The sequence below is a fragment of the Pinus tabuliformis genome, chromosome 3_2 (genome assembly GCF_031772625.1).
Source record: "Pinus tabuliformis cultivar Carrire ecotype Pingquan chromosome 3_2, CPIR1, whole genome shotgun sequence".
NCBI classification, from domain to species: Eukaryota; Viridiplantae; Streptophyta; class Pinopsida; order Pinales; family Pinaceae; genus Pinus; species Pinus tabuliformis.
This window is the reverse complement of record NC_142302.1, coordinates 1,013,249,781-1,013,391,416: the sequence shown is the minus strand read 5'-3', so window position 1 is coordinate 1,013,391,416 and position 141,636 is coordinate 1,013,249,781. Positions and strand designations below refer to the sequence as shown.

General features: G+C 39.4%; 1 protein-coding gene across 5 annotated transcripts; it reads left to right on the top strand.

The window, feature by feature from the left end:
- The first annotated feature begins 21,964 nt into the window (after window positions 1-21,964).
- LOC149184027 (protein LOWER TEMPERATURE 1-like) lies at window positions 21,965-84,353 on the top strand. Of its 5 annotated transcripts, none has more exons than XM_089417372.1 (7): window positions 21,965-22,088; window positions 22,291-22,358; window positions 27,092-27,221; window positions 28,019-28,092; window positions 28,331-28,368; window positions 83,526-83,629; window positions 83,909-84,353. In XM_089417372.1, the coding sequence occupies exons 1-6, from the start codon at window positions 21,979-21,981 to the stop codon at window positions 83,595-83,597; spliced, it is 492 nt and encodes a 163-aa protein (XP_089273498.1). In that variant the 5' UTR covers window positions 21,965-21,978; the 3' UTR covers window positions 83,598-83,629; window positions 83,909-84,353. The 5 variants fall into 5 exon arrangements, with proteins under 5 accessions (XP_089273498.1, XP_089273497.1, XP_089273502.1 ...); XM_089417373.1 differs by lacking the exon at window positions 28,331-28,368 and adding an exon at window positions 26,215-26,260 and having other exon boundaries at window positions 22,066-22,088; window positions 22,235-22,358; XM_089417371.1 differs by lacking the exon at window positions 28,331-28,368.
- Window positions 84,354-141,636: the final 57,283 nt, after the last annotated feature.

Genomic DNA, 141,636 nt, shown 5'->3' with positions numbered 1-141,636 from the left:
AAAATCATCCATTCATGTATTTTCAGCGAAATTCGATTTGTGATATGCGCCATCGCATATCGGCGGTTTGAGGTATTTCAGCGTAAGTGATGTTTGAGGCATGCGATGTGATGAATGTTTTTAGTGCGTAGTTTCGCATCGCGATTTCGCAATCTTAGAATTCCGCTTGTAGGGAGGCATCCATTACCCTTTTTGCGATGCGATATTTTTTAAGGAATGATTTTATCCTAACTTATCATAAAACTTAAGCCTTTTTGGATTTTTCGAGGGTATTCTCCTAAGTTTATGATAGTAAGTTTTATTAAAGAAGGAAATACAAGCATTAATCGATTTTTTAAATTTTTAATAAGGGTCCCCACTTATTTAGTATTAGTGATAAAACTAAATAAGAAGGGGGGTTGTTGTTGGCCACAACAATTGGCGATTCACTTGGAAGAACCAATTATCTCTGTTTTTCTTTTGAATTTTCTAAACTTCCAAAACAAAAAAATTTCCAAAAAATCAAACTTTATTATAGAAAGACAAAGTACATCATGGTTTCAGCTGTCAATGATAGTTTGTTTCTTCTATATTTGACTTTGATTATTTACTTCCTCAAGCTAGTCATTGTATCTACATTAGTCACTACTTGGTTTATAAAGATAAAAACAAAGCCTTCTCTGTAAATCAGTTTTAAAGATGCTCATTTGTCATAGGTAGAGCCTCTGCTGCCAACAGGCATTTATAGCCTCGACAGGGTTACCTGTTACCCAGTAATGATCCTATATCCCACTTGGAGAAATATACAATTTTCAAAGAGAAATCCATATCCACACTTATTTCTTTCATTTTCTTTTAACCCTTAAAGAACAATGCCTTGGTTTGGTAGCCAATTTATGACAGTGCCATTCACTTGATTTATAACTTTGCTAAACAAGCTGGCTCATGATGAGACCCCTTGTCTTTTGATTGCAACAATCTTGAGTCATTGCCCTATTGTGGTATGCAGTTTTGGCAAATTCAGCAAGCTATAATATCTATGATCATGATAAGTCGGCTCATGATGAGACCTTTTACTCTTTAAGTTAAAGTGTATCATTGGATTATTCCTTGAAGCTTGTAATTCCCTAGGTGGGGAGGAAGTCATTGTTTCCTTAAGAATAGCTATGGATGAAAATGGTAGAGTTTTTTGGAAAGAGCTTTTCTACAGAGAATCTTCGTTTTGTTATTGATACCTTTCATTGGACTGATATAAAACAATTTCCCACTAAAGGTCACTTTTTATCAAAATTTACAAGGTTGAAACTAGCATCATTTCCAGGCTTATAGCCTTTGACTATTTCTTTCAATAATAATGACCAATTTTCTAAAACAATTCTATTTATACAAGCAAAAAAACAAAATCTAAAAGAAATACTTGTCTTTTTCATGAATTCCAAATGTTACCATTTACAACTGGTTTTATTATGAAAATAAAGAAAAAACTAATCCACAAAAATAGAAGAATGATCTCCTATGGAAAGTATTTTTTGAGGATCTGTCCGTTAACAGGTAAAGACTCTCTTTTTCCTGTTAAATCCTGTAACATAAAAGTAGATGGACCTATGATTTCTGCAATTTGGAAAGGGCCAAGCCACATTCATTGAAATTTCGTATGTTTTCCTTTTTCTTCATGAGCCTTGTCCCATTTTAAAACTAGATCTCCCATCTGAAAGTCCTTTCTGGATATCATGTTTGAATCAAAAGAAGCTTTTACTAATGCTTGGTGATGAGCATGAGTTATTTTAGCCTGTTCTCGTTGCTCTTCTAGCTTAAGTATTTCCAGCTGCCTTAGTTGTAAGGAAGAAGTTGGTGCTTCATCAATATATTGAACTAAGGCCAAAGAGGGAATTGCTAGATGAGTTGGAAGAACCACTTCTTTCCCATAAACTAAATTAAAAGGAGAAGTGCCAATGGAGGCTTTTTGCGTTATTCGGTCTACCCATAAAGCATATATTAAAGACTTGTGCCAATTTTTGTGAGTTTGATCAATGGTTCGCTTAATGATTCTGATTAAGTTTTTATTCATAGATTCAGCTAACCCATTCCCCTGTGGGTAATAATTGGCAGAGTATTTAAGCTTAAAACCTCTTTTGAGTGCAAATTCAGTCATAGTATTGCCAGAAAAATACGATGCATTATCAAACATTAAAGCAGAAGGTAAACCAAACCTGGTGATTATGAACTGATCTATGAACTCAATGATGTGTTCGGCATTAGCTGTCTTGAGAGGAACTGCTTCTACCCATTTAGTAAAATAATCTGTTGCTGTAAGGATATACCTATGTTGTTTAGAAGAGTGAGGAATGATTTCACCTATTATGTCTAATCCCCATTGATCAAAAGGTTGCTCAATGTTGACTGGTTGCAGAGGCAATGATGGTTTCTTTTGTCTCACGGCAGCAGTTTCACAAACTTGACATTTCCTTACATAGCTATGCGCGTCTTTGAATAGTGTGGGCCAGTAATAGCCTGCGTGGAGGATTTTATGTGCAGTAGCATCTCCAACATAATGTCCACCTGTCTGTCCATCATGGAGTTCCTGCAAGACTTTTTCATCTTCAGATTTCTCAAGGAATCTAAGGAGAACAGAATCATAATTCATTCTAAAAAGTACATCGTTCACGAGCTGATATTGCTTAGCCTTCAACCTTAGAGCTCTTTTCTTGGTGTAATCGAGGTTTGGAGGAGCATATCCGTTCTTTAGATAAAATATGATATCAGCGTATAATGATTCAACATCGTTTAGGCTTACCTCATACATTTGTATCTCTGCAGATGGTATTTCGGAAATAAGCGATGCTCCAGCCAGCATTTTGCAAAAGATTTAACCTTTTACAATACTTGCCGGTTTGATTTCTACGTCATATTCTTGTAAGGCAATAACCCAATTGGCTCTTTTCTCACCCACATCTTTCTGTACTAAGAGATTTCTTACCGCTGGAAACGGTACTATGATTTTTGTATGGGTTTTAAGCAGAAAGGGTCTGAAATATTTAATCACTTTGAAAACAGCATAAGCTTGTTTCTCTATGTCTGAATAATTTAATTCAGCCCCCTGTAGATTTGAACTGAAAAAGGAAATTGGGGCTTCTGCCTTATCTTGATTTGCTTGAGTGAGTATCGCAGCATATGATCTATCAGAGGCAAATGTATATAAAATGAAAGGATCGGAAAAATTTGGAGTTGCTAAAGATGGAGCGTTAACAATTGCTTGTTTGATCAGATTGAATGCTTCATATTCGTCTTGGCCCCATTTGAAGATTGAGTTCTTTTTAATCATTGCTTGTAAAGGAGATACGGTTCTTGAAAAATCTGGAACAAATCTCTTTACAAAATTAATTTGGCCAAGAAAAGATTGCATAGCTTTCTTGTTGTGAGGTAGGGGTATTTCGGAAATCTCCTTGATTCTGTCAGGATCAATATGGATTCCAGATTTTGACACTATGAATCCAAGAAGTTTTCCTTCACTTAATGCAAAAAACGATTTTTTCGGGTTAAGTGAAATTCCATACCTTTGACAACGTTGGAAGATCTGTTTTAAATCTCTGAGATGATTGTCTCACTTCTTGGAATATACAGTTATATCATCCAAGTAGATTACCACTGATTTGTTTACTAATCCTTTAAATGCGATGTCCATGGCCCTCTGAAATGTGGCACCAGCATTGATCAAACCAAAAGGCATCTTTTGATATGCATAAGTGCCCCATTTGGTTCTGAACGTGGTCTTTAATTGATCATCGGGATGGACCAACACTTGGTTGTAGCCAAAGAAACCATCCAAGAAGGACATTAATTCTGATCCTGCGACTGCTTGCAGTATTTGCTCCATGGGAGGTAAAGGAAAATTATCTTTTTGGCAGGCTTTGTTAAGATTTCAAAAGTCAATGCAAATTCTAATGTCTCCGTTCTTCTTTCTAACGGGAACCATGTTGGAAACCCATTTAGAATGTCGAACAGGAAAAATGATTTTGGCCTTCAATAACTTATTGAGCTCAGATTTGATCTGGTTTTCTAGATTAGGATGGATCTTTCTCAGCTTTTGCTGGACAAGTTTTTCATCGTTTATCATTGGGATAGTATGTTGGATGATAGAAGTGTCATAAGTCTTGAGTTCATCGTAGTTCCAAGCAAAGACACTTTTGTGTTGTTTCAAGAGACGAACATACGCTAATTTTTCTTCAGGAGTTAGGCCAAGGCCTAGGTTGATATTCTGTGGCTTGGTATCAGTTCCTAGATTTACTAATTCATAATTCAGAGTTGAACTTTGAATTTTTCAATTGGTAGATCTCTTGAATCGATCTTTCAAATCATATAGGTCTTCTAATTTGACTACTGACTTTGGCATAACATTATTAGTGCTATATTGTTGCAATTGTCTATCATGTTGGTCCTCATCAATTATCTGATTGGTGTAAGATCCCTCAGATGTGAGGAAGCTTACAATATTAGGATCATCATTGAAAATCCTCCAATTGGTAATGTTATCAGGAATCGAGGGTCTAAAGATTAATTCAATTGAAAATCTATCAGGGCTATAGTCTTCTGAGGGAATGAGCTTGGAAGCTACGTTAGCTAAGAGGTCTGCACTAGCATTTTGGAGTCTTGGAATTGATGAAATATTAAATGCTATAAAATGTTCAGTCAGATCTTGAACTAAATATTGGTAATACTTTAAATGACCTGATAAACAATGTATAGTATTGCGTACTTGTCTAATTACAATTTCAGAATCTCCGAAAACTTGTAGATATTTGATGTCTGATCCAATTGCTTTATATAATCCTTGGACTAAAGCCTCATATTTTGCGGTATTATTGGTGCAATCGAACTCGAGTCTACAAGTTAGCATAGTTTTGTTTCCCTCTGGACTGATTAACACGCATCCTGCTCCTGCTCCTTCGTTAGACTTAGAACCGTCAAAAAATAACTTCCAAAATAAAGATTTATTTACAGGGCTATCTATAAAATTAATACATTTAGAACTATCTGTTTGAGAAAAAATTTCTACTTGAGATAAAACAGAATGTTCTAAGTAAGGTGAAGTATGAGCATTAAAATTTCCTAAGAAAGAATCAACAGAATAGTTGCCAATAATATTATTGTTGTATGCTACCGGTTCATTTTCTCCTTCCAGTTCTGTTACTATGTATTTCTGATGTCTTTCTCTCTCAACCTTTATCTGATTTGGTTTACCATTGTAAGGGAGCCACATGTGCGACCAATCAGTTTCAAAGTATCCATGAAGTTTTTTTTACCAATCTCTGCTAAGAATTAAGCCATAAAATTCTGGAATATCTGCAACTAAAATGTCGATAGCTTGACATATCTTTGGATTAGATGACAACCTTACAGTAACCTGATTTAATTTGCCGATCACTTCAACTTGCGATCGATCCAACTGAACTATGCACACAACAGATTTTTGAGGTTGAACGTTCAACTTTGCACATATTGACTTTGGTAAGATATTAGATGAAGCTCCAGAATCCACTAAACAATTATGCAAATTTTTATTGAAAACTTCATAAGTAAGAAGAAATGGGGGAGTATGAGATCTCGACCTTCCTCCAATTAAAGTGATATCGTTTGGATCAACTTTATTAATCACATTAGTTGGAGGTCTTCCCATTTCATGGGAAGCTTGAGAGATTATAGCAGCGGGCAGATGTGCAACTGGTACAACATGTAATTCTTTCAAAAGTACCTTTTGCTGATATTTTAACTTGCTTAATTCATAAAAAGTGATGTTAGCCCTAGTCTTCTTCATGTCTTCTATGATATTATACTCCATTTCATATGACACAATTAAAGTTTTAGATGGAGTTGGTGAATCTGTTTGGACTGGGCTTGTTTGAGTCGCTTTAGGTGTCGTTTTCTTAGCTATGACTTTATCCTTAGGCGTTGAGCTTGCACTCTTTGGCTTAGGAGTAGGTTGAGGAGGATCGAGTTGATTTCTACTTCGAGTACTAACTGGCGATGCCTCTTGATCCTCTTCATCTGAGAGGATGAAATCCCACATACCTTGTACCTCTACAACTTCTTCTTCATCGGTAGGTTCTTTAGTAGCAATTTCCTCTTCTTCTTCTTCTGATTCAGCACTTGTGATAGCATTTGGAGGCTTTGAATCGGTTGAAGGGTTTCTTCTATAAGGCTTGTACAGTTTTTTAGAAGAAGTTTCTGCTACTTGTTTCTTAATGTCAACCATTTCGTTAGACATGGTTTTCAAAACTTTCTGCAATCCTTCTAAATCGAATGGATCTTTCGATTGTTTTTTCTTGGGATCTTCCTTAAAAATAACCTTCTTAGATTTTCATTCATCTACATCGTTTTTCTTTTCTAAGGCTATGATACGTTTCTCTACCGCTATTGCTTCCTTCATATTGTCAGCTAAAGTTGTTTTGTTAGCCCTATCAACGAAGATTGCTATGTTTGATGGTAAAGCAGAGATGTACCATTCACTTCACACTTCTTCGCTAGGCTTGGAAGCAGTAGGAATTTTATTCAACAGTTTATTGAAACGTGAATTAAAATCTTTGATAGGTTCTTTTGACTTAGCCCTAAGGTTAGACAGGTCATTGATCAGTGTCGTCGTAGACCTGTCATCACCGAACTTAGTCAAGAATTGTTCTTGGAAGATATCCCAACTAGTGATAGATCCAGATGGTAATGAGAAATACCATGATCCGGCTGCTCCTTACAGAGTGTAAGGAAAGAGTCGGACGACAGCATCTTCATTAGTAACTCCATTGAGATTTATAGATAACATAAAGTTATTTATATGTTCTTCCGCTAGCATGCTTGCTTCAAGATTAAACTTAGGCAACCATTTTTCAGGATGCGCCGGTATTTGACTCAAGGGCGCAGGCATTAAGACTCCCCCTGGGTTATTCCATGGAGATTGGGCCATTGCTGAACTACTAACAGAGGAAAGCGAAAAAGATGATCCCTGCGGTTGAGAAGATGAAGATATTATGATTCCAGATGTTCAAGAAGGAGATGTGGAAGTTCCAGTGGATTGGTGGACAATAATCTGAAGTGGAGGGGTGGATGGTTGACTTTGCGGTGGAGAGGTTGAGATGGATGATGATGACGAAAGAGTCTCGCCATCAGACCCTTTAGGTGATTTCCTTGCTCTCTTCCTTGTAGGTAGAGGTAACTCGGTTGGCTGAACACCAAACTTTTCGCTCTTTAATCTGGTGAGAGGATGAGCAGGGTTATATTGCAAAATCACACTGCCTTGAGATTTATCAGATCTTTGAGGTGATATAGAAAATCGCTGAAGTTTATGAATCAAAGATTCAACTTCAGGAGGTTCAATAGTAGATTTCTCTGAAATGTCAGGGTTTGTGGCAATGGTTGTTGTTCTTTCGACTTCTTGCTCAGGATTTAAAGATTCTAAGTGCGATAGAGAAGTCAGGGGAGATGGTGAGGGCGATTTACTCTCAGAATGGTATTTAGATTTAGACTTACTTGCCATTCACAGTTCAGGCCCTCCTTCTAGCGCCAAATATGTTGAAGCCCTGAAAATCGGGTCTACAACAAGGGGGATACCCACCCGGTCCAGACCTTGGTTAGCAGCTCCCTTTTCGTTTGGTATAGTGGGTCCGACTGGGGATATGGGACCAGTTTCCCAATATATGTGTGTGTGTGTTGAGAATTGATATTTCCTTTTTAAGGGTTCCTAAGATGCTTTTATTCTAGATCTAATCTAACAACATGCAATTGCATTCTAATAAACAGAAATATCTAATTCTAAACTAACCCGGGATGTAATCTTTCTGTTATGCGATCTAAAATGATTTCAAATAACAATTGGTAATAAAGATCATTCAACTGTTATGAGAAAAGAATTCAATAAAAATAAACCCTTCGTATAAAAAGTTAGACGAAACAGTTGTGAAAAACATATCGCATAATAAGCTACTCATATATTAAGCATAAATAAATAGCTATCACCATACAGAAGTGCCAAATGATAACTCAAGCATTCACGCATTCATACATAAATAACTGAACATGAATATCACTTTAACACATAGGCAGAAATAGTTAAGAGATAAAAGTACCATTTATAACTAGTTCTACTCATGAGCTTCAAGCAATAATGATTTATCTCTTCTTAATCCAACATCCACTAAGAGTACAAAAGTGCAACATCAGTAGTAGATATTAAACGCAGATATCAATAAATCATGTTCCATTCATTCATCAAAACCTCCTCGGAGGGTGCAAAAGTGCATGTTCTGAGGACAAGTTTTTGACAAATTTCAGGACCCTTCTCTAAATGCATGAGAAAGGTTTAAATACTACTAAATAAATCTAAAAATAATTTATTACAAAAATGTAGGATGCGGTTTAAATGACCGTCCTCATTTCAAGCAAAAATAAAGCAAAATTAACACTAAAACTGAAACTAAAACTAAAACTAACAACTAACTATTTGTGTATCTGTTCCTTGAAATCGCAAGCGTTCACCATTTGCTTGAGGAGAGTTGGCTGGCCGACTTCCGACTTTAGTTGTCCTGCGAAAACGGAATCGACAAGAGCTGGCACCATCTTCTAGGCAGAATTGATGATACATTTGAGAGTCATGCACTAGCTGTGTGGTTTTACCAAGTACGTCTAGTAAGAATCCCAATTCAACTTAGTTAACCTTTTGATTGATTCTACCTTTTCTTGAGCCTTATGTCTCCAGCCTGTCTGCAGATGCTGTACTTATCTACAAACCACTTTGAAGATATCTCTGATAAATACCACTGGTTCTAGAATTCAAGTTTTTCTTTTTTGCCTTTAGTGTTCTTTCCTACAAATTTTTGTGCTTACAGGCGACTGAGCAATTAGAGGCTTTCCTCTTCAAGGGGTTTTGCCCAGCGATGCGCGATTAGCACTAATCGCGCATCGGAAACTGCCTCTGTTTCTCGATCCGGGCTTCCCTGGTGCGATTTTCGCCTCTCGCGCGCTTTTTGTTAGAGGATATAAAGCTTAAATTTTGTGGAAATAATGACTCCGTGAGTTCTTGACCTCGAGTCTTAAATTGTCTGTTTGTAATGTCTGCGCTATCCAGTACCCATTTAACCATGTCCGTGTATGGAAAAAAAATTTGCCTCGCCGCTATTCGGTGCAAGAATGAGCAAGCTAGTTCTGTAATAGATGCCTCAGAAGACCCATGTGAACGTGCAGTAGCCGTAACCTTCATCATTTTGGGATCTTCTTCCTCAAGTAGACTGTACATGCCTTCCCAGGTAGTAGTACCGGCATCTTTGTTATAGGCGGTATCTGTATATAAGGGCGTCATTTCTTTGTCTTCAGAACTCTGAGCTTTACCCTTTTTTCCCATAATGTCATGAACACTGCTATGTATAGTTCTCTACTCTTCTTTCCTGCAGTTTACAAATGAGGTAAGAATAACAATAAGAAAAAGGTGATGGGAAAGCTTTAAATGCCCAAAACATATAAAATATACCACCTTACATGAAATGGTTCTTCGATCAGATCAAAACCATGTTTCAATAATGATTGCCAACTAACTCATTGATTAACATTAACGCGCATAACTTGGTCTCAGATTATGGAAAAATCTTTTTCAAACAACGAGCCCTAAAGATCTGCGATAAGGCGATTTGCGATTTGCTTTGCAATATCGCAGATCTCAGTATCGTAGATTGCAATATCGCGAAATCGCAATATCGCAGGTTCGTAGCGTATGACAATCATCCATTCATGTGTTTTCAGCGAAATGCGATTTGTGATATGCGCCATCGCATATCGGTAGTTTGAGGTATTTCAGCGTAAGTGATGTTTGAGGCATGCGATGCGATGAATGTTTTTAGTGCGTAGTTTCGCATCACGATTTCACAATCTTAGAATTCCGCTTGTAGGGAGGCATCCATTACCCTTTTTGCGATGCAATATTTTTTAAGGAATGATTTTATCCTAACTTATCATAAAACTTAAGCCTTTTTGGATTTTTCGAGGGCATTCTCCTAAGTTTATGGTAGTAAGTTTTATTAAAGAAGGAAATACAAGCATTAATCGATTTTTTAAATTTTTAATAAGGGTCCCCACTTATTTAGTATTAGTGATAAAACTAAATAAGAAGGGGGGTTATTGCTGGCCACAACACGACCACCCCTCATTGCTCTTTAACTTGGCAATTACATTCTCGTATAACCTTATAGCGGCAACTCTCAACTCAAAAGGAACCTTTAGCTCTTCTAATCTGTTCCAAAGGTTGTTTCTAGGAACCGTATCGAAAGCCTTTCTAAAGTCCACAAAGCAACAAAAGAGATTGGATTTATCATTGCGCCATTCCTCCACAATGATCCTAAGTGTAACGAGGTGGTATGTTGTTGAGTACTGCTTTCTAAAACCCGCTTGGCCTTTAGCCTGCTTACCTTCACTTTCAAGCCATATGCTCAACTTCCTTCCAAAATAATACCATATAACTTGGCTAGGAGAGGGTTGATCATAATTGTCCAATAATTAGAGGGGTTATTTGTATCCCCACTTTTAAAAATAGGGATAATGAGGCTTTGAGTCCATGGGTTAGGGAACCCTTGCTTGACCACTTGATTGAAAAGCTTGTGAATGTGGGGGATGAGGACAGGATCTCCAATTTTTAAGATTTCCGCTTGGTAACCTTTAATGTCCTTAGTTTTCCCATTAGCTAAGCGATTAACCCCAAAATCAATGTCTTCTAATGAGAAAACTTCTTTCGTTGTGAGCAGGGTTTCAAAGTTATCCATGACATTTGGAGATTCATAAAGCTTTTTAAGATAGGAATTCTAGTCATGTAAATCAATTTTATTATTATCTTTAGTTTTCCTAGTTAGAATCTGCCTCCAGAATTTCTTAGGAGCTACCTTAGAGAGGTGTAAGAGATTCTCGTCTTTTACGAAAATACTGCCTTTTTTTCCTTTTAGTTAGGGCTTTGTATATTTTTATCTTGCCAATTTTAAGAGATTCATCAACAACTTCCTTAATTGCTTTCCTCGTACTTTTCAATCTTTGTCATACCATGGGTTGGTTTTGCTATTTCTTTTATTACTTGAAACTTCAATTGAGAACTTGTTAATAGAATATGAGAGGGTTGTAGTAAAATTATGATAGAGATCTTTTATGTTGTCTGTTGAGTCTTGAAAATGTCATTCATTTCCATTACACTTTCACCATTATGTCCATTATATCACCTCCATTTCACCTCCATTTCACTACTATGTCACCACATTCATCCCACTTTCATTATCATTGAGCCACATTTATGTTTTTCCAATATTTATTAATTCTAAGCCTTTTAAGTGAATTTGTGGTTAAAAATTAGAAAATAATGTGCATATGCTTATACTTAACAAATGGGTTGAGATTGTTGACATGTGTAGGTTGAAAGAAGGCTTCTAGAAGACCCTTATGTGGCACTGTAAGGCTAAATTCGAATTTGAGTGGAAAGAATCATGGGATCATGAGGATATGTGTCACATCTCCTAATTATATTGTAACTCTAAGAAGCCATGTGTCTTATCAGTTCCTATTTTGATTAGGACTCTAGAGGTAGAGGGAGAGATTCATGGACTCTCATTAATGAGACGGATTCTCATCTTTTTATATAAATAGGAGATCTCTCTCCTTCATTTGTTAGTCTTTTAGCTTGTGAGTTCTTTAGCTTGGAGTTTGTAGTTCTTCCTTGATGGCTTTTGAAAGCTTTGGAGAGCTTTGTTGTACTTTGTAATTTTGAAGAATTTGAATAAAGCTTTGATGTTCTCAACATGGAAGGAGATGTGAAGTAGATGTCATGGAGCATATTAGAATGTAAGGTAGAGTAGATTTCATTTTGTAAATTTTGCTTTGATTTCATTATGTCATTTGATTGCTTTCAAGTTTGATAAATTAGATTTTTCATTCATGCAATTTTAATTCATGCAAGTGTGTTCAACCGGTTGATTGTAGATTAGTAATGCACATAGCTTTTTAATGACTAATGACATGATGGAATCATCTTGTTCTTCTGCTGATTTATTTTCTGAGTTCTAATTCCAGCATTGTTATTTCCTTCAGTTTTGTTTTGCTCATTTACTTTCATGCAATTTAGATATCATATTACTCCATTTGTTTATGATTACCTTCCTATAGCCAAGCGACTCAAATAGTGAGGAATCATAATATTATTTGATGTAGTATGATTTAGTTTACTTTCCTGCAAGTTAGTGATTAGATTACTTATGTCATTTTCAGGGATTGAAGTATGAATGAGTAGTTTAATCTTAGTTTCATTTTATGCAATTTCATTTCATGCAATTTAGATATCATATTACTCCATTTGTTTATGATTACCTTCCTATAGCCAAGCGACTCAAATAGTGAGGAATCAGAATATTATTTGATGTAATATGATTTAGTTTACTTTTCTGCAAGTTAGTGATTAGATTACTCATGTCATTTTCGGTTACCTCCTATAGCCAGAGCGAGTCGAATGGTGAGGGATTGAAGTATGAATGCGTAGTTTGATCTTAGTTTCATTTTATGCAATTTAGATATCAGATTACTCAATTTGTTTATGATTGCCTCCTATAGCCAGAGCGAGTCGAAAGGTGAGGGGTCAGAATATGGGTTGATGTAATATGATTTAGTTTACTTTGCTTACAGTTTTTGAATTGCTTTAAGTTCAGTTTTCTTTTTATACAACAGCAAGGATACTGGGTCTCATAGTCACTAGCTCATTGTTTGGTTGTTGCATTCTATTTTGATTGAAGTAGCTGCATATTTACACTTTTGTTTAAGTACTATTTCCATCAATAACATGTTTTAAGATCTTTTGAAGTGCTAAGTTTTGAAGTTACCATTAGGGACATAGGCCTTGTCTTGAAATCTCTATCCATACTTGTCCTTTAAAAGTATTCTTAAGACCCTAGAATAGGATTTCCATTTGCATTAGACACTTTAGGAAACCAACAAGAACAAAACCCCAAAAACAACATAAACTATAAAACAACGAAGTAAGAAAAAAGTTAACTAAGCACATATGGTGCACCACACTTCATCAGTTTACGATACCCGGATTGATAATTTATGTAGAGCAATTTAAGATGTTAAATTGACTAGACATTTTGGCGCCGTTGCCGGGGAAGTGTAATTAGGAGACCTTATTTCTTACATCTAAAAAAATTAATAATTCTTGAGTATGCTCTCCTCCTGCACTTTGTGTGATCTGGAGGATCAGAAAAAGGATTGTTATGTAAAAAAAAAAAATTAATAATTCTTGAGTATGCTCTCCTCCTGCACTTTGTGTGATCTGGAAGATCAGAAAAAGAATTGTTATGTAAAAAAAAAAAAAAGGAGACAAAATAAACTTCATCATTTCATTTGATTCAAAAAAATAAAAATAAAATAAAATAAATGGAACTCAACTGCTTTGATAGGTTCAAATTGTCCAAAATTGACTGGCTATGGTTTGTAGTGGTCCTCAAAACACTGTATCCTGTTTTAATAAGGTTTTGCAACTTAGCTGCGGAAGGTGCCCTGATTCCGCAGCTAGTTGAGAATTCCGCAGTTGTTTCAAGGTTTAGCAGGTTACAAGCGTCCAATGAAAAAACCGACCACATGGGCATCTCCAGAATTGTCCCGACATGGATCCTATCCTAGTCACCCAGCTCAGATCGATGAAAAACTAGCCTAAGACCTCAGTCAAAGTCCTGTTTTTAGCATGTTTTCTTTGAAGACTTTGCTGCCTGAAATTGAAAATCATTAATCCTTTTTATGGCTATCTTGAATCCTAGCTTTCATTGTGGCCTTAACAAAAAATATGCATCCCTGTCCAAGCATTGGCCCTGAAACAAACCTGCAAGAACATTTGTTAAAAAAAAAAAAAAACACCATTGTTTTGTTTAATGAAATGTATATGTATATTTTTAATTTTTGAAAATATAACATATAATTTTATTAACAAAACAATTAAAAAAAACATTAAAAAGAATATAATAAATTTTATTATTTTGTTTGATAAAATATATATGTGTATTTTTAATTTTTGAAAACATAACATATGTAATTTTATTAACAAAAATAAAAAATTAAAAAAAAAAAAAAATTACGTTTCATACAATAAAACAATCTCTACATTTCTTGAAGTAAAGCATCAAAATCTCCAGACCTTGATCTCTCGAGCCGAGCCAGCTAGAAAGAACTGCACGCGAGTCTGATGCTTAACACATGCAAGTCAAACCTGACTGACTTTGATTTCACTTGAACTCGTAGTTGAATGAAAAAAAATCGATCTGGTTCTAGAGAGGACAGAGAAGGAAAAACTCTCCACGGCTGCATTGAAAAAAATTTGGATTGAAGCAAGGACTTTTTAACATGTATGGTAAATGTAAAGAATGCACAAAGTCGTATCATCCAACCACTAATTCGAAAATTTTACAGGCCGAATGCAGAACAGTAAAACTCAGAAAAACGTAAACAACTGAAAAACGCCAAATTTCAAACGCACTATTTGGCCAAACAGAGACGAATTTGAAGAAAAGAAAACATGGGTTTTTTCGCCAGCTGGGTCAATTAGATAACCCAAGAAACCGTTTTAGGAGATTCGTGGTGGTCTGGGAGAAATCCTCGGTTTTTTGGAGCCTCTTTTTGCCTGCCGCGTGTGAAAAAAAACAGTTTTTTTTTAACAGTTGCGGCCATATTCCGATTTCTTTGAGAAATCCGCCCAGATCCGATTTTCTTGGCTGCCAGGTCATCCACTGTGTCTCTGAATGCATGAAAAATGATTTCTATTAAATGAACAAGAAATAGTTTGAACACGGCACGCTGTAGTTGAAATACGACTCTCTGTCATTAAAAACCGTTTGTTGATTTTGCCACCCGTCTAACACTTGCTCTGCCACTTCTCGATTAATAACAGTTCTAATTGGATCAGCTCTTTGCTGATAAACATAACACCTGTTAACAACAATCCAATTGAAGACGGCTCTGTTTTAACTCCCTTACGTGAACCAAGCTTTGCACAAGGATCAAATGTACAGTGCAGAGCGTGTCTTTCAGGCAAAGGAATCTTTGAATCTGTTGAATAATCTACCAAATGTTGTTTTGGAGGAGATATGAATTAGGATGATAAGCTGGACGATGCTCCTCCTCTTCCTTATGGATGGTACGATGCTTGGGTGAAGCTGAGATCTGGTCAGGATGGCTGGACATATGATACTAAAGCTAATCAAATGCTAACTGGAAATCGTCTCTTGCAAAAGCGCTTGGATAGAATGTTTTTCCCTTTTCAAGATTTTGAGGTCGAGAGTATTGATATGATAGGGACAAATCCCATTCCTGGTCTCTCCCATAAAAAGGAGAAGAAAACCAGAGGACGGTCTCAAACTTTGACTCTTCCTGTGTTGCCAAGTGATCACTTTGGTTTGCTTTTAAAGCTTAGGAAAAAAAAAAATTGATTGTTACCCAAGGAAAAATTGTCCCAAAACTGTACCTCTGATTATAAGGACTGCCTTTGAACATTGTGGGGGTTCGGATACTCGTGAATTTTGAAGTAGACTTGAAGCATTTGACTGTTATAACCATTTTGATAACCATGTTCATAGTCAAGGAGAAAATTGTTTTGCTTCATAAAATTTTATCTTGTACAATTTCGAGTATTCTTCATGCTGTACTATGTTTTAAACTTGTTAGTATATAACCATCTGGAAAAGACGACAAGTTACTGGAAAACGTTGTAATGACTATTGCCAGTTATCTTGTTTGTGACTAGAAAAGAAACGTTACAATTCCAAGGCAGCATGTTTTTACACTTGAAAGTAATTTCTGGCTATCTACGTTGTAAGAGACAGAATGAACCTTAATAATTCCAAGGCAGCATATCATTATACAGTTTTTGTAAAAAAAAAAAAAGAAAAAAAAAAAATGATGGGGCTCATTGGGAGAACTGAATCAATTGAACACACTTAGACTTGGACTTTCTTTAGCTAGATAAAAGGGGCAGTCAGGGATATGCGTCTGATGGTTGACTGTTTTAGCCACTTTCCGCAGCTGATTCAACTTTCCGCAGCTAGTTCAACTTTCCGCAGCTGTTTTGTTAAACTCTAGGTTGCAGGTGTCATTAAGCAAAACAAGCCACATGGGTAGCTGGGGGAATGTCAGTACATGGATGATGTCCTATTCATTTGGTCAAATTCGATGAAAAAGACCCCGGCCAAAGGGAAGTCAAGTTGTGTGTTATCACTAAGTCGCCACACTGAGTCGCCACACTAAGTCGCTGCATGTCAAGAAAAAATAATAATTTTGAATCAATGAAATGAATAAGTTATTTGCTCACTTTTCTGAAGGTATTGATTAATTTTGGATTGATGATGAAAGATGAATGGCTAACTTTTTATTCAAGATTTTTAGCTACAGAAACTGTGCACATTCCGCAGCTAAAGTCCAATTCCGCAGCTGTTCTCTAATTCTGCAGCCAGAAAAACCTCATTGTTCAAATCAGCCTAACTTTTTCATACAAAATCAGATTTTGGTGATTTAAGTACCATTGGAAAGATCTCAACAAGATCTACACAATGAGAAATCCATCATTTGAGTTTGAAATGGCAAATAATGAAATAAATCGCTGAAAAGAAGCAACATCAACTTGAGGCACTAATTCCAAATCAGGTATAAATTCTTTTGATTTTTCCTTTGAAAACTTGTTTCATTAATACAAATTCTTAGTTTTGTGTGTAAATATCATAACTAGAGAGATTGGCCATCTCTCTCCTTTGATAATTTTACATTCCATTGCAGAAGAAGCATTAGTTTTTTGCAGGTTCCAAGAGGAAGGACAAATGACTACAAGAGAATGGTGTCTCTCTAAGAGACCAATTTGTTTCATAAGAGGATGGTTAGCAACAAAGAGGAAATATGTTGATGCAAAATCAGATCCAAACACTTGAAAAGCTTTCAGATACTATTGTCTCCATCACATCCATACTTCATAATAAACCATTCACTCCATATTTTCCATTTACATTCACATACACTTTCCATTTTTTTTTTCCATTCATAACCCACAAATAAAAGCAAGAGGCTCATTCATATGCTTATTGCCCATTGCCATTTCTACTCTCCATTGCCATCTTCCATTTTCATCTTCAATTTCCTGTCATTTTCATTCCGCAAATAAGCCCTGCTTCAATGCAAATTATTGAGTCCATAGTCCTTTGAGTCTAAGTTCTTTGTAAAAACACCTTGAGGCTTGCATGCCTTAATGGCAAGTCCTCATGCTGACAAACAATGGGAATACATTAATGTCCCTTGTTCGTTAGATCTTCTAGGTGACTCGACATCGGCAAATTCATTCGTACCTGGCAAGATGTGTTTGGGCATCTTGACTCTCATTGTCATCAATGGTGAGAGTTCTCGTGTTGACTAGTGGCATCCATTAATGGCCACTAAACCAGCAATTTCCTACTATGTTCGACATCAGAACATCTTTTCACATAGTAGGAATTGTGCCAACGAGTTTTGAAGACATGAAGACTATTATTTTCAGCATTTTGGAGCAGATTCAGCAAGTTTTAGTAGAAGCAATAAAAATTCATCTTATCTCTCTATCCATGACTCCTTTTGTTCAGCCACTTGAAGAAGAATATGATCAGAAATTTTCAGCCACTGCACATACAACTCATCCATTCTAAAGGGTAAGTGAAGGTACGTCATTTTCTAACTTTTGACCATAGAATTCCATAAAAAGCTAGAATGATAATTGTTGGAAAAACATTTCTCTTCCTCATTTCATAAAATTGCCAATACCATCAGTTGGGGGGGAATACATTCATCTTCATATTTTGCCATGTCCATATCATATTCAGGAGCCCACATACTTCCAACATATATTAACTATTACATTGTTATTATGAGCATACAATGGCTTTTCAAAAAAAAGTGCTTAAAGGATAAATTGGATACAAACAAAATCATGGTTGTCACACAAGAACCAACCATCATGCAATCCAATAAAGATATACTTTGCAAAAATAATCAAAATATCATTATGCAAAGTTCAAAGATCAAAATAGAAGGCAACAACAAAAAAAAAAAGGTTGTAACACAAGAACCAACCATGTTGCAATTCAAGTAAAACACTTTGCAAAAATATGAAGTTATCAAATGATATCATGCAAAGTTAAGCCAAAGCTCAAGGATCAAAAGAGTTAATGTAATATATATATTGCATGAGGACATGCAATAGCTTCAGTTGGGGGTATGTTGAGTCTTGAAAATGTCATTCATTTCCATTACACTTTCACTATTATGTCCATTATATCACCTCCATTTCACTACTATGTCACCACATTCATTATCATTCAGCCACATTTATGTTTTTCCAATATTTATTAATTCTAAGCCTTTTAAGTGAATTTGTGGTGAAAAATTAGAAAATAATGTGCATATGCTTATACTTAACAAATGGGTTGAGATTGTTGACATGTGTAGGTTGAAAGAAGGCTTCTAGAAGACCCTTATGTGGCACTCTAAGGCCAAATTCGAATTTGAGTGGAAAGAATCATGGGATCATGAGGATATGTGTCACATCTCCTAATTGAATTGTAACTCTAAGAAGACATGTGTCTTATCAGTTCCTATTTTGATTAGGACTCTAGAGGTAGAGGGAGAGATTCATGGATTCTCATTAATGAGATGGCTTCTCATCTTTTTGTATAAATAGGAGATCTCTCTCCTTCATTTTTTAGTCTTTTAGCTTGTGAGTTCTTTAGCTTGGAGTTTGTAGTTCTTCCTTGATGACTTTTGAAAGCTTTGGAGAGCTTTGTTGTACTTTGTAATTTTGAAGAATTTGAATAAAGCTTTGATGTTCTCAACATGGAAGGAGATGTGAAGTAGATGTCATGGAGCACATTAGAATGTAAGGTAGAGTAGATTTCATTTTGTAAATTTTGCTTTGATTTCATTATGTCATTTGATTGCTTTCAAGTTTGATAGATTAGATTTTTCATTCATGCAATTTTAATTCATGCAAGTGTGTTCAACCGGTTGATTGTAGATTAGTAATGCACATAGCTTTTTAATGACTAATGACATGATGGAATCATCTTGTCCTTCTGCTGATTTATTTTCTGAGTTCTAATTCCAGCATTGTTATTTCTTTCAGTTTTGTTTTGCTCATTTACTTTCATGCAATTTAGATATCATATTACTCCATTTGTTTATGATTACCTTCCTATAGCCAAGCGACTCAAATAGTGAGGAATCAGAATATTATTTGATGTAGTATGATTTAGTTTACTTTCCTGCAAGTTAGTGATTAGATTACTTATGTCATTTTCAGGGATTGAAGTATGAATGAGTAGTTTAATCTTAGTTTCATTTTATGCAATTTCATTTCATGCAATTTAGATATCATATTACTCCATTTGTTTATGATTACCTTCCTATAGCCAAGCGACTCAAATAGTGAGGAATCAGAATATTATTTGATGTAATATGATTTAGTTTACTTTTCTACAAATTAATGATTAGATTACTCATGTCATTTTCGGTTACCTCCTATAGCCAGAGTGAGTCGAATGGTGAGGGATTGAAGTATGAATGCGTAGTTTGATCTTAGTTTCATTTTATGCAATTTCATTTTATGCAATTTAGATATCAGATTACTCAATTTGTTTATGATTGCCTCCTATAGCCAGAGCGAGTCGAAAGGTGAGGGGTCAGAATATGGGTTGATGTAATATGATTTAGTTTACTTTGCTTACAGTTTTTGAATTGCTTTAAGTTCAGTTTTCTTTTTATACAACAACAAGGATACTGGGTCTCATAGTCACTAGCTCATTGTTTGGTTGTTGCATTCTATTTTGATTGAAGTAGCTGCATATTTACACTTTTGTTTAAGTACTATTTCCATCAATAACATGTTTTAAGATCTTTTGAAGTGCTAAGTTTTGGAAGTTACCATTAGGGACATAGGCCTTGTCTTGAAATCTCTATCCATACTTGTCCTTTAAAAGTATTCTTAAGACCCTAGAATAGGATTTCCATTTGCATTAGACACTTTAGGAAACCAACAAGAACAAAACCCCAAAAACAACATAAACTATAAAACAACGAAGTAAGAAAAAGGTTAACTAAGCACATATGGTGCACCACACTTCATCAGTTTACGATACCCGGATTGATAATTTATGTAGAGCAATTTAAGACGTTAAATTGACTAGACATTGTCTATACTATATAAAGGAAGAAAATTAGTTTTTAATTCATTTAGAAAGAGATATTTTTTATTTCTATCAAAGATTAACTTCTTTTGGCTATAAGGATTATCTTCTATGAGATCTCTATGCATGACAAAATTGAGAGTTATCAGTGAAGGCCTATGATCAGAGTCAGGCTCGTGGTTGTTTAAGATGTCAAAATTTTTTATTTCGTTGTATAGGAGATCAGAGATAACATAGTTTACCATGTTGCTACCAAGTCCATGGATGCAGGTCATCTGGCTAAAATTGGGCCACTTCTTTAGACCGTTGCAAATTATGAGATCCTGAACACTACAGAGCTTGACTAGCTCCGACCCAAACAAATTCTCCCTGAGGTATTCAGAGCTCCTTTTGTACCGGCTAGCCAGAGGAAGGTCTTCGTCTAACCAAAGAGGATGAGGGTTGGAATGACTGCTTAGAAGAATAGCTTGGTTGCTTGAAGTTCGAGCATTAAAGTCATCGATTAAAAGGATATTGCTTTCATTCCTAGGTTAGAAATATCATTCTCTAAACCATTGTAAGGACTATGTTTATCTAAATTCTTTTTCTTATAGAAGTTAGAATTGATGGGGGGGAAATAACAGATTGCTATGTAGGTCTTTTTATCATAAATTTCAGTGATTTCTATCCAACTATGTTGATTGTAAGGGTCGTTTTTATAAATCCTAGCATGGGGAGAGATGTTCTTCTTAATGTAACAAGCTATATCCCCAATGCCTCTACGAGAGGACCACTTATTCTAGGTAGACCATAATGTAAAGCCATCTATGTCACACCCCCAATTCTTTTTTCATAAATTGGCTTTCGTGCGGCGTTGGCTAAGTACTTAACATTTTCATTAGTTAACTTACTTTCCGAACTACGCCTAACATTTATCATTTTTAATTGATAATATTAATATGCGGAAACCATTAATATAACATTCAACAATATAGAAACACATAACCATATGCAAGATAACGATCTTTTATTATAATTTCAGATTTTACAAGTTTGCCGGGAGACAAGTTCAACTGGCTTTACAAAACTTCCTAAACGACTATGTCGTTTTCCCAACTTGGGTGCACCGCTGTGTACTACCGGCTCACCCAGCTTAGGCGCCTTCACATGTCGGTCGCACCGTTCCAACAATCCACACTTGTCGTTCGCACTGCCGGGCGCTCCTACCCGCGGTCGCCTTACACAGTTCCCCTGTCGATCTATCGTTCGGCAGGCGCACACGCCCGTGTCACCCTGCCCAAATGCACCTTCCGTCTTCGTTTGAACCTACCCGTCATGCGGGCTCATGCGCACATCCGATCTGCGTCCACCGCAGAACCCTTCGCACATAAGACTTTGCACTTCGCTTGGTGTCTCCATCCAACTCGCCCGTCGTATGTATATATGGTTGTGCCAATGCGTGGGGGCGCTTGGCCGACCCACCAACCAATACATAACTTGTCAGCTCACACCAAAAGTATACTCCTAGTACACCAAGGGTTTGAATTTCAAAATGGACCCACCCATTGACGGTTTTCACACCTTCGGTTGGAATTTCAAAACAGACCCACATGTCAAATTTGACTGTTTTCACACCTCCTCGCCATTTTTCACAATTTCAACTAAAAACATTGACCGTATTATAAAATTTAACCTGTATTTGACTAATAAATCATCCAAAGACAAAAAATTTGCCCATCAAATTTTATCCTGCTTATACCCTTAACAATTAGTAAGTTTAATGCCAATATTACTTTATAAACGATCTCAGTCTTCAGCATATAATCGATCTCTGTATACAGTTCATACAACAACACCGGAACGGTTCGTCGGACCATCACTTGCATACAGGTGTTTCCCGGGAATGACTTGTCCTTACCACGTGGCCGCTCTTTTTCATTGTCATTCGCTATATTGAATATTGCTCCGACACTCTCATTGGATTCGTGTGTGTCAATTATTTATTTTCATCTTTATTGAGATTTTCGGGGCAGTAGAGAGTTGTAAGCTTTAATATTTTTCGGAACTTGGGCTACTTGAATTGCAATGGCAGGACAGTATTTGGCAGATCTCCCTTGTCGGGGTTTCTTCTCATCCCCGACGATTCCTCCTTCAAATCCCGTAAGTGCTGTGATTCCCTTTATATCTATTTTCTGAAACAATAACTTCCTTCAAATTATATTGCTTAAACAGAAGATTATATTTTGCATTGGCAGTATAATACTTGGAATGTATATTTAGGTTTTCTCGCCTTAATGGCGCATTAGGGCCAGACAAGATGATCTTCATTTTCATCATGAAAGTATGTTTTTTTGGGTATTGTTATGAAGTATAGGTTTAGTTTTTTTCACGTGGAGTTTCGATTTTTGCTAAATCATAAATTTTATAAATTTATGCTATATTTAACTTATTGGCTGTTGTTAAATATATTTTTGGTATTATAGTGACAATTATTAGGTTTTATAACTGCAATTCCCAAGTTTAATCTTGGGCTTCACCCAAATTATTTCAATGAACTAATTCACCATGGTTAAAAAAAATAAAATTATAAGCTGACCATGTTTAAAACTTAGACTCAAAATTGATTGAAAGTCAACTTTGAATTTCCCCTCACACTTGGATTGAAAGGAAAAAAAAATATAAGCTGACCATGTTTGAAACTTAGACTCAAAGTTGGTTGAGAGTCAACTTTGAACTTCCCTCACACTCGGACTTGGATTGACTTGACTTGGATAACAACAATTTTAATTATTAGATATAGATTTTTAATTATGATTCCAAATTATTTCACATAAAATATACCAAATCTATTCAACTTTATATCATGTAAAGATGAATATATTAAAAATAGAATTGAGGGTAATATATCAGTAACAAAATACAATATCAATCAAGTTTTAAATGACTTTAATGCGGGAAATTTGTTATATTCTTTGCCTTGTTATTTACATGTGTTGTTCATATGCACCTATGCACCTGTCCTTAGGGTGGGGCTGGCTATGTCCTCCTTTGGTTTCTTTTTGGGCTGTTTTTGGTTGGTGAGAGGTGTGAGGAAAATAGAGTTTAAGATTTTTTATTTATAACTTTTTGGTAGTTTTTTTTAATTAAATTGTGTTGTTTCACTGCGTTACTTTAGTGTTAAATGCTTATTTGGTTGAACAAGGCTAGTTTATACCAAAATGGTTGAGTTATGTTTAACTTGATCTGATTGGTATTAAGTTGGTTTTCTTAACTAAGCAAGTGGTTAGGTTGTGGATTCTTTTAATTAAGCAAGTGGCTAAGTTGTGGATTTAACTGGTTTGATATCAAAGCGGTTTTCTTAATTGAATAAGTGGTTAAGTTAGTATAGTAGATTTAAAACCAGTGTTCCACGAGGACGCGTCTCCTGGGGTCGAGTGCGCGCACCCCTTGCACCCCACGCACCTGGGACGGGGGACGTCTGGGGAAACGTTTCCCCACGTCCCCCTTTTGGGGAGACGCGGGGAGACGCAGGGGGGGATGTTTCCCCAGTGTGGGGGACGCGACTCCCAAAAGGGGGATGCCTAGAAAATGGGCTATGCATCCCCCTTAAATTTGCTTGTAAGCAATGGTTTATGACATAGAAAACCTAGTATTTGACCATATTTCCCTACTATTGCTATGCAATTCATGGTAATGTTAAATTCTTAAAGTAAAAGTGACATTCTCCTTTATCTTTCATTTTCATCATTTTACTTAAATTTTTAACATTACCATGAAATGACTCAGGATGTTTGTGAGTGGTTTCGACCTCATTGGATTTCATATGGAAAAAGTAGAATTTTAGATCTCACTCAAAATCCAACAGACTTAACAGTTTTTCAGGAATTCAGGATTCGATGGATTGCAATGTTTCCATTGCATTTTGTCATGTACAAGGATATGGAATTAGTATTTAATCAAGAGCACCAAGCCCTATGTGTATTTTAGAGTGACTTTTAGACTCATCACTCCACTGTTTTTGATTTTGAGTTATATCAATTTACTATTGCAGACTTTAGATTTTTGTATCTATTATAGTCTATTTTTCTTAGTACTAATTAGATTCTAGAATGATGAATGATGAATTTAAATTTTAAGAATCTAGAATGATGAATTTAATTTTTAAATCAATGTAGATTCTAGAATGGTGAATAATGAATAATGAATATGGATTAGAGTATCTCATTATTGAATCTCGTGGTCTATGGATGAATCATGTATATATTAGTAAGGATGATGAGTATGGATCAATGTATTTCATTATTTAATTCAAATATATCTGTATTATTGTATTTATGCTTTCATTATAGAATATGAATTTGATATATATATATATATATATATATATATATATATATATATTAAAAAGAAAAAAAAAAAATACCCTGACGTCCCCCCTAAATTTCCCTAGAATTTGAGGGTACTCCCACACGTCCCCTTTGTGCGTCTCCCCGCACCCACGTCTCCCCGTCCCATAGTCTTGGTAGAACATTGTTTAAAACCATATTAAATCAAATAAAAGAGAAAAAAAAAACTTAAAACACAATAGCAAATTAAAAAAATTCCTTCAACACTTCTCCTCTGAAAGTGATTCCATCAACAATCAGCTCACTAAACAAAACAAACATATTATGAAAGTAAAATTTTAAACTTAACTAAAACAATCGACTCACTAAACACAATATACTATAAAAATGAAATTTTAAACTTAAATGAAATAGGTGTTGATTATTCCTAATAACTACACTGATTATTCCTAATAACTACACCTAATTAATATTTCAAAAAAATATACACACTATTGTTATTCTTACACTGATCTTGGATACATATTTATTTCAAAAGATGGTAAATGATATGAATTTGGTGCTTCAATAGATATATTTATATCCACTTTGTTTTCGTTTATTTAGAGAGGATATTGAGGTTTCACTAATATAGACTCTAAGGATGATGTGAGTGGCTCGTGGATGGCACTCATGGTCTGGAATATTGTGGAAAATTTCAGTGGTTTATACAACATAAGCCAGTGTCAAACCTTCAGTGCTCGAAAATTTCAGTGGTTTATACAACATAAGCCACAGTGTCAAGGCTTTAGTGCTCAGTTACAAGGAACATAAGCCACAGTGTCAAAGCTTCGGTGCTCGTAAGGATAGTAAATATTATTAGTTGTAATATCATTCTATTAAATATATTTATATTTATTAAAAGGTTTTTTTAAATGAGATATTTAAATTTAGTATTATGTATTATCATTGTAATATTATTGGTTTTTTTCAGTTAAATTTCTTCAAAAAAAAATATATATAAAAATATTTTGATGGATTCATAGGAAGGGATCATATTTTATTAGTTTATTAGTAAAGTTACACGATTTCTTACTCTAAAAAACTACTTTCAACTGAAAATGTGAAAAGTTTTATTGGATCAAAATTACTAAAAATTCACAAATAAAGCAACCGTTATTGCATATCACATGAGAGTTATATTGGCTACCCACTTTTACTGACTCAACAAACGACCCTATTATGAGGTTGCTGTTCCTTCTTCTTATTCTTATGGAAAAGAACTTCCTTCATTAAAAAGTCCTCCAGGATGAAGGTTATGATGGTTTTATCCATAATTCTTACATTTATACTCTCCGGAGCTTGTATTGTTGCCTAAAGAACACAAGAAACCTCACTGTTAATGTAAGGTTTCAATCTGGACAAGCTTTGTTGAAACTAGTAGACGATAGAAACCCTGCAAATAGCCCCATCTTATTGTTGCAATAATAATAACACCATCTTATTGTTGCAATACTAACATGATCAACCTGCTTGATTTTAGAGAGTCGCTTCTTTCCATAACGGTGAGCACCATGCATAATGCTTCATCACGACTTGCATATTTTATAGATGGTGCGAACTTCGACAATAGCATCGATTTTGAGTTGATTTATATTATTGATTAACATCATTTTTGTGAATTGCTCCAGGATGGGTTGCGAGTATATATCTGTGATCATGATACGGCACCCCCAGGTTAGAATTTTTCATAAGTTAAATCTCCCTTTCTGCGCTGGTTTGCCATCTTGCCATTTGTCAATTGCCTTTTGGTTTCTCAATATGTTGCTTGTTCTATTTTAGATTTTTTCAATTTTACAGGACGTATTGTTTTATTTTGTTCTTCCATAAGAGCATGGCATATTGTGAGCAAATTTTGGTTATGCTATTAAGTTTTATCATCGTACATTTTTCCAGTTAACATAGAACCATCAAGAGGGGTTCATAAGCGTCAGAGTTTATATGCTTTATGGTTAGTTGCCTCAACAGACTAAGCTTTGGAGCTGTTGTACTTTGTCTGTGCACTTTCTTCTATATGGGGTTTTGAAAGAAATGAATATGTTGTCGAAAAAAATAATATGTTTTATAATTTTATTACATTTTCGGATTTTCTTTTAATTTGTATTCATGGATGAGCATAGATGCTCAGCAAGAAATTGCAGCAACTAATTTTTGAAATGCATGATCACATTTAGGTTTCATATTTCAGGTTTATCTTCTTTGTTTTGCTCTTGGATGATGTTTGGGTTCCTGCGTCAAGAGAGGGACCATGTATTTGTGACAAATGTTACTCTGCTGCTCTCTTGTAGTTGTTTAAACTTGAAGCAAAGCTATTTTGTAGGCTGTTTGCTTGTATTTTAGACATTTATAGGACCACTTTCAAAATAGCTCTTTGCGACATTATCTTACTGTTTAATATGTTAGGAACTAAATTTTAGAACTGGGATGTTGGGGAGATTGCTCCATTTAGACCAGCAAATATATGTGATTATGGTCAATGTTTTACTTAATACTGCTAATATTTTGCAGAGGATCAAGTGATCCGAACAGATCCAACCAACATTTTAATCAGATCACTCACTCTTAGCAAGGCAAACGTAGACCCTAAACCAAGGGACAACAAAAGAAAGGGTGCAGCTGAGAATGGAAAAAGCAAAAGGTAGGTTTTATAAATTATTTATTTGCATGTTGAGATAGACTTGAAATGATATTTATGCTTCCTTAGAGTTTTGAAATGAACCGTTCTTTCGGCTATGCAAACTTTCTTGAAATCTTAAACTGGAAAGAGAAATTTGGCAACTATACTGTTCCTGTCCTTTAATCAAATATGTAGAAACCATGATGCTTTTTTACATTGGCTCAACTTCGCAAGCAGGCTGTAGGTACAATATGCTCCAACTAGATTTGAACCTTTGCCAATCACAGTTTTCTCTTGCCTTGGGGAAATTGGATCTACGTTCTTGAATTGCAACTTTGTTTCTTGCAGAATTTCCTTAAATTTGGATAAATATATCTGTCTTTCTTTGCAATGCGATGTCAGGGTGCTATTTAGTTGATAGTAGAAATTGTGCTGGTTGGACGAGTCTAAATAGATCTTTTGCCTGCATTAGTTCTAGTTGAAGAGGATTCAAATTTCTTAAAGATCTAATATTTTAATCATTGACTTCTTTAATTTAACTTGCGTTTTTGTACTCTTCTTCTGAACTCTATGACAATGATATCGTTCATTATGGTACCCTGTGTGATATTCATTTTTGCATTGTCGCTACAATCTAATGCAACATTTAATGGATTTGTAACTAGCACGATTCTTGAGAATTTTCTTTGGCACAATTAAGAACATCGAATTTGAAAGCTTACCAGTACTTCATTGTTCGAATGATTAGCCTTTTTAAAAATGTTACCTTGACTTTGTCATGCAAAGCCCCTTCTAACATTTTTCTTTCTGGAAGTCAGGCCTGCAGAAAGACTGATAGATGATAAGTTGCCAGCGAAGAAAGCCAATAATGCCACAGTCAGTTCACAGAAAGGTAAGGGCAGTCCGTTTTATGTTATCGCAAATAAGATTCTTATGGTAAGAGTCTAGATTTCAAACTGTGATACAGTTCGCATTTGTTAAACATTTTTCCTCAAATTGTTTACTAATCTGCTGAAGCATTTCCTTGTTAGCATGCTACAACAAATGCTAATCTAAGTAGCACTGTGTTTTGTAGCTAATGAAGATCATCCGATTCATTTCTAAAAATGGATTCTTTGGATCTATTGCAGGTAGCATTAGGGTATTAAGGGGACGTTTCCTGTCAGTGGTGGGTTTCAATTGACTGAATAATGGCATATTTGTTCTGTACTGAACCATATAGATCTAAGTCCCCATTTGTTCACATTTACTAATTTTATTGGTATTATCTAGTGTTCCATGGGGAAATGTTCTCCGGGGTGGGGGGGCCACTGCACTCGTTTACCACACTCCTGAGATGAAGGGCCACCTTGTTGCGATTGTAGTTTGGCAGGTGATTCTACATGGATCGGGTGCCGTGCTATGCAGCGAGTTGCCTTAATTATCTCCTATGACAGTAAATTAATGGATTAACTAAGTCAAGACTTTAGACAACAATTATATTTAATTGTTGGGTACCTTTTTATAAAAGGAAAATAAGTCAATGACAGATTAAGTCGTAGCCATAAATCTCAGTGAGTCGAAATCTAATCTCAATGGTTGAGATTAGGGTTTGATCTTTTTAATAGGAGGTTTGAGAAAAAGGAGATGTACATTCAATTTGGCACAAGTTGGGATTCAATGGAGCGCAGTATTTGGCAGCGAGAGTGAGAAAAGGCTAGATTGAGCTAGCTAGAGCGGGATCAGCGGAGAGGCTGAGTTTTCTCTATGGCCGAGAGGCCGAGTTTCTTTGTACACAGAATTTTTCTGCTGGGCTGCATGTCTACAAGAGTTGAGTGAGAGAGAGAGGGTTGAGATCTTATGCTGGGTATTTGCCAGAGAAAATTAAAAAATATTTCTTCTGAAACTAAATAACAAGCCCAATGTTTGTTGGTTTTCCCCACATTGGGGTTTCCAAGGTATATCTGTGTCATTCTTTGTTGCATGTGATTGGTTTCGAGTATTTTTGCTTCTGTTGTTTATTTGTTTAAAAACCCATAATATTTATTATTACAAATCAAATTAGAAAGCATTGTTTATTTCAGGTCCGTGATTATTTGTGTGACAGTAAATTTGTAATTGGGTTTAAAGAAATTAGCATGGTATCAGAGCTCTAAACTCTGAACACAAAGCCAAGGATATTTGACACGGGTTTCAGGACAAAAAAAATCAGATTTCAGTTTTCATTCTCTTTGAGGGTGTGAAAATTCGCTTGAAAAAGCAACAATTGGAATTAATTCTTCTAAGTGATTAAGTTATGCAGTTTATTTTGTTACGACAAAATAACAAATTAATCACACCGCAACTTCTTCACTGCGGAAAATAAACTGAAAACTGAGAAAATGTTAGCACACACGATAAAAATTTGACACAGTTATTTTTGGACAATTGTCCTCGGAAAAACCCAATGCGGGAAAACTGGTGCAACAGATGAGGGTTTTATTATTATGCAACAGTGAAATTTTCAGTACAATCTATGGATGCTTAATCTAGCAATCCAATCTGAGAGAAAAACTGGCAAAATATCTGTGAGGCCAATACCTCATCACCACAACTGATTTTGCTCCAAAATCTGGCCAATCTGGGCTACACGAAATGCCCCTGCGCAGGCTAATTCGCACTGCCTTCGAAACACGCTGAATCCTGAAACTCTGCCTGTCTCTACCCTTAGAAGTGGCTCACTTGGCCTCCTGGGATTTATCCCGACCTCTAGCAATTGAATCGAATCCTCCTCTGGCTGAATCAATCTCTCCTTTGAAGCCCCCTGAGCAGGCCTTGCATAGCTTCACTGAGGAAAACTCATCCCTCTCTTAGTTGACTTTTCCGGAACTAGAATCCTCCTCCGAAAATTTGCTATTGATCTCCCTTTTGCTCCTGCTTCCTCCAGGCTCGAATTCTTCCAGCTGAATGCTGCCCTCTGGAAAATCAATTTGCTAAGGAAACTCGCTCTTCCTGTGTGTTTCTCCTCAACCCCATCGACCTCCTCTTATAATCTCTAGTTGGATCACCAACAACCACGATTAAGTCCTTATCGATGGTTGAGATCATATCTGAGTTGATCCATGTGAGTTTTCTAGAGAAATCTCACATTTCTCAATTAATTCTTGTTAATTAATCATTTTCCTTAAGTTAGACTTTGGAAAAATTTAATCACTGATTAATTAACTTAATTGAGCTACTTCTAGGTGGATTTTCTAGAAACGATTTCTGGGTCTTGGAGTCCTAGTGTTTCTTAGCCTCTCTGACCAAAGTCAAGACTAGAACACCATCCAATGCTACATAAACTAGAACACCATCCAATGCTACATAAACTAACACTTCCGATTAGCGAGGAAGGTGTTCACCCTGTCTCCATTAACATCCTCCATACATGCAACTGATGAATGACAACTATGACAGACTGTCACTATCCACCAACTACAGTGCAACTCTGATTCATTTGCCACAATGTAGCTGAATCACCTTGCATCTATGCTGTTGCTGACACTGCACTGTACAATTGTACTGCTACCAACTCTGCTACTGTGCTGCAACTGATCTCATGTTGTTGCTCTAACTGAAATCCAAAAGTACTGAATATTGAATCAACTGTGTCCATATGTTGCAACTGTCTCCTAAGTCTCTACTGCTACTAGCCTCTGCACTGTCAATTGAGTCTGTTTGCATTGCAACTGCACTATGCTCCTCAGCATCTGACTGCAACTAGTACTGCAACCGTCCCTCAAGAACTAACTACGCCTTCTGACACTGATCCATCAACTAATGAAAAGGGTTCTCCACTATACCCATATGGTTTTTGAAATATACAAACTTAACTCTTCCCAGAGCTTTCGTAAGTATATCTGCAACCTGCTCTTCAGTGGGAACATATAGTAGTTGAACTGCTCCACGCTGCACACAATCATTGATGAAATGACATCGAATATCTATGTGTTTCGACCTGTCATGAAACACTGGATTTTCAGAGAGCTTGATGCAACTCTGATTATCACAATAAACACTGGTCGCTTCCATCCTTTGTTTGAACAAGCTCACCAATAGCTTCCAAACCCATATAACTTCGCACATGGCTGTGCTAGCTGCCATATACTTTGCTTTTGCAGAGCTCAATGCTACCGACTTTTGCTTTTTGTTGCACCAAGGAACCATCCCTGTTCCAATGCTAAAGTAGTACTTGAATGTACTTTGCCTGTCCACTAAACTACATGCCCAATCTACATCTGTGAATTCACATAGTTTGACATCATCACCTCGGGTATACCTCGACCTATACTCTACTATGCCGCGCAAATACCTCAGAACGTGCCTCGCTACTATCCAATACGCTCTCTTCGGCTCCACCATAAACTGACTGAGAATATTGACTGCGAAGCAGATATCTGACCTAGTGTTAACTAGATACATGAGAGAACCGATAAGTTGTCTATACAAGGTGGGGTCAACATCCTTGTCCTATGTATCAATCTTCCTCCAGTTAGTAGTCATAGGCGTAGACATGAGTCTACAATCCTACATCCTGAATCTCTTCAGAATCTCTGTAGTGTCTCCCTTGACCAAGGAAGATCTGCCCATCCCTCTGCCACACTTCCAGGCCTAGGAAGTAATGCATCAACCCCAAGTCCTTCATGTCAAACTCTGCTTCCAGGTTCCTTTTACAGTCCTTTATGAGCCCTGATGACCTTGTCAAGAAGAGGTCATCCACATACAACACTAGGATGAGTGGCTCATCCTCTACCATCAAATAGTAAAGGTTGGGATCTGCGTCACTCTTGACGAATCCCATCTGTTGCAAGTAGCTGTCGATCCGACCATACCATGCCTTGGGAGGCTGCTTGAGCCTGTATATAGCTTTCTTTAGTCTGCACACATGTGTGCACCTTTCATGAGTCTTGAAGCCATCTGGTTGTTCTATGTATACCTCCTCCTCTATCACCCCGTTCAAGAAAGTTGTCTTGACATCCATCTGGTAAATCTGCCATCCCATCCGCGCTAATAGGGATATAACTGACCGAATAGAAGTAGTTTTGGCAACTGGGGCAAAGGTCTCCTCATAATCTATACCTTCCTTCTGCACACACTCCTTTGCCACGAACCTAGCCTTATACTTCTCCACATTGCCATCTGTAGCATACTTATTCTTGTAGATCCAACGAGGGCCCACAACTGACCTACCCTCTGACCTCGACACTACCTACCAAACATCATTAATCATGATAGAACTATACTCCTAACCATGGCATCTATCTACACCTGATGCTGTGCAACCTCCTGATAGCTAGAAGGTTTTTCAACCTGTGCCACCAATGCTTGGTACATGTTTGGCTGTCTGCATTCTCTCTTGTTTGTCCTAGGAGCTCTAATGAATTCCTCTGCATCTCTCAATGTTTGACAAACTTCCCTACTAGTTTGACTACTAGTTGTGGGAGGTTCAACCAGCTCCTCATCCTAACTTTGCTGCTCCGTTTGCTATGAAATCACTGGATCTCTTGCACCTGAGGATATGCTGGTATTGGTAACTGTACTAGATCCTTGTGACTATCCTTGCGATGGTCCTAGCAGTTGCCCCTGTGGTTGCCCTTGTTGCTGAACCAATGGAGCTTCTGCTAGCTCACTTTGATACCTACTGACATTTCACAAGGCTTCTTGAAGGCTTTGTCCTCCATAAACTTCACATCCCATCTCACTATGATCTTCCTATTGCTAGGAACATAGATCTTGTATGCCTTAGAGGTTTCGCTATACCCAATGAAATATCCTCTTTTTGTAGTCTGATCTAATTTGGTGCGCTCCTCATCTGGTACATGGCAATAAGTTATGCTACCAAAGATCTTGAAGTGACTAACCCCTGGCTTCTTCCCTGAGAATACTTCTTCTGGTGTTATCTTCTCCAATGCCTTGTGAGGAACCTTGTTTTGAATATACACAGCCATGTTACATGCCTCTGCGCATAAGAACCTGGGCAAATCCTGGTAATATAACATCGCCTTTGCAGCCCCTACTATAGATCTGTTTGTCCACTCCTTTATTCCATTTTGCTGTGAATTGTATGGAATTGTTCACTCCCTCCTGATGCCTTTCTTTGCACAAAAACCTGTGAAGTCACTATCGGTGTACTCACCTCTTTTATCTGAGCAAAGTATCTTGATCTTTTTCCCTGTAGCATTCTCTACCAAAGCCTTAAACTCTTTGAAGCAATCGAAAACCTTATCCTTGGTCTTCAGGAAATAGATCCAGGTTTTCCTGGAATGGTCATCAATGAAGGTAATGAAATATTTGTACCTTCCTAGAGATCTGGTGGACATAGGATCGCAAATGTCTAAGTATATAAGCTATAACACACCATCTGCTTTGTTGTCACTCCTTGGGAATGTTGCGTTAAGATATTTCCCAAGCACACACCCCTTGCACACATCATCATGTTTCGTGCCAAGTTCTCGAACACCTATTACTGTCTCCCTGAGCATTCTAAGTACTCCATGATGTAAGTGTCCCATCCTTCTATGCCATAACTCACCCAGGTCTTTCCCACTATCACTGTTACTGCTCACCAGTGCCATTGGAGAGTTCACACCCCAATCTGTTTCACCTTCTTCCAGTTTTGGTGTTTGATGAAAACCTTCTTCCCTACAAAATGGACATCATATCCCTTATCCTGTAACTGGGATACTGAAATCAGGTTCATACCCAATCCTGACACATGTAATACATCTGTAACACTAGTGCTCGCTCTTGACTCCCTCTCTATATCAATGGTACCTCTCCCAACTGGAGTGCATTTTGTCTTGTTTCCCATTGTTATCTGGAAGTCCATTTTCTCCTCATATTCTCTAACTCCTGTCATATGAGTTGACGCTCCACTGTCTATATACCAGAGTCCCTATGATGCTAAGCTAGATAAGCAAACAAATTTGTCCTCCAATCTAGAAGACAATTCTGTAGCCTCTTGAATATTAAATATGTCCATGACCAAACTGGAGGATTTTGGAAAATTTACTAGAGATATTCAGAGTATAATCCATGTGCTATTTCTCTTCCAACTGACGCTGATTCTGCAACTGCAAAACTAATACAAAAACAATTGTGCCCATATCAAGAATCTGCCCTACGAAAATACTAATTTGCTTACCTGTTGCTTGTTGGAATTACTTTCCAACAAATCGACCCTTCCTGCACTCTGCAACTGGAAATTCGACCCCCTGTCCAGCAATTCGCACTGCCTGGCTAGGCCCTGCAAAGACCTGGAAATTGAGCTGCCAGACTTCCTCTGAATCTAGATGATTTCCTCCTTCCTCCTCTAAGCTTCCTGGCTGATCAAATTTTCTCTGATACCATGTGAAAATTCGCTTGAAAAAGCAACAACTGGAATTAATTCTTCTAACTGATTGAATTGTGTAGTTTATTTTGTTACGACAGAATAACAAATTAATCACACTGCAATTTCTTCACAAATAAAACGCTGCGGAAAATAAACTAAAAACTGAGAAAATGCTAGCACACAAAAACAAAATTGACAAAGTGATTTTTGGACAATTGTCCTTGGAAAAACCCAATGCGGGAAAACCGGTGCAACAGATGAGGGTTATATTATTATGCAGCAGTGAAATTCTGAGTACAATCTGTGGATGCTTAATCTAGCAATCCAATCTATAAGAGAAATACCAGCAAAATGTCTGTGAGGCCAATACCTCATCACCACAACTAATTCTGCTCTGAAATCTTGTCTGTTACCGCTCAAACTAGCAGGGGACCTAAGGGGATTCCCTAAAGGGAAAATGCTAGGCCAAGGGCAACAAATGGAGTCTTAGAGTCTTAGCCCACTGTCATCTCAGCTAAGGTTCCCTTCTATTTACGGACTTTCACCGATGGGAGGAGACCCGGTATGTGTGGAGTCACTAATGAAGGATAAGTCAATGGATATGAGTGACCCGAATAACCCTTTCCCAGAATTTGAAGGATAAAAATTGCTTGCTTTGTAGGCAAGGTAATAGGTAATCTAGCGAAAGGAAGAGAGGGTTTGGGGGTTAGGTTTATGGGATAAAATGTGTGAAGGAGTTTCCCAATTCCTAAAATCCTTGTTAGAATTGGTATCCCAAATGGTTCTTAAAGAATGGTCTTTCAAAGGAGTAGGACCACACGGGGCCAAGTGGACCCAGTCAGGGTATATGGGGGAGGAATGTAGCAACCAATGATATTCTTACCCTAGACAAGGTGGAGAAAGGATCAAAGAAAATATAATTACTTAAAGATGTTGGTTTGACCCTGGGATGTGCTAGCCTTGGGGATGGCAGGGCAAGTTTTGGTCCCAGAGCTAGGGCTTGGCTTTTCTCGCAATTCCACCGTCGAAATGTCTTCAAATTTGGTGGAGGGCTAGAGGAAAGGCCAGTGCAGGAGACCCTATGAGATCGAATTTTTCAATGGCTAGCTTGTCAGGAATTTGATGCCCTAGGTACCTCAATGTGGTTAGACTTGGGAGGAGGTGAGAGAATAAGAGTTTTGGTGACCACCCTTGGTAGATCAGTGACTTAATCCTTGGGAAAATGGAGTCTATGTTGATTATGTGTAATATTTCTTGGTTACCAGTCAAGGAGGCCTCAAAATTACTTCACAAACACTCTAGGTCTAGTGAAAGCAATCTTACAACTTTTATATTTCAAATGCACAAGAGGAATGGCTTATCGAGGTCAGATTTTACCCTTAGGAGATTTCGCTCACACTACATGGCCTATACATGGTGAGAACGTTATAATAGAGACAATCCCACAATATTAAGCAATAATTTGCATGCAACAATTACCCCTAAAGCAATGAAAAACCCAATCCAACATATATGACAAAAGTAACAAGAATAACATCAAAATTTCGTACTTACATGCAGTAGAGTATATCTAGCCATTAACAAATGACGATAGAGAAGCTCCAAGAGAAGATAGACCAATAACCATACATCAAAATTCATCCATAAATGCTCCAATTCATCCTCCAGAAAAAAGTGAGATTCTCTAAAGAAGAGAGAGATCCAATCCAAAGTGATGATGAAAAATGAACTCATCTCACTTGTATTTATACACAACTTAGGAGTTTGAATTAGCCTCCTTGGCCTACATAAGCCCCAAAAATAAAATAATGTTCTAATAATACAACTTTTGGTGACAAGCCCACCAAACTAGCTCATAAATGAAAAAGAAAGCCTCTCAAGAGGTCGAATAATAATCTTATGCATGTCGTAGGGCCCTCTAAGAGGTCTAATGAGGTCCATGAGTGCCACAATGAAGAATAGGACCCTCAAAAGCAGTGGACAAGGGGTTGGCCCCTTGTAATAACCTGTGGTGCTCCAAATGACATGTGGGGGCACACAAGTCTCCTTATGGGTCTCCAAACAAATCGAAGATGTTGTAGATCATATGCAAGGGCTCAGATGATGGTGTAGGTGGTGCCACATCATCGTGCATGTCCTGGATCATCTGCCAAGTGTATGGTGTAGATCTGGGGCCAATTGGGCATGATGGATGACGTGCATCCTCCTCGTCCAATAAGTGAACCATGAGCAATCTCTGAGTGGCCGTGGGGATCCATGGAGTGCAATTTGCTGCTATGGAGGCCTGTGGCTCTCAACGCTCACCCTACATGTGCCAATGTAGCCCTCTAGAGGATTAGGACCTCGTTTAGGGAGACCAAACCCAAATGGAAACCATCTGCAATCCTGCATAAGATCTAATGCATCCCCTAGCCTTCCAGTACAACAAGTCATTAGAGAAATCAAGTAAATGAGCTTACCTAGTCATGGACCACAGGGGGGGACTTCATAATGACATGCCCTTCCATAATGGGCTTTGAGATGTGCCAATGTCTCCTAAACTCCAAATGGGGTTAACCAAGTGCCCTATCAGGTGTTTTCTACTTCTAAAGGGGATAATATAGCCAAGGTACATCCTTCAAAGGTGTTGGCATGTGGCAGATAGGTGAATGAAGTAGGGAATGAGAAGGGGCAACCTTGGGTCACATGTTGGGGTACAAGGGTAGCTAATAAGAGGGAAGCCCACACTTGGGTTTATAATGTATAGGAGGGAGCAATTGTGGTACATGAGGTGCCTCGACCTTGATTTTTCCACCCTTCTTTTATGCCTTTTGCCTTTTTTATGATTTTCTTTGATTAACTGTTCGGGGCTCAAGGGGTTAGAGCATGATGTGTAAGATATAACAGTGGAATCCCCCTTTTTAAGGTGGGGCGGTTCATCGCCCACCAGGGGTTGGGACAATCATGGGTTCCTATATGATGAAGAAGGCTCATAGAACCTGTAGGATCTAGGGTGATGACCATGATGATGGGGTAGAGCTCATGTATTGGCTTTTGCCCACGTGCTAAATGTTTTTGTCCAGACCATCTTTTGCATTTTGTGGTACTTTTCCTATTAAATGTTGCCATATATGATTTTAACTTTCTTTTCAATAGCATAAACTTTTGGGTTTCATTCCAGGCCATGACCCAAGGTGTGGGTAAGGGAAGGAGCAAGCTAACCCTATGTGGACCCAATGGAGGGATGTGGACCTAGGTAGGGAAAATGATGAATGGAGCATTGATGGATGGAAAGAGGGTAATATAAGTAGATAAGGGAGCGGGACCACACAACCAAAATCAGGGTTTCCCTTGAAATACTATCCCTAGAACCAAATGGTCAATAAAGGAGACCACGGGACTAGAATCCAAGGTTAATTCCTAAAAGGGCTCTAGGGGACAAAAGCATAGACATAGCCCATTCTTTCTGCCGAATCCCCCCATTAATTCATGCCCAAAAGTGTCCATGATAAACAAACTACAATACTCAGTTTCCAAATGACAAAGCATACCTTTAGATTCGGGAGGCCCACCTTCAAACATACGATCATGGCAGATGGGCGAGGGACCACATGGTTGGCTCAGGTGGCGGAGAAAATGGCACAATGAGCTAGCTAGTGGCTGCAAGGGGTTGTTGGTTACCGGTTGAGGACCATCTTGGAAAAAAAAATTTCTCCTAGGGATATTACCCACAAAATGGTGGGTAACATGGCCAATCTGGGCTACATGAAATGCCCCTACGTGAGCCTTTGTGCAGACTAATTCACATTGCCTTTAGAACACGCTGAATCCTGCAACTCTTCTTGTCTCTACCCTTGGAAGTGACTTGCTTGGCCTCTTGGGACTTATCTCGGCCTCTAGCAACTGAATCGACTCCTCCTCTCGCTGAATCGAACTCTCCTCTGAAGCCCCCTAGGTAGGCCTTGCGCAACTTCACTGAGGAAAACTCGTCCCTCTCTTAGTTGGCTCTTTTGGAATTCGAATCCTCCTCCGGAAATCTGCTACTAATATCCCTCTTGCTCCTGCTTCCTTCTGGCTTGAATTCTTCTAGCTAAATGCTGCCCTCTGGAACATCGATCTGCCACAAAAACTCGCTCTTCCTATATGTTTCTCCTCAACCCCATCGACCTCCTCTTATAATCTCTAGTTGGATCACCAACGACCATGATTAAGTCCTTATCGATGGTTGAGATTATATCGGACTTGATCTGTGTGAGTTTCTAGAGAAATCTCATCTTCCTTAATTAATTCTTTATAATTTATTATTTTCCCTAAGTTAGACTTAGGAAAAATTTAATTACTGATTAATTAACTTAATTAAGTTGCTTCTAGGTGGATTTTCCAGAAACTATTTCTGGGTTTTGCAGCCTTAGTGTTTCTTAGCCTCTCTGACCAAAGTTGAGACTAGAACACTATCTTATGCTACAAAAACTTTTATTCTACAATGGCTACTAGTGTTCAATATGAGGACAGGCTTGAGGGTTCTTCGAACTATTTGCAATGGAAAGTTCAAATCTCAATTGTTCTCACAGAAAACAAGTTGTGGAATTTTGTTAATACAACAGTGGTGCTGTCAAGCTCAAATTTAATTGCTCTTGATCTACATGAGGTCAAGGAGGCCAAGGCACAGAGAATTGTTCTCGATGGGGTAAAAAATTCTCATACCCCATCTGTCAAAGAAGGATATTGTGAAGAAGATGTGGAATATGCTCACGAAGCCATATGAAATCAATTATCAGAGTCGAAAGATGATGCTCAAGGACAAGTTGTATGGCACAAGAATGTCCAAGGGTGAGAGCATGACATCTTACTTATCTAGATTGACACAAGTCAAGGACAAGTTGGTTGCTATTGGAGAGATGATTGTTGACAAGGAGTTAGTGTGTATAGCCTTGAATGGCTTTTCAAAACATTGGGAGGTCTTTGTCAAGTGTATTATGGGTCGGGATCACCTACTCGACTAGGCGAGGCTTTGGGATGATTTCGTCCAAGAGGAGATTCGAGAAAGTAGTTAATAGGGAGATCAAAGGAAGATGTACGAAGAAGAGAACCTTGCTCTGGCAAGCAAGTGTAAGTAGAAGGCCAAGAAAGGGCCGAACAAGGGGTCCTCCTCTAAGGGTGAGAAGAAGAGGGATCCAAGCAAGGTTAAATGCTTTGCATGCCATTAGCTGGGTCACTATGCCTACCAGTGCCCAAATAATAAGGGCAAGCAAAAGAAGCAGTTTAATGCTACTACAAAAGTGGACGAGTTTACAACATGGCTTGAGAATGAGTTTTTTCTCATTGCATGTCTCTCGAGTTCATTTACCACCAATGTGTGGTACATTGACAGTGGGGCTTCTTGCCATATGACGGGAGTCAAAGAGTATTTCACCAATTTGAAAGAGGAGTGGGATTTCTCCATAGAGCTTGGAGACAATGCTAAGTACAATCCAACTGGTATTGGCACAATTACGTTTGAGAGGGAGTATGACAAAACTTTATGGTGGAGGACGTGTTGTATGTTCCGGGTATGACAAAGAACCTAATCTCAGTTGCTACCTTGGAGGACAAGGGTTACATTGTGACCTTTGACAAGGGTAAAGTGTATATTCGACCCAAGAACTCGAAGACAACAAAAGTAATAGGGGTCAGGAAGGGAAACTTGTTTCAATTGTAGTTTGACCTAACACATGCATTGGTGAGTTGTAGGAAAGGGATAGGAGAGTTATGGCATAGGAGGATGGCACATCTTCATCATGGACTGCTTATTGTGCTTAGGGAGATAGTGATGGGGTTGCTAGAGCGAAAGGTCGAGCAACATGAGGTGTGCAAGGGTTACACACTAGGTAAATATGTCAAGACCATTTTTCCAAGCATCGACACTAGGTCCAAAAGGATTTTGGATCTAGTACACTCAAATGTGAGTGGGCACATGTCATTGATATCCTTGAGTGGGTACTAGTATTATGTGACCTTCATTGATGACTTCTCTAGGAAGACCTAGATATATTTCATGAAAAATAAGGACGAGGTCTTTAGTAGATTCAAGGAGTTCAAGGCTCTAGTTGAGAATTAGACAGGGAGAAAGATCAAGATGTTGAGCTTACACAATGGAGGTGAGTACAACTTGAATGCCTTCAAGGACTTCTATGCTTAGGAAGGTATCAATGAGTTGACTATTTCGTACAACCCTCAGCAAAATGAGGTTGCAAAACGAAAAAACATGGCTATAGTTGGAGCAGCCAAGGCCATGCTCCATGACCAGGATTTGCATTGTTTTTTGTGGACAGAGGCCTACAACATTGCCATATATTTGTAGAATAGAAGCCCACATAAAGTGTTGGGCAGATTGACATTAGAGGAGGCGTTATAGGGAAGAAACCAAATTTCGGACACATTCGCATCTTTGGGTGCTTTGTGTATTTCCATGTTCCTAAGGAGAAAAGGACCAAGTTGGAGGCTACTACAGAGAAAGGTATCCTTCTAGGGTACAACAAAACTTCAAAAGCCTGTCGTGTTTACATTCTGCTCTCAAGAGGACTATAGTGAGCAGGGATGTGAAATTTGAAGGAGAGAGAACTTTTCATAAGTCTATCAGCATGAGTTCTTCTACAATTGAGGTTCAGGAGGAGTAGGCACCAAAGGTTGAATCAACACAAATTCCTTTAACTACAGTCACACACATTAGTGAGCAAAGCGAGTAGGCCAAGCAGAGAGATCAGGATGAGGAACATGGGATTCCTCACACCCAACCCTAAACTCTAGGTACAAGGAGGAAGTAGGCCAAGTGGGCATAGAAGACATTGAGAGAGGCCCAAGAGTATGTTTGTGCTTCGAGATATTCTGTTAGACAAAGCAAGGCTCCTTAGTGTTATTCCGGGTTTATGCCATTGATGAGTGAACTAATTGAGGTTGAACCAACCAACTTTCAAGAGGTGTCCCAACATCAAGTGTGTATGGATGCCATGGTGGAGGAATATTCTTCCCTCATGAAGAACAACATATGGGAGGTTGTGCCATGACCAGCGGGCAAGCCATTGGTTGGTTCTAGATGGGTGTACAAAATCGAGCATGTTGTGGTTGGCAGCGTGGAGAAGTTCAAAGCTCGTTTTCTGCCTAAGGGTTTTTCACAGAAAGAATGAATTGATTATGACAATACATTTGCTCTAGTAGCTAGATACTCATCCATTAGGGCTATCATTTCTATAGCAACGTAGAGGGGTTGTAGGATTAACCAGATGGACGCGAAGACAACTTTCCTCATCTGTATTGTTAAGGAAGAGATCTACATAGAGCCGCCAGAAGCTTTCGAGGTGCATGGGAGGGATTCCCATGTGTGCAGTGTTAGTGTCGGTATCTTCATCCCTCCGTCAGTGATCAAATTCTCTTGTTGCATTGCATATTAGGTGTCTCGCCAGTCAGTTGCATTCCATTAGGAGCATGGATCATCTGACGGTAGTGGCTTGTTGTACATTTTCCCTCATGCCCTTTACCTACTGGCCCATTTCCATGCATCTAGACCATCTGCAGTCATTTTTTGCCTTTAAGTTTGCAAGGGTCATTTTTAGGGTTTCAGTTTCATTAGGTCTAGGGTTTCGTCAAAAAGGTCTTCAAAGTGTTCAATGACGGTCAGCAGGCGCATGAGGAGGTTGAATAAAGTCCCAGTACTAATAAATTTCATAATCGCATGCTCAGAAATGTATTTTTCCTCAAAACCCTGTTTTGAGGAAAAACAGAGTATTTTATGTTTTTATGTATAAATTTGATGTAATTTCAGTTCTTTCACATGTAAATAACTTCAGTGGCAACCCTGGTCACCTTGCCAAGCTTCAGCAACTCCATCCCCTGCAAGGCAAACAAAAAATCAAATCATTCAGTTCATCAAAGACAAAAATAAAGTAAACTACCCAAAAAACAGAGTTTAAAAGTAAGTCACAATGCAAACATTACAAAAGTGGGTTTTATGAATGAAAAATCAAAATCCCTTGTATATAAATCATTTTTCATGTTCAAAGAGCTCATTTGCATTCCAAGAAGAAAGATTGAGCAAGAGAAGGCCGTGTTGAACAAAGGGAGCAAGACTGCAGTAAAACTGTGCAAGTTCGTGGGCGCGGCGCATTGGGTGAGAGGCACAGCGCATAGAAGTGGTGCGGGGCATTGGGTCGCCCTCCACAATGTAAAAAATACACTGGCGTGGCGCATATAACAGGCGCGGCGCGTTGGGTTTGTGGCGCGGCGCATAGAGCTGTAAGCCCGATTTCACCCATAAATTCTCTCAATTTCCAAATTCGCTCAATCCTATGGTGTGCAAGTAAGTCAAGCTTTCTTCCGTTGCTAGTAAATGAGTTTTTCTTAAAGTTTATGGTGGTTTAGTGAGATAAAACTCAAACCCTACCTCCTTGCAATTTTTGCCCAAAAACAATTGCCTAGGGTTTGCATTTGTGTTTTTGCTGCCAAGTCCACTCCACCACTCCCTCACTCTTTGACTCCATTTATTTTCCAATTTCATCCACTCATTCCCTAATTCCCATATTCCTAAAAATCATTCACCCCTATCCCCAATTCCCATTATCCCAAAACCCTAGCTACAAAATCCCCAAACCCTAATTGCTATCCCATAGCCTAAAACTTGTCCCTAAAACCCTTCCATTCCCCAAAAAAACTTGTCATAACATTCCCAAAACCCCTCATACCCTCTCCCTCCATAGTCCCTCATACATTTTCATCCTTGGTGGCAGAAAACTAAAAACACCATAAATATCTTCATACTCATCAAGAAAACTCACACATTAGCAAACATGGAGTCTGATCCTTCCTATGACCAAGATGAAGAGACACACAATGACTCTCCTACAGAAATGCATGCACCAAGGAGACCTCACAAGGGTGGTAAACATATAAGAGAGGAGCCTACTTCATTTGCCGAGCTGCAGGCCTGCCCTCTTGCTATCACTTTTCAACACCAATCCTGTTATCAGTTCCGTGAGATGGTTGCGAGAGTCCAGTACCATCATGAATTGGCCAGGTTGTTTGTACTTCATCTACATAATGGCCAAGTCACTCTAGCTGGTGTGACATTCACCTTGACACCGGAGTCTATTTCTCTAGCAACCGACATTCCAAATGTCGGAGAGCAGTGGAATAAAAGGCAGCAAATTGATAGGGAACATTATGAGCCATACATCAAACCTGGTTATCTGAGACAGCTCAGTAGAGTTTTTCCCTTCCGGTACCTGAAAGACTCATATGCTCCCTTGATGAAACTTATAATTAAGTATTTCAGCTGTGAGGGCCGGTTTTCTCGCTTATATGCTTATCACATCAGATTGTTGATGCACTTTACTCAGGTGAGAATGACGAATCTCCCCTACCTCATGTGCCGAAATATTGAGAAGATGACCACCCTAGTGCAAAAGAAGACTCCTCAGCAGCAGTATAACAGTATATATCATTTTGCACTCATCAAAATTATAGTATGCATCAGCTTGGTTTGCAGGACTACTCATGGGAGGATTTCATTTCCCATGAGTGCTTCACAGCACCTCAGGTATCTCCGGAAGCTTTTCATGAGACAGGTGGACCTTCACATCAACAGGAGAGTCATGAGACACAGACTGCTAGTGTGCCGGTGTTTGTCACTTATCAAAAGGGCACTAGAAGGTTGTTTGCAACAGCAAAGCGAGTGTTATCTCCACCCGGGGTGGAAGGGGTCTCGCTTCCTTCATCAGCACAGCAGGTTCAGGACAAGGGCAAGCGGCCATTATATGATGAGGGGCCTTCAAGAGAGCAGGAGACGGATTTTATTTTCATTCAGGATGATGACACTGATTTGGGCCCACAAAGCTCAAAGATTAAGGAGCAACAGGCGGACATTAATGCTTTGTCCCTCAATTTAGAAATAGCCAAATGGATAATCGAATACCTGGAGCAAAGAAACAAGCAGCTAGAGGATCATCAAACGATTATGGAGCTTCAAAACATACGAGAAAACCGGCAAGCTGCCAAGAGGAGGAAAGTGAGCTCACACCACTTGAGCAAGAAATCAATGCTGATCGTGAGTCTTGGCTTGAGAGAGCCAATATCCACTTGGAAAAGTTGCTAGAAAAGGCCAACAGGGAGGAAATAATGTTGAGGCACATGGCCTACCATTACTTGGCAAGAAACAAAAGTTGCAATACACGAATCAGGAACTTGAAGGCCAAGTTGAAGAAGGCATCGAGGAGGCGAACGGAGCAAGATAGACTTCAGATATTGGCTGAGGCTTCCTTGGCCCAACACGGCGCTTGATGGAGTACACTCAGCCCAATTTTCAAAAAATTTGGGACACTTTTTGCATTTTTGGAATTTTTGGGCTAAAACACAGAATTTTTTGCCTAATGCACCGCGCCACTTGGCGCTCTCTTTTGATGGAGGCCTCCAAATGAGGAAAAATCAGAATTTTTGGATTTGTCATGGAGACATATGCATGCTCACCAATGGCCAAGAAATTTTGACAAGTTTTGAGCCCCCAAAAGGGTCAAAAACACCACAAAAATGACTTTTCTGCCCCTATTTGGACACACAGGAAACAGTGTTGGGAGAACTCAATTTTGGAGGGGCAAATGGAGGCCAAATTAAAAAATTCCACTTGTTCTGGAAAGTAGACAGGCAGACCTTTCCAACAAGCACACTTGGAGCAAATTTGGACACCGGGAAGGCCTCCAAAAGTGGCTGCAAATAGGCGCTACGCATAAGGAAATCAGCGCGACGCATTGGGGAAATTTTGCTCAGTTTGACCAAGAATACTCTGTTTTTCGCCTAGTTTCTTGACAGTTTGACTTTTCTCCTTCTTAATGTCAAACTTATGATGTAATTTAATGTAAATTGATGGATCTTGGTGTAATTATATTAAATTTTCACTCATGGAGGTAGATTCATCCATCAAAAAGTAGTTTGCAACTGAATGAATCAGTTCCCTAGTTTTTAGAGGCATGCTGTTCCACTGCCTATTTTTTAGTTCTCAGTTTAAAATTTCTTGGAACAGCTCCTAAACTTATGAGCTCGACCCCTAGAGGCTAGGATGAGTTATTGTTTGTCTATATCTTGTGATTTTTCAGTCATTAGCACGGTTGGACTTTTGAGAAAGCTTGGAGCTTCATTATATACACATTTCAGCGGTTTTGGCTAAGGAATAGACCAGGGTTTGCAGCACTTTATGGGATTCATGTGGCATCTTACTTTGGTATTGTGTTTCCTTCTGTAATTGTAATTTTACATGTGTTTTATGTATGCCATCATCTCTCTTTACTTCATCTTAACTAAATCAAACAAGGATAAAGGTAGAATCCATTGAAATTGCAGTGCTCTACCTAGGGTTTGCTTACTTATTTATGTTTTCAGCTGTTTGAAGAGGATCCCTGAGGTTTTCTTGCCCTCTTCAACTCCTCATCTGTCTGAAGCTCTCCATTTCATTCAATTTGAAGTATCAAATTATTTGCCTACCTTGCCCCGTCCCCGTTTAGATCTCTGCAAAACTGAGCCTCATTCCCCAGACCCAAAATCTGCCTTTCCATTTGAGCCAACAAAACATCATCAAATTCAATCACACTCTTCTGCACAGATACCTAGCCTAAGATCAGTATTCATATCAGTCATCTCAAGCCCTTATTGATCATATTTTTCTGAGATTGACAAGGAGAGAGCCCTCTCCCGACCTGGTAGGGCTAGCTACTAGGTTAAGCGTGGTTTGATGTTACCCTAGATCCTACCTTTCTCAGCTTGAGGTAGATTTAGGCACTAACATAGTGGCGACTGTACTAGGGAAGAAAAGCTTATTTGTTTGTTAGTGTTCTTGCTTTATAAATTACAGACGGAGCCTGAAGTTATGCGAGGAAGCCTTCAAACTGCACATTGCTTTGCGAGTGCATAAGTAGATAAAAGCTGCTTCAGTCAATCTCCGGTCTAGTTTTATAAACTGAACATCTGACTTGCAAATTGCCCCAGTACATGTATCAAAGTTAGATCTGATTGTTGATGGTGGACAATGATCAGACACAGTGAGGCTGAAATCATTCACCTGGCAACTCCAGTGTCGAAGAATCCCAAGGTTCAGACTTTTTATGGCGACTCTACTCTTCAAGAACCAGTAGCCTGAAGAATTTCTTGGTAAATTCATTGTTATCAAAATGGATTTGCTTGCTCGACGGTATGCTCCCATGAGTCGAGATCACATTCCAGGTTTTCCAAATAAAATTCCAAAGGTAAATTGGCAAAGGAATTTGCCTATGTTTAAAGATGATGATAGGAATGATGCTGCTTTACATCTGGTTAGATTTCACATACATATTCGCAAGTTGAAGGTTGATTTTCCTAAAGACTGCTTGATGAAGATATTCATGGCCACTTTGGAAGGTGAAGCCCGATCTTGGTATGAAAGTTTGCCGCCTGCTTGTATCTACTGTTTGAAGGATTTTCATACCATGTTCTTTGAGAGGTATAAAGAATCTTATCCATCCTTAACCTTAGTTCAGGACTGTTGTAGCCATGTTCATAGTTTTATTGAAAATCTTGAAAAAGTTTATGAAGATGATGACTTCATGGACGATGAGATAATGGAGGTCCTGTATGAAAATCCATTTCAGTAGCATAAAAAGAGCTTAGAAGATACTCATCAAGATGCTGAGGAAACTTTGCAGCAGGATCAATATCTTAGCACAGTGGAAAATGATGAAAGAGAAGGTTTTATTTCAGATCTGTCCATAGAAGAAGACAGTATGCAGGAAAGTCAAGTTTCAATTTCAGAATGTGATAAAGTCAAGTCGGTTATTTCAAATCTAAATTCAGATCGTGATGATGAAGACAACCTTGTTTTGAATCCCATGAAGGAGAGCTCTGTTGTTGAGATCATCTGGAATGAAGAAGACAGAGTTATTGACCCAAGTGTTCTCATTTCATTAGAACAAAGCCTTCATGAGGAGGTAATCCAGTCATTTTATGAAAAAGAAGATGAAACCTTTGTTCAAGTAAGTGAAAAATCTTCTTTCAATAACTCAGTGGTAAATGATAATTTGATTGCCATGTCATATGAGGATGATCAACAATATTTTCAAATTTCAGAAGACCAGGGAATTGAGGACTGTCATTCAGGTTTTTCATGTTTTGAAAAGTTATTTCAAGAAGACAATAATTGCTTGAGCAAAAGAAAACAAAAAGTATTATCTCCTTTGTCTGAAGATGAAATAGATCTACTCCTGAAAGGTCAGGTTCCAACCCAAGTTATTGTAGGTCTGCAGTGTGCACATGGTCAAGAAGGTGTTGGTGAAACTTCTTCTTCTTTTGAAAATGATGACAGTCTTGAAATTAGATTTATAGATCAGCGAACAGATAATATTTTCTTTCATGAAAATGATAAGGCTGTCATGTTTGATAATCTTGAAGATTGTTTTCTGTTTAAAAATGACCTAGACCATGAAATTGAGGAATGTGAGTCTGAGAGACACAGTATGTCAGAATTCAAGTTAGTTACTATCAATCATCAACCCACTGTTCTTTCAAATCAGAATAAAGGGGGTACTTGTATTTTTGCTGATGGATCTCAAGACAAGATAGTGCTTCAGGATTATCAAGATCCCTTTGGCATTCTTTTGCAAGCATTAGAGAAAATGAATGTTGACTGGTTTGTTAGCATAAGCCTTGGTTTCAGTTGCTATTATGAGTTGCCTACATGTACATCGTTCTACCTGCTCGGGAAAAGTGAGAGCAGAATTTCGGTATGTAGCCATTTGCTGGATTGGTTACGTTGGAAGGCCCACTTCACATGATTGTACATATTTCATCAGTAGGCAGGTGGTTGTCATCATGATTTGAAGCCCTCAAATCTCGATGGTCTACTGCCCTTTAAAAGCTTTGTAAGTACGTGTTTCAGTTAAGTCAGTCATGAGTCATTTTTTGTTTCAGTCAGTTTAAAGATAGTTTCAGCTGAGTGTCCAGTTTCAGCGTTTGAGAGTCTTGTTTCAGTTTTGAATTAAGTCAGTTCAACTATGAGTCTTGAGTCAAAGTTTCATAGTAATTGGTTTTTGGGTGTTTTGAAGATTATTGACTCCATTGCCCAATGGATGAAGGCACTTGTCTGCTCTCCCAAAAATCTGCGGTTCTTGGCACCTCCCAGGAGCTACCATCCCCATTGGAGCCAATGTTAGTGTCGGTATCTTCATCCCTCCGTCAGTGATCAAATTCCCTTGTTGCATTGCATATTACGTGTCTCGCCAGTCAGCTGCATTCCATTAGGAGCATGGATCATCTGACAGTAGTGGCTTGTTGTACATTTTCCCTCATGCCCTTTACTTGCTGGCCCATTTCCATGCATCTAGACCATCTGCAGTGATTTTTTGCCTTTAAGTTTGCAAGGGTCATTTTTAGGGTTTCAGTTTCATTAGGTCTAGGGTTTCGTCAAAAAGGTCTTCAAAGTGTTCAATAACGGTCAGCAGGCGCATGAGGAGGTTGAATAAAGTCCCAGTACCAATAAATTTCATAATCGCATGCTCAGAAATGTATTTTTCCTCAAAACCCTGTTTTGAGGAAAAACAGAGTATTTTATGTTTTTATGTATAAATTTGATGTAATTTCAGTTCTTTCACATGTAAATTACTTCAGTGGCAACCCTGGTCACCTTGCCAAGCTTCAGCAACTCCATCCCCTACAAGGCAAACAAAAAATCAAATCATTCAGTTCATCAAAGGCAAAAATAAACTAAACTACCCAAAAAACAGAGTTTAAAAGTAAGTCACAATGCAAACATTACAAAAGTGGGTTTTATGAATGAAAAATAAAAATCCCTTGTATATAAATCATTTTTCATGTTCAAAGAGCTCATTTGCATTCTAAGAAGAAAGATTGAGCAAGAGAAGGCCGTGTTGAACAAAGGGAGCAAGACTGCAGTAAAACTGTGCAAGTTCATGGGCGTGGCGCATTGGGTGAGAGGCGCAGCGCATAGAAGTGGCGCGACACATTGGGCAGCCCTCCACAGTGTAAAAAATACACTGGCGCGGCGCGTTGGGTTTGTGGCGCGGCGCACAGAGCTGTAAGCCCGATTTCACCCATAAATTCTCTCAAATTTCCAAATTCGCTCAATCCTATGGTGTGCAAGTAAGTCAAGCTTTCTTCCGTTGCTAGTAAATGAGTTTTTATTAAAGTTTATGGTGGTTTAGTGAGATAAAACTCAAACCCTACCTCCTTGCAATTTTTGCCCAAAAACAATTGCCTAGGGTTTGCATTTGTGTTTTTGCTGCCAAGTCCACTCCACCACTCCCTCACTCTTTGACTCCATTTATTTTCCAATTTCATCCACTCATGCCCTAATTCCCATATTCATAAAAATCATTCACCACTATCCCCATTTCCCATTATCCCAAAACCCTAGCTACAAAATCCCCAAACCCTAATTGCTATCCCATAGCCTAAAACTTGTCCCTAAAACCCTTCCATTCCCCAAAAAAACTTGTCATAACATTCCCAAAACCCCTCATACCCTCTCCCTCCATAGTCCCTCATACATTTTCATCCTTGGTGGCAGAAAACTAAAAACACCATAAATATCTTCATACTCATCAAGAAAACACACACATTAGAAACCATGGAGTCTGATCCTTCCTATGACCAAGATGAAGAGACACACAATGACTCTCCTACAAAAATGCATGCACCAAGGAGACCTCACAAGGGTGGTAAACATATAAGAGAGGAGCCTACTTCACTTGCCGAGCTGCAGGCCTGCCCTCTTGCTATCACATGCTTTCAACACCAATCCTGTTATCAGTTCTGTGAGATGGTTGCGAGAGTCCAGTACCATCATGAGTTGGCCAGGTTGTTTGTACTTCATCTACATAATGGCCAAGTCACTCTAGCTGGTGTGACATTCACCTTGACATCGGAGTCTATTTCTCTAGCAACCAACATTCCAAATGTCGGAGAGCACTGGAATAAAAGGCAGCAAACTGATAGGGAACATTATGAGCCATACATCAAACCTGGTTATCTGAGACAGCTCAGTAGAGTTTTTCCCTTCCGGTACCTGAAAGACTCATATGCTCCCTTGATGAAACTTATAATTAAGTATTTCAGCTGTGAGGGCCGGTTTTCTCGCCTATATGCTTATCACATCAGATTGTTGATGCACTTTACTCAGGTGAGAATGATGAATCTCCCCTACCTCATGTGTCGAAATATTGAGAAGATGACCACCCTAGTGCAAAAGAAGACTCCTCAGCAGCAGTATAACAGTATATATCATTTTGCACTCATCAAAATTGTATTCATGCATTAGCTTGGTTTGCAGGACTACTCATGGGAGGATTTCATTTCCCATGAGTTCTTCACGGCACCTCAGGTAGCTCCAGAAGCTTTTCATGAGACAGGTGGACCTTCACATCAGCAGGAGAGTCATGAGACACAGACTGCTAGTGTGCCGGTGTTTGTCACCTATCAAAAGGGCACTAGAAGGTTGTTTGCAACAGCAAAGCGAGTATTATCTCCACCCGGGGTGGAAGGGGTCTCGCTTCCTTCATCAGCAGAGCAGGTTCAGGACAAGGGCAAGCGACCATTATATGATGAGGGGCCTTCAAGAGAGAAAGAGACGGATTTTATTTTCATTCAGGATGATGACACTGATTTGGGCCCACAAAGCTCAAAGCTTAAGGAGATCATTCAGGAGCAACAGGCGGACATTAATGCTTTGTCCCTCAACTTAGAAAGAGCCAAATGGATAATCGAATACTTGGAGCAAAGAAACAAGCAGCTAGAGGATCAGCAAACGATTATGGAGCTTCAAAACATACGAGAAAACCGGCAAGCTGTCAAGAGGAGGAAAGTGAGCGCACACCACTTGAGAAAGAAATCAATGCTGATCATGAGTCTTGGCTTGAGAGAGCTAATATCCACTTGGAAAAGTTGCTAGAGAAGGCCAACAGGGAGGAAATAATGTTGAGGCACATGGCCTACCATTACTTGGCGAGAAACAAAAGTTGCAATGCACGAATCAGGAACTTGAAGGCCAAGTTGAAGAAGGCATCGAGGAGGCGAAAGGAGCAAGATAGACTTCAGATATTGGCTGAGGCTTCCTTGGCCCAACACAGAACTTGATGGAGTACACTCAGCCCAAATTTCAAAAAATTTGGGACACTTTTTGCATTTTTGGAATTTTTGGGCTAAAACACAGAATTTTTTGCCTAATGCACCGCGCCACCTGGCGCTCGCTTTTGATGGAGGCCTCCAAATGAGGAAAACTCAGCATTTTTGGATTTTTCATGGAGAAATATGCATGCTCACCAATGGCCAAGAAATTTTGACAAGTTTTGAGCCCCCAAAAGGGTCAAAAACACCCCAAAAATGACTGTTCTGCCCCTATTTGGACACACAGGAAGCAGTGTTGGGAGAACTCAATTTTGGAGGGGCAAATGAAGGCCAAATTAAAAAATTCCACTTGTTCTGGAAAGTAGACATGCAGACCTTTCCAACAAGCACACTTGGAGCAAATTTGGACACCGGGAAGGCCTCCAAAATGTTAGCCTCTCTCATAAAACAGTAATAAATCCAAAATAAATTAATTAATTAAATATTCCATGTTAGGAATTTGTGCCTAACTCTTGGGTTGTTCCTCTAAGATAGGAGTTAGTTTAGGTAACTCCTATATTGGTGTGTGTCTGGTGAGAAATTATCTCAACCAAAGGAGAAATTATCTCAACCAAAAGTGTCTAAGATAGCACGCACTATCTTGAGAACATTGTCTCTCATCTATTTATTTGTAACACTATATTCAATTATTTTATGTATGAAATGAGAGAGAAGCATGAGGCTTCAGCCTTTTTCCGCCAATATTTTGGGTCTAGTTTTTATGTGTGTTTTTCTGTAATCTGTTGGAGTTTATTTCATTTTTCAATATGTGGTATCAGAGCTATATGAGCCTGTGAGGGAAATAGGAGAATAATATGACCGTGCGAGCGATTGAGTGTGGTTGCTGATTAACTGTGGCAGAATTTTTGAAGATTTTATCCTTTGCTTATTCCACTAGACATACCTTGTGTGGAAAGGATAGACTGAACTTAAGAACCGCTGCCTCCCATCGGCGAAGTGCCTAAAGAGGTCGATCTGCAGAGAATCTGATCATTGTGATATGATGGAATCGTATTGACTGTCGAAGAGGAACATATGTTTCGGGCGACTCTTCGCCACATCCTTGCCGAATTGGAGCTCAGGACCATAAAACCCTCAGCGGTTTAAGAAAATCAGTGTTCAGCGTTATGGAAGACCGTGGATGAGATTCATTTCAGAATATACGATCGGATACGTTGATTTGAAGATCCACTCGCTTTATCCCAATCGTGAGAATCCATTGGGATCTCTGAGTCGTTCACACTATTTTTAATTTTGGAACTTGCAGTCTAGCACTACGGATCTGCCAAGTTCATCATGGCCTCTTAATGAAATATGATTGCAAAGCGATGTGCAGAGATGATAAGCGAGGCTCCGGCGAGGAATATCTGATGCCTTTCCCTGCTGGATTCTCGGCATTCTCATCCACCACGGTGTAGAAACTGAATACACAACGGATCTTGAAGATCTTAAAGGCAAATTTCAGAAATGCGAATCTCCTTCCCCGGGACCAGTCAAGCATGATCTGCTCCCTCCAGCCCAGCTTAATGTTGGAAAATGCTTATATTTTGGTATCGTACAAGCACAAAGAAGCCAGCAAAGCCAACGTGAAGCCAGCAGAAGCCAGCAACTAAGCCAACCGCGCGGAAGAGCCGTTGTATAGCCACTGTAGAGGAGCCTGCCCGAGCCTATGATGACACTGCTAGATACATGAATTCGTTTGAGAACCTACGTGGCGAATGATGCGCAGAGCCACTGCTTGAAGGCATGAATCATAGTGTACGTATAATCAAGTTTCGTTTTAAATCCTCCTAAGTGACTAAGTTTTGCCACATTGTTTTTCATTCAACACTCAGCTTCTCCAATATAATCGTGCTTGCATTTATATGCTCAATATGAAGTTTTTCCCATTGTTTCTAGCAATCTGAGTTCTGGGTTAGACACCAATTAGAAACGCCAAAAGCTTCATTTGTTAAACCTGGGTTTTACGTACTTATTGTTGTAGCCATTAAAGGCAGAAGTTGTTGTGCTACTGGTCTTGTTGCTTTACTTCTATGAGAACCCATCAGGGCTAACTCCCTCAAGAACGGATATATTGCGTTCCTTTCAATTCGAAATAGAAACCGTTCAGCATTCTCAGATCGAGTTGTCACCAGCAGCGGAATAAGTGGAGGCAATTCTGGAGCAAACACGGCCTCATAATGAACTTGCAGAAGTGGTGAAGTGCATTTGATGTTTCTTTAAGCGTGGAGACCAGTGTTGTGGAGTTGCGTAAGAGAATTTGCGTTGAGAACATTTGTTGTTGTCAGCCTGTGCATGGGACATCATTGAGGGACCTGAAGAAAAGTCTAAGAATTATGAGCGTGGGTAAAGGAGCAATTGTGTTGCAGCCTCCGTTGCTTAGTGGAGCTGCTGTTGTCGGTGTTGGAGCACCATTTTTATGATTTTGCTGCATATGAAATAGATCTGGAATGGTGTGGTGTGAGTGGGTAAACCAAAAGCAAGGAGCAGAACGACTGGACTGGTCGGATCTAAAATTAGAGGCTTTGGACGCATAAATAACTGTCAATTCTGGCACATGTATCATTTAAATGCATGGCATATCCTTTGCCTTACAGTAACTTTTAATTTTCGCATTGAGGTTCATCATGTGTGCGTGTTCAGTTGCATTATTTTATTTGAAGTTTCAGATCTGATTGAAGGACGCTGAAAATTGTGAGGCAGCCAGAATCGAGGCCGAGTCAAGTTGAGGCGCTAGGTAATGCAAATCAGTTGCATTCTTTTCCAACTAAGCTATACACTTCGTAATATCGTTGTGTTGGTCCCCATTTCTGTCTCAGCAAAGCAAGGGAGGAGGAGGAGCGCAAGTTCTGGGTTTTGGTGCGATTAAATTTCATGTGGTATCGAATTTTTGAATGCATGTTATTTTTTCAAATGAACGTGAATTCACTTTATTAAAGGAAAACATTAAAAAAAATTTAAATGAGAATTTAAGAGAATTTTTTGAAGTTTATAAATAAAGTGAAAAATGTATGGCTTTGTAATAAACATGTCTAAAGTGAAGGTTCGATTCGAGACCCATATTTAGTTTCTAAAGTAAAAAGAAGGTGTAAATTTTAAAAGTGGAGAGATAAGCATGCATTTTTTAGTGTGGAGTAACAAGCGGGAATTTTATGAAATAAGGGTTTCTTTCTTTGTAATGGAGTGATAAGTGAATTTTGTAATCCAAAGATTGAATCAGTGCAGGGATTTCTTTAAAGGAATTTGCTTCCAAAATTTGCGAGCCTTAGAATCCCATTGTTTGAGAAAGCATTAATTGCAATGTTGTAAAAGATGAAAGGTTGATGATCTCAATACTCAATAAAGACATATTATTTGTGGTGATTGTGTCCTAGATCCGCTCGAAATTGAATAAGGGGATCTAAGGTACACTATGTGTGTTTGATGGCGCATGTGTTTTATGGATTCATGTTTTTGCTTATGATTTGTGTCTAGTTTTGACACATAAATGATCTCATTTAAAACACATAAAGTTCAATGCAAGCAAGCACAACACTTGTAACGAAATAGCTGCAAGGAAGGATAATTAAGCTCAACACATGCATTTGCGTCACTACAACAAATAATCAAAGTTTTCAACATCGGCATTCTACCTCAACAAACAAATTCACTCAAATACAATCAAGTTCATGAATCTGCAGACTCCAGCATTTCAAAGCAAAGTCTACATCACTACATTCAAGTTAATGAATCTGTAAACTTCAACGTTTCAGCGCATAGTCTACATCAACATTGTTGAACTTGTAATCAAACTCAAATCACATTGAATTGTAAGGGTGCATTCTCGGTTGAAACCGACACCCAAGTCTTGAATTGAGTCAAATTGAATTCATTGTAGTGAATCATTGAAATCATTGTAAGCTTTTTTGGGTGCATTTTCGACAGTGTTCGACACCCTTCCTTTAAGCAGAATCAAGTGAAAGCACGAATTTTAACTCTAACGCAAACAAGCAACAAGTTCACATCTCCTGCAAGCGAGCGTGAGTATTCATTCAAGAAATTTGCGTCAAAATAGTACAAAGTTCAAACCTTCAAGCGAGCCAGAGTGAAGTTCATTACAGCAACGATCAAAGCAACCAAGCAAGTTCCACTCTAAATCAAGCAAGTTGAGATCAACATCAAGCGAGCGTAGCTATTCCTTCAAGTGAGCGTGAAGTCATCAAGTAAGGCAAGTGAGCATTCACACAAACACAATCGTCATCAAGCGAGCGTGAATTCCAGAGTTTAAGCAAGAAAGTTCTAGCAAGTGTTCTCAGCAAGTACAATAAGCAACAAATCAAGCGAGTGTGCCATTCAAGTCCCATAGCAAGCGAGCCTGTCATTCAAGTAACAAAATCAAGTGAAACAGTTCAAAGCACGACATCTACGACAAGAGAGCCTGACTTCAAGTGAGCAAGTTCAGATGGCGCAACATATTCAGTGGTTAAACATTCTTCATAGTTTGATCATCTCCAGTGATGAAGACATGGTGCACATCAGCAAAGAAACTCTTGCTGATCTTTCACGGCATCTACAACAAACACATGAAACCATTGAATTTCTTCAACTAGAGTCGCAACTACAAAGAGATGAGCTGCAACAAAAGAGTGCTTCTTCCAGGTCATTCAACCATACAGATGAAGATAAAGATGTTGATTCCAAATCACTCATCCAAACAACTTCAAGTGTCGAAGTTGTTCATGATCAAATTCAAATTTCTTCCAAACCCATCATCAAGCCCTGGGAAGAAATTCAAAATAACAAGAATCGACGAGGCTTAGGATATGTCACTGATGAAATCAACTTACATATCCCAGATTATTCCAAGCCAATTAAGTTTGTGAGTGCAGGATTTCTTGAACAACACACCTCAGTAGGTTCTGAGAAAGTTGCAGACAAACAAAATTGCACGCAACCTGAAGTTGAAGTCCAATCGAAATGTTCTCATTGTCAAAGAACCAGTCATATGGAAGATCAGTGTTTTGATCTCCATCCTTGTCGCCATTGTGGCAAGCCCAATCATTCCTCAGAAAAATGTCGCAACCAACAAAAATCAGCCAGATTGAAGATACATTATGAATGGATCGATCCTTGGGAATGGTCATCCACAGTCAAACGATTGTCTCAGTTCTACAATCGACTACAATCACACATAGTGCAGCCAGCAGTGAACCGATGATGGTACTCTCATGCAGTTGAACGAGGGAGTACAACAGTGAAACTCTCCTACACCTGAAGGGGGGGAGTTCAAATATATTTTGGAGAAGATTGTCTCTCCTTTCAGCTGACAAAGGGGGGAAAATGTCAATGAAATTGACAAGTGGTTGTCAGACTGAAAGTCTCGACAACATCAGCGAAGCAGCCAGTGGGCATCTTCATCAGCCAGTGGGCATTTTTCATCAGCAGTGAGCATCAGCAAATTCGCCAATGGGCGATCGACAGCCAAAGCAGCAGTGAGCAGCTTTCATCATAGCAAAAGCAACATTGAGTTGTTTTTCGACATCTTCAGCCAATGGGCGATCATCATCAGCAAATATGCCAGTGGGCATTCATCAAATTGTGTCAGTGGACACCGGATGCTGTTTTCAAGCGAAGGACAGTTGGATCCTTTTGTGGCTTGGCACATGATGGAGTTGTCAGGCATCCCTCTTAGATGAATCAGTCATGCAGCTGACTCAGTCTCTTCATAATGCGGTTTGTTCAGCATCCAGATTTGGCGGTTTTTTCAGGCAATGTTTTTGAGGATCAACATGAGAACTTGGAAGATGGTTCCTCGTTCTTATTTTGGATTTATCATTGAAGGGGGGAATGTTAGCCTCTCTCATAAAACAATAATAAATCCAAAATAAATTAATTAATTAAATATTCCAAGTTAGGAATTTGTGCCTAACTCTTGGGTTGTTCCTCTAAGATAGGAGTTAGTTTAGGTAACTCCTATATTGGTGTGTGTCTGGTGAGAAATTATCTCAACCAAAGGAGAAATTATCTCAACCAAAAGTGTCTAAGATAGCACGCACTATCTTGAGAACATTGTCTCTCATCTATTTATTTGTAACACTATATTCAATTATTTTATGTATGAAATGAGAGAGAAGCATGAGGCTTCAGCCTTTTTCCGCCAATATTTTGGGTTTGGTTTTTATGTGTGTTTTTCTGTAATCTGTTGGAGTTTATTTCATTTTTCAATACAAAAGTGGCTGCAAATAGGCGCTACGCATAAGGAAATCAGCGGGGCGCATTGGGGAAATTTTTCTCAGTTTGACCAAGAATACTTTGTTTTTCGCCTAGTTTCTTGACAATTTGACTTTTCTCCTTCTTAATGTCAAACTTATGATGTAATTTAATGTAAATTGATGGATCTTGGTGTAATTATATTATATTTTCACTCATGGAGGTAGATTCATCCATCAAAAAGTAGTTTGCAACTGAATGAATCAGTTCCCTAGTTTTTAGAGGCATGTTGTTCCACTGCCTATTTTTTAGTTCTCAGTTTAAAATTTCTTGGAACAGCTCCTAAACTTATGAGCTCGACCCCTAGAGGCTAGGATGAGTTATTGTTTGTCTATATCTTGTGATTTTTCAGTCATTAGCACGGTTGGACTTTTGAGAAAGCTTGGAGCTTCATTGTATACACATTTCAGCAGTTTTGGCTAAGGAATAGACCAGGGTTTGCAGCACTTTATGGGATTCATGTGGCATCTTACTTTGGTATTGTGTTTCCTTCTGTAATTGTAATTTTACATGTGTTTTATGTATGCCATCATCTCTCTTTACTTCATCTTAACTAAATCAAACAAGGATAAAGGTAGAATCCATTGAAATTGCAGTGCTCTACCTAGGGTTTGCTTACTTATTTATGTTTTCAGCTGTTTGAAGAGGATCCCTGAGGTTTTCTTGCCCTCTTCAACTCCTCATCTGTCTGAAGCTCTCCATTTCATTCAATTTGAAGTATCAAATCATTTTCCTACCTTGCCCCATTGAGATCTCTGCAAAACTGAGCCTCATTCCCCAGACCCAAAATCTGCCTTTCCATTTGAGCCAACAAAACATCATCAAATTCAATCACACTCTTCTACACAGATACCTAGCCAAGATCAGTATTCATATCAGTCATCTCAAGCCCTTATTGATCATATTTTACTGAGATTGACAAGGAGAGAGCCCTCTCCCGACCTGGTAGGGCTAGCTACTAGGTTAAGCGTGGTTTGATGTTACCCTAGATCCTACCTTTCTTAGCTTGAGGTAGATTTAGGCACTAACATAGTGGCGACTGTACTGGGGAAGAAAAGCTTATTTGTTTGTTAGTGTTCTTGCTTTATAAATTACAGACGGAGCCTGAAGTTATGCGAGGAAGCCTTCGAACTGCACATTGCTTTGCGAGTGCATAAGTAGATAAAAGCTGCTTCAGTCAATCTCTGGTCTAGTTTTATAAATTGAACATCTGACTTGCAAATTGCCCCAGTACATGTATCAAAGTTAGATCTGATTGTTGATGGTGGGCAACGATCAGACATAGTGAGGCTGAAATCATTCACCTGGCAACTCCAGTGTCGAAGAATCCCAAGGTTCAGACTTTTTATGGCGACTCTACTCTTCAAGAACCAGTAGCCTGAAGAATTTCTTGGTAAATTCATTGTTATCAAAATGGATTTGCTTGCTCGACGGTATGCTCCCATGAGTCGAGATCACATTCCAGGTTTTCCAAATAAAATTCCAAAGGTAAATTGGCAAAGGAATTTGCCTATGTTTAAAGATGATGATAGGAATGATGCTGCTTTACATCTGGTTAGATTTCACATACATATTCGCAAGTTGAAGGTTGATTTTCCTAAAGACTGCTTGATGAAGATATTCATGGCCACTTTGGAAGGTGAAGCCCGATCTTGGTATGAAAGTTTGCCGCCTGCTTGTATCTACTGTTTGAAGGATTTTCATACCATGTTCTTTGAGAGGTATAAAGAATCTTATCCATCCTTAACCTTAGTTCAGGACTGTTGTAGCCATGTTCATAGTTTTATTGAAAATCTTGAAAAAGTTTATGAAGATGATGACTTCATGGACGATGAGATCATGGAGGCCCTGTATGAAAATCCATTTCAGTAGCATAAAAAGAGCTTAGAAGATACTCATCAAGATGCTCAGGAAACTTTGCAGCAGGATCAAGATCTTAGCACAATGGAAAATGATGAAAGAGAAGGTTTTATTTCAGATCTGTCCATAGAAGAAGACAGTATGCAGGAAAGTCAAGTTTCAATTTCAGAATGTGATAAAGTCAAGTCGGTTATTTCAGATCTAAATTCAGATCGTGATGATGAAGACAACCTTGTTTTGAATCCCATGAAGGAGAGCTCTGCTGTTGAGATCATCTGGAATGAAGAAGACAGAGTTATTGACCCAAGTGTTCTCATTTCATTAGAACAAAGCCTTCATGAGGAGGTAATCCAGTCATTTTATGAAAAACAAGATGAAACCTTTGTTCAAGTAAGTGAAAAATCTTCTTTCAATACCTCAGTGGTAAATGATAATTTGATTGCCATGTCATATGAGGATGATCAACAATATTTTCAAATTTCAGAAGCCCAGGGAATTGAGGACTGTCATTCAGGTTTTTCATGTTTTGAAAAGTTATTTCAAGAAGACAATAATTGCTTGAGCAAAAGAAAACAAAAAGTATTATCTCCTTTGTCTGAAGATGAAATAGATCTACTCCTGAAAGGTCAGTTTCCAGCCCAAGTTATTGCAGGTCTGTAGTGTGCACATGGTCAAGAAGGTGTTGGTGAAACTTCTTCTTCTTTTGAAAATGATGACAGTCTTGAAATTAGATTTATAGATCAGCGAACAGATAATATTCTCTTTCATGAAAATGATAAGGCTGTCGTTTGATAATCTTGAAGATTGTTTTCTGTTTAAAAATGACCTAGACCATGAAATTGAGGAATGTGAGTCTGAGAGACACAGTATGTCAGAATTCAAGTTAGTTACTATCAATCAACAACCCACTATTCTTTCAGATCAGAATAAAGGAGGTACTTGTATTTTTGCTGATGGATCTCAAGACAAGATAGTGCTTCAGGATTATCAAGATCCCTTTGGCATTCTCTTGCAAGCATTAGAGAAAATGAATGTTGACTGGTTTGTTAGCATAAGCCTTGGTTTCAGTTGCTATTATGAGTTGCCTACATGTACATCGTTCTACCTGCTCGGGAAAAGTGAGAGCAGAATTTCGGTATGTAGCCATTTGCTGGATTGGTTACGTTGGAAGGCCCACTTCACATGATTGTACATATTTCATCAGTAGGCAGGTGGTTGTCATCATGATTTGAAGCCCTCAAATCTCGATGGTCTACTGCCATTTAAAAGCTTTGTAAGTACTTGTTTCAGTTAAGTCAGTCATGAGTCATTTTTTGTTTCAGTCAGTTTAAAGATAGTTTCAGCTGAGTGTCCAGTTTCAGCATTTGAGAGTCTTGTTTCAGTTTTGAATTAAGTCAGTTCAACTATGAGTCTTGAGTCAAAGTTTCATAGTAATTGGTTTTTGGGTGTTTTGAAGATTATTGACTCCATTGCCCAATGGATGAAGGCACTTGTCTGCTCTCCCAAAAATCTGCGGTTCTTTGGACCTCCCAGGAGCTACCATCCCCATTGGAGCCAATGTTAGTGTCGGTATCTTCATCCCTCCGTCAGTGATCAAATTCCCTTGTTGCATTGCATATTAGGTGTCTCGCCAGTCAGCTGCATTCCATTAGGAGCATGGATCATCTGATGGTAGTGGCTTGTTTTACATTTTCCCTCATGCCCTTTACTTGCTGGCCCATTTCCATGCATCTAGACCATCTGCAGTCATTTTTTGCCTTTAAGTTTGCAAGGGTCATTTTTAGGGTTTCAGTTTCATTAGGTCTAGGGTTTCGTCAAAAAGGTCTTCAAAGTGTTCAATAACGGTCAGCAGGCGCATGAGGAGGTTGAATAAAGTCCCAATACCAATAAATTTCATAATCGCATGCTCAGAAATGTATTTTTGGTTTTGAGGAAAAACAGAGTATTTTATGTTTTTATGTATAAATTTGATGTAATTTTAGTTCTTTCACACGTAAATAACTTCAGTGGCAACCCTGGTCACCTTGCCAAGCTTCAGCAACTCCATCCCCTGCAAGGCAAACAAAAAATCAAATCATTCAGTTCATCAAAGGCAAAAATAAACTAAACTACCCAAAAAACAGAGTTTAAAAGTAAGTCACAATGCAAACATTACAAAAGTGGGTTTTATGAATGAAAAATAAAAATCCCTTGTATATAAATCATTTTTCATGTTCAAAGAGCTCATTTGCATTCTAAGAAGAAAGATTGAGCAAGAGAAGGCCGTGTTGAACAAAGGGAGCAAGACTGCAGTAAAACTGTGCAAGTTCATGGGCGTGACGCATTGGGTGAGAGGCGCAGCGCATAGAAGTGGCGCGGCGCATTGGGCCGCCCTCCACAGTGTAAAAAATACACTGGCACGGCGCGTTGGGTTTGTGGCGCGGCGCATAGAGCTGTAAGCCCAATTTCACCCATAAATTCTCTCAAATTTCCAAATTCGCTCAATCCTATGGTGTGCAAGTAAGTCAAGCTTTCTTCCGTTGCTAGTAAATGAGTTTTTCTTAAAGTTTATGGTGGTATAGTGAGATAAAACTCAAACCCTACCTCCTTGCAATTTTTGCCCAAAAACAATTGCCTAGGGTGTGCATTTGTGTTTTTGCTGCCAAGTCTGCTCCACCACTCCCTCATTCTTTGACGACTCCATTTATTTTCCAATTTCATCCACTCATTCCCTAATTCCTATATTCCTAAAAATCATTCACCCCTATCCCCAATTCCCATTATCCCAAAACCCTAGCTACAAAATCCCCAAACACTAATTGCTATCCCATAGCCTAAAACCTGTCCCTAAAATCCTTCCATTCCCCAAAAAAACTTGTCATAACATTCCCAAAACCCCTCATACCCTCTCCCTCCACAGTCCTTCATACATTTTCATCCTTGGTGGCAGAAAACTAAAAACACCATAAATATCTTCATACTCGTCAAGAAAACTCACACATTAGCAAACATGAAGTCTGATCCTTCCTATGACCGAGATGAAGAGACACACAATGACTCTCCTACAGAAATGCATGTACCAAGGAGATCTCACAAGGGTGGTAAACATATAAGAGACGAGCCTACTTCACTTGCCGAGCTGCAGGCCTGCCCTCTTGCTATCACATGCTTTCAACACCAATCCTATTATCAGTTCTGTGAGATGGTTGCGAGAGTCCAATACCATCATGAGTTGGCCAGGTTGTTTGTACTTCATCTACATAATGGCCAAGTCACTCTAGCTGGTGTGACATTCACCTTGACACTGTAGTCTATTTCTCTAGCAACCGGCATTCCAAATGTCGGAGAGCAGTGGAATAAAAGGCAACAAATTGACAGGGAACATTATGAGCCATACATCAAACCTGGTTATCTGAGACAGCTCAGTAGAGTTTTTCCCTTCCGGTACCTGAAAGACTCATATGCTTTCTTGATGAAACTTATAATTAAGTATTTCAGCTATGAGGGCCGGTTTTCTCGCCTATATGCTTATCACATCAGATTGTTGATGCACTTTACTCGGGTGAGAATGATGAATCTCCCCTACTTCATATGCCGAAATATTGAGAAGATGACCACCCTAGTGCAAAAGAAGACTCGTCAGCAGCAGTATAACAATATATATCATTTTGCACTCATCAAAATTGTGGTCATGCATCAGCTTGGTTTGCAGGACATCTCATGGGAGGATTTCATTTCCCATGAGTTCTTCACGGCACCTCAGGTAGCTCCAGAAGCTTTTCATGAGACAAGTGGACCTTCACATCAGCAGGAGAGTCATGAGACACAGACCGCTAGTGTGCCGGTGTTTGTCACCTATCAAAAGGGCACTAGAAGGTTGTTTGCAGCAGAAAAGCGAGTATTATCTCCACCCGGGGTGGAAGGGGTCTCGCTTCTTTCATCAGCAGAGCAGGTTCAGGACAAGGGCAAGCGGCCATTATATGATGAGGGGCCTTCAGGAGAGCAGGAGACGGATTTTATTCTCATTTAGGATGATGACACTGATTTGGGTCCACAAAGCTCAAAGCTTAAGGAGATCATTCAGGAGCAACAGGCGGACATTAATGCTTTGTCCCTCAACTTAGAAAGAGCCAAATGGATAATCAAATACCTGGAGCAAAGAAACAAGCAGCTAGAGGATCAGGAAACGATTATGGAGCTTCAAAACATACGAGAAAACCGGCAAGCTGCCAAGAGGAGGAAAGTGAAGCGCACACCACTTGAGCAAGAAATCAATGCTGATCATGAGTCTTGGCTTGAGAGAGCTAATATCCACTTGGAAAAGTTGCTAGAGAAGGCCAACAGGGAGAAATAATGTTGAGGCACATGGCCTACCATTACTTGGCAAGAAACAAAAGTTGCAATGCACGAATCAGGAACTTGAAGGCCAAGTTGAAGAAGGCATCGAGGAGGCGAAAGGAGCAAGATAGACTTCAGATATTGGCTGAGGCTTCCTTGGCCCAACACAGCACTTGATGGAGTACACTTAGCCCAAATTTCAAAAAATTTGGGACACTTTTTGCATTTTTGGAATTTTTGGGCCAAAACACAGAATTCTCTGCCCAATGCGCCGCGCCACCTGGCGCTCGCTTTTGATGGAGGCCTCCAAATGAGGAAAACTCAGCATTTTTGGATTTGTCATGGAGAAATATGCATGCTCACCAATGGCCAAGAAATTTTGACAAGTTTTGAGCCCCCAAAAGGGTCAAAAACATCCTAAAAATGACCTTTCTGCCCCTATTTGGACACACAGGAAGCAGTGTTGGGAGAACTCAATTTTGGAGGGGCAAATGGAGGACAAATTAAAAAATTCCACTTGTTCTGGAAAGTAGACAGGTAGACCTTTCCAAAAAGCACACTTGTAGCAAATTTGGACACCGGGAAGGCCTCCAAAAGTGGCTGCAAACAGGCGCTATGCATAGGGAAATCAGCGCGGCGCATTGGGGAAATTTTGCTCAGTTTGACCAAGAATACTTTGTTTTTCGCCTAGTTTCTTGACAGTTTGACTTTTCTCCTTCTTAATATTAAACTTATGATGTAATTTTATGTAAATTGATGGATCTTGGTGTAATTATGTTAAATTTTCACTCATGGAGGTAGATTCATCCATCAAAAAGTAGTTTGAAACTGAATGAATCATTGCCCTAGTTTTTAGAGGCATGCTGTTCCACTGCCTACTTTTTAGTTCTCAGTTTAGAATTTGTTGGAACAGCTCCTAAACTTATGAGCTCGACCCCTAGAGGCTAGGATGAGTTATTGTTTGTCTATATCTTGTGATTTTTCAGTCATTAGCATGGTTGGATTTTTGAGAAAGCTTGGGGCTTCATTGTATACACGTTTCAGCAGTTTTGGCTAAGGAATAGACCAGGGTTTGCAGCACTTTATGGGATTCATGTGGCATCTTGCTTTGGTATTGTGTTTCCTTCTGTAATTGTAAGTTTACATGTGTTTTATGTATGCTATCATCTCTCTTTACTTCATCTTAACTAAATCAAACAAGGATAAAGGTAGAATCCATTGAAATTGTAGTGATTTACCTAGGGTTTGCTTAGTTATTTATGTTTTCAGTTGTTTGAAGAGGATCCCTGAGGTTTTCTTGCCCTCTTTAACTCCTCATCTGTCTGAATCTCTCCATTTCATTCAATTTGAAGTATCAAATCATTTGCCTACCTTGCCCCGTTTAGATCTCTGCAAAACTGAGCCTCATTCCCCAAACCCAAAACCTGCCTTTCCATTTGAGTCAACAAAACATCATCAAATTCATTCAAACTCTTCTGCACAGATACCTAGCCTAAGATCAGTATTCATATCAGTCATCTCAAGCCCTCATTGATCATATTTTGCTGAGATTGACAAGGAGAGAGCCCTCTCCCGACCTGGTAGGGCTAGCTACCAGGTTAAGCATGGTTTGATGTTACCTTAGATCCTACCTTTCTCAGCTTGAGGTAGATTTAGGCACTAACATGCAGGTTGAGGAGAGCATTGTATGGGCTCAAGCAAGCTCCCCCGATGTGATATGTGCCGATTGACTATTATATGTAGAGCGTGGGCTTCACCAAGAGTGGGGAAAACTTGAACCTGTACTACATTCAGGTGAAGGGTGAGCCTCTCATATTGGTGTTATATGTTGATGACCCGTTTCTCACAGGGTTTGAGGAACTCATAGCGCACTACAAATGGGATCTTGCAGAAGAGTTCAAGATGAAGGATTTGGGGTTGATGCACCACCTTTAGGGATTGGAGGTGTGGCAGAAAGAGGGAGAGATTTTCCTTGGATAAGGGAAATACATAGTTGGGATCTTGAAGCATTTCAAGATGGATTGCAAACCCATGGCTATGCCACTCGTGACCAACTAGAAGAAGATCTATACTTCCAGATTAGAGGCAGTGGATGATCTGAAAATGAGATCTAAGATAATTAATAAGGTTTTACAGACCTATGTGCATGGATTAGTCTATGTCATTAGATGCAATGGATCGATAAGATTGCGAAATGCACAGACAATGAAGCAACAAACAAACATAATAGATAACACATGACACAACAAATTTAATAAGGAGTTCACCCAATACTCCTGGGCTACATCTCTTGGTTCAGCCTTCAGTGGTGGCCTCTCTATTATGTTTTCAAGTAGAGTTTTGTTTACAACAGTGAGCTCAAATTGAGCCTCACACACAAATAGATTACAATAACAAGAGCTTCACTTGAATCCCTCAAGCTTCCTCTGAGTACATCGACTCCCACACAGCTCTCAATCTGCTCTAAACTTTGTCTCACCTTTGCTTTTTGAACACTGCCTGCCTGTTTGCACTCTGTGTGTGGCTTTTAAAGCCATTCTGGGCTGCCTGTTCGTTTCATCTCCTTGTCCTTCAGTCTCCCGGGCTTCTGTCTGTTCCAATCCCTCTTCCAACGTTTCCCAAGGATGGCATAACGCCTGAAGGGGAGGTGGCCACCGATTCCGTAATGGAAGAATGCTTGGGTCGCTTGAACTCCATCGAATTCCCAAACGTGGCCGATTTTTTTTCATCAACACAGAGAAATAGGCATAAAATAGGAAAAATCCGCCAAAACATGATATGTCGGACTTCAAAAGTCCTTCAATACACTTCATTTCCCTATCGGGTCTGCCTATCGGTCGCTGTCACTTATCGCAATGGCTCTGTCCCTCTATTTTGTAAATACCTTTAAAATCGTGAGAATGCATTGGAAAAGGCTCTTCCCCGGACTTGAAATCATATGTAATAGCCTTAAGGTACCCTTTTAGGTCTGGCTTATCGCATCAACGCTCTCCCCTTTTGCATTTCGTTTAACAAATGAAACTGCGAAAATACATTAAAACATGGTGTTTGGCAGACTTCAAAATCCTTGCAATCTGGCTCATAATCTCATCGGGTCCATCCATCAGATCACATATATGTATATACACATACCCCCGCTCTTGTGGATCTGCTGATTGCGATTTGGCGATGCAGCGTGGGCCGTCGATCTACGCGCTTGATCGACGGTCCTCGTTGACCCCGCCAATCGCTATCGCATCGCTTATAAGTTCCCCGCCGATCGCAGTCGCAACTCTTATGTGGGCTTTGCCGATAGCACCGATAGCCACTGCCGATAGCGATCTGCCGATCATAGTCGCAAGACTCATGTGGATCCCGCCGATCTTTGCCGAAGGTCACCGCCGATTGTGATTACCGATCCGATTTGGACCATTGATCGGCCAGATCAGATGGTTACTGTGCATCACTTATTCCGCTTATCTTTTTATTGATTTCACGGGTTTTGGGCCTCCCGATAGTGTTTCTCTGCCCCGCTAAGGGTGTCTCTCTTTCGCTGTTTTCGATCCTTTAAGGGATTTTTGGCTTTGATATGATTTTTAATAGATTCATGAAGACTTAAAGGGCATTCTTGGATCCATTTGGATCACGCCTTCCCACTGAAAAAGGCTTTTGGACCACCAAAAGTTGGTTTTCAAGCATCAATCAAGTGAGGATATTGCTGCCTCACTTGTCCAATCTCTATCCATTTTGCACTGCTGGGTTTTGAACCTTTGAGTCCAATCCTTAGGTACTCAATATCTCCTCTGCGCGTTGTCCTCACCTTCCTATCCAGAACTGTATCTTCCTGTAGCTCATTAAGGTATTCAGGCAACAGATCATCAATGGAAGGCAATTGACTTTGCTCTTCAGGATCTTCAATTAATGAAGGTTCAAATAGTCTTAAATTTTCTGCATTTACCACTGAATAGATGTGCATGTATGTTGGTAGATCAAGGCGGAAAGCATTCTCACCAATTTTCTCAAGTACCTTAAAAGGCCCATACCTTATTGGCTTCAGCTTCTTTCCTTCACCTTGCATTCTGTCCTTGCTGATATATAGCCATACTTGATCGCCAACTTGGAAGCTGTGCTCCACCCGGTGTTTATCATGCCTTGCCTTGTATTTGGCTTGGCTCTTTTCCAGCTGTCCCTACCGGGAGAATCTCTTGGATCTGTTCAATGAATCAGGTTGCCTTATCCACATCACTGTGTCTAGCAACTGCTATATTTTTTTCAAAGACAAAATCCAAGGGAGACCTTGGTATAAAACCAAAATAGGTCTCAAAAGGAGATCTCTGTGTAGAAGAATGTTTAGCACGGTTTTAAGCATGTTTCACATAACATAAATGTTCATCCCAAAGCTTGGGATGCTTGTTGCAATAACCCCTGAGCAACTGGATCACTGTCCTATTGACTACCTCTGTTTGGCCATCTGTTTGTGGATGAAAGGCTGTGCTTTTCTTCAGTCTAGTGTCCATTAATTCCCATAGACTTGACCAAAACTTCCCAACAAATCGGGAGTCTCGATCAGATACTATGGAAGTGGGTAACCCAAAATGCACCCAGACATGCTAAAAGAACAATTTCGTTGTTTGTTCAGCTGTAATCTGCTTATTACAAGGTATTAAAATACACATTTTGCTGAACCTGTCCACAATAACATACAAATAGTCATGACCTTTTCTAGATTTTGGCAATCCCCCAACAAAGTCCATGGAAACACTTTCCCAAGGACGGGAGGGAACTGGCAGTGGAGTATACAAGCCTAGTTTCCTATTGCTGGGTTTGCTTTTAGCACACATAGTACACCCTTTTACATATCTAGAAACTGTTTCATGCATTCTTGGCCAATAGCAGTATCTTTGTAGCTGTGCAACTGTTTTACTTACACCAAAATGACCTGATATCAGGGAAGTATGTGCCTCCCTAATTATGTTAATTCTCTCTGTCTGTGGAATGCATAGCTTTCCCAAATGATACAAGAGTCAATCCTTAATATAGTAATTCAATTCTTCTACCTTTTTGCCATTACTTAAAGCTGCATATACATATTTAAAGTCTATATCTTGAGCATATTGTTCAATGTAGCTTTCATGCATTACTGAGTTATGCTTAAGTATAGTAGATGCATTTATAGTTGGTCTGGACAACATATCTGCAACTTTATTGTGTATGCCCTTTTTATATCTGATGACTAAATGAAATTGTTGTAGGAAACCCATCCCACCTATAGTGTCTTGATTGCTGCAATTTAGTTTGTGAGTGTAAATATTGAAGTGGTTGATGATCAGTATGTACAACTGTTTCTTTGCCCATTAAGTAATGTTTCCAGTTCTTCACACTCTGGACTAATGCATACAATTCTTTATCATATGTAGGATAATTAACTACTGCAGAATTAAAAGTCTCAGAATGGTAGCATATGGGTTTACCATGTTGCATCAACACTGCTCCCATGGCATAATCACTGGCATATGTTTCGATCTCAAATGGTTGTTGAAGATTTGGCAATGCTAGTACTGGTGCTGTACTAATTTTTTCTTTCAAGGTGTCGAAGGCTTTCTGCTGTTTGCCTCCCCACTGAAACACCTTGTTCAATTCTGTCAATGCATGTAAAGGAGCTACAATTAAGGAAAAGTTAGCAATAAAATTTCTCCAATATTGTGCTTCCCCTAGGAAGCTTCTAACTTCAGTAGTAGACATGGGTTTAGGCCAGTTTATAATGACTGCAACCTTAAAGGGATCTATCTTCAGTTCACCACCCCCTACAATATGACCCAAATAATTCAAAGATGTTTTACCAAATTCACATTTTGATAATTTAACATAGAGATTTTCCTTTTTCAAAACATCTAGAGTCTGCTTCACATGCTTTAAATGTTCTTCCCATGTTTTACTGAATACAAGAATGTCATCCAAATATACAATTACAAAATCATCAATAAAAGGCCTGAGTACATCATTCATTACTCTCATGAAAGTGGCAGGAGCATTAGTTAAGCCAAAAGGCATAACTAGCCATTCATACAGCCCTTGCTTTGTTTTGAAAGCAGTCTTCCATGCATCTTGCTCTGCTACTCTGACCTGATGGTAACCACTACGTAGGTCCAACTTGGAAAAGTAAACAGCCTCTTTCAGCTGATCCAATAGATCATCAATGCGAGGAAGGGGATAACGATTCTTGATCGTTATTTTATTCAGTGCTCGGTAATCAATGCACATCCTCCACGAACCATCCTTCTTTCTCACCAACACTATTGGAGATCTGCATGGTGATGTGCTTGGCCTTATGAACCCTTTCTCGAGCAGCTCCTGTACCTGCTTCTTGATTTCTGCATTCTCTAAAGCGGATAACTTGTACATTCCGATGTTAGGCAATGGAGCATCTTGCTGCAAATTAATATCATGTACAATTTTCCTTTTTGGTGGTAGACCTTTAGGTTCTTAAAACAAGATATCATATTCTGAAACAACTTTTTCTAAATCAGCTTGCTATTTAGCATCACAACCTTCAAATACATTGGTCTTATCAGGTTTCTTTTCCTTTACAACCATCAGTAAAAATTGCTTGCATGAATTTACAATTCTTTTCATCTGCCCTGAGTTTATGAGAGTATAATTATTCTTGAGTTTATGAGCTCTTACAATATATTCGATTCCATCTTTAACGAGTTGATACTTATTTTCAGCTCTATAGAATATGGCTTTTCTATCATACAAGGACTTCCTAAAACAATCCCACATATATCCAAGGGAACAATATCTAACTCAACCTCATCCACAAATGCTGACCCAAAAGAAAACATAAGTTTACGTTGTCTAGTCACTTGTAGTTTTGCTTTATCACATACCCAACCTAATGGATATGGCTTCTTGTGAGGTGTGGTTAGCAGTCCCAATTTCTTTACAATTGCTTCAGAAATTAAATTTACTTGTGAGCCACTATCAAACAAAGTATCAATCTTTTGATGCTTGGAAATAACTCTAATATGAAAAAGCTCATGTCTTCTCTCATTTTCTTCACTATCAATAGTTTGGGCAGAATTACTAGTAGATGCTTCATAATTTTTACCTTTTATACCTGTGGCTGTGATGGTTGTTTCATTACCTGAGTCTGACCCCAAATCTCTTTGAACAGCAGCAACAATCTTCTTCTTGCCATCGAACTTCTTGGGTTTCAGCTCCAGATGCAAAGACCAACAATGTTCATCATCATGTCCATCCTTCTTGCAATGAGTGCATGAAGGTTTGGCCTTTTGTACAGTATTGGCCTTCCTCTCTTTCCATTTCTGCTTCCTCTTTTCCTTGTTCTTGCTTGCAGTGGGTTTGGATGGTCCTCCAATCTTTGGGTTCACATTCTTGCCTCTTGCTTCTAGATGGGTAGCCTGGATAGATACCTCATCGATGCTAGTAGGGTTAAACATGAGAATGGTATGTCTCAAATAACTATGTAGACCACCTATATACTTCAGCAAAGTTTCAGGTGAGTCTAAAGAAATGCCTAGAATCAAAGCTTTTTTTCTAAATTCTTGAGTGTAGCTTTGTACACTTTGCCCTTTTAATTGGCGAAGAGTTTGCCAACTCATCATAGCTTGCTGCATATAAGCTAGTGGATAGAATTGTTTTTTAATTGCAGAAACAAATTCACTCTAGATAGAAAGAATTTTACCATGCTTCTTTAAGTCAGCTTGTGTCCTGTCTTCCCACCATATCAAGGCAGTTCCTCCAAGGCATAGGCTGGCCAGCTGAATTTTACTCCTGTCTGAGTCAATATTTTGCACCCTACAATACACATCAATCTGCCTAATCCAGTTATCTAACTTCTCTGCATTTAATTCTCCATCATATATTGGCAAATCAAATTTAACATCTAATTTAATCAAAGATGCTTTCTTCTTTTTATTTTCAGGACTATCAGGAGGTGTGGGAAGCTTTTCTTCTTTCCCTTTGCCTTTAGAATGGTCATTTAAGAGAGATTCTTCTGCTCCTTTGTCATGCTCGGAAGTTGAAGAATCTTCACTTCGACCTTTCTTGAATTCTCTATACATTTCTTCAACCATGGCTCTCATAGTCATGAAACTGTCCATGAACTGAGAGTCTGATTCCAAGGGAATTTCTTCTGACATTTTCCTCCTAGTATAGACTCTACCAATTTCTGGGTTAGATTCAACCAATTCTCCTTTTCCTAATTTAAGCTTTGATACCACTTGATCTGAAAATGAGATATAAGATAATTAATAAGGTTTTACAGACCTGTGTGCATGGATTAGTCTATGTCATTATATGCAATGGATCGATAAGATTGCGAAATGCACAGACAATGAAGCAGCAAACAAACATAATAGATAACACATGACACAACAAATTTAATAAGGAGTTCACCCAATACTCTTGGGCTACATCACCTGGTCCAGCCTTCAGTGGTGGCCTCTCTATTATGTCTTCAAGCAGAGTTTTGTTTACAACAGTGAGCTCAAATTGAACCTCACACACAAACAAATTACAATAACAAGAGCTTCACTTGAATCGCTCAAGCTTCCTTTGAGTACACAGACTCCCACACAGCGCTCAATCTGCTCTAAACTCTGTCTCGCCTTTGCTTTTTCAACACTGCCTACTTGTTTGCACTTTGTTTGTGGCTTTTAAAGCCATTATGGGCTGCCTGTTCATCCGATCTGGACCGTTGATCCGCCAGATCAGACGGTTATTGTGCATCACTTATTCCGCCTGTCTTTTTATTGATTTCACGGGTTTTGGGCCTCCCGATAGTGTTTCTCCGCCCCGCTAAGGGTGTCCCTCTTTCGTTGTTTTCGATCCTTTAAGGGATTTTTGGCTTTGGCATGATTTTTAATAGATTCATGAAGACTTAGAGGGCATTCTTGGATCCATTTGGATTAGTGGACCTTATCTTGTATATATAATTGATTAGCTCTCTCATGTATCTGGTCAACACAAGGCAAGACATTTGTTTGTAGTGAACACACTTAGTCAGTTTATGGTATAGCATAAGCGAGTGCACTGGGTAGCTGCAAAGCATGTTTTGAGATATCTCCAAGGCACAGTTAAGCATGGGATGAGGTACACTCAACAGGATGGAGTACTTCTAGGTGTAGTTTCAGTTTGGGATCAGGAGCAGTCTCTTGGTACAACATGAAATAGAGGTTAGTTGCTTTGAGTTCTGCAGAGGCCGAGTACATGGCCGCCAATATGGCGGCATGTGAGGCTATTTGGCTCCGGAAACTGCTTGTTTAGCTTTTTGATCGGGAGCTGGATCCCACTGTCATTAGCTATGATAATCAGAGTTGTATTAAACTCTGTTAGACCAGGCAGTAACTCCTCAAATCAATTCGTTCTATTCATTCAGGTTGGTCTTTATTATATACATGAGGGAGAGACTGTTCATTTCATCTCCGGTGATTCTTCATATTTTCTATTATTTATTTACATCAGTTACACTTATTCACCCAATCCTGATGATTAGGAGTCAGCATTCCCCCCTTAATCTGAAGGGATGTTGGTGAGTCCAAGCATCGTTCTGAATCTTTCAAGCTTTTCTCTTCCAAGCGCTTTGGTGAAGATGTCTGCAATTTGCTTATTAGTGGAACAATGGTAGAGATGGATTATTTTGGCCTCAACATGATGTCGAATCAGATGATATTTAGTATTGATGTGCTTCGTTCGATCATGGAACTTTGGGTTCTTGGCCAACTTTATTGCCAATGTATTGTCAATCATGAGTGGAGTTGATTGTACTTGTTTTACCTGCAAATCTTCAAGAATTTTCCTGAGCCACACAATTTCTTTTGTTGCCTCAACTGCTGCCACATATTCTACCTCTGTTGTGGAATCTGCTGGCACTAATTGTTTGCGTGATCTCTAGGAGACAGCTCCTAATCCAAGACTAATAGGATAACCTGAAGTAGATACCCCAGTTTCTTTGTCTCCATCGAAGTCTGAATCAGAGTATCCAATCAAGCTGAAGTCGTCCCACCTGTGTATACTTGATTCCAAAGTCTTGAGTTCCCTTCAAGTACCTTAGAACTCTTTTTGCAGCAGACCAATGTCCATCACAAGGCTTTTGCATAAACCTGGAGAGGATTCCAACATCAAACGAAATGTTTGGTCTGGTAGTAGTTAGGTAGTTGAGACTTCCTAGAAGCTGTCTATACTTTGTTGCATCCTCAAATTCTTTTCTTTCAATGGATGTGAGCTTTAAGTTTTGTTCCATTGGAGTCGTAAGAGGATGGCATTCTGTCATGCCAAACCTGTTCAACATATCTCCAATGTACTTCTTTTGATAAAGGAATATGGAATTTGGATGTTGAGTTACTTCAATACCAAGATAGTAATGAACATAGCCCAAATCAGTCATTTCAAAACCTTTCCTCAATTCCTTCTTTATGGATGCAATGTAGCTTTCATTGTTCCCTGTCATCAAAAGATCATCTACATATACCACAAGATATACAACTGTTTTTCCAACTTTCTTGACAAATAAAGTTGCATCATCAAGATCATAATGTTTGAAATTGAGTTTCAGAAGATGCTCAGTTAGTTTTTCATACTAGGCTCGCGGTGCTTGTTTGAGGCCATACAAGGATTTCACAAGTTTGCATACTTTATGTTCATGTCCTTTCACAGCAAATCCTTCAGGCTGGGATATAAAAACATTTTTTTTTAGATCTCCATTCAAGAAAGCAGTTTTTACATCCATTTGATGGACTTTCCAACTGTTTTGAGCTGCTAGGGCAAAGAGAGTCCGGATGGTAGCCCATTTTGTTGTGGGGTCAAAAGTCTCCTCATAATCGACCCCTTCCTTCTGTGCAAAACCTTTTGCCACAAGCCTGGCTTTGTGCTTGTCAAGTGAGCCATCAACTTTATGCTTGTTCTTGTAGACCCACTTGTAGCCAATTGGTTTGGTTCCTAATGGAGGATCAACCAACTTCCAAGTGCCATTCTTTATGAGGGCATCATACTCCTTTTGCATCACTTCTTTCCATTCATCATGAGAAGCAGCTTCTTTGAAGGAAGTTGGTTCAAAATCTGTAGAAAAATTCAATTCACAATCATAAGAAACATCCATATCAACAGGTGAATCAGAGTCATCTACATCACCTCCATTTTGCCGGTTTGAATTTTTAGTTCCTGTCTTTCCAACCTCATCAGGATGAACACTTTCAAGTGTTTTTGTCAGCCACTTTGGGGGACCTTTCTTAGATGGTCCAGGCTGCTCCGTTTATTGAGTTGGGACTGAATCAAGATTGAGTCTCCCAATTCTATCAATCACATCACTTAAAGTATCATCCGTTGTTGGAGTTTCATGCGGGGGAGAGAGTGCTTCAGAAGAAGATTCCACAGGTTGATCTAGTATATGAATCCCCCCTTCAAGATGTGGAATCTGATTATCAAATTCTTGAAATGATTTTGCATTTGCGAATATATCCAAGCGATCAAGTTGCTGCTCAACAACATTGTCAGTTTTGGATGTTTCAATAAAGATTACATCTCTAGATACAACAAACTTTTTATTGACTTCATCATAGAGATGGTATGCTTTGGAGGTGTTTGAATACCTGAGGAAGATACACTTACGACTTCTTGCACCAAGTTTGTTTCTATGTATCTTTGGTATCAAGGCATAACAGGTGGAACCAAAGACCCTGAGATGCTTTACCGAAGGAATGTGCCCATACCACATTTCATAGGGAGTCTTGTTTCTGATAGCATTAGATGGACATCTATTCTTTATATATACAGCACATAGAACTGCATCAACCCAAAACATCAATTTTACTTTTTTGGAAAACATCATGGAGCACACCATATTTAAGATTGTCCTATTCATTCTTTCAGCTACACTGTTCTGTTGGGGATTATAAGGCACAGTTGTTTGATGTTTGATCCCATGTTGGCAAAGATAGTTTTCAAATTCATTTGAAGTATATTCTTTTCCATTATCAGTGCGAATAGAGCCAATATGAGATTGTGCATCATTTTCAATCCATGTATGAAAGTTCTTGAATGTTTGAAAAGCATCAGATTTGTTCTTCAATGAATAAACCCAACACATTTTGGTGTAGTCATCAATAAATGTCATCATATATTTATTTCCATTTGCAGAAGGAACAGGCATTGGAACACATAAATCTGAATGAATGAGTTCAAGTTTTCTATGTGCTCTTGAATGTGAATCATGAAAAGATTGTTTGCTATGCTTTCCTAAAATGCAAGCATCACATTGCTTAAGTTTCCTAGGAATCGTAGGCTAACCAGTAACACCATTTTTCTTTAACAAGCGGAGGCTGTCATAGTTCAAATGTCCAAATCTAGCATGCCATAATAAACTTGATGGAAGTGTACCTTCTTCATAATGAGAATTGTATGAGAAATGTTGTGCACGAACAGAGGTACCCTGCAGCTTGAGAAGCCTTTCTTCTTCTATCCCCCTCATGACAAGTGAGTGGTCAGATGCTTTTCTCACCTCAATCTTGCCATCAAACATATGAATGGAGTGACCTTGCTGGCGGATGTGGACCAAGGACAACAAGTTTCTCTTCAGCTGTGGGAGATATAGAACATGATGCAGAAGGAAGTCTGGAAGACCAGGCAATTTAAGCCTGATTGTGCCAAGCCCTGATGGCTTGAGTTTTGATTGGTCTGCAAAGTATACTGCTCCATTAACATTGTCAGTGAGTTCTTCAAAAAAATCTTTTCTATGAGTCATGTGGCAAGTTGCTCCTGAATTAAGCAACCAATCATTTTTCCAAGAAGCAAGTGAAGCATTAAATAAATCTTCATCTACTCCAATATTACAGTGTGCCACAACATAATGAGCGGATTCAGGTGCTTTACCTTTGTCTGTGTCATTAGTTTTACCTTTGGGTTGGTTTCTTTGTTGCTCAATTTTGTCCCAAGGTAACTTGCATATAGAGGCATCATGTGATCCATTTCTTTTGTAGCGTATGCAGTGAAAATCCGACTTTTCTCCTTGAGAGTGTTTGCCCCCCCCTGCCTCTGAAATATCTTCCTCTTCCTCTTCGACCACCTCTTCCTCTGGAAGAATCTTGGGCAAGATTCTTTTTTTTATGAGCAAGGCACACAGCCTCTTCAGAAGATTCAGGGGCTGTCTTCTTTCCAAAAGCTTTCTCTCTTTCAACAAATTTTTTCACAAGAGAGTCAAAGGTAATATCTTTGAGGTTTCCATTTGCTTGCAATGACTCAAGATAATTGGAGTAAGTAGGATAAAGTGCCTTGAGAAAAGCGATAAGAGGAATATCCAATTCAACCTTAGTGGTTTTGATATCATGCATTATAGATTTTACTTTGGATGCAAGAGCAAGAGGATCATTATTTTGTAATTCAAGAGTGAAGAGTTTAATCATGAGTTGAACAACTTCAAGTGCAGAATGTGAGTCATAGAGTTCTTTCAGCTTTTGTAAGGCTTCGAAAGCAGTTGAAAATGGCGAAATATGGCGACTCACTTCTTCACTTACAAATGCTGCAATTAATGCATAGGCTTTGCTGTTCTTATTTTCCCAAATGGCGAACTCTTTGTCTGAGGTAGGCTGTTCTGGCTCTTTGTCTCCGTCTCCAACACACACTCCTTTCCACAACTCATTGAAAATGAGGGTGTGTTGTATATTCCGGGACCACTCAGGATAGTTCTCCTTGCTAGTGAGAACTACTCCCACAATAGATATGATTGAATGCATTGTAAAATCTATGTACTGTAAAAAAATACTTCTGGCAATATACTGTTAAAAAACAATTGTACTTCTGGTGGCAAACTCTGTTTAACTTTGAAAAAAAATAATGAGGGATAATATATCAGAGTTATTAACTGGGGGAGGGGTTATGTGGTGGAGGGAGTATTCAACGTATGGGGGGAGGGGTGATATGGAGGCCAGCGCATGTATTAAAAAAATGATGTATTAAAAAAACACAGGAGTATTAAAACGAGAGTGGAACGAGATTCATTGAATGCATAATATCATATGGTGGTATGTGGGTACAACGTGGGAGCCAAACGCAACGTATTGGGAGAGCCAACTACTGGGATGGTGTATTCAACCGTGGGAGAGTATATGGTGTATTCAACTGTGGGAGAGTATATGGTGTATGGGGCATTATGCCAAGAGAAAACCGAAGTTGTGGTATGGCAGCGTATTGAGATCAAGTACCACTTCATCAGAGATTGTGTGCAGAAGGAAATAGTAAGTTGCAGTACATTCCCATAGACGAACAGGTAGCAGACATCTTGGCGAAAGCCTTGATGAGGGAAAATTTGTATTCTTCATGGATAAGTTGGGTGTTGTGAAAGCAGCAAAACACCTTCCTCGCTAAGAGGGAGTGTTGAGATTGTAGCTTGGAAGGTGATTTTACATGGATCAGGTGCCATGATATGCAACGAGTCACCTTAAGTATCTCCTACAACAATAAATTAATGAATTTTCTAAGTCAAGGCTTTAGACGTCAATTTAATTTAATTGTTGGGTACCTTTTTATACAAAGGAAAATAAGTCAACAATAGATTAAGTTGTAGCTATTGATCTTAGTGAGTTGAGATCTAATCTCAACTGTTGAGATTAGGGATTTCACTTGAGATTAGGGTTTGATCTTTTTAATAGGAGTTCAAGCCAAATGAGATGCACATTTGATTTGGCACAAGTTGGGATTCAGTGGAGTGCAATATTTGGCAGTGAGAGCGAGAAAAGGCTAGATTGAGCTAGCTAGAGCAAGATCAGTAGAGAGGCCGAGTTTCTTTGTACGCAAAAGTTTTCTGCTGGGCCGCGCATGTGGGTTGTACAAGAGCCGAGTGAGAGAGAGAGGGTTGAGATCTTTTGTTGGGTATTTGTTGGAACAAATTCTTGTAAGATTGTTGTAAAAAATATTTTTACTGAAACTGAATAAGAAGCCCAACGTTTCTTGGTTTTCCCCACACTAGGATTTATAGGGTATATCTATGTTATTCTCTATTGCATGTGATTGCATGCCATTGGTTTTGAGTATTTCTGCTTATGTTGTGTATTTGGTTAAAAACCTAGAATACTTATTGTTACAAATCATATTAGAAAGCATTGTTTATTTCAAATCTGTGATTATTTGTTGGGATAGTAAATTTTTAATTGGGTTTAAAGAAATTAACACACATGGAGAAACATTTCCCCATGTCCCCATTTTTGGGAAATGAGGGGAAACATAAGGGGGAAATCTCCCCAATGTGGGGGATGTGTTTCCGAAAAGGCATACTTTTGGGCATTTCCTTAGAAAAGGTGTGCTTCTAGGCATCCTCTCCAAAAAAGTGGTGCTTCCGGGCATCCCCCCATGAAAGGGGGACTTGTGGGCATGCTATCCAAATTTTTTCTTATGAAGGCTTAAAAAATAAAGAATTAAAAAGCAAAAATAATATATAAAAAAACCTGCCTAGCTTTCACTTTTATTTACTTTTTATTCACTTTCACGGTTTCACCCCTTGATGTTCATTTTATTTTCAATGTTCATTGTTAATTTTCAGTTTTAACTTTTGAGTCTTGACTCTAGATACTGATGACCTCAAGGCTCAAACCAAGTCTCTGACTTATAACGCTGGAGTCTCTACTATTTTTGAGTTTGAGTAATTTTGATTTACCATTTCAGACTTTAGTATCAACCATTTTTCTTAATACCACCTAGATTCTAGAATGATCAATTTATGTCAATATATCAATATTTTACTATTTCTGTTTCATTTATGGTTGATGAATTAATGTATTTCCTTACTGAATTTGAATCTGAATCATGTTTATATTATTTACAAATTCGACTTTAGTACTATTTTCCTGTTTACTATTTACATTGCACAAAGATGAATTTGCATGGGATGAATTGTCATTGTTGGGATTTTATCATTATTATTTATATTTTTAGAGATGGGGACCTCTATGCTAGGTACCCCAATGTCCCCTGCCCCCCATGAATTTCACCAAGATTTGAGGGTGCTTTCACACGACCCCCATTTGCGTCTGCCCCCTCCTGTACCCCATGTCCTCAAAGCTTGGTGGAACGTTGGTATCATCACTGAAATTGTATTGGCCAAAGGATAGCGGACCCTTTTCTGTAATGGAAATTGTATATTTGGCTACCGTTGTTCACATTTACCACTTTTATGGGTATTCCCATCTATAGTTCATTATATTTGTTTTGCCTCGATATCTTGGAAAAGCCATTATTAGTTTTCAGTTACAAATTGTCGGGCTTCAAGTAAGTCTTGGAAGTATCAGTTACAGTCACTGAGAATGTGCTCTTAAGCGATTAACTGTCATGGTAGTGATATGGCACATGCATTCCATATTTTGTTGTCAGTTGACTGCTTATTTTTTATTCAGGTCTGTCACATTAGTAAGAGGCACAGATGATAGCCTCTTCGAAATCTAGAATTTGGGATGCGAATTTGGGCCAGAGGAAGAAGAGTAATCCTGATTTAAATAAACACCAGCATAGAGTGGATCATGAATAGAACTGGACTAGTTCTTGGTCCAGATCTTCACTGGAAAGTTGAGATATTGAAACTTTTCATCCAAATCTTTTGTATTTTTAGTTTATCCGGTGATCAGCTAATCAGTATGAAATTATGAATGAACTGTCTAACCATCCAGCCATTATGTGGTTTTATCACCTCAGAAGAAATAATGTGTCACTGTTACATCCTGGAGATTACCAATCAATTTCAGCTGACTGTAGAGTTGTCAACTGAATCTACTAGCTGTGGATGAAATAAAGATGGATAAAAACAGTAAATAGGTGCTGCTGCAGTTTCATTTTTGTTGATATTCAATCTTTCTAGGGTGTTTTGGGCTAGCACTGTTGATTGTGTGATCTGGTTCTTATCTTACCTTGCCATAATGGCTTCTAATTGGATTGGCATATCTATTGTGGTGAGCTTGTGGTATTAGCGTTGGCCTCTTTTTCTCTTTACAATAGCTTATGTTTCATTTTTCGAGGATGGTTTTTGGGTGCCAGAAAGCTTCTGTGGACTTATTATATAAATTGTAGTTTAGTATTATTCCTTTAGAGTACGTTAACTTTCTCCATTTGGCTAATCATTGATTTTTCTTCATGAGTTACTTGTGTTGGCAATTTGTAAACAGTTATCTTACTGTTTATTCATACTCTCAATGCTTTGTGTTGGTAAGACTCTGCCATCTCCATAGAAAAGAAGCTCTATTAATAGGTTTGCTAGAATCTTTCTTGAACTCCTTGCAACTAGTTTTTTGTTGTAAATTTTAACTATGGCAGGGGATACTGATTGCCCTTATTTCTTTGATCTTAATGTCAATTTTCTTGTTTCCATTTATTCCTACTTGTATGTTGTATGGATTTTGTTGCTTCCATTATATGGCATGTCAACTGAGCAAAATCAAATTGTGTCTTGAAATTTAAGTTATTTCTATGCTCTTCGCTTACTTGATTTTGTTGAAAATAGGGATATAATCTTTGCTTTTAGAGACAGCCAACCTTATAATGTATCATTATTATACATGTAGGATTCGCTAAGACCGATCTTATACACAGTCTCAAAAGTCAAAACTCTTTTGGGGAAAGCACCCTACCTTTGAGTTGGGTATATATGTACATTTCTCATTCAAGTGATTCATCCGTTCTTAATAAAGCAATTTTCCTAAGGGCACCATAAAGTGTTGCACTGTCTCTTGTGCTTGGGTTTCTCCCTCTCTAGAACACTTGTTCTTGGTTTATTTTTCTCTCTATAGGGTTGCACTTCTTTTGTGTCATATCTTTTCAAGTGTTCCACTGTGCTAGTGCTGATTATTTGTTCTCTATATTGCAAAATTAGGGGTCATGTTGGTTCCATTTGATTTTGTCACTATCTCTTGTGAATCTCAACATGGCATTAGAGTGGGTGTAAATCTCACTCAATTCAGCGGTTGTTCCAGAAAATTTTGGCTAGTGGAATTAATTGGGCTTCTTTCTGACTGCAGAACTGGGTTTTTGTGGACCAACTCTTTTTATAGGGTTCCCTATGGGTTTTTATAAGAGTTAAACCCTCCTTCAAGGCCAGTGCATTTTTTCTTCCTTTGTTCTGCAGTGAGATGTAGCACATTGCTGATTTTTCGGAAGAACTTGGTACTGCTCTTTCCCTCTTGGGTCTATCAAGGGACTCTAAACTTTGAAGGCTTATTTTTCTGTATATGGAGTCTTTTTCTTTGTGCCATTGTTGAATCCAGTGGACTCAAGTGGATGTTTGCCTGATTAAGTGGGGCTATTTATAATATTTAGACAGATCAAATGCCTGCCCTTCTTAGGAGCAAGGGTTTGTGGATTTACCTTCGTCTTGGAGAAATTCCTTACAGCTATGACCTCAAAAGTCTAAAGAAGGATGAAGCTCTAGGGATAATCACCCTGTATGTTGAGCCATATTTGGTTCATCACACCAAAGACAGAAAAAGTGCAAAGGAAATCTGGTATACCTCCAAGACACACTTTGGGCTTGTGTTTAGATCCCACACCTCTATAGGTCATTAGATCCTCTATGCTTTGATTTTTGAAGACCTAGATAGCATCGAATTCCCGTGAGATGAATAGTTTGTACATCAAACAAAAAGAAACCGTATCATAATATTAGGGTCAATGTAATGCAAGGCTTGACTAGAAACAACAATAAATGACGTTTTAGAACGAATTGAATAGGCCTCGTCTTTTTGTAGCTGGGTCCATAGTCAATCTCTGAGAGCCAACTTTAACTGTGAACTTATATAACCAACCCCAACCCAAGGGTTGGCCTACACAAGTAGGAGGATTACTATAATTTCATTATTTTTATGCGAGATTTGGTAATACTAGAAGCCTAGAAATGATATCAAACTTTTGCTTAGGTCATTTTTTGGAGTAAGGTCAGACTGAGGTCAAGCCCCTATTGCAAGAAATGGCGGAGTTGCCGAACATTCCCAGGTCAAACTTTAGCTCAGCATAGAAAACAGGAAGAATTGACTTGGTGAGTCAGACTCGCTGGAAAGTTTGACTTGCGGTTCAAACTGTGACCCAGAAGTACCTGTTGAGCTTTTCACGGTTTAGTGTGTTTGAATTGTGAGCCCGATGAAAAACTCAGCATGGCCCTTTAAGTTTATTTAAAGCCAAACAGGGAAAAAATTGCCACTCTGCAGAATATTTCAAAAGTTGTTCCCGAGTCTAATTCTTACCCTTCCGCCTTGCCAAGCTTTTCACTGAGTTGAGTTTTGTGACACTGGGTGAATATTGAACTTGAGAAAGGATGGTTACAGTTGCTCATTGTGGTTTCAGATATCTACATTCTTAATATGTTGTATAACATGCTTAGAATATTTGATAAGAAGTGATTTTTTTGTTATAAATGTCGGCATTGATAATGGACTGGCATAATTCTTTTGCAGATGGAAGTTCAAATTGGTTGCCAGAAAGTGATCTTCAATGCTGTACAGTGGATAAACTCAGATCTCTTTTGAAAGAAAGGGGACTGCCAACAAAAGGAAAAAAGGTGCTAGTACTGCATCGTGGATTAATCGATAACCTAATTATTAACGAATATTGCCTGGATGGCATTTAAAAAATGCCAAACATATTCAAAATTCACAATTTTTCACGGTTTTAAGCAACTTTTGTTCTCTTTATCTTTTACCCAACGGAAAGTTTTATAGAAGCTATTTGTTCCCTTTCTTTAGTCTCTTTCTTCTGTTATTTTAGTCTCTTCAAGTGTTCTCTATAATTTTGTACAAATTCAACGTGTGACCATGTAATTTGTGATTTTTTTCTGCAGGATGAACTCATTGCGCGCTTGAGGCGGTAGGATTTTTCAAGAGTATCACAAAATTATGGGCTCATCTAAATGTTTGTTGTCCCTTCATATTGAATTTTATACCATATGTCATTTGGCTTTAGAAAAAGCCAATGGAATTGATATTTTAACCCTCTCATTGGGAGCATGTACAATAGTAAAAAGGGTCTTGGTTTTTTTAGCTGGCACATATTTCTCAGATAGTGATGTGCCTTTTTGTCTTGTCATATATTTTTATCATTGTTTTCTTTTTACATTGCCTAATTCTATAACTGAATTGCTATGAAGGATTTATGGGTCGCAATGACTTGATGTAGTTAATGTGTTTTTTTCTTTAAACTCATTACTTGGGGTCAGTTGCTTTTCAAAATTGAAATTTCGGACTATTGCTATCTTTTGGAAGACAGTCTAGTTTGGTTTGACTGTAGCCTTTAACCCCCTCGTTTAATGAGGAGACTTCAACATGTGCATTTTGAAAGTGGTCCATTTGGAAAGTCTATTTCCGTCCCACTAGCTTCCAAGAAAGGCAGACATGAATGGTTAATTTGTTCGTTAGCTGTGTACATACTACAGAATGAATGCAAGGAATACATATTCCCGGAAATGAATATTTACTATTGAGTTGAAACCATAGAGTGGCAGGTACAACTCTTGGATAATGCAATGTATCATAATAATCTGGGGTTCTGTATTTGAATGGTAGCATGCTTGGTCTCAGCAAATGCCAAAAATGAGTCTTGGGCATGTGGTAAGTTTTCTTCTTTTCGACCTGATGCCTGGTCAGATAGATTCTTGTGCACGTAGTTACTGCAGCATTTATATTCATTCTACATAAAAACATTTATGCACATCAAGGATTCATCATACAATTTATGTTGACTTTGACGAGAGGTATTATTTGAAATCTGTTTTCTCACATATTTTGGATCTCTGAAATAGATCTGTTTTTTAAACCTTCCTGGAGATGCTGCATACAGCTGTAAAGCAGCCATGTTATGAAGGGCATTGCTGTGTTGTCAGAATCAACCAGGATTTGCACCTGATTTTATCTGCATGCATTTGGGGGTTTTGGACCTGTGTCTCAATATTATACAAGTTCAATTACCTCACAACTTGCCGCTAGACCACACTGCAATTTCATCTGTTTTCACCCAAATCGTGCATGCAGCAATTTGTGTGATTGTGACAAGGGATCCAAACATAGGAATCTTGGGAGTGACAATTTACATGTTTTCAATATAAATATTAAAAATTCAAAAATAGCTAATAACCAAGCATCCATTCATTTATTCAGTCGCTGTACACTGTACAAGATTCATTAATCAAAGTAGTGTGCCCCACATACTCTCTTCCCTGGTTGTGGACATGATGTTGAGTTCCCACTATTATAAAATAGTCTTATTGTACATGGCACCTATAATGCTTTTGTGCATTCATAATACAATTCTATTGACTGCGATGTATGAAGAATCTCATCTATTTCAGATCAGAGAAATATTTTGATTTAAAAGATGTTCCAAGTTTTTTTATTTAGTCTACAATGTTGAAATTTGTGATGACTGTAACACCTCTAGGATGACCTTTTGTAAGTACTGTACATATTATATTAGGCTTGTGAGTTAGGATATGTTGGGTCTGCTACCCACCAAAATGGGTAACCCAATAGGAGAAAACTTTTCTTGTAATAATCTAGGGTAAATTTTGTCCTAGGGTTCTTATTCAAACTAGGGTTTTTTAATAGAAAAGTAAGTCACTTATTTACACAACAAACATTCCTTCATATAATATACAATCATTTAACAACAGTAAAACATATGAATAATTAATAGCAGTATGACATCCCTCATGTCCAAAACAGTGGTCAATATTCCACTAATACTCTGTTTTTTTTGCAAATGTAAATAACCAAATCCACTGATAAAACAATCTAGTTGACCTCTATTGATATCTACTCTATTCGTGTATTGAACCTGGACCGTTTCATGCTAATTTTATGTTTTTGATGATAGTTATAGTAGGCGCGGTCACCTCTTGAGGGTACCCGCAACTCAGAAGATGGTGTCGGTCCACAGTCATGTCTTTAAATAACTCATTCTTCAGATGGTGAGCCACATTAGAGTGTTAGATATCCCTGTTAAAAGTCTAGTTTCCCTTCTGTGGGAATTCTGAAACCTAAGAGGGCCGGAATACTGGCTCGCTGCTTCAAATAGTTCGGTTCTGTTATCACTCTGACTCATTCATTTTAGATTGTTGAAATTTGGTACCGAAGGACAGGGGGTTCCCTAAGGCTTTGATCTTTGGCCTAGGGAAAAGTGTCCAAAAGAATTTAATTTTCTCCTAAAGTGACTTTATAATTTTTATAAAGTCAAATCTAATTTAAAAGTGACTTTAAGTGATAAAGTTACTAAAGTCTAATTTTAAAGTGACTTTAATAAAGTCAATGTAAAATTAGAAAGGAAAAGTGACTTTCGTCATAAATGACTAAGTGGGTCTTTATTAAAGTGGGGTGAATTAAAAAATAGAAAGTGAGATTTAAATGAGCATTTAATCTCAGCCCTAGATCTCAATCTATTTCAGCCATTGGATTTAGGGATTCCCCAAAAGTCACTTAGGGTTAGATTAAAGGAGGGAAAGGAGGAAAAGGTCATTCATTCTTTCATGAGCAGATTGAGAGAAGGAGAGCAAGAGAGCAAGGGAGATTTCTGGACAGTGAGGAGAAGGAGGCAGCAGCTTGGCACACATTCCAAGGCAGCGTTTCAGCAAGTCCGTACAGCTGAGTTAGCACACAGTGAAAGGCAGATTTTGGGCACGATTTTCTAGAAAGGCCGTACAACAGTTTTGGTTCAGATTCCAAGGAGGCCGTACAACAAGTTAGCACAAAAATCGAGGAGCAGAAAATCTGAAGTTTGCTGGCACGTTTTTCAAGGGAGGTCGTACAGCAAGTGGCTGTACCTTGGCACGCTTTTCTAGGCAGAAATCTGTACAGCTGTACTACTGTTTTTTTGCACAGAAATCGAGGAAAATCGTACAACAACATTTATGGCAGCTTGCATGCTTTTCTAGGCAGTCCGTACAGCAGCATTTAAGGCTGAAATTTGGGCACAAAAATCGAGGAGGTCGTACAACATTTATTGCTGTTCTGTTTTGCTGTTTGCAAGTTTTTCCAGTTGGCTGTGAGACATGGAAAATGAGATAAGTTGTAAAAGTTTGCTCGCTGATTTTTTGCTGAATATTTCTCTCACTGTAAAAAGCATTTTCCAGAAATAAGGAGCTTTCGAATTGGTTTTCCCCAAGAGTTGTAGGGGGTTTTTCCAGGGTCACCTTGATAAAAAATCATTGTGTTTAAATGTGTTGAATGGCTGTTTGTATGTGCTGATATTTATTTATGCATTTTCCAGCGTTCTGTAATATTTCCAAAATTTGTGTTTTCAGCAAAATTTATTTTCCAGTTGTTGAATGTATGGATATGGGAAAGGGCATTTAACTATTTTGGAGAAATAAGGTGAAACTGAAAACCGGGGTGGGAAATGAGAAATTTCTACATGGTATCAGAGCTTGAGTGCTGAAGTGCAGTTTGGGACAGCAAGGAGGAAAATTACAGCGTGCTGAATTTTCACTCAGAAAATTCCAGCAAGCTGATTTTTCACAAACAATAGTTTTATCTTTACTACAGCAGTGCTATTTTTCAGTTTTAGGACAGCAGGATGTCATTGGGATTGAGGGTGGAGGATAGGTTGGATGGACATACCAATTACAGCGTTTGGAAGGAGAGAATGCAGAGTATCTTTGAGGGGGCAGAAGTCTGGGACATTATGATGCATACCACACAGAACCCTGTTGTTGTGCCTACTGATGCTACTCAGTTGGCTGATTATAATAAAAAGAACAACAAGGGTAAGAGACTGATTCTAGACGGAGTCAAAGACCATTGCATTCCTCATGTGAGAGAAAAGAGAAATGCCCATGAGATGTGGACAACATTGTCCAATCTCTAGCAAAGTACCAATGAGAACTAGAAAATCGTCCTGAAGGAGAAGCTGAAGACCATTAAGATGGGTAATGATAGTGCAACTGGATATCTCACAAAGATTACTAATGTGAGAGATGAGTTGGCAGCAGTTGGAGAGGTCATTCCACCCACTGAGTTGGTGCAGATTGCAGTGAATGGCCTCCCCCGTTCATGGATGAACTTTGCTGATGGGGTTTGTGCACGTGAGACCCTTCCCACATGGGCGAGGTTTTGGGATGATTGCATTCAGATAGAGATCAGGAAATGTCAGCTTGGGGCAGCCAAGCCAGTTGAGAAGAATGAGGATGTAGCACTGTTGGCAAGAGGCAAGAAAGGCAAAGGGAAGAAACAGGCTTCCACAAGCAATGGTGGGGGCAAAGACAAAGGTAAAGGTAAACAGGGTAACACACAGAAGGACTATTCCAAGGTGAAGTGTTGGAATTGTCAAAAGATGGGACACTATGCAGTTGTGTGTCCGGAGAAGAAGAAGAAGGGGAAGAACCAGAGCATGGTAGCTTTAGCAGAGGTTGAGGACTTTGCAGATCGTTTTGATCAGGAGTTTGGGTTCACTGCGTGTGAGTTCTCTAGTGCAGGATCACCTGCCACACAGGTTCAGAGGGAGCATGCTTTTCTCTCGATTAGCGGAGCATCTTCGGGTATCTAGTATGTGGACAGTGGGGCTTCACGTCACATGACAGGAGTCCGTGAGTACTTCTCAGAGCTTTCAGAGAGTGGCATTGATATAGAGGTAGTACTCGGTGATGACAGAGTTGTTAGAGCAGTCGGTGTGGGGACACTGACATTTCAGAGGGAGTCCAAACCTCCCTTGAAGGTGTTAGATGTTCTTTATGTGCAAGGGATGAGGAAGAACCTCATATCCATCTCAGCTTTGGAGGACAAAGGATATGAGGTACTGTTCAGGGGAGGACAGGTGTTGATGTATCCCAGGGGCACTCCAGCTGATTCAGCTAGAGTGATAGGTGTACGCCATGCAAAGGTGTACAAGTTTGCATTCCAGCCCCTTTTGGCATTGAGCAGTAGTACCGACAGCAGAGCTAGCAGTTCTGAGCTGTGTGAGATTTGGCACCGCAGGATGGGGCATATGTATCATGGAGCCTTGAGGACCTTGTGGGAGATCACTACAGGTGTGCCAGATTTCAGTACTGATCACTTTGATACTTGCAGAGGATGTGCGATGGGCAAGTTTGCCAAATCCCCTTTTCCCAGCAGTGACAGCAGAGCGACTGGGATACTTGATTTGATTCATTCTGATGTGAGCGGTCGGATGTCTCATGTTTCCTTGAGTGGATATGAGTACTATGTTTTATTCATTGATGATCACTCCAGGAGGACCTGGATTTATTTCTTGAAGACCAAGAGTGAGGTCTTCAAGCAGTTTCAGGAGTTTAGAGCTCTTGTGGAGACACAGACAGGTTGGAAGATCAAGTCCCTGAGGTCGACAATGGGGGAGAGTACACCCTTGGAGAGTTTGTTGACTATTGTGCGGAGGCAGGCATTAGGAGGGAGTTCACTGTTCCTTACAACCCCCAGCAGAACGGGGTTGCCGAGAGGAAGAACAGATACATCGGAGGGGCTGCCAAAGCCATGTTACATGATCAAGGGTTGCCATTGTTCTTGTGGGCAGAGGCCTGCAACACAGCGGTTTATTTGCAGAACAGGAGTCTGCATCGTGCCTTGGGGAACATGACTCCGGATGAGGCTTTTTCTGGGAAGAAGCCTGATATTGGTCATCTTCATATCTTTGGGTGCATTACATACTCCTACATACCCAAGGAGAAGAGGACCAAACTAGAGCCCACCGCAGAGAAGGGTATCTTTGTGGGCTACAGTGAGACCTCAAAGGCCTTTCGGATTTACATTCCTGCACAGAGGAAAGTTGTTGTCAGGCGGGATGTGAAGTTCGAGGAGGACAGGGCCTTTAGGAGATCATGGGAGTTAGAGTATCTGGATTAGCCAGACCCTTAGCAGCAGTTGAGTTAGTCGCAGGGATCCAGTGGGCAGGGATCAGGAGGATCCGGAGGTACATCTATGACGATGTCAGGTCCGTCAGTGAGTAGTGGCTCGCCGAGCCAAAGGGGTGGTGCTCCGGGCAGCATGCAGAGAAGTCCACAGAGCAGTTCACTAGGGAGTCCACTGATGGACAGTTCACACGGTACCTCAGCTTCTACAGGTTTAGGTGCAGGCAGGAGGGCAACAGACAGATAGTCAAGAGTTCAGGCTCCTGATGATGATGATGAGGAGGAGTTTCATTCTCCAATGGGAGAAGTATGCTCAGGGAAGAGGAAGCCCAAGTGGCTTCAGGACACCTTGAGAGATTCCACATCTGTTGCTGAGCCTAAGAGGTCGGTCAGAGAGAGTAGACCACCTGAGAGGTTTTGTAGCTATATGGCAATGGCTACCAGCATCCTTGACTCTGAGCCTTCTAGCTATGAGGAGGCAGCTAGCCAGTAGGTCTGGAGAGAGGCCATGCAGGAGGAGTATTCTTCTATCATGAAGAATGATGTTTGGGAGGTGGTGCCGAGGCCTGAGGGAAAATCCGTGGTTACTTCCAGATGGCTTTACAAGGTAAAGCATGCTGCAGATGGCAGCATTGAGAAATTCAAAGCGAGGTTTGTGGCTAGAGGGTTCTCCCAGGTAGAGGGAGTTGATTATGAGGAGACCTTCGCTCCCGTGGCTCGATATACTTCGATCCGCTCCATTATATCGATAGCAGCAGAGATGGGTTGGAAGATCCACCAGATGGATGTGAAGACTGCATTTCTCAATGGCTTCATACAGGAGGAGGTGTACATTGAGCAGCCACAAGGCTTTGAGGTGCATGGGAAGGAGTCCCATGTGTGCAGACTGAAGAAGGCCCTTTATGGCCTGAAGCAAGCTCCCAGAGCTTGGTACTCCAGGATAGATACATACTTGCAGGGGATGGGTTTCACAAAGAGTGAGGCAGATCCGAACCTTTACTATATTGTGATAGGTGAGGAGCCTCTCATTCTGGTGTTGTATGTGGATGACTTGGTCATTACAGGTGCAGAGAGACTCATAGAGCACTGCAAGAGAGATCTTGCGGCGGAGTTTGAGATGAAGGACATCGGCTTGATGCATTACTTTTTGGGTTTGGAGGTGTGGCAGGAGGAGGGGCATTTCTTCCTGGGGCAGGGGAAGTATATTGTGGACATCCTTGGCAGATTCCACATGGAAGATTGTAAACCCATGTCGACACCGATGATTACCAACTGGAAGAAGCTTCATGCTTCGGATTCCAAGTTGGTGGATCCCACATTGTACAGGCAGCTGATTGGTTCCTTGATGTATTTGGTCAACACTAGACCAGATATTTGTTTTGCAGTCAACACGATGAGTCAGTTTATGTGTGAGCCTAGGAAGGTTCACTGGGTGGCTGCAAAACACATTTTGCGGTACTTGCAGGGGACAATGGATTATGGTCTGGACTACAGGCAGGGGGATGGAGTGAGATTGGCAGGTTATACTGATTCAGATTGGGCATGTTGTGCTTCTGATAGGAAGAGCACTTCAGGGTGTTGTTTTGGGTTGGGTTCGGCAGTCGTGTCATGGTTCAGCCGGAAGCAGCAGTTAGTAGCATTGAGTTCAGCGGAAGCAGAGTATATGGCAGCCAGTCTAGGTAGTTGTGAGGCCATCTGGCTTCGCAAGATGTTGTTTGGCTTATTTGGTCAGCCGTTGAGACCTTCAATGATTTACTGTGATAATCAGAGTTGCATTAAACTCATGGAGAATCCAATATTTCATGTCAGGTCAAAGCATATCGGGATCAAATATCATTTCATCAGAGACTATGTTCAGAAGGGAGCTGTGAAGCTTGAGTATATTCCCACTGATGAACAGGTTGCAGATATTCTTACCAAAGCCTTACCACGGGGCAAGCATGTCTACTTTAGAGACAAGATGGGTGTGGTGAGGAACACCTTCCTCGGTAAGAGAGTGTTGAAATTTGGTACCGGAGGACAGGTGGTTCCCTAAGGCTTTGATCTTTGGCCTAGGGAGAAGTGTCCAAAAGAATTTAATTTTTCTCCTAAAGTGACTTTATAATTTTTATAAAGTCAAATCTAATTTAAAAGTGACTTTAACTGATAAAGTTACTAAAGTCTAATTTTAAAGTGACTTTAATAAAGTCAATGTAAAATTAGAAAGGAAAAGTGACTTTCGTCATAAATGACTAAGTGGGTCTTTATTAAAGTGGGGTGAATTAAAAAATAGAAAGTGAAATTCAAATGAGTATTTAGTCTCAGCCCTAGATCTCAATCTATTTCAGCCATTGGATTTAGGGATTCCCCAAAAGTCACTTAGGGTTAGATTAAAGGAGGGAAAGGAGAAAAAGGTCATTCATTCTTTCATGAGCAGATTGAGAGAAGGAGAGCAAGAGAGCAAGGGAGATTTCTGGACAGTGAGGAGAAGGAGGCAGCAGCTTGGCACACATTTCAAGGCAGCGTTTCAGCAAGTCCGCACAGCTGAGTTAGCACACAGTGAAAGGAAGATTTTGGGCACGATTTTCTAGAAAGGCCGTACAACGGTTTTGGTTCAGATTCCAAGGAGGCCGTACAACAAGTTAGCACAAAAATCGAGGAGCATAAAAACTGAAGTTTGCTGGCACGTTTTTCAAGGGAGGAAGTACAGCGAGTGGCTGTACCTTGGCACGCTTTTCTAGGCAGAAATCCGTGCAACTGTATTGCTGTTTTTCTACACAGAAATTGAGGAAAACTGTACAGCAGCATTTATGGCTACTTGCACGCTTTTCTAGGCAGTCCTACAGTAGCATTTAACGCTAAAATTTGGGCACAAAAATCGAGGAGGTCGTACAACATTTATTGCTGTTCTGTTTTGCTGTTTGCAAGTTTTTCCAGTTGGCTGTGAGGCACGGAAAACGAGATAAGTTGTAAAAGTTTGCTTGCTGATTTTTTGCTGAATATTTCTCTCACTGTAAAAAGCATTTTCCAAAAATAAGGAGGAGCTTTCGAACTGGTTTTCCCCAAGAGTTGTAGGGGGTTTTTCCAGGGTCACCTTGACCAAAAATCACTGTGTTTAAATGTGTTGAATGGCTGTTTGTATGTGCTGATATTTATTTCTGCATTTTCCAGCATTTTGTAATATTTCCAGAATTTGTGTTTTTAGCAAAATTTATTTTCCAGTTGTTGAATGTATGGATATGGGAAAGGGCATTTAACTATTTTGGAGAAATAAGGTGAAACTGAAAACCGGGGTGGGAAATGAGAAATTTTTACATAGATTAGAAATTCAGCTCTCAGCTTGCGACCTGTGGTCTGCGGCGTTGTAGCCTGTGGTCTGCAGGTTGCAAAAAATAAACTTATGCCTTACCTGGTTGTAACTTCCTTGTACTTTAGATCATAGTTTTAAAACTCTGACTCCGACTCGGCTGAGGATCGACTCCGACTCCGACTCCGAAATAGTAATGACTCGGCCGACTCGATTTCAATGACTCGGTCGTTGTAAAAAATACGTTAAATATTTTTTTTTTAATAAAAAAACATAATTTTAAAGATTTTAAACATAATTTTAAAGATTTTCATTCATGTTTCCAAACACACTACATTATAATATAGATGGAAGACAACATATGATCAAAGTAGGCTCATGAACCAATCCATTATATCAAAATGGTACCCAATGGCAATACATAGTCAACTGTCATACATGATCAAAGACTCAAAACAAAAAACACATAACCAAGGAGGCTAGAAATGGCCTCTACAACAAAAGTAAACTGTGACGGTGACCAGACTCCAGTACTAGTACTACTGGCTAGTAGCTACTGCCAGAGGAGCCAAGATCATGTCGATCAATCTCTGGATCATCATCATCAGAGTCAGGGGGGCCCCATGGCTCCTCCTCCTCCTCACCATCTCCAACTGCAACTGTAGAAGTGGTACCACTAGCAGGCTGTGCAACTGCAACAGATGCAAAGCTGAGAGAGTAGATATGCAGCTGCGCTTCTGTCGTGGCTGAGCAGAGGAAGCACCTACAACTGGAGTCCTTGCTAGCTGTGAGATTGAGGCTGGTGGATTGGGATCTGCATTCAACTGAACAACATGTTCAAGTTCAACTGATGTCTCGATATCTAAATCTAAATCAAGATCCTCATCAGGATCAAACTCTGCTGGACGACTCTCCACTACCTAATCTGATGTTGGATCAATGTCTTCCAACACAATGGGATCTGAATCAGGTCTTTTGTTCAGCAAATGGTTTTGTCTAAGCTGGAGGTTGTATTGGACATAAACTAGATCATTTAACCGTTTTTGATCCAGACGGTTTCTCTTCTTTGTGTGAATCCTCTCAAAGACAGACCAATTGCGCTCACACCCAGATGCACTGCAAGTTTGACTCAAAATACGAATTGCAAACCTTTTCAATTCAGGACAATGGCCACCAAAGGCCTCCCACCATTGTGCTGCAAAAACAATAGGAGTGTAATGAGTTAGCTCAACAAAATTACAAATTATATCTAACTTTCAAATTATAAACGATTTAACAAACTTTAAAAAAAAGTAAAACTATTAAGAATTTGAAAATTGAAATTTTTGTTTACCTGGCACATCTGCTTCTCTTGCAATCTTTGCTAGGTTCTTCCCAAAGGTACCTGATGCATTGATAAAGGTTGTGACCTGTCGGTGTATCTCCAGCTGATCAGACTCCAATGGGATCATGTGATCAATGCAATCAATCAGTCCATCTCTGACCTCCCCCCTCAAAGCTCCTGACTCCTTAGCTTTATAATGATACCGTGGGTTAAAAAAATACCCAGCTGCATGTATAGGGCGATGGAGTTGATTGTTCCATCTTTCATCAATGATTGCCCAAATGGGCCCATACTTTGCCACTCTATCCTTGTATATCGTCTTTATTTGCTCCTTTGCTTGATCCATAGCCTCATAAATGAAGCCCATAGCCAACCTTTCCCCATCCACCAACCGCAACACCTTAACTAGTGGCTCAGCAAGCTTCACAATCTCTGTTGCCTTTCTCAAAAAAGTTTCTTCATAGACTTTCCTTTTCAATTCTTTGCCTTCCGGTTTGTTAGACCAATTGCTTTGATTCCATTCATCACTGGAAAACATCTTTTGCAAGTTTCTATGTTGGGAAAGCATAGATTGCAATGTCTGTCGGAAATAATATTGAGAGGGGGGGTGAATCAGTATTATTAAGTCAATAAAACTTTTTCATTTCCATACTCTGATTCATATATGCTGCTTCAGTTAAGAATACCCGCGTATATTCAATAAACTTATGATTCAGTTAATTGATCTTCAATGAGTGCATTAGAACATTATTAACCATATTAACAGTGAACAGGTGCAGTAAAATAGAACAGATCATCACACACATGAACACCATGATATAAGGTGGAAACCCAATGTGGGAGAAAACCACCTGCTGCAAGTCATCTCAATCTTCTTCTTAATAAGAAAATATTTTTACAAAAATTCTGTACTAGTGCAGTCCTTTACCAGTACGCAGGCTACTACCTACAGAGAGCTACAACCCTCTGTCGTTCTCCAGTCTCTCCTGGAAGGGAGCTACAACCCCCTTAGCTCTTGTACTAGCTAAGATACTAGTACGTAGGCGCCGGCCTACAATCTTCTCTCCTCCAGGTACCACGTTTCATACATGTTCATACTGGATACTCCTGAAGCACAACACATAATCTGAAAGGCCACGTTTCATCCAATTTTCATACTGGACCCATTAATATCATTGAAGCACATAATTAATCAATCTTCTGAATCACCCAAACACCAGATCAATACATATACAAGGGTAATATGCGAGTTAGCAACCAGATCTAGTCCATCAGATCACATAAAGATAAGTCATTAAGAACTTGATCCATTCAACCATACTCATGCTGTTATCAGAACTCAATACCAGTAACCAGACATCAATTATGCACCCAGAACCCTGTAGAATAGTCAAAGGCAGTTAAAACAAATTTCAAGCAGGGTCCGCAACTTCACCAATAGACATCTGCGAACATCCGCGCCTGTGCTGCTTTCTGATATGCGGGTATCCGCACCTACACAATCTTCTTATCTGCGGGTATCCGCACTTGCGCACTCTTCTGCTCTGCGGGTATACGCACCTGCACCGTGTCGCACCTGCGGTCCTGCGACTACATCCGCACCTGCGCACTCTTCTGCTTTGCGGGTATCTGCACCTGCACCGTGTCGCTCCTGCGGTCCTGCGGCTATATCCGCATCTGCACACTCTTCTGCTCTGCAAGTATCCGCACCTGCATTGCATCGCACCTGCGGTCCTGTGGGTATAGATAGTTTTTCAGTCTTCAAGCATACCCTAGATTATCAGATCTACAGATCTGATCATGCGCCATGGAGATCTTGACCCATCAGTAGATCCGCCTTATAAAGCTCAGGTTCCTTCTTTATTCAGATCTAGATCTGCACCATAACCCAATCACCATGTTGTAGATCTAGCACTTTTTCAGATATTCAATTAATCAGATGATCCCTTGCCAAATGATTTCCTTCATCTTGTATAGTCTTAGGCCTTCCACAATACCACAGTCCAAAACCATAACAATTCAATACCAAGGACCCAATACTTGGGATCAACACTTTTGAATGCAATACCACGGACCAAAACCATAAGATCAAAACTGTCGGACTAATACCATGAACCAACCATGAAAGTGCGTGAACTTTTTCTTCATGAAAGGAACTTTTCTCTGCATGAAAGTGCGTGAACTTTTCTCTACATGAAAGAAACTTTTCTTTGCATGAAAGTGCGTGAACATTTCTCTACATGAAAGAAACTTTTCTCTGCATGAAAGTGCGTGAACTGGGGGTCCGCGCCTTTTGCACGGTATACCTGCGGGTATGTCCGCACTTCGTGAATGGCGTGCCTGCGGGTCCGCACCTTTTGAATGATGTACCTGCGAACCCCTTATTTTCTTCCATTCTGAGAGGCTGATCATCATTCTTTGCCACTGGCCTGTTGCACTATGATCTGTCACCTGTATGAGTTGCCATCAAGGACAACACTTGTCTCATAATGCCAACAATCTCCCCCTTTGGACTTGATGGCAAAGCTAACTTGTCATACTAAGGACTGTCATTTGATTCCTTTGAGTTGTCATGTATTTTATGTATTTTGTCACATCTGATTTCTCTTCCGTAAATTCATCTAGATATATATAAGTGAGTTGATATTCTACGAGTTGGTTGCCATCAAGTACAACACATGCATCATAATGCCAACAATCTCCCCCTTTGGACTTGATGGCAACAATACCAAATCACTCTCCCCCTTTGACATCAAGGGCAAAGGGCGGACCAAGATATTCTCTTCCTTTGCTGTCCATACTCCCCCTGAGTACCTGCTGAAATCTCTAAATGAGCTCCCCCTTTGTATATGCCATGGTGCACCAATCTGTCCATGCTCTTTCTGAGAACATGCTGAAATCTCTGCTCTGCTGAAATACGCTGTTCATGCTCCCCCTAACTGTAAGCAAGGTCTGCAAAAAGATGTTTTACAAGAAGAAGAACATGACTCTATACATCATAAATGACCTTCCTATCACCAAAGACTCATACATACATCTATCTCCCATCACACTGGTGATATACCAAAAGTTCACATATGATAACATAAGAGAATAACATCATTCATCCCAGGCATAGTGGGGAAACCAACATAGGCCGTTACATGACCTGAAGAGATCTCATCAAATGACTACAATAGATAGAGACACACTATTACATCATGAGTCTTGATATGACCTTTACATCGAATGATATTCATGACATTTATAACAGAGACAAAACACCTAAATAAGATCATGATAAACATCAGCAACAACACTGTATGATCTGCTCCATAGCATCTGTCAACAGCAACTAGACCAACAGCTTGTATTAGTGCATGAATCATCAAGGTATGTCTGTATCAACTCATCCTTTTGAACAGAATTCTGTATATACAGAATCATTCACATTCTATCATATGTGAGAAACACCATAGCCATCCAGATCTGCATGAACCAAGTATCATCAAATGGGAATATCTGCATCAATCAACATATGTGCGAAACAACCTATCATCATATAGGTAAGAACTCATCATCATCATGTCTCCAAGAATGCAACTTTGAATAATCATCCATGTATCCAGCCAACAATCCTAATCCATATATGTGTCAAGAACAATAGGAATCCTGCATCATAACTGTAATATATGATCTTTATGCATATGACGACAACAACATACGAGTGACTCATCATTAAGTAAAGAAGATGTGAATTCAAGCTATGTACTTCTCCTTATCCTTATGAAGATCACCATGTAAGCACCATTAGAGAATCAACCACAAATATGATCTAAATATCAACTATGTAACCCCAAGAATCATCTGAACAACTCATAACCATATCATAGCAAGATGAATCATTTATCCATATAAGCATCATCACCAAGGACTATTAACCATAATGCCAACAATGCATTAAAAGCATATGCTCCCCCTAAACCTGTGCCATCTTGGTTACTGTCAGATCTGATCATGCATATCAGCAAGAAGTATCAAGACATCATCATTATCAAGTTAGAAACAAAACACTTCTAACCATCAAGTCATTTCCACACATCATCAGCAAATTGTAACCATTATCAAACAGCGCAAATAATAAACCGAATCATAACTGATCCTTTTCCTGAACCTGTCCCTACTGCCTTTCCTCAAACAATCATATACGCGACTATGCCATAACCAACTCGCGTATATACGTGACTTCTCTTTAAGAAACTTGCGTATGAGATTTAGGACACTGAAGTTTTACACTTCCAGCTCCCTCTGATTCTATTATGTCTGTATGTTGTGCTGTGCCGCCTCTTTCTGACTGTACTTCTTTCTTCTTCCACATCTTCAAGTGTGATGATAATGTTTTCTCCCTTTGGTATGGTGTCCATACTTTGTTCCTGCATTCCTTAGCTATATGTCCAAGCTCGTTACATGTGTAACATCTTACATGTCTCATATTTCTTCTATAGCAATCAACAGCTCTGTGACCAAACATATTGCATCTTACATGTTTCATATTTCTTCTATAGCAATCAACAGCTCTGTGACCAAACATATTGCAAGCAAAGCAATATCCATTAAAGTATCTGGAATGTGATGATCTTTCTGCATGATGGTCTTGAACCCTTCTTCTTCTACATCTAGCTGCAACATGTCCAAGATTATGACATACATAACATTCAACATTATTCATAGGAGGAGTAAAAGATTTTCTTTGAAGGACTTCTTTCCTTGCTTGATGATGAGATTGACCTTCCATCTCCTTTTTGAGCATTTCAGATTTTGCATTAGAGTCCCTTGTCTTACTAGATTCACCTTCAACAGTTTCATGAAAACCAAGACCAGTCTTGATAGCAGGAGACCTTTGACTATTAAGAATATCATCCAAGGCTTTAGTACTATCTTGAAATCGTAAGAGCTTATCTTTTTCTTCTAATTTATCTTTTAGAGTATTTACCTCAACTTGATGTTGCTCTTCCTTTTCAAGATACTGCTTCTTCATGTTTTCTTCAACATTTCTTTCCTCTTCCAACTGACGTCTTAGTTCAAGAACTTCATTTTCATGAGCTTGGAGTAGTTATTTATTCTGCTTCTTTGATTCTTCAAGATCTTCTTTTAGTGAGCGGATCGTGGCTTCAAGACTTTCATAGTAACTGGATCTATCTCTGAGTTTCTTGATGGTTGTGCTTCTTTCATTGACTTCATCTCTTAGTGATGTTACTTCATCCTGCAACTTTTGATATTTGTCCTTGAATAACTTCCTTACCTTGTTTCCTTCCTCTAGTTGGGCTTTTAGTTTGGTAGCTTCTTCTTTGAAGTCACATTCCCTTTTGTTCAATAGATCTTGTTGATCTCTGATTTTGTCTGAAAGCCTTTTAAATTCTGCCTCTATTTGATATCTTTCTTGTTCACCCATAAGAGCAAATTCAGTTGTTTCACTATCACTTTCATCTTTTCCAAATGGATAGATAGCTGGAACATCAAAGGATAGCAAATTCATACCTGATATTTCATCTTCATTCTGAAATGATTCTGAATTTGAAGAGCTTCTTACACCTAATCCCCAATCGATTCTCCCACTGTCATAGTTCTTCTGAGATGTCTTCTTCTGCTTATGTGCTTTCTTCTTAAGTTTCTTTCCCATTGTTCCATGGATCTCCTTCAAGCGATCAAGCCTCTACCAAAGGACCTGCTCTGATACCAATTGTTGGAAATAATACTGAGAGGGGGGGTGAATCAGTATTATTAAGTCAATAAAACATTTTCATTTCCATACTCTGATTCATATATGCTGCTTCAGTTAAGAATACCCGCGTATATTTAGTAAACTTATGATTCAGTTATTTGATCTTCAATGAGTGCATTAGAACATTATTAACCATATTAACAGTAAACAGGTGCAGTAAAATAGAACAGATCATCACACACATGAACACCATGATATAAGGTGGAAACCCAATGTGGGAGAAAACCACCTGCTGCAAGTCATCTCAATCTTCTTCTTAATAAGAAAATCCTTTTACAAAAGTTCTGTACTAGTGCAGTCCTTTACCAGTACGCAGGCTACTACTTGCAGAGAGCGACAACCCTCTCTCGTTCTCCAGTCTCTCTTGGAAGGGAGCTACAACCCCATTAGCTCTTGTACTAGTTAAGATACTAGTACGTAGGCACCGGCCTACAATCTTCTCTCCTCCAGGTACCACGTTTCATACATTTTCATACTGGATACTCTTGAAGCATAACACATAATCTGAAAGGCCACGTTTCATCCAATTTTCATACTGGACCCATTAATATCATTGAAGCAAATAATCAATCAATCTTCTGAATCACCCAAACACCAGATCAATACATATACAAGGATAATATGCGAGTTAGCAACCAGATCTAGTCCATTAGATCACATAAAGATAATTCATTAAGAACTTGATCCATTCAACCATACTCATGCTGTTATCAGAACTCAATACCAGTAATCAGACATCAATTATGCACCCAGAACCCTGTAGAATAGTCAAAGGCAGTTAAAACAAATTTCAAGCAGGGTCCACAACTTCACCAACAGACATTTGCGAACATCCGCGCCTGTGCTGCTTTCTGATATGCAGGTATTCGCACCTGCACAATCTTCTTATCTACGGGTATCTGCACCTGTGCACTCTTCTGCTCTGCGGGTATACGCACCTGCACCGTGTCGCACCTGCGGTCTTGCGGCCACATCTGCACCTGCGCACTCTTCTTCTCTTCTGGTATCCGCACCTGCACCGTGTTGCTCCTGCGGTCCTACGGCTATATCCGCATCTGCACACTCTTCTGCTCTGCGGGTATCCGCACTTGCACTGCGTCGCACCTGTGGTCCTGCGGGTATAGATAGTTTTTCAGTCTTCAAGCATACCCCGATTATCAGATCTACAGATCTGATCATGCGCCATGGAGATCTTGACCCATCAGTGGATCCGCCTTATAAAGCTCAAGTTCCTTCTTTATTCAGATCTAGATCTGCACCATAACCCAATCACCGTGTTGCAGATCTAGCACCTTTTCAGATATTCAATTAATTAGATGATCCCTTGCCAAATTATTTCCTTCCTCTTTTATAGTCTTAGGCCTTCCACAATACCACGGTCCAAAATCATAACAATTCAATACCAAGGACCCAATACTTGGGATCAACACTTTCGGATGCAATACCACGGACCAAAACCATAAGATCAAAACTGTCGGACTAATACCATGAACCAACCATGAAAGTGCGTGAACTTTTTCTTCATGAAAGGAACTTTTCTCTGCATGAAAGTGCGTGAACTTTTCTCTACATGAAAGAAACTTTTCTTTGCATGAAAGTGCGTGAACATTTCTCTACATGAAAGAAACTTTTCTCTGCATGAAAGTGCGTGAACTTTTCTCTACATGAAAGAAACTTTTCTCTGCATGAAAGTGCGTGAACTGGGGGTCTGCGCCTTTTGCATGGTATACCTACGGGTATGTCCGCTTTATGAATGGCGTGCCTGCGGGTCCGCACCTTTTGAATGCTGTACCTGCGAACCCCTTATTTTCTTCCATTCTGAGAGGCTGATCATCATTCTTTGCTACTGGCTTGTTGCACTATGATCTGTCACCTGTATGAGTTTCCATCAAGGACAACACTTGTCTCATAATGCCAATAATGTCAAAAAATGTGTAGCAAATCTAGTAATGGCAGGCCTAATAATATCCTTGCCCCCAGTGTGTTTCCTCATGAGGCTCAAAATCAATGTATGGTTTTAGATAAATTTTGTTATTCTTTTGGCATGATCTATAGTGTTTTTGACCCACTCTATTTTTCCAATATCCTCAAGCATGAGGTCTATGCAATGTGTAGCACATGGGGTCCAAAAGATGGTCTTGTGTTTTTCCTCTAACAGTTTACCAGCAAGAACATAGTTAGAGGCATTATCTGTGATGACTTGAACAACATTAGCCACCCCCACTTCCTCAACAACCTGATCCAATAGCTGAAACAACAATTGCCCTTCTTTTACCTTATCAGATGCATCAAATGATTTTAAAAACATGGTTCCCGTGGGCAGAAGACAAGAAAGTTTATGATGGTACGGTTTCTTTGATCAGTCCATCCATCTGACATGATGGTACATCTTGTTGTTGCCCATGAGTCTTTTAACTCTTTCAAATACTCATTAATGGATTGAATTTCTTTTTGCAAACGATACCCCCTTAGCTCATGCATAGTAGGGCCTTTGAAGCCTTTTCCAGCAGCATGTATGGCATCAAACATAGGCTCATAATATGGTGAACGAGCATCATTAAAGGGGATATCAGCGTCATACCACCATCTAGCTATGTACTCACAAGCAGTCTCCCTCAATTCTTTCTTCCAATGGTCATCTAAAGTGGGCTGCATTTGACTTTTACTAACTTCAGGACCATGTGCATTTGATGGAGAGGAGGGAGTGAAATAATTTTTGATAGTCACATCACCCTTTTTCATTCTACCCTTTCCCTTATCTTGAACAGAACCAAAAGAGGGAGGAACATATCAGAAAGGGTTGGATGTATCAGTTTGAGGGATAGAGGAAGAACCCTCAAAATCATAATGGGGGTTGGTAGCCATCATTTTTTCTATCTCCCTTTTCCTCCCAATTTCAGCCTGTATGTCTCTTTGCCTAGCCTTATCTTCTTTAAATTTCTCAAAGCTGGCCAACAAATGCTTCCTAATCTCCCCAATTTCTGGTGAGGTACATGGGGTAATTTGGCCTCTAATCCCTGCCAAGTGTTGTTTCAGCCTATTAATGCCCCCAGGACCTTCCTTAATTTTCCTATGGCAAAATTTGCATTGCATTTGACTATCAACCATTTCAACATATGCCCAAGCAGGATCTCTCGCTCTAGGTGCCATTTTTTGACTAGGAAATGAAAGCAAACAATCTGAAAATGAAAAAAAAAAAAAAACATTGATTCAATGTTCATTTCTTTGACAAAAACCACTCTCTAGGCTTTCTAGATATGCACCTAAAATTTAATAAGCAAAAACAGATTTATAGAGGTGAAAAAAATACCTCCAGGCACAAACTGCCTCCTCAAGCTTGCTCCAAGAATCAGCTCCTCAATGCTGCTCCAAATGGCTGCCCAAGAAGCTCCTCACTCCAGCTACAATGCTCCCCCAAGACTCCTCACTGCTGCTCCAAAAACAAGCTCAAGAACTACTCACTAACTCTCAAAGAAGTTCTCACTCAAATGCATGAGATTGCTGTGAGAGAATGAGAGCATTTGAGTGTGTTAAATAGGGTTTGGGAGGGGGAAATGGACCCCAAATAACATTTAGCTAATTCATATAACACCTTGGAGTCCAAACCAATCAGAAAACACCTTAAAAATTCATTAAAATAATGTTAAATCGCTGTTTTAATGGGTTACGGGCCGCTGTTTGTGACTCGGCCGAGTCAATACGGAGAGTCATTCAATGACTCGGCCGAGTCATGGTTGACTCGGCCAAACGAGCCATTTCCTCCACCGAGTCAGTCCTGAGGGCATCGAAACGGACCAACTCGGCTGTTTCCGTTTTGAAATGGCCGTTTTTTAAAACTATGCTTTAGATTGCCCTCAACTATTTTCAGCCCTTGAATAGATAGTTACTGAATTCCTCAACTAGACCAGAAATCTTCAAATTGTGCCAAAACAATAACTAACAAAATTGCACTGGATAAATGATAAGAACTTGATGAATAGAAGTGATTGACTAGGGTGGAATCTTTCACCACTGAAATCAGTAGAGAGAAAGGGGTTTTAAAACCTTCAGAGCCACAACTCAAGAAAATAGATATATTTGATCCAAATCGATGATGCTAATTTGACTTCAACTCATCTATTTATAAATTCTTTCATGGGCTCCCAAATGTGAGGGGTTGTGAATTCAACCCCCAATTTTGGGTTCTTTTGCGCCAACCGACCCAACATTTACACAATATTTACCCGACATTGGAAAAAATGGTTTTATCCCCTTTGTCAAGAGTCAAGACTATAGCCATCGAGGTTGGATGGGCTATTTCGTTATTCCATAGGCAATTAATTCATAGGGGACATTACAGTCCCCCCCTTCCCAACATTGCTTGTCCTCAAGCAATGGCAAGTTTGGGTGCTGCAAAAATTTCCCTCTTATTTCGCAGAAGGAGGACTTCTCTTGGTTGGACATCCTTGTCTTGTGAGTTTCCTGCATAAGATTATGACTAGACAGTACATGCAACCCATCATCTTCATGTTCATAATCAACTAATCCAATAGACTGTTCCTTGACCACTGAAGAGTTCGTGACATTTTCATTTACAATATTTATGCTTGCTAATTGACTGCACGAAGCAGAGCTATGAGTGGCTACCAAGTTTATCTTCATCAACATTGTCTTCAGTGAAGCAATACTCTTCCTTCTCAAGAACACCATTTTGCTTCATTGTTATGTCACTGAAATCATTAGGACGATGTTCACCACGATCTTTTCCTCCAACAGAAACATTTTGAGGAGAATAACCTTTAAGGGACTGCTCATATTTCAGTCCCAAATGCTAGAAGCTATCAACATAATCGATCTTTTCCAACTCATGAGAATAGTTTTCAACCACATCTGAAGTGAGAGACTTGAAATTTTCCTTGCAAATGTACTCAATAAGCTCAAGTATTGCTTAATAAGGTTATAACGATTTCCATTAGTTGTAAGAGCTTGTATAACTGGATAAAAAAGGTCATTCTTTACTATATGACGATGAAGAAAATCATCATTGCGAGGTATTATGGTGCACAAGAATCGAGTGCCAGCCACCACACGGTATTTCTCCTTTCTGTGCGTCAAATGAAGTACCTTCTCTATAACATCATTATTTAGAAAATGGTACTTTATTCTATATGAATGGTGTGGAACACATAAACATAAGAGGTCACATATGTTTGTAAGAATCTTTGGCACTATCAAACAAGCCCCTGGGTTAGTGCCATCAATACATGTAGCTTCTCTACCCATGTATGAGCTCCCATGTGCAAGACATGTTGATGTGATAACACCTATCAACTGGTCCATGTACTTGTCATAGAAAATATCGATTAGGGTATCAATATGAGAACTTGACATCATATAAGGGTCCAAAATCATTTGGATAATTTCCAAAAACTGGCAGCACAGGACCCTTCCAAACGTGGTCAAGAGGTTGAGAAGGGCATGGCCTTCTTGTTGAACCACAAATGTACGCGGAAGAGAAGCATCAAGTCACATTTGGTGAACAAGCTATAGACTCTTGTTGAGACTACAAAATTCTTGGAGGAATAAAACCAAGTCCTTTGGTTGATATGGAATGTCAGATGTCTTCAACCTTACAAACATCTCATGCATGAAAGCGATGTCTTCTTTGAGTGCAAACATGACTGCTGCATATTTGAATGTATCATTGAGTCAATAGTTGTGAAAGTAACCTCATCCAAAACTCGTGGTAAAATGACATCCTTTATGTAGCCAACCCTGTAGGTTTGATGGATATTTGACAATATTGATGAGTTCCCAATAGGCATTGCCTACTTAAAAGTAACTTGCTCTCCCAGGAATGCATGTTGCTCTTGTTGAGAAGGTAGATCTGGGTCATCATCATGTTCTTCACCAACTAGCTAGGGTTCTTTTTTCCTTTGCCTCTTTGGGGTCTTTAATACTTGTTGTCTAATAGAATCTGCACTAAGATATTGATCTTGCAATTGCCTTAAATCACTGTTCAAGGCTCCCAATTTTTTCTTAATGGCCTATACATTCTCTTATGTTTGAAATATATGTATCTTCATGGAATCCAATCCTTGATCCAAAAATTTTCAGTGTTCTCGAATTTGGCCAAGTGACCCTTTTATATCATACATCAACATTTTGTTTTTTCATTCATTTCTTTTAATCTTCGTTTGACATTTCCAATACATGTAGGGGCATTCTTATCAAATGCGATAAGTCGTTTACCTATGTCTACGCTTGCATCCTTTGATTCAGGCTCACCATTATTGCAGAAATTATTGACAGTCATAGTCGCATAAATATTGTGGAATCCTGCGAAATTACAATCAAATTTGCATACATTCTTGTCAATTGCAATGGTAGGAGCAACAACGTTACAAAAATTTTCATCGGTAGTGTTACAAGCTGGGTCAAAAATTCCTTGTGATAGAGCAATAGATAGATTTAGATTATTTTTATTGCTAAAGCCATCTGATGTAGCAACACTCATTGCCAATGAATCATTGTCAGCCAACATTTTGTCACAAACTGACTGATTTTTAGAAGTATCAGTATGAAAACCAAGAGAAGTATTAGAATCAACATGCTTATTTTCCTTGAAGTGAACCTGTTGTTTAAATTCATCTTTGAAATGTTTACTATCATGGTGCTTTATAGTGCAATTTCGATAAGACTGCCCCAACCTATACTTCTCAAGTTTTCCATTATCATCCTCATATCTGTCCTTTCTATATTTCCTCTTCCTGTACCTATCTTATTTGTTCCTTTCATCTACACAATTGTCTTCCAATTTATTTTCCTTGTATGATTCCACATTCTTTCGGTCCAGATGTCTCATGTTAAATTTCTTTCGCTGCCCACTTATGATACTTTCTTGGAAGTATCACCTCCAATATGAGAAGGTAAAGAGACCTTTCCATTCATTTCAGAGTTGCTATTGAATTTTTCTTCCTCTAAAATTGTGGAATCTCTAGGACACTGAGGATTCATTTGTTTGGTTTCGACCCTATTGTTTTTGGACAACGAATTTACTGAAGCTATTTCAAGGCTATCATTTCTCACTTGGTCTTTTTCTATCAACGAAGTGTTGGCCCTCGTTTCATCCTCCTCTGGCTCACCCACTGTCATGAGTTTCCCTCATTGTTTTGCATTTCCAGATGAGTTGTTGGCTCCACTCTTCTCAGGTTGGCTATTGTTTTCAACCTCTTTCTTTTTCTCCATTGAGATACCTTGGGGTTCAAACTCACGGTTCTCATCATTCTCAGACTTATTTTGAACCTAGATGTTATTATAAGGCGAAGACTTTGAGGTGTCCATACCACCAGATTCAAGAGATTGATCTCTTTTATTATTTTTAGGAGGGTATAGCCATGCCCAATCATTTGGGGGTGCCTTTGCCCCTACTTCAACTTCTCTTGTAGTTTGTTTGTTTTTTTTTGGGGGGGGCTTACCATCAGTATCACTTGATCTGTCTTTCCTGCAACTAACCCAAAAATCATTCCAGTTCCTCATGAATTCTATCCGTTGTGTGCCTTTATCCTCCAATTCAGGTGTTTGTTCAATCTTGGAAGTCATGGGTGTGTTGGCCATTATATTCTATTGAGTGGGTTGCCCAAAAACTGGAATTGATATGTCGCCAAAACCACTAGAAGCAACTAGTTGTCCCTGACTAAAATTACCGAAAGAAAATGCATCTTGTGTTTGGGTAGGATTTGGTGATTGAAGGCCATTGAATAGGGAAGGAGTTGATTGTACAAGGCTTGTTGTCTTTCTCAACGACATCATTGTTGAGGTGTTGTCTATATTAATCCCAAGTGGGGCAAGAAGTTGAGACATCACTTGTTGGTGTTGCTTCCACAACTTTTCCCAAAACTGTTCGCTTTCCATTGAGTCGTTCTTGAAGACGCTGAATCCATGACATCAACCCAAGTGCACAGGTTGGCAGGGTGAGCCAACTCCGATACCACGGTAATAACCTAGGGTAATTTTTGTCCTAGGGTTCTTATTAAAAATAGTTTTTTTCAATATAATAGTAATTCACTTTTTGTGTGTGTATATTTCCACATCCTATAATCATGTTGATGTAAGTTTTGGGATATATGTTGTGTGCATATTTAATGATGTCCTAGAAAAAAATATGTTTCGAGTAATCTCACCACCCATCAATAATTCACTTATTTACACCACAACGAACATTCCTTCATATGATATACAATCATTTAACAACAACAATAAAATGCATGAATAATCAATCACAGTATGACATCCCTCAAGTCCAAAACAATGACTATACACAATCAACATTCCTTTATTACTCTTGTTTTTGCAAATGTAAATAACTAGATCCACTAATAAAAAATCTAGCAGAGTTCTACTGATATCAACTCTATTAATGTGTCGAACCTGGACTGTTATATGCTAATTTGTTGTTCTAAGATGATAGTTATAGTAGGTGTTGTCACCTTCTAAGGGTACCCGTAGCTCAGAAGATGGTGTCTGTCCACAGCCATGTCTTTAAACAACTCGTTCTTCAAATGGTGAGCCACATCAGAGTGTTAGATATCCCTGTTACAAGTTTGGTTGCCCTTCTGTGCGAATTATGAACCCTAAGAGGGCTGAAATACCAACTCACTACTTCAAACAATTTAGTTCTATTATCAAATTGACTTGATGCTTCATATCCAAAATTCGACCCTACGGTTTCCTGTGGCATGCGGCTGCCTATAGTTTCTTGTGGCCTACGAATGCCTATGGTTTGTTGTCTGTGGGCTGCAAAAATTAAACTTCCGCCTTATCTGGTTGTAACTTCGTTGTACTTCATATTTCCCTTAACTATTTTCAGCGCTCGATTAGATAGTTACATAATTCCTTAACCATACCAGAAACTTTCATATTTTGCTAAACCAATAACTAACAGAATTGAGCTAGATAAATGATAAGAAACTTGATGAATAAAAGTCATTAACTAGGGTGGAATTTTTCACCACTGAAATCAGTAGGGAGAAAGGAGTCTTAAAACCCTCAGAGGCATAACTCAAGAATATATATATATATATATCTATATATATATATATATATATATATATATATATATATATATATATATATATGATTCAAATCGATGATGCTAATTTGATTCCAACTTTGATCCATTTATAGATTCCTTCATGGGCTCCCAAATGTGAGGGGTTGTGAATGCAACCCCCAATTTTGGGTTCTTTAGCCCCAACCAACCCAACATTTACACAATGTTGCCCCAACATTGGAAAAATTGGGTTTTATCCCCTTTATCAAGACTATATCTTATGGGGTTGGATAAGCTATTTTGTCGTTCCGTAGGAAATTACTTCATAGGGGACATTTCATTTCTCCTTTTCCTCATAGCCATTCAGTCATCCATGCAGCCACTAGCCCCTAATAACCACTAGCTGATGTCGTGCCATTATATCTTTGCCACTTGCATCAACCATAAGCTTCTCACCCATCCTGCAAGAGCACATGGATGAAGGTGGGCTTTCGATCAAATGTTACTTTAATCAAGTTGCAATCAGGTGCTTATGCTTGTTTATATTTGGACATTTGATGTGGATTATTGGGTGACTTGGAAGGGGTTTCGATCATGATCTTGTTCTTTCACCTTAAATGGGGGCTTAATCTTCGATCCTAATCCAGTGCGACCTCCCCTAATGGCCCAATGGGTATAGGAGGGACACTACTTGGGAAGCCCTGATTGAGATATCATAGTTCCATCAATCCCTATGCCATACTTACTACTTTTTATCATACATTATAAGCCCTTATCTCACATCCATTATTCGAGTTCAACTAACCATTGGTTCTTTGGGATTTAGCATCCATACATCCTCATAACTAGGTAAAGCCCAAAAATTTTCCTTGGGAGGTTGATGTAGCTAAAAGAAATAGAAAATTCATATCATGGCCACAAAAAAAATCAAAAGAAAGAATATCAAAATGCAAAGTATGGTCAAGACATACAAATTAGCACGTGGGAAAAAGCCTAGCATGAGCTCTGCCTCACTCGTTATGTCCATCATCGGAATCCTGAGCACATGTTGCTCCATTACATCATAAAAAGGAACCCTTGCATGTCCCAACCCTGATGAGTGATAAATTGAATCATCATTAATGGGTAATACAATTGTTGTATCATTCAAAGCAAACTCTAACCCTTGAGCTAAGAGCAGTGAGACATATAAGAATCAAGCAAGAGTAAAAGACACACAAGAGGGGTGGAAAAATAAAGGTCGAGTTGGTAACTTATGCATCCATGATTGCTCCCTCCTCACATCTTTACACTCAGGATGTAGGTCTCCATTCCTTTGACCATGGCATTTGGCCATGAATTCTTCTCCCCTCCATATCATCATTATTAGTCACTAACACTTATCAATTCAAGGGTGGACCGAGGAAAAGTTACTTCCCCTTAGGGGATAGAAACACCCAATACGGTTGTCCTTTAGCCACTCCCACCTAGGGAGTAAAAACCATCACAAGCTCAAGGACTTGTTTTTGGAAGGGAATCCTTATTTGAAGTATTAAATAACCCATTACATTCTAGCTTGGTTCTCTTAGCTGCAATAATGATTTTTGTCCCTAATGTCTGGTTGCTTTCACTAGAATCTATGTTGTGATTGTCAGGTGGTTCAACAACCCATGTCTTGGGCACTTTACGCACAGGTAACCAAGCCCTTAGAGGAGTATATTGGCAATATTAGGTGAAGCGTTGAGAGGCTTGGGACTCTTAGCAACATCACATCACACATGACCCTGAGAACCTCCTGCACCCAGGTTGTTTTGCCAGTTTGCACTAATATTTGACGATTCTTCAGGATGTCACACCTGGACCCAACATGCCCCCAGATTGACCTTAACACCTTATGAGGGATGGAAGTTGATTCAAGGCTCAAATGAGGATGGTCTCACTATCAAATACTTGGGAGGGCTAGTAGCACCTAGAAAGCCCTCAATGCTAGAGAAAATATGGACATTATGAGCAATTGGAAACCCATGGAGACCACTTTGTGGTGCCCTAGTTGGATTTTGGGACCACAGAAAGCCATTGAGGATAATTTGAGGGCCAACCCTCAAATCATGATTTTTACATGCTACTGCATCACACTTAACACCTCATAGCACCAACACATTTCATTTGGAGCCTACTTCATATATGATGCCAACTTTAGAAGCCTAGCAACTCACACGTGTGGGATTATTTTGCAATTTTGATCAAAGCTAGTGGGATGGCTTTTAACCCAAGGGTTTTTTGTGATTTGACTTGTTAGTAGGGGATTTTAGGCTAATATTACGACTCTTCCTAATATAAATAGAGGAGGATTTTTCATTCCATTCATCATCACTTGGACTAATTCAACCTCTCTTGGAGAATTTCGGCCTTCTTGTACCTTTGGAGAGATGTGATCTATGGATCATTTTGTTTATTGGAGCTATATTATTGTCTTTGTAGAATTTATCTTGGATAAAATAAAGGATTATTCATGCATGTTATCTCATAAGTGAGCCTTTTTATTGATAAATCTATGTTTTTATGTCTAATGTATGGATTATATTGGTAATCTAGTTTTTTTTTTTATTATGCCCTAATTGTTGGGTTGTGTTATATTCTTTCCACAACTAGCCCACGTAGTTAACTGGGGGGTTAGAAGGGGGGCGAAGCCCCCCCTTCGTTGCGCCGATTGCATAGCGGGGGGAGTCACAGGGGGTTTGAGGGGTGCAAGTAACCCCACTCTATCGGGTCCCGGGCAGTGCCCTCGAAAATTTTGGTTTTGGACCCTATGTTATGTTGGGCGGACCTACCTATGGTTTTGTGCATGATTTTCGCACATGGTTTTGGATGCGATGGTTTTCGGTCTGTGGTTTTGGACGCGATGGTTTTCGGTCCGTGGTTTTGGACGCGATGGTTTTTGGTCCATGGTATTGGATGCTTCGGTATGTATAAATATGTATTGTAACAGTGAAAGGAACATAATGAAAAATCAAGCTGGTGGTTTTGGGATCCAGGGGAAAATCTTTGTGTATATGTGTTTTATGTGTTATGCTCTCGCATTGTTTATTTTCTGTGTTTTAGAATTCGTATGCAAGTAATTTCTGTACGGGGTTAAAATTTACATTTGGCATCAGAGCGATTTTGGCTTCAAGGGGACGCCTTTGTTGCTAAGGGGTTTCGCTCGGGCCTGTGGTAGAACCTATTCAGTGGGAGATCTGCGGGATCGATTTTGGTGGTGAAAGAGGATGGCGAGCATTGGAAAGATAAAGATCGAGAAATTAAATGGTCAGAGTTTTGAGTTGTGGAAACTCAAGATGGAGGATTTGTTGGTGGATAAAGATCAGTGGATCGCGGTAGATCTGGGTACTAAACCAACGAGAGTGTCTGATGAAGAATGGAAGAAGTTGGATCGGAAGGCTAAGAGCACCATACGATTGTGTGTCTTAGATTCAGTATTGCTGAATGTATCAGGGGAAGCTACGTCGAAGGCTTTGTGGGACAAGTTAGGGACTTTGTACCAATCCAAGTCTTTGGTGAATAAACTATTCCTACGGAAAAAGTTGTATAACCTGAGGATGAAAGATGGAGACTTGGTGATAGAGCATCTGAATGCATTTAATACTGTGGTAAGTCAGTTATCGTCTGTTGATATCAAAATTTCAGATGAAGATAAGTGCATTAGTTTGTTGTGTTCTCTACAAGATTCGTGGGATAGTTTGGTTATTGCAATAGATAGCAATGCAACTGCTTTGCAGTTTGATGAAATAGTCTCATCCTTACTGACGGAGGAAATGAGATGAAAAAGTATGGAGAGCCAGAATGGTGATACCTTGTCTATACAAGGACAGTCCCAGAACAGAAACAAAAATAAGTCATTGAGTGGGAGATCTAAATCTAGAGGGAGATCTAAATCTCCAGGAAAACCTATAAAGGTGGTGTGCTGGAAATGCGAAAAGGAAGGGCACTACAAAGGGACTGTAAATCTAAAGCTCCTGATAAAGGAAAGGGATTTGATGATGCTCCTTTTGCAGAGGCGAAAACCACCTCAGATGAAGGTGGGGATGTGTACTTGGCTTCCTCAAGTACACATGTAGATCATGAGGCATGGTTGATTGACTCAGGTGCATCCTTTCACTTCACTCCCCATAGAGAGTGGTTTTGCGAGTATGAGAAATACAATGGTGGTGATGTCTTCTTGGGGGATGACAGGAAGGCTAGAATCATTGGTCACGGAAAAGTAAAGTTGAAGTTGCAAGGTGGAAGGGTTAGAACACTTCTGAGTGTTCTACATATTTCTGCATTAGCCAGAAATATGATTTCTCTAAGCAAGTTGGATGATGCAGGTATAAAAACATTGTTCGAGAAGGATACCTACAAGATGGTTTGGGGGGCACTGGTATTGATGCAGGGAGTTTGGATTGGAACTATGTACAAGCTTCAAGGTAGCACTGTTGTTGATGGGTGCAACAGTTCCGTGGTTCCTGAAAGTGGAGCAGAAAATCTAGTGGGCTCTGGAGAGAAGACCATGTTGTGGCATCAAAGGCTTGGACATATTGGAAAGAAGGGCCTTCGAATACTTCATGGTAAAGGTATGGTAGAAGGTATGAGTAATAGCTCTCTGGATTTTTATTTATGTGAAAATTGTGTCTATGGGAAGCATAATCGGGTGAGTTTCCCCTCTGGTGGTAAGAGGGCGAAACAGATATTAGAGCTTGTGAATGGTGATGTGTTTGGACCTGTGAAGGTTCCATCACTGAGTAAGTCTGTGTACTATGTATCATTTATAGATGACTTCTCAAGGAATACATGGATATATTTCCTTAAGAAGAAATTTGAAGTCTTTAACAAGTTTAAAGAATTAAAGGCTCTGGTGGAAAACCAGACAGAGAAGAAGATAAAGGTGCTGAGGACAGATAACGGTGGAGAGTTTTGCAGTAAGGAATTTGAAGAATTCTGTAAGAAGTGTGGTATAGCACGGTAGAAGACTACTCCATATACACTTAAGCAAAATAGAGTTGCAGAAAGAATGAACAAGACGTTGATGGAAAGGGCAAGAAGCATGCTCAGTGGTGCCAGGTTAGGACAGGAATTCTGGGTAGAGGCGGTGGAGACAGCATGTTATCTAGTCAATAGATCACCTTCATCAGCGTTGGAGGATAAGACTCCACAAGAGGTATGGACTGGTAAGAAACCCTCTCTTTCACATTTGAGGGCATTTGGATGTGATGAATATGTACATGTTCCAAAGGAGAAACGAACCAAGTTGGATAGTAAATCTGAAAAGTGCATCTTTATTGGGTATAAGGATGGTTTAAAGGGTTATAAGCTTTGGAACCCAGTAACAAGGAAGGTTGTGTACAGCCGAGTTGTGGTGTTCAGAGAGGTGAAAGACGTTATCAAACATGAAGTCCAACCAAAGGAACCTGAGAAGATAGAGTTTGAGCTTAAGGAGGAAGAATCAGACTCTACAGCAGAGGAGGAATCAGAAGACGAAGAGCCACAAACTCCAGGTGTGAGAAGATCAGTTCGAGAAAGAAGGCATCCAGAAAGGTATAGTCCATCTGCTTTATGTTCAAATTTTTCTTTATCTGTTATCAATGATGATCCCAAAATTGTGAAGGAAGCAATAGAGTCAGAGGATGGAAAACTCTGGAAAGAGGCCATGGTTGATGAAATGGCATCTTTGCACAAAAATGAGGCTTGGGATCTAGTGGAGTTCCGGCTGGAAGGAAACCCATTGGCAACAAATGGGTGTTCAAGAAGAAGACAAATTTAGAAGGAAAGGTGGAGAAATACAAAGCTCGGTTGGTAGCAAAAGGTTATTCCCAGGTGTCGGGAATTGATTTTGGTGATATTTTTTCTCCTGTTGCCAAGGTAGCTTCTATTAGATTACTTTTATCTGTTGTTACTACTTTTGATTTTGAGGTAGAACAGATGGATGTTGTTAGTGTTAGTGTCTTCACACTGCCATCAGTGATCAAAATCTGCTCTTTTGCATTTGCATGATAGGAGTCCCATACTGATGAGTTTGCATTCCATTAGGTCATGGATTCACTGATGGTAGGGTTTACTTCAATTTTCCCCTCATGATCTGTACTTGCTGATCCTCTTTCATATATTTCAGTCATCGCTCATGTTCACTCTGCAGTTTATTTCATTAGGTCTTAGGGTTTGGTCTCATTAGGTTTTAGTGTCCCATCATGGTCAAATTCAGTGATTATATGCCAATAATGATCAACAAGGACATGAGGAGGCCAATAATGATTGGTAAAGCCATAATTTATTATTTTGAAAGCCTAATGTAGTTCTCACCTCAAAACTTGTTTTGAGGTGAAAACAGAGTATTTTATTTTTATCTTCATTTATGATGTAATTTTATCTTTTCATATGTAATATTTGTTCCCCGCTGCTTCTAAGCATCTTGTGATGTTGCCAAGTACCTGCCACTGCAAAAATCAAGTCATCAAGAGCATCAATCCACCTGCAAGAGCAAAAGAAAACAAGCATGAAAAATATAGCATTTAAAAGGACAAAGAGACATTACAAAAATAGGTTTTTCAAAAGCAAAAATTAAAAAGTTTTGAGGTGAAAACAAAGTATTTTATTTTTATCTTCATTTATGATGTAATTTTATCTTTTCATATGTAATATTTGTTCCCCGTTGCTTCTAAGCATATTTTGATGTTCCCAAGTACCTGCCACTGCAAAAATCAAGTCATCAAGAGCATCAATCCACCTGCAAGAGCAAAAGAAAACAAGCATGAAAAACAGAGCATTTAAAAGGACAAAGAGACATTACAAAAATAGGTTTTTCAAAAGCAAAAATTAAAAAGGGAGTTCATATATAAACTCATTCTCTTCTATTTTCATGCCATTGTATCATTTTGCAAATCAAAGGAGCCAAGGAGAGAAGAAAAATCGTTTTTCTAAGGGTTCTTGAGAAAAACAGGGGTGGCGCTGCGCTTAGGGAGAAAAGCGCTGTGCTTCTGGAAATTTGGCCCGGCGTTGCGCTCCTGGGAAGTGGCGCTGCGCTTACAACCCGGTGTTGCGCTCCTGGGCTTTTCTCATCGTTCAAATTACAACGGGCGCTGCACTTACAGACCGACGCTGTGCTCCTGGGTGGTGGCGCTGCGCTTAGGCCAGCCAAGTCCAAAAAACGATCCCAGCCTCCGATTTATGCCAAATTTCCTCCTATTTAACACTTGGCAAGTAAGTAGCATTTCTCCTCTTGTTTTTTAGTTTGCATATGTGAAGAATTACATGGTTTTTCTTTCTCAAATATAAAACCCTAATCTCCACTATAAAACCCTAGTTTTTTTATTCTTCCTATCACTCACCTCATAAACTCAACCCTTATCTCTTCCACTATCATCACCTCCTACTACCCATTTATTACTCCCTAAACCCTCTCCCTCTCATGTTTTATCCATAGCTTCTCTTACATCCATTCCTCCAAGCCATTTCACATACCACTCATCCCATACCATTGTAAAAACTGTGCAAACTAAGAGAGTCAGCTAAATCATGGACAAAGGTAGTGATTTTGAGTATGAGGAGGAGACAACCAGTGACAGTTCTGTAGAAAGATATAGGCAGAGAAAGCCTCACAAGGGAGGAAAAATCATAAGGGAGGAGCCCACTAGTCTAAGAGAATTACAGGCTTTCCCACTTGCAGTTTCTTGTTTCAGACACCAAGGATGTTTTGAATTCTGTGAACTAGTGGAAAGAGTTCAGTTTCACCATGAGTTGGCCAGACTTTTTGTGGCTCATTTACATAACAATGAGGTGACACTTGGCAAAGTAACCTTCACAATATCACCAGCTGTCATTTCAGAGGCCACTAGAATCCCTAATGTTGGTGAGAAATGGTACAAGGGTCAGGACCTTGATGAGGATTATTATGAGCCTTACATCAAGCCTCAATACAAAAACTAGGTGAAGAGGCTTTTCCCCTTTAAATTTTTGGAGAGCAGGTATGTTCCTTTGATGAGGATTATCATCAAATATTTCACTTGTGAAGGCAGATTCTCCCGGTTGTATGCTTACCATATCAGACTCCTCATGCACTTCACCAGGGTAAAGATGATGAATCTCCCATACTTCTTGTTTAGAAATATTGACAAAATAACTTACCTTGTGCAGAAGAAGCCATACCCTCAGCAGTTGAACAACATCTATCATTATTCCTTGATCAAAATCATTGTTCTTCACCATCTCAATCTTCTTAACATTCTTTGGGAGACTTTCATTGCTCATGAGATGTTCAAAGGTCCACAGATCCCTTCACCAGTGCATCAAGAAGAAGGTGGGCCTTCTAGCCATGGGGAAACAAGGGAAGAGGTCAAGGAAACCAAAACTGCTGAGGTGCCAGTGTACTTGACATATCAGAGAGGCACAAGGAGACTTTTTGCAGCTGCTAGGCAAGTGTTTGCTCCATGGGATGTGGAAGGGACCTTGCCTTCATCATCAGTCCACAGGCAAATGTTATCTCCACAAGGTGTGGAAGGGGCTTTGCCTTCTACATCGACAAAACAGGTACAAGTTGAGAAGTTGAGCAAAGGCAAGGAAAAAGTGCAGGAGGAAGATCTTGGTGATGAGGAGGAAAAATATTTTGACTTGATTGAGCATGAGGAGCCACAGCTGCACTTTACTCATCATGGAATTGGCATCATTGACTTGGAGGCTCAAGACAAAGAAACCATCAAAGACATCATCATTCAAGAAAGGAAGGCTCAAATACAAGCTTTGGTGGACAACTTAGAGAGAGCCAAGTTCATCATCAAATACTTGGAACAAGAAAACAAATAGTTGAGTGACAAGCAAGTCCTCATGGAGCTGGAAATGATCAAAGCAAACAGGCAAATGGCCAAAGAGGCTCATGTCACATTGACTCTTATTGAGCAAGAGATTGAAAATGATAGAGAAACTTGGCTTGAGAGGGTCAACATACATCTTGAAGGACTAATTGAGAAGGCCAATAGGGATAAGAAAATGCTCCAACACATGGCCTACCATTACATGATCCACAACAAAATTTGTAACATGAGGATTAGAAAGTTAAAGGCTAGGCTAAGGAGAGCTTTGGAAGGCAAAAAGGAGAAAGATAGACTGGAAATGTTGGCTGAAGCCTCCCTATCCCATCAAAGTAGTTGATGGTGGTGTCCATGCCAAATTTGGGCAAATTTTGAGAAGTTTTTGCATTTTTGAAATTTTGAAATTCACAACACATAAATTTTTCCTAGAAACACAGCGCCACCGGCGCTGCACTTTTTCCTGGGGCATCAGATGGAGAAAAGGTTGGCATTTTTGGATTCATAATGATGAGGACATGCACCCTAGAAAGTTTCAGAAGTTTTGGAGCAGATCTGGTTCACCAAAAGGTCCAAAAACTACCAAAAAATGACCTCTCTGCCTCTTTTTAGACACACAGAAGTAGTCTTGGGAGATTCAAGTTTTGAGGGGGCAAATGACCTCCAAATTCAAAAATTCTAGGTGTTCCAGAAACTAGACTTGAAGACCTTTCCAATGAGCTATCATGGGCTCAATTTGGTTAAGGGGAAGGCCTCCAAAATCAGGTGTAAAGTGGTACTGCGCTTAGGACCAGTGGCGCTGCGCTTATGACCATTTTGCTCAGAAAACCAAAATTCGCCTGTTTTGACTGTGAATTTGATTTCTCTCTCCTCATGGATGATTTCACTGATGTAATTGATGACATGGCATGTAAATTTAATGGTAAAATAGTGTTATAGGGTAGATTCATTAGTTAGAGGTGGTTTTGAAACAAATGAATCAATTTCCCTTCTTTTAGAGGCAAGTTGTTTGACTGCCTATATTCCTGGTCCTTGTTTGGAAATGGTTGAAACAACTCCTCTTCTCATGGTTTCGACCCCTGATGGTTAGGATGAGGGATTGCAATGTCTATATCATGTATTTTATTTCTCATTTGCAAGGGTTGGATTCAGCTGGATGCTCATGTACTGAACACTTATCATTTTGTAGCAGTTTTGGCAGGAAACTAATAAAGTTGCAACTATTTTTATGGGATTCCTGTGGTATGGCCTTTAGCATGTGTTTCTTCTTCTGTTAATTTGTTCACATGTTATTTATGTATGCCTCTTTCATGTAATTTCTTCTGATTGGTTGTTTTCAAGTCAGATAGGTGGAATACATTAGGTTTTAATGCTCTGCCTTGGGAAAACACCAGTATTTTATGTTTTCATCTATTTAGGAAGGATTCTTGACTTGCTCAAGCCCTTCTTAGCTCCTCACCAGTCTAGCCTTTCACCCCATCAAGCTTTAAGGTGCTGAAGATCATACCTACCTTGCCCCATAGAATCCCCTGTGATTTTACCTTAGTTTCCCAGACCCAAAATTGCCCAGCTCCTCCTGATCTGGAAAAAACACCAACAAATTCAATCAAAACCCTTGAGCTACTATACCTAGCATAAAATCTTGTTCTTGATCCAGTCATCTCGACTGAGATTCATAAGGAGAGAGCCCTCTCCCGACCTAGTAGGGCTAGCTACCAGGTTAAGCTTGGTTCGTGGTTACCCTAGAATTGCCTCCCTTCAGCCTGAGGTCAATCTAGGCGATAACAGATGTGAAGACAACATTTCTTCATGGGGATCTAGAAGAGGAGATCTACATGAAGCAACCTGAAGGCTTTGCGATGAAGGGTAAGAAAGAACTGGTATGCAAGTTAAAGAAGTCTTTGTATGGGTTAAAACAGTGACCAAGGATGTGGTATTAGAAATTTGATACATTTACATGGGGACTTGGATTCACCAGAAGCAAAGCAGATCACTATGTGTATTTTAAATTAATTGGTGACCGTATTATTTATCTAGTCTTGTATGTAGATGATATGTTGCTGGTTGGAAATGACAAAGAAATTATCTAGGATTTGAAGACCCAATTGTCCTCCAAATTTGACATGAAATATCTTGGTGCTGTAAACTATATTTTGGGCATGGAAATTAAAAGAGATCGGACAAAGAGGAAGCTCTGGTTAAACTAGAGGAAATATGTCGAGACAATATTGCAGAGGTTTAATATGCAGGATAGTAAACCGGTGAAGGTTCCTATTCCTGTAGGTGTAAAGTTATCTGCTGAACAGTGTCCCAAGACACAAGAAGAGGAAGAGGACATGTCTCGTGTTCCATATGCAAGTGCAGTCGGTAGCTTGATGTATGCGATGATCTGTACTAGACCAGACATTACACATGCAGTGGGAGTATTGAGCAGGTTTATGTCAAAACTAGGGAAGGAGCACCGGACAGCAGTGAAGCAGGTTTTCAAGTATTTGCGTGGCACTAGTGATTATGGTTTGTGTTACCAAGGAAGACCAGGATTCGACAGAGTGTTGGATATTCATGGCTTTGTTGATGCAAACAGGGCTAGAGGTCTGGACCAGAGAAGATCTGCAAGTGGGTATGTGTTTAACCTATTTGGAGGTGCAGTCAGTTGGATGAGTAAGAAACAATTTGTAGTGGCACTATCAACTACAGAGGCAGAATACATGGCAGCCACTCATGCAAGCAAGGAAGCAGTTTGGTTGTAGAGATTGTGTTCAAGTATGGGGTTAGTACAGGGAGCTATAAGGAAAGACTGTGATAGTCAAAGTGCAATTTTCTTGGCAAAGAACCCTGCATATCATTCAAAGACAAAGCACATTGATGTTCAATATCACTTTGTGAGGGATATGATAGAAGACAAAAAGGTGTTGCTAGTAAAAGTGGATACTTTGAAGAATACTTCAGATGCATTAGCAAAATATGTGAGCTCTGAGAAATTCTCTTGGTATAGAGAAACAATAGGCATTGCAGGGCTAGATAAATGACTAAGCTCTCTTGTGGCCCCCTGTGGAAAGAAAACAACAAGTGGGAGAATGTTGGGTTGTGTTATATTCTTTCCATGACTAGCCCATGTAGTTAACCAGGGGGTTAGAAGGGGGTCGGAAACCCCCCCTTCATTGTGTCGATTGCGTAGCAGGGGGAGTCACAGGGGGTTTGAGGGGTGCAGGTGACCCCACTGTATGGGGTCCGGGGTAGCGCCCCGGAAAATTTTGGTTTTGGACCCTATGTTAGGCTGGGCGGACCTACCTATGGTTTTGTGCATGATTTTCACACATGGTTTTGGAGGCGATGGTTTTCAGTCGATGGTTTTGGACGTGATGGTTTTCAGTCCATCGTATTGGATGCTTAGACATGTATAAATATGTATTGTAACATTGAAAGGAACATAATGAAAAAATGAAGCTGGTAGTCTCGATTTTGGGATCCAGGGGAAAAACTCTGTGTATATGTGTTTTATGTGTTATGGTCTCGCATTGTTTATTTTCTGTGTTTTAGAATTTGTATGCAGGTAATTTCTGTACGGGGTTAAAACCTACACTAATTTGTTGAAAATCAATTGCATAGAAACTAGATGTTATTACTACATACATTACTCATGAATGATATGTGAATGGTAATCCCCTTGGCGAATGCTTTGAATTAGCTCTCCCAAGTGAATATTGATCCCTCACAAAGACAATTGTTAGGGTTATGATGTTAGAGCATCAAAATATCCTTACTCCTTTGCAAGTTTTCGTTGTTCTAGAAATCCCATAGACTCCATCCACCTAAGGACTAGGCATTGACCTTGTCTAAAAGGTGATGATTAACCTTTATCTTACCCTCAACTTGAAATTTGTACATTTTCTCTCTCTTATATCAGTGCTGTCAAGGACAAGCAACCTCAATTAGGGCTTAGTGTGAAATTGCCTAGGAGAGATTTTTGGCATTTGAAGGATTCAACATCAAGAATTGTAGTGATTGCCTCAAAATCATTCCTCTTGGTGTTTAATCTTCAATGTTCCACCAAGATGCTGGGGCAAGGGGATGTGAGTGTGAGAATATGCACAGGGGGGGATGTGTGGGAGTACCTTTAAATTTTAGGGAAATTTAGGGGGCATGGGGAGACATTGACGTATATAATATATTTTTTCATATATATATATATATATATATATATAATTCATATTCAGTAATGAAAGCATAAAATTCCACCTTACTTTGTTGTAACTCCACTATACTTCAGATTTCCCTTAACTATTTTCATCCCTCAATTAGATAATTACCGAATTCCTCAATTAGACCATAAACCTTCAAATTGTCCCAAACCAATAACCAACAAAATTGAGTTGGATAAATGATAAGAAACTGGATGAATAGAAGTGGTTGACTAGGGTAGAATATTTCACCACCGAAATTAGCAGAGAGAAAGGGGCCTTAAAACCCTAAGAGCCACAACTCAAGAAAACAAATATATTTGATCCAAATAGATGATGCTAATTTGATTCCAACTCTCCTCTATTTGTAGATTCCTTCACGGGCTCCCAAATGTGAGGGGTTGTGAATGCAACCCCCAAATTTGGGTTCTTTTGTGCCAGCTGACCCAACATTTACACAATGTTTCCCCAACATTGGAAAAATTGGGTTTTATCCCCTTTATCAAGACTATAGCCTATAAGGTTGGATAGGCTATTTCATTCTTTCATAGGCAATTCATTCACAGGTGACATTACATTTCTCCTATTCCTCATAGCTAGTTAGTCAGTCATGCAAACACCAACCCTTGATAGCCATCACTAGTTGATGACGTGCCATTATATCTTTGCCACTTGCATCATCCATATGCGTCTCACCCATCCGGTAAGATCACATGGACGAAGGTGGGTTTTCGATTGAATCGTACTTTAATAATGTTGCAATTGGATGTGTATGCTTGTTTATATCTGTGCATTTGATATGGATTATTGGGTGACCTAGAAGGAGGAGGGGTTTTGATCGTGATCTTGTTCTCTCACCTTAAATGGTGGGTTAATCTTCAATGCTAGTTCAGTGTGACCTCCCCTAATGGCCCAATGGATATAAGAGGGGAAATACTTGGGAAGCCCTGATTGAGATAGCATGGTTCCATCTATCCCTGTTCCATACTTACTTCTTTCAATCATACATTATAAGCCCTTATCTCACATCCATTATTCAGGTTCAACTGACCATTGATTTGTTGGGATTTAACACCCATACATCCTCATACCTGGGTAGGGCCCAAAAACTTTTCCTTGGGAGGTTGATGCAACTAAAAGAAACAAAAAAATCATATCATGGCTACAAAAACAAAATCAAAAGAAAGCATATCAAAATGAAAAGTATGGCCACGAAATACAAATTAACACATGGGAAAAAGTCTAGCATGAGCTCTACCTCACTCATTATGTCCATCATCGGGTCTTGAGCACATGTTGCTCCATTATATCATAAAAATGAACCCTTTCATGTCCCAACCTTGATGAGCGATAAAATAACTCATCATTAAGGGGTAATACAATTGTTATATCATTCAAAGCAAGCTCTAACCCTTGAGTTATGAGTAGTGAGACAAAGAAAAATCAAGAAATAGTAAAAGGGGCACAAGAGGGGTGGAAAAACAAAGGACGAGTTGGTAACTCATGCATCCACGATAACTCCCTCCTCACATATATACACTCAAGATGTGGGTCTCCATTAGTGATTCCTTTGACCATGGCACTTGGCCATGAAATTTTATCCCTTCCATACCTTCATTGTTATTCACTAACACCTATCAATTGAAGGGTGGATTCAGGAAATGTTACTTCCCCTTAGGGGTTGGAAACACCTAATAGGGTTGTCCTTTAGCCACTCCTACCTAGGGAGGAAACACCATTGCAAGCTCAAGGCCCTGATTTTGGAAGGGAATCCTTATTTGAAGTATTTAATATCCATCTACATTTAAGATTGGTTCACTTAGATGCAATAATGATTTTTGTCCCTAATGATTGGTTATTTTCTCTAGAATCTATGTTGTGATTGTCAGGTGGTTCAACAACCCATGTCTTGGGCACCTTACGCACAGATACCCAAGCCTTGAGAGGAGTACATTGGCACTAACAGGTGAAGCGTTTAGAGGATTGGGCCTCCTAGCAACAACACATCACACATGACCTTGGGCATCTCCTGCACCCTGGACTGTTACACAAAATATTGTCACCATGACATTCTGCAGTCAGTGTGAGTTTATCACCAGTCATACTTTCCTCCTATGCAAGTCTTAAACCTCAGCTCTTCATGTCAAGCCTTGAAAAATGAGAGAAAGTCCTTGAAAATCTCTAAAACTCTGGTTCCACACTTTCTCTTAGCATTACCTGTGGTCCTGCATCCCCTGGTCATGTCCCCTGCGAACCTGCCCGCTCTGTCTCTAAAGGAATGGGTGCGGACCCCTGTAAAAGTAAAAAAGGCGCAAAGTTTATTCTTAAAAACTCACTTTGGGTTATTTCTAGACGCTTCTAGAAGGAATCCTGAGGTGGCAAGTTCGCTCCTTGGTGGTTCATGCATCCCATAACTAAAGGAGCTAACCCCTTGATGTGAGGAGCTTATCCCTTTGAAGGAGGACTCTATCCCTTTGAAGGTGGACCTGTAACTTCCTTCCTCTGCACTATAAAATGAGGCATTGGGCTGGTTACTAGGGAGGTTGAAAGCTGAATATTTTTGAGGGTAAATGCTGTTGGAATTTAGACTTCCTAATTGAGCTTGAGAGGAGAGATTACATACCTTTTGATCTTATTGGGAAGAGTGTGAAGCTTGTCAAAGTAGAGGAGATTCTTGCTTGGACCCTGGGAGGAGCTTGTACAACATCAAGGCACCAAGGTTGTAAAGTTATTCTTTGTTTAAAGTTAATACAATCAAGTTTATTTTTCTCAATAAGCTGTCTCTTATGGTTTATTTCATGGATTCCTTGATCACCATGATGAATATGATTTATTATATTGGCTATGCAGGTGTTATTTGATGTGTGCTTGTTTGTGTTTGCAGGTTCTTAAAAGGAAGCTCATTTGGACGGTCGAAGCGTGGCTGCCACAAACTAGCGTTGGACTTAAGGTAGGGTCTAAAACACCTCTTGGTTTTTATTTATAAATCGCAATATTTAGAGAAAGGTAGATTTGCTTGTTCTGCTTGTCGCTAGATATCAGTTGATACTAGGGAGATTGGTCTTGTCCGCAAGAACGATTTATTCGGCCGACATGGATGTTCTACCAATTTGCATTAGATTTGATGATTCTTCAAGATGTCACCCTTGGACACAACATGCCCCCAGATTGACCTTAGCACCTTATGAGGGATGGAAATTGATTCAAGGCTCATATGAGGATGGCCTCACCTTTAGATACTTGGGAGGGCTAATAGCACCTAGAAAGCCCTCAACGTTGGAGAAAATATGGACATTATGAGTAGTTGGAGACCCATCGAGACCACTTTGTGCTGCCCCAACTGGATTTTTGGGACAACGGAGAGCCATTGAGGATAACTTGAGGGCCAACCCTCAAATAATGAATTTTACATGCTACTACATCACACTTGGCACCTCATAACATCAACACATGGCATTTGGAGTCTACTTCATATATGACATCGACTTTAGAAGCCTAGTGGCTCACACGTGTGGCATTATTTTTCACTTTTGATCAAAAGCTAGTGGGCTGGCTTTTAACCCAAGGGTTTCTTGTGATTTAACTTGTTAGTAGGATATTTTAGGCTAACATTATGAATTTTCCTCATATAAATATAGAAGAGGATTTTTCATTCCATTCATCATCACTTGGACTAATTCAGTCTCTCATGGGGAATTTCGGCCTTCTTGTGCCTTTAGAGAGATGTGATTTATGGATCATTTTGTTTATTGAACCTATATTCTTGTCTTTGGAGAAGTTATCTTGGATCAATAAAAGGATTATTCTTGAATGTTATCTTGTATGTGAGCGTTGTTATTGATAAATTTATGTTTTTATGTCTAATGTATGGAATATATTGGTAATATAGGGTTTTTTATTGTGCCCTAATTTGTTGAAAATCAATTCCATAGAAACTAGATGTTATTACTACATGAATTACTCATGAATGATATTTTAATGGTAATCCCCTTGGTGAATGTTTTTCATTTTCTCTCCCAAGTGAATATTGATCCCTCACAAAAACAAAAGTTAGGGTTTTGATGTTAGGGCATCAAAATATCCTTACTCCTTTGCAAGTTTTCGTTGTTCTAGCAATCCCATAGATTTCATCCACCTAAGGACTAGGCATTGGCCTTGTTTAAAATGTGATGATCAACCTTTATCTTACCCTCAACTTGAAATTTGCACATTTTCTCTCTCTTATATCAGCCCTCTCAAGGACAAGCGACCTCAATTAGGGCTTAGTGTGAAATTGCCTAGGAGAGAGGTTTTTGGCATTAGAAGGATTCAACATCAAGAATAGTAGTGATTGCCTCAAAATCATCCTTCTTGGTGGCTAATCTTCAATGTTCCTCCAATACTTTGGGACAAGGGGATATGTGTGCGGGAAGATGCACAGGGGGGACGTGTGGGAGTACCCTCAAATTTTATGGAAATTTAGGGGGATGGGGAGACATCAATATATATATATATATATATTTCAAATTCATATCCAGTAATGAAAGCATAAATATATTGATCTATACATAATTGAATTAAATAATGAAATAAATTGATCCATACTCATTATTCTTATTGATACATATATCATTCATCCATACACCACAAGATTCAATAAAGATACATTGGTCCTATTCATAATTCATTATTCTAGATTTTAAATTGATTTAAAATTAAAATTCATCATTCTAGAATCTAATTAGTACTAAGAAAAAGAGACTGTACTAAATACTGAAGTCTGAAGACTCGAATAGTAAATTGATATAACTAAAAATAAAAAAAATAGTATAGAGTGACGAGTCAAAGAGTCAATCTAAGGTCATCGATATCTAGAGTCAAGAGTTGAAAGTGAAAACTAGAAATTAAAAATGAATAATGAGCATTTAAGGAGCGCCACGAGGGAGGAGAGGCTGTTGGAAATACTGAGAGGGCGCGTGAATCAATATTTCTTTTTCAACTATTGTTTTACCAGTTAAAACATTTATATTCAGAACACAAGATGAAAAACAAGTATAAATGCTTTTATTAATATAATCTTTGCAATAAAATAGATACAATATATAAATGGTTGCAATCAGTTGCCAAGCACCAACTTGGACTTTTGTGAGGCTCCAACCTCCAGAGCACCAACTCTGTTTTTCCAAGGAAACAATCTTGGACTTAGGAGCACCAACTCCCAAGGACTCCAATCCTTTCAGTTCTGAGGCTCCAACCCCAAGGACACCAATCCTTCCTACTTCTGAGGCACCAATCCCAAGGACACCAATCCTTCCTACTTCTGAGGCACCAACCCCAAGGGTTCCGACCCAATCTTGTCAAGGCATGTTTGATAGTAATGTTCTTCTCTCAGAACTCTTCTTTACTGAGTTCTGTCTGTTTACAGCTTCACTGTAGTCTCCATGCTACAACATCAATGACAACCAGTCTTCTTTTGAAGGAGTCATTACAACTCTTCATACTATCCACACAGAGTCTGCAATAGCCTTCATGATCTCTGATAATGTCTCCACATAGCTTTAGTGAGTCTACTATTAGCTACACTAAGCTCTGCACAAGAACCAACTTTTTGTTCAAGCATCTGTTCTCACTATCACAGTAAATGCTTCAGCATGACTGCTTCTCTACTGGCTACTTCTCCCTTCAAACAATGTCAGATAAAACATTATTTATTACATCACAGAATTGTTCTACAGACTGCATTATGTACCTGATTAATTCATCACAGGTCTGAGTCTTTCACAGGGTAACATGATCAACGGAGATGCTTGCCCTTCAAATGCCTCCTGTCCTGTTGGTCCTTCGGCCCTTTTCTGTTCTGCTGGACCCTACGACTGCCTTTGTTTCTTCCAGCTTTTTCAACAACAACCTTCAACTTTCCTTGTTCTCTGTTTTTGTATATTCCTGATGCCTCTGACCGTCGGTTTCCTCTTTCCACTGGCTCTTCAGCTTCCTCCTCGGTCGCTATAGTTTCCTCTGCGCTCGCTTGATCCTTCGGCTTCCCGATTCTTCATGTCGCTTTGGCTTCCTTTGCACTGGCTTGTCCTTCAGCTTCCCGGCTTTCGGCTTCCCAACTTTCGGCTTCCTCTGTATCTTCGAGTTCACCAACACTCCAAGGACACGTAAATTCATAAGAGAGGACCGAAATACACAAAGAAAACATGTTGCATATTAAAAACTATAACAGAGCCCCTTTTCAATAATAATAGGCATACACAGGACTTTATTGTTTTACGGAGAGACTGTACCAATTAGGAGGCCCCACCTGCCATGTCACCATCGCAATCGCAATTGCCATCGTTCAGGCCCACTGAATGATCGGAACCTTTATTATAAGTTTTTTGGCCTAAAAAACCCCGGGCAATACAAATATTGAAATACACAGGAATATATGGAAAAACCGACCGAACGCTTAAGGGTGGACTTCAAATGCCTTATGCCTGCATCTATAACTTCATCGGGTCCACTGTGTAATCGCAATCGACAGTCGCAGCTTCCGGAAGTCCTGTATAAGTCGAGCTCATGACATCGCCGATGGCCGATGGCTGATTCTCTTGCGGATGCGATATAGCATTAAGTCAAACTGTAATGTTGCATCGGGTCCGCAACATATATCGTAATCGACACTTTCAGGAGTGACAACCCTTTGTATATTGCGATATGTGAGTACTGATAGGCAGATGCGATATAACAATAGACCATTGCATAATGTTGCAGCGGGTCCGCAACATATCACAGTTATATGATATATATATATATATATATTGCAATTCGCATGTTTTAACGTGGCAAGGCTTAAAGCCCGAATATATGAAATACACTTAAAAGCATGCTTCGAAACACTTACATATATATATATCGCACATGTATATCGCAGTCGGGGGTTTCGGGTAGTGGCTCATAGTAGAACCCGCCGATTATAATATCGCCGATATATATATACTCCGCCTCTATACTCCGATATATATATATATATATATATATATATATATATATATATATATATATATAGATATATATATATATATATATATATATATATATAGATATATATATATATATATATATATATATATATATATTTGCCACCTCCAATAGTGTATTCTGATATATACACTATTTTCCACCTCCGATAATGTATATTGCATATATATATTATATGCTGCTCCGCCTCTGCCTTTAGCCTTTATGTCTTTTTTTTTTTGGTCAAGTAAGAATGGATCTTTCTATTAACCGAAACAAGTATATTACATATTTTACAAGGTAAACCTAACTTCCTTGCATTTATCAAAAATTGGTCCCCATGACCTATCTGAAGCGGAATTGGCTTAAAAACCTTTAAAACTTGGAACCATCCCCACTATTGTGAGATATGGCTAACACAGGTAATACAAAAAAACCTGACCCACAACCCATAAGGTCGGATTTCAAAATTATCACATTCGCGACCATAAAAAAATGGTGGGTCCTCAATCCCGGTACAGTGCCCTCCCACTGCGCTTACCGAACCCCGATCACCGATCGGCCTGAGATCCTCCGTCCAATTCTTTCAACGATCAACAGCTAATGTTGAATCCGACCCTCCACTTGCACAAACGACCTTCCACCGTTGATCTACCCTTTGTGGATCCAACGGTCCACGCAGATTTCGGTTGGACAAGTAGCTCGAGGATTACTAGCTCGAAAAGCGGTATCCTCTTTCCTTCTTGCTGCTATGTGTCGCTTGAAGAGTGGAATCGGAAGCCTTCCTCTCAATACCGGTTACCACTTATACCCCTTCCGAAATACCACTTGTGGTATGAGAAACCACTTCCTCGCGAATTAACTTGCGTACTCTTCCGCCGAGCGATGACCGTCGATCCAACCCATTGGACGCTTCCCATTCCTTCCTTCCTACGCCATTGATCTTTTGCTTTTCGCTGGATTTACACTTAAACCCCAGTTTCTCTGCTTTTCGCTAAATCACTGTGTCACCATTGATCCATACATTGATCAATGAACGGAAAAACCTGCAGCACTTCCAGAATCTGTCTTCACACCACTATATCCTTGGTCTTCCTCCGCTGATCTCAACCTTTCCCATTGCTCCCTGACAGAGACAGTCCTCTAACAGTTTGCCTGGGGGTAATAACTCCTAGACGTGCCGGGTGTCCCTTTCCTTATTAATCACTCCTTCGTTCACCAAACGATCTACTACCATGTTAGCTTTTCTTTTCACATGGACAAAGCTTACAGTTTTTAAGGTTTGCAGGTGGGAGTAGATACGGTGAAAGACATGCGAGGGCCTCCAGTGTTTCGACACTTTATCTGGTGATGTACCATTGCATATTTTCTTAGCCGCTCTAATAATCAATTCCAAATCTGCTTAAATGATGACATTACGTGAATCTGAATCCACCAATATTTCCAAGCATTTCTCTAGGGCCATGAGTTCCGCCATGTTATTAGTGGCCTTCCCCAAGTGGCCATGAAATATCTTCTTTATTTGTTGTGTGTGGAGCATGATTGTTCAGAGGTCCTTGTTTCAGCCAAATGTATACCCCAGGAAGTTTGTACACCCCTCCACGCGGGGGGGACTTGTCCCCCCCGCGGGGGTCCGGGAGGGGCCGATCCCCCCCGGCTGGGGTGCCCAGGGGCCAGCGGTCCCCCAGCGGGGGGCTAAAAACAGATGTAAAATTGCCTTGTAAAATATAGTAATTTCTAGTCAATCTGGGCCGTTCATTAGGCGGATGATCTGATGGTAGAACTTATGTTTAGTTTAGGGTTTTTTTCCCTAGAAGGCAACCCCTCTCTTTGTATGAGGGCATTGTATTTGAGGCTGTGTAATAGATGTGTATTCTGTGAGCGAAAAACAAAGAGGTGAGACTGTGAGAGAAAACAGAGGATATTACAGCGGATCTGCTGTAGGTTGTGTCTCTTCATTTTGCTGGATAATAGAAAGGAAGGAATGGCTGTTCGGGGTGGACGTAGCCCAAACTGGGTGAACCACATATATCTGTGTCTCTTTTGTTTTATGCGTTTTCTGTGTTTATATGTCTGCAATATTTTATGTGTTCCATTGCTCCGTAATATATAATTTGCTAACAACTGGTATTAGAGCTGAAGGTCTATTTGGCTGATAAACTCGCAGGAAAGAAGGATTCCTCGTTCGAGTGGGAGCAATGGCGGAAGATGGTAAGTTTAGGGTCGAGAAATTTAACGACAAAAACTTCTCGCTGTGGAAGATGTTATCACTCAGGTTGTTCTCTGCCTCCAGAAGGGAATACGACCGAGGTAACCACTAACCAGTGTTTTAGCTGCAGATTCTAGCCAGTCTGCAACCAGAGAGGGCTCTCTCTTTATGATTTAGATTTGTTTTGTTAGGTATTAGGCTAGTTATAAAGCACAAGTTTTGTTTGGTTTTTGGAAGATGACATTCAGTAGAGCGGGGCTGTAATGTGAGAGAAGTTCAGACCAATGGGTTGATGGAGTCCAATGATGAATAAACTTCTGGGTACGGTTTCTTTGGTGAAAGAAAAATGTAGAGCAAGATAGTTAAGCATAGAGCAATTTTTTAAGCTTAAATATGATGAAGTGAAGTCAGGGAATGAAAGGCAATTAAGAATCTTTCATTATGCTAACAGAGGGAAATTGTGTAAACATTATCAGGGAGCAGTTAAGAATTTCTTGATGACATTTAGAGTGAAAGAACCAGGGAGACAAGAGCAGTTAAGAATTCTTGCCTATGCTAGTCCTGTAGAAAACATATAAAATTACAGGAATTGAACACAAAGTACAGCAAAGTAAGTTCTGGGTTAATCCTTTTTCCTGTAACTTAGAATATGATATTTAGATGGTAAATAAAGCATAGAAACAGTAACACAAGAGTAAAGAAAACTTATTGATCCATGTAATAACACGAGAATTCTGAAATCTATTCTTCAGCCATTGATTCCATAACCAGCAAGTTCACCAGCAAAGCATTCCAGCAATTTTATTTCAGAAGAGTTCTCAAAACATACAGCGCAGGTCCAGAATGATATTCACCAGCCAACAATAATACATCTCTTGGGGCAGTATTTATAAAAGAGTTTTTACAAAATATCCCGTAGGAAAATATCAAGTCATGAATTTATCCATCTACTTTGGCAAGAGCAATAATTGATGTGGAAAAAAACCGCGCAGAAATGAATGCAGAAGTAACTATGCTTGTACTGGACAGCTTAGATGTTCTGTTGTTGACTTTTTGGCTTATTGTAGTTGGCTGACAGCTGCTTCTCTGATTTGCATCCCTGATGTGCTGTCACTTGCCACTTGTGCTCGATTTGCCTCAACGCTTTTAGCGCGATTTCCCTCCTCTGTTAATTTGATTTTTGGATACATGGCTCGTAGATTTGAAAATTGATTCTATGCAGTTGATCAAAAAAGAGTATTAAAATTACCTTGGCAAAACCTCAAGCATGCCCTCCCATCATTGATCTGTTGGCAGCTGGTGTCTCTGTAGCATAATCAATGTTTCATCAGCTTCAGTGTATGTGTAGTAATTTGGCTGGACTTCAAAAAGGTGATTTATCTCATGTTTAATATAGAACAAATTCTCTAATTTGTCATATAAAACCTGTCCAGAGGGAGGCCCTGTGTCTTCTGAGCTGCTGGTTGATGCTGTAATTTGATTTGAGACATAAGTATTTTCCCTGTGAGCATACTGTTCATGTGATAACAGTCTTCCATTGCTGGTCAATAAGCTGGGTAACGCCTTGCTCTACAACACTGCAAACTTTTGTCTGAAGTCATTTACTTCTGCTTGCATCTCTTGGCACTTTCTTTCCAAGGTCTGCACAAAATTTCTCATGGTCAGCACCTTTTTTACTAACAAAATGTATCTGTTCTGTTCCTGATATCCAAAGCCGCTAACTGTTCTCTAGTATGGGTATTCAAAAAGTGAATAAATTTATTGGCCTGTTCTGGCTTATTTGCCAATAGTGCTCTGGCTTTTTCAGTCTCAAATTGAGCTATTCCTATCAATTCCACCTGGTCATGAATAGTCTGGATTGTAGTCCATTGATCAGTGATGGACTGGCCAATTTTAGCCCACAAAATTGTTTTAATTTCTACTAGAGTTTTGTGGAGAGTAAGGTCCTTTTCCAACTCTTTTATTCTTTTCTCTAAGGCCTTAACTTCTCTGGTTTTGTCAGCCACAGTAATTTTTGACTTATCATAACTGACTTCTATCTTGTCCAGCTTTTCTTTAGTTTCTTTCAACTCTGCCATTTGGAGCTCTAAAGCCTTGATTTCCTTCATCATATCTTCCATACTCAGGCCGGTGTCTGGTTCTGCTGTAGTTGTTGCTGTAACTGCTGCTGAAGTTGTTGCTGGAGCTGAGGTACCTGCTGTTGATTTTGTGACAATGGGAGGGACTGCCGTGGTGACTATAGGAGGTGCAACTGTAAGAATTTGAGCTGTTTGAACTGGCTGAGAGGTCAACTCTCCCTGTTTTTCTTACAGCGCTGCCCCCAAGGCTTTCTCTGTTTCTAACAATCTTTCATTCATCCTCATTAGCAAACTTACTACATCCTCCTCTTCTTTCTGCTGTGCTACTTCTGTGGTTTGAGGATGTATTGTAGCTGGCAGCCTGAGTTGTTTTCTGAGGGCTGCTATGTCTTCTTCTTTCTTCTTAATTAAAGCCTGTATGCCCTTGGGATCATTGGGATCATGTCCCAGCTCCATAATAATATCCTCCAATGATTTAATTCTATTGTCCTTGGTTAACGAGGAAGCTTTTTCCAGCTCCAATTGGGCAGAAGTATTATGAAGTGAGTTTTGCAATCTGTGGGCGAATATTACTTTATCTGCCAAGGTGGAGTACACCATTTCTCCAGTTTGTTTGTGTAACTCAATCTGGTCCATTGGGTGGATGTCTTTAGTAAGGACTTCCAGATTGGTTATGATGTAATCAACAACTGACTGGGGCTGCTGTACTGTAGGCTTGAAGTGACTGAGGGTCATTTTCCCTTCTTGGATATCATAGGCTGCCATTAGTCTCTGTTGATTAGTGGGAGCCATTCTTAGTAATTGGTTATAGAGCTGGAACCTTACTGGTTCATTTCTGGACTTGATATCAGTGAATGCCTTCTTGATGTCTGAGCCTTGTTTGCCCTGTTGCCTGGTGGATGTAACCTCCACAACGTGCTGTCTCTCTTGCTCTTGCTGAAAGGAGCTAGCTGATGTTTCCATACTCGGGGGAACTTGCTGTCTAGCTGTCTCCTCTGGTAATTCTTCTTCTGAATAAGGATTTAATCTTTGTCTCTTTTCTCCTTGCTGATCTGTGGATGCCCCTGTGGGTGTCTCTTGCTGCTTGTCCCTTTTCTTAGCTCTTTCCTTATTGAGAGGAGTTTGTAGCACAGGGATTTCAGTCACCTTTGCTTGTGTTGAAGGGTCTTGCTCTTGACTTTGTTCTTCTGCTGCAACTGGCCGGTCTGCCATTGTATCTTGCTGCTCGGAATGCTGTACCTCCTTGCCTTTGGATGTGCCTGCAGGTGGAGCACTTTCTTGGGTAGGCTATTGGGAAGTTGTGGCAGATGATGTGCCCGCTCCAATATGCTGAGGTAATGAGAAAGTAACCTGTCCAAAAGAATCCAGGTCAACTGTTTTTTCAAGGTCTTTGATTGCTTTTTCTGTTTTCTCTTCTTCAGTAAGCTCTTCAACTAGTATGCCCTCTATCCATTCTTGTTGATTAGCATATTTTTCAATTTCAGGGTTTTTGTGGTGCACATACCCTGTGAGCTTGTTTTTGACTCTTCTAAAGATTATGAAATGTTGAGGGTCATATGGTGACCAAAGGAAACTTAGTTTCAGTTTGAGTTTGTCTCTCAGAATAATGCCAGCTTCCTTCCATGCTTCTTCCCTTTTATTAAAGATAAAAGGGCCCAATTGATGTCTTATCTTGAGCCATGCCTTTTTCCTTGCACCATAGAAATGAGACAAATCTGAACTGTTAAATTGCCGGTAGTACTCCAAGGCAAAAAGTCTCATAGGGACATATTTTGGTAGTCTGTAGGGGGCTAATTCACAGCCATAAATCCTGATTACTGTGTGGTTTTGGTAAAAATACCAATCACCAATACTGTATTCTTTTGAGAGATGGAGGACTTTCTGCATTTCGGCAGTGAGCCTGGCAGGAGGATCTGTTGACAACAAGAAAGTGGCTGGATAGATAAAAAGGTCGATAAACTCATAGTATGTGTATGGGGAGCTATTAACCTTGTGGAATACTGGGGTCCAAAATATTACAGACCTTCACTCCCCTTAGCATCCAATTTTTTAAGGAAAACTGGGAAACTATTAGACTGATAGTACAACAACAAATGATATATATATATGAAGTGTATTTGAACACTCTTTCTCTCTCCAAATTCATGAACTGCTCATGAATTTTGTTAGCTATATAGGTGGCATAATCATACTTAACAGCAGGGGGCTGTCCTGGAGCAAACATGGACATTAGGGCCAAGACTGTTTCATCCACAATTTCACTTGTCCTGAATCCCAGGATGTAAGAAATCATGTCTATGACCAGTTTTACAGGCTCATCAAACCAGGCATGGTGATAGGGAAGTGTTTGTCTGGAGTAGCATTCTGGAGGCATGAACATCTTGGCAATTCGGTCAACTTCTTCAGAGGACAACTTTGAGGCTTGATCTAGCAAATGTTTCATGGAGAGAGGGACCAAAGGCTGAGTTGGCTTAAATTGCAGCATCTCATTTATAGACTGAGGGGTGATGTAAAAGAGGACATTTCCAGAAGGGTCCATCACTGCCCTTTGAGAAGGCTCATAGTTAGCACAACATTGATGGATGAGGTCAGGGAAGACATTCACTGAAGGCAGGTAGTAAATAAGCATATTAGACTCCCATATTCCAAATATATCAGCTTTGTTCCTGTAGCTATTCCTTATTTCACAGAAAGCCTGAAGGTGAGGCTTGTCTCCCTCCATATCATTTATCTGAAAGTCTCTGTCAGCAAGAGGTAGCCACTCCAGTTCTTTGTGTGGGGCATTCAGAGGTGCAATATTCAGGGCCACTGGAGCCTCCATGATTCACTGTTTTTATAATTGGATTTTAAGTCTGTGTCTCAACAGGAAAAAGAGTAGTAGCACTGGGTCTTCCACATGAATTTCACAGAAAATTTTGCAATTTGAGTTTATATAAGGAAATGACCTTATTGGTTAAAATTCGGAGGAGAGACAGAGTATGCAGAGTTTAGTTAGGAAGCTTAAAAGAGCAATGGGAAGGGAGCTTCTTCTGCGGGCGTTTTTTAGTAGTTTTGCAGGCGGGGATGAGCTCGATTTGCAGTTTGGTGGACAATTTATCAGAGGGCCACAGAATTAGCAGGTTTTGCTCGAAAACAGTTAAACAGTGAGTTAGAGCACAAAGGTTTGCAGGCATCAGAGTATTTCAGTCGAATTTAGCTCGCTCAGTGATATTAACAGATAAATTACATAAAAAACAGGGTTTATGGGTGACTGACGGGTAAATACTTGTTTTATGAGAGTTTGGTGCGAAATGCAGTTGTGGAGTGAGCTGAGGGAGTCCAGTTCGCAGGTTGACTTTGCTTGGGTGGTGGATTCAACGTAATTCTCATGCACAGTCTCGACAAAGCGACGAATAGAAAATAACAAAAGACATCACTTTCATGACTTTTAAACAAATTTGGGCTTTTTTGGCTTTTTGGCGCTTTTTTATGCTGACATCATCATGACGTAATTTTGTCGCGTAGCGGAGTACGGGAAGTGACGTGGCTGATGACGTGGAAGGGTGACAGGGTAGACACGGCGGATGGAATAGTGGTGGGGGTGCTGACGCAGACGCAGACGTGGGGATGACGTGCACGGCGGGGAGAACAGGCGGTAAATGGTTTCCATCGGACCGCTTTTGGTACGGGGGCGGTTTCTGTCAGAGCAGGCCCGATGCAATAGGAATGGGACACGCATTCCTACGTACGGCGGCAAAACCGCTTTCCATCGGGCGCTAACTCTCGTACACCGGGGCGGCTCCGATATCAACGCGAGCCGTTGGATCTATAGCGCCGGATCAGACGGTTGACGGGAGAGGTAGGTGGTGGGGCTTTACGACGGGGGACCCGCGCATTATTTTAATGCTTAATAAAGTTTGGCAGGGTTATAAACTTTGGGTTAGGAGTTTTAATAACTGCGGTTATTTGATTAATCAAATATTAATCAAATTCCAATGTTTCTTGCGCGGCGACTATGGTTATTCGTTCAACCAGAGGTCAACGAATCCCAGGGTGACAAGTGGAGGGTTGTTATTGGTCCCAGGTGGACCAATGACTCCCGAGAGAAATTTTATAGCCATATTAGGCCGGGGCGGGGTATTTACAATATTTTTGGGTTTTTGTGGATTTTTATACATAATAGGGGGAGGGGAAATATAGGGGATTTATATAATAAAGTTAGAATATTAATATGAATATGAGGGAGAAGCGCTAGGTGTATGAAACTGAATCACCTAGGCTTTAGGGTGTTAGGAGAAACAAAATTTTACACAAGAAATGTGGCTTTTGGATCTCAAGCAAACCTGCAATTTTCACTTAAGCTTTGATGGAAATGGAATGAAGTTAAGAGATTTTTGAGCAGATATCAATCTCTTTAAGGAATGTTAATAAATGATTGTTTGCAAGGGGAGAGAGGGGAAGTTAGACATGCACATCTGATTTGTCATCACACCTTTGCCATGGCACTTGAGATACCCATGAAGTAGATCAAATTGAAAAGGTGACACTGCTGATGGACTTGTTTCTGCAACTTCAATCTACTTACCCATTGTACAATTCCTAACATTTTTTCTTCATTTTGACTGGGTGCACTTGAACTAGCAGACCTTGATTTTCCTCTTTTCCTTTGACTTCCTTCCTATCTAGATCTACCTTTATTTCTTCCAAGGGCTCAGATTAAGCAGTTGAGACCCTTTGCTTCTCTACCTAGCTAGTGATCTGCCAAGCTTGAATTGTTTGGACAGACCTTCATTCTCTATTCTACAACAGGCAATTTAAATATGGACTGGTCCAGATTGAACTGTTGGGCCATCCATCAAGTGTGATAAAAACAGTGTTTGCACATTGTGAACTTGTTTTGCACAAATAAGATAGTAGTGGCATTTTGACTGGCCACTTTCCTAGTCTTTCTTTGGGGTTCATTTTCTTTTTCTTTTGTTGACCAATTCATTCTTCTTGCCCTTTGATTTTTCTTTTAGGGCATACCCTCTTTACATTTTTTAATTTTTGATTTTTCTGTATACTAAATATGGAACCTTTGCAGCATGGAAAGGATGATCATATTTGGCACTTCCATAGCCAATCATGAAAAATGAAACCTATTGGTATAGGAACCCAACACTGGCTCCACTTGGGGATGGCTTTTCCAGGTGAAAAGCCAAGAAAAACAGGTCAGATGGCCTTATTTTAGTTCTTGCTGTAATCTGAAACACACAACTGAATCTTTGTGGCATGTGTGCACTTCTCATAAGCTGATCTGTGCAGAATTACAGCTTTGTTTTTGCTGGTTTCTCAGAGTATTTGTCATCATCTTTCTAGTTCCCAAGTTTTCTTTTTTATCTCTTCTGGTAAATTCAAAATATACACAAAAAGGTGGTATAACTGTTTGCTTTCTTCCTTCAAAACTTGGTGCATGCTATCCCTTATCTAATTGCTGCAATAAAAACTGCCGGACAGACAACTATTTACATACAAAACAGTCCTTTTATTTTTAACAAAGGGGATCAAAATAATGTTTGAGTATTCGCCCATTGACTGGGCCTTCTTCAGCTTCTGTACCATCAAGACTTCTCAGAAAGTAAGTGTTATTTCCTTGTACAGCCTGAATGACAAAAGGGCCTTTCCACAGAAAATCAAATTTGCCATGCTTTCCTTTATCTTCTCTTCTAGAATCCCACTTCAACACTTTGTCTCCCATGAAGAAATCTTCAGCTTTTGTTCTTTTGTCAAAAATCTTCTTGAGTCTATCTTGCAGAAGCTGAGTTCTCTGATATACTTCCTCTCTAGTTTGTTGCAAGTGAATAGTTTGATTAATTCTCCTCTGAATATCATTAGGTTCTGCTTGTATTTCTTGCTGCAATTTGATTACAGGGATTCCCAAGGAGGAGGGGAATCTTGCCTCCATGCCATAAACCAATTGATATGGGCTTGTTCCAATGGATCTTTTTGTAGTTAACCTATCTGCCCATAGTGCATTTACCAGCTTTTTATGCTAATTCTTCTTGTTTTCCTCCAAGACTTTCTTAATGATGTTGATTAAGCTTTTGTTGGAGGATTCAGCTAGTCCATTACCTTGAGGATAATAGGCTGTGGAATGGCCTAGGGTAATGTGGTACTTATGACAAAAACTGATCATTCTCTTTGATTTAAAAGCAGCAATGTTGTCTGTAATGATTTTCTCTGGACAACCAAATCTGGAAAGGATGTTGGATTCTAAGAATTGCATGATGATTGAGTCATTGGCTTGTCTACAAGGGATGGCTTCTATCCATTTGGTAAAGCAGTCGGTGGCAGTCAAAATCCATTTGTGTTGGCCAGAGGAGGAAGGGTGGATTTCCCCAATGAAGTCTAAACCCCATTGTTGGAATGGTCTTTCAGTTGAGATGGGTCTGAGGGGTAAAGGTAATAACTTTCTCTTGCCTTCAAAGATCTGGAATTTATGGAAAGATACTACAAACTTTTTCACATTAGCAAACAGGGAGGGCCAATAAAAACCAGCTCTTAGAATTTTATCAGCTGTTGACTTCCAATACAAGTGTCCTCCATAGTCCCCTGCATGAAAATCCTTAAGTATTTTGTCAGTTTCATCCTGAATTAAACAGTTCAGCAAAATACCTTCACGGTTTTTCCAAAATAAAACATTGTCTATAATACAAAACTTTGATGCCTTCATTTTCAAGAATCTCTTTTTAGTCCTGGATAACCCTGGAGGAGCTTGCAGGTTTAACAATACATCACATATGTCAGCATACCAAGGTGATTGTAAAAAGGCTTGATTGATCTGTGGAGTCGCCATCTCCTGTTTGTTATCCAGTTGATTGATATCAAGGGCTTGAAAATTGGTTTCAGTCATTAACTTAGCTAACCCTTGTCCTTTTATGAGTTTTGTAAGCTTGATTTCAATGTCATACTCTAAAATTTTGGCTATCCATTTGCCCCTTGTACCTTCAATCCCTTCTTGAGTTAAAATTTCTTTGACCACGGCATTAGGGACATAGGCTATCACATGAGAATACAAGATATAAACTCTGAAATCCTTGATGGCCTTTACAAGGGCATAAGCTTGTTTTTCCATGATCTGATATTTTAGTGGGGCATCTCTAAGTACTTTGCTAAAGAAAGCAATGGGATTTTCACATCCTTGGTCATCCTTTTGCAATAGGACAACAGCAATAGTATGCTCAGATGCAAAGGAAAAAATTATGAAATCTCTATCAAATTTGGGGCTTGTGAGAACAGGTGTTTTAGTCAAAGCTATCTTGATATCCTCAAAGGCTTGTTTGGCTTCTATGGTCCATTTGACTTTAGAATCTTTCTTTAGCATGTTATTCAACAGTCTTATTAGCTTGGCCAAATTGGGAATGAATCTCCTTAGGAAATTAATCTTTCCTAAAAGAGCTCGTAGTTCTTTAATGTTTCTTGGGTGAGGCACTTGGAGGATAGCTTGTATTCTTTTCGGGTCAATTCTTATGCCGTCTCTGGAAATTATGTGACCTAGGAGTTTGCCTTGTTGAAGACCAAACAATGATTTCTTTGGGTTCAAATATATGCCATATTTTCTGCAAATTAGGAACACTAGTCTGAGATGTTCTAAATGTTCTTGGTCGGATTTTGAAAAAGCAGTGAGATCATCAAGGTAGATGACTAAGAAATCATGGATCTCCTTTGCAAAGGCTATGTCCATTGCTCTTTGAAATGTAGCCCCTGCATTTTTAAGTCCGAAAGGCATTTTAACATATTTAAAGGTTCCCCATGGTGTTGTAAAGGCAGTTTTTTCTTGATCATCCGGGTGGACTAAAATCTGATTAAATCTTGAGAAGCCATCTAACAGTGAGATCCTAGAAGCTCCTACTACCCTTTGTAGGATATGATCCATTTTTGGTAAGGGGTAGTGATCTTTGAGAGAGACTTTATTCAAATTTCTTAAGTCAACACAGAGTCTTATCTCTCCAGTTTTCTTTCTAGTGGGTACCAGATTTGAAATCCACTCTGAGAACCTGATAGGTGCAATTATTCCAGCTTTGTACATCCTTTTAACTTCCT

Excerpts from the sequence above, each read along its gene's own strand:
- LOC149184027 (XM_089417371.1), top strand. The coding sequence starts at position 21,979 with ATGCCAATATTACTTTATAAACGATCTCAGTCTTCAGCATATAATCGA. Across the intron at positions 22,359-27,091 it reads CGATTCCTCCTTCAAATCCC|AGGATCAAGTGATCCGAACA; the intron begins GTAAGTGCTGTG and ends AATATTTTGCAG. Across the intron at positions 27,222-28,018 it reads GAGAATGGAAAAAGCAAAAG|GCCTGCAGAAAGACTGATAG; the intron begins GTAGGTTTTATA and ends TCTGGAAGTCAG.